This window comes from Balaenoptera physalus (assembly GCF_965194825.1).
Source record: "Balaenoptera physalus genome assembly, chromosome: 19".
NCBI classification, from domain to species: Eukaryota; Metazoa; Chordata; class Mammalia; order Artiodactyla; family Balaenopteridae; genus Balaenoptera; species Balaenoptera physalus.
Window position 1 is genome coordinate 5,512,493 of NC_138900.1, and position 128,242 is coordinate 5,640,734.

The following is a 128,242-nucleotide window of genomic DNA, read 5'->3' on the forward strand; positions in this document are numbered from 1 at the left end:
GAGTGAGAGACACACAGGACAGGGTTGAGGCAGCAGAGGCAAAAAGTAAAACTCTCCATGACAAGACAAAGCTGACTGGAATGAATAAAATGAAAACAAAATCCAGTGATTGGCTGGTTCTCAGAGACACCCACATCCTCAAAAACCAGCCAGGGAAGACAAAATGTAAGAAACAAAGTATATCAGAACCAGGCAAACGTAGTAGATAACGGAATCAGGAGGAGTAATAGTAACAGTAGCAGGTAAAAGAATTTAAGATGAGAGCCATTAAATGGGGTAAAGTAGAAATTAATAGAATAACATGAGTTAGAAGTTATAGTGTGGTTGCTTTATGTAGCAAATAGTAGGGAACTAAATCACATAAAACAAACGCTGTTTAAAAAACAAAAACAAAAACAAGGATGTTTGACAGAAACACCACTGAGATAGAAGCTATTAAAATACCACTGTAATTTTGTGACAGATAATGTAGGAAAATATTATATATATAGTCTAAATATTAAAACTAATATTGACGTCAGCAATATATCAAAGTAGATAAAAGATGTACATATTGAAAATATACATTGTTTTCAATTATTCATATTTGCCTTAAAAAAAAGACCACATATGGTACCACAATGAAAAGCGGGATAAATTCCTCAAGATAGAATTAGGAATAACAAGATAGATAGCAACCAAAAAATTCCAAACAAATCAGAAAATTAAAAATTATCCTAGGACTTCGCTGGTGACGCAGTAGTTAGGAATCCGCCTGCCAATGCAGGGGACACGGGTTGAAGCCCTGGTCCAGGAAGATTCCACATGCTGTGGAGCAACTAAGCCCGTGCGCCACAACTACTGAGCCTGCGCTCTAGAGCCTGCAATCCACAACTACTGAGCCCATGTGCCACAACTACTGAAGCCTGTGTGCCTAGAGCCCGTGCTCCACAACAAGAGAAACCACTGTGATGAGAAGCCCGGGCACCGCAACAAAGAGTAGCCCCCGCTCACCGCAACTAGAGAAAGCCCATGTGCAGCAACGAAGACCCAACACAGCCAAAAATAAATTAATTAATTAATTTTAAAAAAAAGTTATCCTAAATGTCTCTTATGTGAAGTAAGAATAGAATTGGCAATCATTGCATATTTGTAAAATGACAATAAATATTTAAATGTGAAAAATTACGGTGAAGAAGCATGAATATAATCAGAATAATTGTGATTATTTCTATGATTACCAGGTGGAAACAAGAGAAGGATCATACCAAAGATATCACTTGCCTACATGAGAACTAAAAACATGTTCTGAAAAAGGATAATTGAATGTTTGATACATGTCTTATCTTCAGCAAGTAACATACAGTTTTAATGTAACATCAGACAAACTCTCTAGGCATACCAGTTAAAAGTATTTTGTAAAACAAGTAATAGTTCACATGATTCAACATTCACAAGGTACAGCTGAGGTCCTTCCACCACCCAGTTCCTCTGTTCCTAATTTTGTGAATCCTCACATGATATTCTATGAATATACAAGCAAATATCAGTTTAGATTTCCTTAGACTCTGATCATTTAAAAACACTTTAAATTTTTGTAGGGATGTGGTCAAAGCAAAGGAGGACGTGAGGGACTTCCCTGGTTGCGTAGTGGTTAAGAATCCGCCTGCCAATTCAGGGGACACGGGTTCGAGCCCTGGTCTGGGAAGATCCCACATGCTGTGCAGCAACTAAGCCCGTGAGCCACAACTACTGAGCCTGCACGCTAGAGCCCGCAAGCCACGACTACTGAGCCTGTGCGCCTAGAGTCCGTGCTCCGCAACAAGAGAAGCCACTGCAGTGAGAAGGCCACGCACTGAAACGAAGAGTAGCCCCCGCTCGCTGCAACTAGAGAAAGCCCACATGCAGCAACGAAGACCCAAAGCAGCCAAAAATAAATAAAATAAATTTAGTTTTAAAAAAAGGGACATGAAGAGAAGAATGGGTTTGAGGAATGGCTTGATGGGAACAGCTGGTAAGCTGTTGAGGAACTGGGGGGAATGTCACAATATGAAGCTCCTTCGGTTATAAAGGTTGGAAATAAAGGTTGGAAACTCAAATCAGGGATCTCCAGGGAGTCCCTCCCCAATTACTAACTCCACAGGCTTCCCAAATCAACAACTTCCATGAGCTCACCAGTCACAGACACCAACTCCATTCCATGACCTGCCCCAATAATAGTCATAAACATTGACTCCTTTACCCATCAGTGACCCCTCCAAGCTCCTAATGTCCCCCAACGACTCCATCACTGCTCCCAATACCTCATCCTTGATTCCCCAAACCTCCACATTATTAATGCCTACAGACTCTCCCATAATTGACTTCAAAACGCCCCATTGCTAACCCTACAATCCAATCAATGACCCCACAGGCTGCGCCAATTACCAGCTCTCACAGGCTTCCCAATCAGCGACCTCACAAACCTTCATCCCTTATTCCCCAGGCCATGAATGCTGAACCCACAGATTCACCATGCCATAGCGGACCCCACATTCCCTCCGTCACTGAACCACAGATTTGCCCAATGAAAAACTGCTCAGATCACCGATTTCAACAGACTGTCCGATTATGGACTAAACAAACGGTCTATCAACCCAATACACCTGCTTCCTTGACCCTCACAGACTCCTGCCACTGACCCCACCGACCTTAATCCAACACTGAACCCCACAGAAGTCTCTCCTCTTACCGGGTCTTCTCACGACGTGGCTGGAACAACCACAGGTTCCCAAAGGCTACTTTCCAAAGCAGGTCGCCCGGCAACGCCACAGCGCCTCTGCTGCGCATGCTCAGTACTACCTGTGAGCCGCCAATGGCCGCCCGTCACGTGAAGCACCTCCAGGGACCTGGATTCTGCACGTGGGGTGGGCGGGAGTGGGGGCGGCTCTGCAGGGCAATGTGGCGGCAGCTGCGGAGCAGCCATTCTCCAAGTCGTGCTCTACAGAGAAGTAGCCTCTTCCACCGGACATCTCAGCTCTGGAGCGCCCATCTCCCCAAGTGCCATCAAACGTGTGGCACACGTGCCGGCTCTTGACAATGCAGCTTGGTCTTCTTCCCCGTCAGTTATGTGGGACCAGGACTTCAAACGGTCGTGGCCACCGAATCTCTTGTCACAGGAGGTGGTGGCCGTCTTGAAGGAAGTGTACGTGTCCAACAGACTTTTATCCTTAGCAGAGAGAAGCCTGGTCGAGGGGCAGACCGTGGGAATGTTTTTGGCTGGAGAAAGCTCTAGAGAAAAGTACAGCGTTATGGAGGAGCTAAGGTGGTGAAACTGGGCCCCCCTAAAACTGAGTTCCTCTACTGAAGCCGAATCCAGCCTCTGTACCCGTACACCGAATTAATCTCGGAGACAAGAGGTCCTGGTGAAATGGAAAATAGCTTTACTGCTTTGCCAGGCAAAGGGCGCCAGAGCAAGCTAACACCCTCAAAACTGAGCATCCCACCGTGGAGGGGGTAGTGAGGAGTTTTATAGGAATGGTTCTGAGAGGGCGTGATCAGCTCGTGGACCTTCTTCTGATTGGTCGGTGGTGAGGTAAGTGGGAGTCAATATCCGCAACCTGAATTCAACAGGTGGGGGCCCTCCGTGCCTGTGAGTAGCATGCCTTAACTTCTCCCACCTGGAAGGGGTTTCAGTATCTGCAAAACAGCTCAAAGATACTGCTATGTGTAGCCCTTGAGGGGGAACCAGGACTCTGCCCCAAGGCAGCACTATTGTTTCTAGACTATTCCTCCCTTGTCTCTGCATCCCCTCCCTTCCCTAATTAGCATCTGTTTAAACCTGCCCCTTGGAACTAAGGGAAGGTCCTGAAGGCTAAATGAAGCCTATTTTCTGTAATCAAGAAGTGGGGGACACGGTTGGTGGTGCAGTGGTTAAGAATCCACCTGCCCGTGCAGGGAACACGGGTTCGAGTCCTGGTCCGGGGAGATCCCACGTGCCACGGAGCAACTAAGCCCCATAACTACTGAACCTGTGCTCTAGAACCCACAAGCCAGAACTACTGAAGCCCACAAGCCCGTGCTCTGCAACAAGAGAAGCCACCGCAACGAGAAGCTCGTGCGCAGCAACGAAGACCCAACACAGCCAGAAATAAATTTTTTTTTAATTAAAAAAAAAAAAGTGGGGGACACGGAAAGGCTTTTGTGCCCAGGAGCCCCACCCCTGCTTGGTATCACTACTGAGTTTATGATTTATCTCTCTGTCCAGAACTTTATTCCCTTTCTTATCACCTCTGACCTCAGTCCTGACCTAAGTGAACACTGATCCACCAGAGTCAAATGACTGAGATTGCTGTTGTCAATAACATCCTTAATGTAATAAAATTGCTGTTGTAGGCGGGAGAGGCCGCGATAGTGAGAGGCCCGCACACCGCGATGAAGAGTGGCCCCCGCTTGCCACAACTAGAGGAAGCCCTCGCACAGAAACGAAGACCCAACACAGCCATAAATAAGAATAAATAAATAAATAAATAAATAAAAATTGCTGTTGTAGGTATCATAATTAACATACTAACTCAGATTGTTTCTTCAGGGCAAAATGAGCTCAAAGACCCTCGGGCCATGGACCACCTGGCCAGAGAATCATAAACACATTCTGACTCCCAAAACCATGATTAAGAAATGTCACAGAAATGTTACAAAACGATGATTAATCCTAGTTTCTTTGTTCTTCACCTTTACAACATCCCTGACACAAAGACCAAGGTAGAGTGGATCTGAGACTCATCTCCGCCTCCCTTGCTTGGCGCCCTGCAAATTACTTTGCTACAAACACCTGCTGTCAGAGTTGGGCTTTCAGCGCCTCAGGCACACAAGCCCTTGCTCAATTACAATGTGGCAACCCAAAGGTTCCTCTGAGGCTAGTGCCTGTGGTCTGCTGACCCTCTGCCAGCACAGGACTTTCCTTTTGAGGATCCAGCAGCTGCCCAGCCAATTTGGCCCAGGGATCTGGCTGGGGAATTCCCTTCTCAACCGCGCATCAGCGGCCCTAGGCAATATTTCAAGCTTGCAATAAAGGAATGGTTTCTCGATTGGAAGACGTAAACAACCGCACGATAGCGCCAGCCTAAAACTTTTATCCTTGTATATTGGTGCTCTCCTAGGCCCATTGCCCATATTGCAGGGATTGGGTTTAATAAAAGAGCCTAAGGTTGCTTTTGGAATTGGTTTGGCTTTAAACCTTTTGAAACTGGTTTGACTTTAAATCTTTTGGAATTGATTTGTCTTTTGTCTTGTGTGTGCATGTGAGTGTATATTTGTGTTAAACAAGGGGCACTATTTTAATTGGCGGATATGGGGGGGGTTCAGTTTCTAAAAATAGCCCTTTAGGATGCATCCTACAAAATTGGACCACCTTTAGTTCTGGTTCCATGACTAAAGCCAAAGTTTTGTTTGTTTGTTTGTTGTTTTGGTAACACTGCGTAGCCACATTCTTTAGACTCTGAAGAAAAATGCCCATGACAAGCCTCATTTGACAATCCAAAACTGGTTTTGCCAGTCTAAAACATTTTTTTTTAGAATTCTGACCCTAAGGGAACAAGTCCTTCTAGAACTTGCTTTTCTTTCCCTGTGAGATGTAAATGTTTTCCCAGGGCTCTCAGGAACTTGTATCTTATCTAGACCATCTCCAATTCTTGAGATTGAGGGGGAAAAAGGGAAAAGAGGCCTTTTAAATTTAAATTATTCCAACTGTTAGTTATAAAGTAGTGAATTTTATAGTATAATGCCTGAGTCATGACTAAGTTTTAAAATGAAGCTATGAGATCTCTGTCTGTCTGGATGTATGTATGTATGTAACATGTGCATTATAAATATATGTCTTTACCCTTACCAAAATTAATTTATAAATGAGCTCTATTTAATTGGCTTAAAGGACGTTAAGTGCTTATATAAATTCTCAGAAATGTAAAAGAAACTAACCCAAATGAATTTCAGGTTCGTGTGATCTGGGAAATAGTCAATATTAAATTAATATCTGGTATTAAAGTAGCTTAAGCTTGTTGGGTTAATTAGTATACACATGTCTTTATTTTTATTTTTTAATTAAAAAATATTGCTTAAAAATGTAACCATCATCGGAGCTTTCAGTAAGTTGTACTCTTTCTGCTGATGGAGGGTTTGAAATATTGTGAGAATTACTAAAGTGCGATAGACACAAAATGAGCAAATGCTGTTGAAAAAATGGTGCCAATAGACTTGCTCAACACAGTGTTGCCACAAACCTTCAATGTGTAAAAAATGCAGTTTCTGCAAAGTGCAATACAGTGAAGCACAATAATATGAGGTATGCCTGTATTTGATTTCACAGCAATAGTATGCTATATATATTATCTGCACTTTGCAGATGGAGAAACTGAGTCTGAGTGCAGTTAGGCAACTCAATCAAAGATAATTTTTTTAAACAGAAAGCAGTAAGTTGAAACAAATATATAGAAAAACATTTAAACTTGCCCTGATAATTAAAGAAATGTAAGCTAAAACCTCAAACTACCATTTTTCACTTAAAATTTTTTTAAATTGAATTATAGTTGATTTACAATATTGTATTAGTTTCAGGTGTACAGCATCGTGACTCAGTATTTTTACAGATTATACTCCATTTACAGTTATTACAAAATCATGGCTATAATTCCCTGTGCTATACAATATATCCTTTGAGCTTATCTATTTTATACATAGTAGCTTGTATCTATTAATATCCCTAATTTGTCCCTCCCCTCTTCCCTCTCCCCTTTGGTAACCACTAGTTTGTTTTCTATATCTGTGAGTCTGTTTCTGTTTTGCATGTACATTCATTTGTATTATTTTTTAGATTCCACATATAAGTGATATCATATTGTGTCTTTCTCTGACTTAATTCACTAAGCATAAATATTCTCTAGCTCCATCCACATTGCTGCAAATGGCAGAATTTCATTCTTTTTATGGCTGAGTAATATTCCATTGTATATATATACCACATCTTCTTTATCCATTTGTCTGTGGATGGCACTTGGGTTGCATCCATGTCTTAGCTATTGTAAATAGTGTTGCTATGAACATTCGGGTGCATGTATCATTTCGAATTAGTGTTTTCGTTTCTTTCTGGATATATACCCAGGATCATATGGTAGTTCTGTTTTCAGATTTTGAGGAACCTCCATACTATTTCCCATAATGGCTACACCAATTTACATTCCCACCAACAGTGTACAAGGGTTCCCATTTCTCCACATCCTCTCCAACATTTGTTATTTGTAGACTTTTTCATGATAACCATTCTGACAGGTGTGAAGCACTAGATTCTTTAGCTAGAATCATACTAGACAATACAGTTGCTTTAGATCATATTTTATATGTAGTGGCCAATAGCTCCTGTTATATGTTAATACCGCATCAGAAGTTAAAACCTACTTCGATAAAATTAGGCAACTGGCTACCTGGCTACACATCTCCCCAGAAGTGCCAGGTCCAGACTGGTTTTCAGGCTTATTCTCCTGAATTCCTCAGGGAATAAGATATATTTTCCAAGGTTTATTAAAGTTTGGGTTTCACTCCATCTCCTACATCTAATTGGGTCTGCTGCACCAAAACGATGGACCAAGGGACTAAGATTTTAGTCATGCAAGATTCGGGTCCAAGACCTGGAACTTGGGAATGTTCCCTACTCAATATGCAACACTTCCACTTCCCAAATTGAGGTAGGAAATAGCCAGAGCAGTCACTGCCCTGTTCCCTCAAAGATTTGGAGAAAGTTAAAACAGGAGTGAGGATTGAAACAAAGTCCCCCTAAAACTGAGTTCCCTTAGTGAGTTTATGATTAATCTCTCTGTCCAAAACTTTATTCCCTTTCTTGCCCACTCTGACCTCAATCCTGAGCCAGCTGAACACTCATCAGCCAGAGTCAGATTGTTGTCAATAACATCCTTAATGTAATAAAATTGCTGTTGTATACATCATCATTAACGTACAAACTCAGGTTGTTTCTCCAGGACAAGACGAACTTCAAGACCCCGAGCCATGGACCACCTGGCCAGAAAAATCATAAACCAGAGATATTCTGACTCCTGAAACCATGCTTAAGAAATGTCAGAAGACGACGATTAATCCCAGCCTCTTTTTTTTATTCCCCTTTAAAACTTGTCTCCCACTCCCCCGCGTGACACCCTGCAATTAAACCATTACTTTGCTGCAAACACCCACTTTCTGTGCCATGAGCACAGAAGCCCCTGCTCGGTTACAGTGGTACAGAGGATGGGGAACAGGGGAAAAGAGGTGGCATGGTCTATGTAGGAGTGTCAAAGGGAGCTGGGCCAAGAAAGATGAGGTAGGAGGAACGCCCCGAGACTGTGGGAGGGTCCGTGTTGAGGGCAGGCCTTCTCATCTATATGGGCAGGGCCTCTGGCAGAGGCAGGGCTTTTCTGCCTCCAAAACTGGGAAATACCAGCATCAGAAGCCAAAAGAGGTGGAGTGGAAGTTGGGGGATAAACTTTTTTCTACGCTCCATCCTGTAACTCCCTTGTATTATGACAAGCCTGATCCCTCTGTTTACACGGCTTATGAAAAGAAGCTTCAGAGGGGTAAGGGACCCATATAAATCACACAAGGAGTCAAAAAAAGAAAAATGACTCATCAGCTGGGAGCCTCCTGCCCAGTGAGCAGTTTCCCATGAAGCAGCTGGTTTAATTTCCTCAGCCAATGAAGGAGGGGAGCCCTAGGGGAGGAAGCACTTTCACCAACTGCTCCCACCCTTTTTTCAACATCCGGCCAGATGCCCTCTCGTGCTGACCCCTCCCCCCCATACCTTCACATGACTACTACTCGGCCTCAGTCCCACATGCTGAAATTAGTGTGTCCTTTACCCACACTCACCTCCAGCTCTCCAATGAAAAGACTGTGGAACCAAGAGGAAACCAGCTGCCGGCCTGAAGACTGAAATTCCTATTACATTCACCACCTGGTGGAGCTGGCTGTCGGTCAGTGGATGGGAAGGTTTGAGGAATCGATGAAATGGAAGGTCAGTAGATGAAGGTCTCCTGGTCACCTAGGATTGGTAGGCCTTTGGGGGGGGGGTGGGGTCAGTCAAGAATAATCTGTAGAGGCCAGTGATGGGAAGGCCCTCGTGGTCCATGACGGGCGCAATTCCAAGAGTCAATTATTGGGAGTGTGAGGATGTCGTGGTTGGAAGCCAGTGGAAAGAGGGCTTTTGAAATGATCAGAATCCAACCATCTCCCCCAGATTATGTTCTTTAAATATTACCCTTCGAATTTAGGTCTTTGATCTATTGAGAATGGATCTTGATATATAATGTGAGGCAGGGATCTAATTTCATCTTTTTCCATATCAATAATCAGTAATTCCAGCACCTTACAGGATCTTCCCTTTCCCCACTTTACATGATTTCAGACTGTGTATTTGTCCCTAAAATAAGAACATTAAAAAACCATACAAAACATACAAAACAGGTTATAGATTCCAGGGGCATAAACCACACGGGTGTTTTGGGTCATAAATCTCATCAAAGTTACTAACGACCCCCCCCCTCACACACACACACACACACACACACACACACACACACACACACAAATAATGACTAGTAACTTTACTAACAGGTTGTCTTATACAGAGCAAATATTCAAGGACTGTTTAAATAAGTATCATTTTATTCACAAATATATATTTCAATCCGCACTTGTCTATAAGTGGACTGTAAGATTTGTAAATTGCAGGGGCCAGGGGCACGCACCACAGCTAATCTCAATTGAAGTAGGTTGCTCGCCTGATTATTTAGCTATTGTCTCTCACCTCTCAACCTACTCTTCCACTGTCTGCTTTGTGATAGCGCAAACCAGATTCTCTTTTGCCAGCTTCACGTTAAGTTCTGCCAACATGGGCCACTAGAGAGAATGGGTAGGCAAAAGGAAAATGGAGATGGGACTTGCTTTTTTCTGTTTGCTTTCTCTTCTTGCTGCAGAGGAAACAGTCGGTTGCTGTTTTCAGTTTTCGTCCACAGTCTTAGAATCATCTTCATCCCACGCCCTCAGGCATTCTAGCGTCAGCCAGCCATGTGCTCTCCTCAGAGACTGTAGGAAGAGTTCCACGGCAGGGGAGCAGGGGACCGGGGCGGGGGGTGGGGTGTCCTTACTCCAGGCTCCTAATTCCTTGCACCAGTCAGTCATTTGTCCTGTTCAAGCCAGCACAAAGTTTCAAGTGAATGACCGAGGAGCAGTGACTTCTAGCTAAATCACTCCTACGTAAAAAACAGGGTGACATTTGTGAGATTTTCTTAACAACCAAGGGCCCTCTTACCCTGAGACTGGGTATTCTCAATGGCACTGGAATCCTAGTATAACCTGGGGTCTTTACGTGTCTGTCATTTTTTTTTTTTTAATCTGGGTACCAAATTTGAAGGAATAGTACAAATGAAAAAAACTTAAGTGGATGCTTTAGTACAACTTACAGAAAAGGTAAAGGAAAACCCAAAATGGATGCATTGTCATGGTAACCAGGGAAGTCACCCCCACGGCCACTGGGAAGCCAGCCTGATGCTTAGCTCTCATCATCAGGGTGAGCCTGTCAGAGACACTCTGCCATGCCAGATTCGGGGGCCCTCATCACGCACAAATGGGTTATGTGGTCACCCAATTCTTTGATGTATTTCACATGCTCATTCAGGTTGTCACACAAGTAGGGGTCATTTTTCGCAGTAGGCAATTTGTGCAGTTCCAGTAGTGACTGATTCATGCCCTCTTCTGACTGGAACACACATGCCTTGCCTTGAGCCCACTCTCCGAGTCATCCTGTGCTGGTTTCAGCATACACCAAAGATTCGGCCACCTGGCAGGTTCTGCATCTTCATCAGCTTCTCAGCATGTTCCCTCCCCTCACGAGACTGGTGAAGAGAACAACTGGCAAAGTTCTCCAAAGCCACATCACGGCCATCAAAGTAGTGAGACACGGACAGGTAAACGTCAGAGGCTCCAGGTGGATCTGGCAGTTATTTGTGGCCTCCAAGTCCTGGTGGTAGTGCTGGGGCACCTGTGAGGGGGACATGGTAGTCACAGCAGTCACGCCACTCCCACTCGCCTTGGGAGTGGTCCAAGGGTCCTGTGAGGAGGCAGAAGGCTGGCTCTGCATGGCCAGGTTGAGGGGGTGGGGTGGCGAGCACCAGCTTCTGTTCAAGCACTGTTTAAGCAGGAAACCATGGCAACTCTCGGCAAAGAATGTCTTTTTCCCTGAAAATCATTATTCTGGTAGGCTGGCTCTAAGAAGGCCCTCAAAGATTCTCAACTCTCCCCTTGAGTGTGGACTGGCCTAGGAACTTGCTTCTAAAAGAATACGGCAAAGATGATAGAAGATTTAGATATAATAGGTACAATGTGACATGGACTATAAACCATCTTCAAATGAGTTATGGAGTCGTTCCCTAGCAATGAGAAAGAGTTCAAGGCATTCTCTATCAAACTACACATTAAGGGTGGTAATCTGATGGAAAATGAGGGTAGATTTACGTCAACAAGTTTCCAAATCTCCATTGCAATCATGAGCTTATCTCCTCTGTGAGATCGCTGCCATTCTGCTAAAGGTTCAACGCATTTGGTGTATCCATAGACATTCCTTATTTCTGACACATGATGAGGAACCATGTTACTGAAAACCTTGTCCTATTCACTGCTGTTCAAATTAGGGGCTGACTCAGCAAGTTTGGGGTGTTCAGACCCTGCACGTTCCAATGAAAGGAATGATCCTTGACTGGCACCTGAGAAGGAACCTCTAAGCCCTTGGAATATGCTGCCTGCCAAAAGCGTCTTTGTATACCTGGGGTTTCAGCCATGCCATATAGTTTACATTAGCAATATGATTTTTGGTGAACACCTGCTTTTGTTTGCCTGTGGCTCTGGGCCATTCTGTATCAGTTTGATCCTTAGGAGGCTGGAGTTTGAGAAGTTAAGGTCAGTCATGTGGTTTCTCCATGCCTCCATAACTACCCCCCTTACTGCCCCTCCCACCCCCTGGCACTAAGGCTCAGGTGAGTTTCTCTGGATGGCAATACGCCATATGTGTTGTCAGGTCATTGCTGGAGAATTAAGCACTGTCCATACAACTCCACTGGGAGGACAACTGGATGCACCTGGTTTCTCCTAAAGTCTGCCTCATGCACCTTTTACATTTGCTAATTTTAATTTGTAACTCTTCACTGTCATAAACTGTAACAGTAAGTATAGCAGCTTTTATGAGTTTAGTGACTGCTTTTAGAGAATAATCAAAAGTGAGGGTGGTCTTAGGGACTTGATACAACTGCCTTCCTAAAATTTCTTTCTGATGTGAATTTATTGATGATTTCGAAGTCAAGCTCGTTACAATTCAGCCTACTTAGAGCCACTGATACTTAATGAGGTATATCTTCCCATTATCACTACATTCATTAGCATTCTCTCAGTGAAAGTTTTCAACTATATAAAAAGCTAAAACTTTGATCTAAAGGCTTTTCCACACTGAACGTACCAAATCTTCCCTACACGTTTCCTGTGACATAAAATAAGACATAATTGGTAACTGAAGGCACTACCACATTTACTGCATTCATGAGGTTTCTCTCCTGTACAAATTCTCTGTTATTTCCTGAGGGTACACATCTGGCAACAGGCTGTCCCACAAGGACTACATTCCCTTGGGCTAGGAACCCACTGATATTTAATGATGTCTGCACGGCCACAGAAGGCCCTTGCACTGTCATTGTTTCAACAGAGTTTTTCTCCTGTACGGGTTCTGTGGTACATAATGAGCTGTGGTTCCCAAGGAAATCATTTTCCACCTTGACTGAATCCACACATTTCTCTTTCATATGAGTTTTCTTATGTTTAGTGAGGGAGGACTTGTGGCAGAAGGCTTTCCCACAATTGCTGCATCCATGGGGTTTCTCTCCTGTATGAACTCTCTGATGTCTACTAAGTATTGACTTCGTGGAGTAGCCTTTCCCACATACATTGCATTTATAGCGTTTCTCTTCTGTATGACCTCTTTGATGTCTAATGAGACTCGACTTTTGAAAGTAAGCTCTTCCACATTCACTGCACACATAGGGAGGATTTCCAGTGTGAAATACCTGATGTGCAACGAGACATGGCTTATGACTGAAGGCTTTACCACATTCCTTGCATCCATAGGGCTTCTCTCCAGTATGAATTCGCTGATGTATAAGAAAATTACCCTTCTGGATGAAGCCTCTTCCACATTCACTGCATGTATAGGGTTTCTCTCCCGTATGAGTTTTCTGATGTACAAGGAGCTGAGATTTCCTGGAGAAAGTTTTCCCACACTCACTACATGCATGGGGTTTTATTCCTCTTTCCACTTGCATATGTATATTGAGCTCTGCTTTCCTACAGAAGGCTTTACCACATTTAAGGCATTTATATGGTTTCTCTCCCGTATGAGTTCTCTGATGTACAGTGAGTTGAGACTTTTTGATGAAGGTTTTACCACATTCAATACACTCATGTTTCTTTCGTTTTTCAGTTTGATGTATACTGAGTTTCGAATTGGTGAAGATGGTGTTTCCATATTTATTGCATTTAACTCCAGTGTAACGTTTTTCATGCTTAGTACGAAGAAACGATTTCTCATATTTATTAAACTTGTCAGGATTCTTCGCTACACAGCTTTTATTCTGGTTAACTAAATCTAAATTAGAGTTCAGTACATCAAAATTATCATGGCTTTGCCTTAAAGTAACAAGATTTCTGCGCAGATGAAACACATTTCCCGATGAACTGTGTTCACGGCCTCTTTCCATATTTTTACGCTTGTTTTGGATTTCCAAAGACCACTGCATATGATCACCAATTTCTCCAACTTCTAGAAAGAAAATTAATTCTTTCATAATCAGGTTATGGTAATAAAACTGCTTCTAAATCAGGTAATAAAACTGCTTCTAAAATGCCACGGTTTGGGCTGGCTCTTTGTGACAATTCTGTCATACGAAGGAAACCATCAAGTGTAAATTTACTTCTTGAATATGAGAGGAAACACAATGAAATAAAGCCATAACATCTTTAAAAAAACCCAGCTGATTCAGAATCAATGGTAGACAATTCTCAATTAGTAAAGATTTTGCTGCTCTCCAAATAGATCCTTGCAAAATGGGCAAAGAGGATGAAGTAGAAATGTGTCTCATTAACATAAGATAAAGTAAGTTGGAGAGACATCTGATCTAGCATGATGGAGGATATAGCCATTCATTCCCCCAATGCTTATTGAATGTCTACTATGTATCACATTCACTGTCCTAGCACTTGAATACAAATGCATCCCACTAGGCAAAAGAGAACAAAATGGAAGCAAAGAAATAAGACAACTTCAGACTGAAAATTGGTTCCTAGCATATGAAAAAGAACAGTGGGAGTTGGTCAACTTTAAATAGGTAAACACCTGTGAGAAAATAAAAGTTGAGCCAAGAAACCAGGAATAAAGAATAAGCAACCTCATGTAAAGAATTGCAAGTTTTCATTCAAGTACAACAGCAATGCAAGAGCCCTGAGACAGGAAAGATTTTGGCCAGGTCAAGAAATAGAAAGGTAGCCAGTAGGCCCTGAGTGGAACAGCTATATAGGGAGAAGGAAGCGTTGAAGCTCAAAAGGTAGACAGAAGGCATATCACATAGATCTGGTAGGAAGAATCTGAATTTGACGCTAAGACTAGTGGCAAGCCACTGGAAGTTTTGAGAAGGTGGGGGGTTCTGATTTATATTCCCAAGAGGTTGCCGACCGCTACATGGATAGTGATGGGAGAGGAAGGAGTGTAGGAGAGAGGAAGTTAATGAAGTAATCCAGGGAAGAGATAATGGTGGCTTGGTGTGGAGCAGCAATAGTGTACGTGTGGAGAAGCGGATGAACTCGAGGTACATCTAGGAGAAGGAAAAAACAACATTCAGTGTTGAATTCAATGTAAGTAAAAGGGAGGAATCAAGGGTTTTCCCTAGGTATTTGGCTTAAATGACTAGACGTACCAGCTAAGTTGTTGAGGAACATCAGGGAGACAGGTTTTGAATGTGGGAAAATCAGGTGTGTATTTTGACATAAACATTTTGAGATGGATATCTTGGTGCAGACATGAAGAACTCAACTGGAGAGAGGAATTTGGAGAAGACTTTGGCTAGAGGACAAATTTGGGATTATCTGTACAGGCATACCTTGGAGATGTTCCAGGTTCAGTTCCAGACCACCACAATAAAGCAAATAGTGCAATAAAGCTAGTTACGTGAATTTTTTTGTTTCCCAGTGCATATAAAAGTTATGTTTACACAATACTGTAGTCTATTAAGTGTGCAATAGCATTATGTCTAAAACAGTGTACATAGTGTACACAGTGTACACTTAATTTAAAGATACTTTCTCACTAAAAAATGCTAACCATCATCTGAGCCTTCAGCAAGTCGTAGAAGTAACATCCAAGATCACTGATTACAAATCACCATAACAAATATAATAATAATAAAAGAGTTTGAAATATAGAGAGAATTACCAAAATGTGACGCAGACACAAAGTGAGCAAACGCTGTTGGGAAAAATGGTGCCAACAGACTTGCTTGACGCGGGGCTGCCACAAACCTTCAATTTGTTTTGTTTTGGTTTGGTTTTTTTTGGCTGCACCACGAGGCTTGCGGGATCTTACTTCCCCGACCAGGGATCGAACCCGTGCCCCCTGTGGTGGAAGTGCAGAGTCCTAACCACTGGACCACCAAGGAATTCCCCACAAACCTTCAGTTGCAAAAAACACACTATCTGCGAAGTACAATAAAGCAAAGCACAATAAAGTGAGCTGTGCCTGTATAGAAATTCCCAGAGAGGGAATTCCCTGGCAGTCCAGTGGTTAGGACTCGGCACTTGCACTGCCAGGGCTGGGTTCAATCCCTGGTCGGGGGATTGAACCCGCAAGCTTTGTGGCGTGGCCAAAACAAACAAACAAAACCCCAAAAACATAAGCCAGATCATGTCACTCTTCTGCCCCAAACCATTCAGTAACTGTCATTCTGAAAAAAAATCCTAAGGCCTTAAAATGGCCTGCAGTGCCCTGCATCGTGTGGGCCCCTTTCGCACCTCATGAGTATCACTTCCGCTCTTGATCGCTCTGCTCTCCCCACACAGGCTTCCTGGACAGTCCTCAAACACGCCAGGGACACCTCTGCCTCAGGACCACCACTGCTGGTACACTTTCCCCAGGCCTACCCATGAATCATCCCTCACTCCACTCAGCCACCCTAGCAGAGCAGACAGGCATTCCCTGTCCGTTGTGTATAAAACATCAGGCCCTCCTATTGCTTGACATTCATTATCCGCTACATTGTTCTCCATGGTTCTAATTACCACCAGAAAAATTTGTATATTTCTTGTGTACCTCCCCCACTTAGAATGCAAGTTCTGTGAGAGTAATAACTTAATCCCTTTTATTCTCTGCTGTAGCCACATAATATAAAGCACACTACATAGCAGCGTGTATTAGGCATTAAAAATACTTGTTGAGGGAATGAATCAATGAAACAATCATACGTGTGGTGGGCATTGTAGAGACTGGTTTAAATGAAGCTGACTTTGAATTTAGGGAATGGAAAGAAAATTCTGTGTAAGCATCACATTGTATCTTGCAGTCCCTTGATCACAGAAGGATTTAAATATCCCATAGTTGGTAGTAGGGTTATAACTAGAATTGTTTAGACTCGGGAAATTAAACTGAGAGTAACTAAGATGAATCAAGATAAATACCTGATCCAGCAAATATACAGAGAAATCAGCAAAGAATGCATGACGTTTATGGTTTGATTTCAGGTGGGGTCTAAGATTGTGAATTTTCTTTTTTTGTTTTTTTATTTGAGTGAATTCCTTTATTTCAGTGTATGTGGGAGGCATAATTCACTCTGAAAATTACAATACTTATAGCTCTTCCCTTACCATTTTATTATAAAAATTTTCACAGACAAACAAATTGAAAGAATTACACAGTGAACAGCCATATATCCACCTCTTTGATTCTATAGTTAACCTTTTGCTACATTTGCTTTAGCTCGTATTTGCCCAGCCAGAATAAGGAAACAGACAGATGCACATTAAAAGACCGGGTTACCATGGGAACACAGCACCCTGGGTGGGGCTGAATGTTAGGAAGGAAATCAGTATTACCCAAGGTTCAGTAGTCAGAAGACGATGATAGTGAATTTGAAGTTCTCTCTTTGCAGAGAGGAGTGGAAGACTGAATTTTCAAAGCAAGGGAAGAGGAAGGAACAAGCAGTGATACTATGGCAGTCAATGAAGAAGCGAAAATTTGAGAATCCTCAGAAAGAAAAATATCTAAGCAAAACAAATCAAGATCCTAGATGAAATAAATCAGTATCAAATCCAGGGGTGAGAACACAGGAGTATTTTCCTCTAAATGCTTAAGCAATGAATATTAACATAGGAGAGTAATAATCAGAGGCTGTTTAGATACTGTCAAAAGGTTAGAAACCAGAAGATGAGTCACCTCAACACTGTTTCAAAGGTGTGAGGCCTCCACAAATCTAGGAATTTACTTCTTTTCTACCTGGATGTTTCTCATTCACTTACCTGGAAAGTTCTGACCATGGATATTTTCCTTTTCTAACCATGGTTTGTTTCTTTGCTTCAACGTGAAGATTTGAATTGGTTTGGGACTTTGATACCCTATTCACAAAAAATAACAGAATATTTAGGAAAATATCATTGGGCGTGAGATCTAAACATTGTTAAATGATACATTTTATAGATTGTGTGACTGTACCTTGGAAAAGAGTTTTCCCCTTGGAGTAGGGAAAATATACTCCCTCTATCTGAGGCCCGAGAGGAGACTGAGAATCTACCACTTATAAAATTCAAGTCTTATGTAGGGGCCAGCAAACTATGGTCCGTGGCTGTAACTAAGGCATTTTTTTACATTTTAAAAGCATTATTAATTCAGAATAAAGTGCTTTTATAAAACAGAGTATTCGAAAAGTGAAGACAAACTTCTAAAACATGATAGCAAAAGTGTTTTGTACCATTACATTTAAAAAATTAAAACCATTTAAAAATATTTATCTCACTGATGTTTCATCCTTTTGACATTTCTATTTTTAAGTATATTTTATAGTGCATATAATAAATTTAGCAGAATACTTATATAATTGATAAATAAAAATATGTTATGTGTGTGCTGAAAAAACAAATAAAATAAAATAAAAGTGTGATTTTAAAAAAACCAGAATATAATTACAGAGACAGTAGGTAGCCGGAACAGCCTGCAGTATTTACTATCTGGCCCTTTGCAGAAAAAGTTTGACAATCTCTCTTACATTATTCACACTTCAGATACCTGCCCCCAAATCACTGCACAACTGAGAAAGGAAAGACTGCTGAGTGGCACAGGGAAGCAGTTCTTACCCACGGACAGCAGGTTGCTATAGTTTTCCAGCATCACATCCTGGTACAGGTCCTTCTGAGCAGGGTCTAGTAGCCTCCACTCCTCCCGGGTGAACTCCACAGCTACATCTTCAAATAATAATGATTCCTGTAGTAATAAATTCTTCTTTAATCTGGGGTGATCATTTGATGGTTTGGAAGAGAAGTACAGAAGTCTACTCTAATCATTTCTACTGTGTAGGCTGTATCTATACAGGTGGTTTACGTTATATAGTGTGGAAGAATGGAAAGTCTTATACAGATATCCTGCTGCTGTGATTCAGCCACCCACCCCCTCAATAATTCAGAAGGTTTTCTGAAATGTGGTCATTAAAACCTCTTGTTAACCTTGGTAGATTTGCCATCTGTGTGCATATGTGCGTGCACTGAACTACATGCAGATGATATCAAAACAAACACATGTATTCTTGCTCTCAAGAAGCCCTCACTGTGCACAAGTTAAACAGAAACAATAAGCACTAGAATTAAATATGAAAAACCTGATGATGCTGTAATTGTAAGACACTGAATATAAACAATGTTTAATATGTGCAAAGGCATAACAGAGTCTTAAAGATGAGTGGGCTAACTTGAAGAAACAAAGATGAATTCTCAAAACAAGAAATACAGTAATTGAAATTAGGAATTTCAATTTATAGATTGACTACCAATTTGATATGACATAGAGAGAATGGTGAACTAGACAACGGATCTGAAGTGCAAAAGACAATGATGGAAAATACAAAAGCGAGGTTGAGAGATATGAAGGATAGAGTGAGAATGTTGAATTTACACCTATTCTGAGTCTGAGGGAAGAACAGAAAATTTGAGGGAAGGTAATAACCAAAGATGTAAGGGCAGAGAATATTTTAGAGCTGGTAAAAGACACAAAACCTCAGGATGAGAGAACCCCACAATTTCAAGCAGGATCAGGAAAAAGAGATCCACTCCTAGACACATGGAGGTAAAACTGCAGAACACCAAAACTCAAAGGGAAAATTCAAAAATATCCAAAGGGAAACGACATATACCTAACAAAAGAACAAATATGATTTATTGCCTCTAAGTTCTCAACAGCAGTGATGGAAGCCTGAAAAAGAATGAAATAGTATTTTCAAAGTGCCAAGTGAAATAACTTTCAATCAAGAATGTTATACTGGGAGTTGCCTCGTGAGCTGCTGCCGCCGCAGACCCTGAGGTCCCGCAGCATGGAGTCGGAAGTCCGGAGGTCCCAGGCCACAAGGACATCGCCATGCCTAAAGCACCAAAGGGAAAAAGCGTAGGACAAGAAAAAAAAGTCATCCATCCATATAGTAGAAAAGCGGCTCAAATTATGAGAGAGGCCCACAAACTAGAAAAAAAGGAAAAACTGAAGAATGAAAAGGCATTGCATCTCAACCTTATTGGTCAAAAACTGCAGTGGTTTCAAAATTATCTTGATCCCCAAAAAGTAGAATATTCAAAGAGAGACGCTTGTGAATTAACTGAAAGGTATTTAAGTCAGTTCAGCAGTGAGCTGGAGCAGACTGAGTTACACACAGCATCAAGGCCGGGCAGGGCAGGCAGCAGTGCTCCCGAGGCGGCCATCAAGCAGACCACGGAGCGGGAGCGACAGCAGTACAGGGGCTGCGGCCTTGAGATGCCAGACACTTTAAATGCAGGGAATGGGATTTTGATCTGAAGAAACTGCCAAACATTAAAATGAGAAAAATCTGTGCTAATGATGCAGTGCCTAAGAAGTGTAAGGAGAAAACTGTGACAGCTGTAGACAGAGATTTAGGAGAACTGGAACTGAAAGATGAATCAAGGGACACAGACGAGGAACTGACTGCAGTGGTCTAACTGTCTTTACTTGAGTTGAAAATAAATAATTTGAGAACTTCAAGTTACACTTGAATTGATTATGGTAAATAATTGTCTCTACACAAGAATTTGCTGTTTAGCTTATTCTCTTATATGATGAGAATCCCATTTTCAGTTTCAAAAACAGTGTTATGATTTTTACTTAAAAATGAATGTTGCTTTTTGTTTACATTAAGTTGTTAGACTAGGTAGAAATGCTTTGCAAAATCCATTTAATCTGAATTTCTGGGGCTGGGAGAGCAATATGAATGAGGACAAAAAATGTTGTAATTTTTTCCCTCATGCTTACTTAGAATCACCTAATCTCATGTTTTGGGGCATGGGCAGCAGCTGTTTGCTAGAAGGTTACTGTGGTACTTCCTGAGCAGTGACGATGGCAAAATTGCCTTTTAGTAATATGTTTTACTCTTTTTCCTCTTACACATTAAAACTATTTTCTTTCCTTATAAAATAGGGAAAATGTGATACGGAATTTATATACATTTATGGGAACCCTGTGCGCCTAGAGCCCATGCTCCACAACAAGAGAAGCCACCACAATGAGAAGCCCGTGCACCACAACAAAGAGTAGTCCCCGCTCGCTGCAACTAGAGAAAGCCCGCGCACAGCAACGAAGACCCAACGCAGGCAAAAATAAATAAATTAATTAATTAATTTAAAAAAAAAACAAAGAGGGATATGAAAGTTTGTGAGGATGTTTCAGATTGTCACACTGACCAGGTCCCTACTGTATTTAATGGTCACGGACCAAGGGTGCTATATATCCTGTAAAGCATATGACAGTCCTACACAGGAAGAATTGTCAAGCTCAAAATGTTAATAGTACCCACAGCCTCCCTCTCATTGAAAAACATAGGTATAGTAAATTATACTGTATCCCAGAATAAAACTGAAAAATATTTAAAGGAATAAAAGTCTATCACTCAACAATGAAAAATTTATAATGCCTGGTACTCAATCAAAATTACCAGATATGCAAAGAGAGAAAATATGACTCATACAAAGAGAAAAAAGTTCATCAACAGAAACAAAACCAGAAATGACATACATAATAAAATTAGTAGATAAGGATAGTAAAATACATATTATACATACATATGTTTAAAAAGGTGGAGGAGGGCTTCCCTGGTGGCGCAGTGGTTGGGAGTCTGCCTGCCAATGCAGGGGACACGGGTTCGAGCTCTGGTCTGGGAGGATCCCACATGCCGCGGAGCAACTGGGCCCGTGAGCCACAATTGCTGAGCCTGCGCGTCTGGAGCCTGTGCTCCGCAACGGGAGAGGCCGCGATGGTGAGAGGCCCGCGCACCGCGATGAAGAGCGGCCCCCGCTTGCCACAACTGGAGAAAGCCCTCGCACAGAAGCGAAGACCCAACACAGCCATAAATAAATAAATAAATAAATTAAAAAAAAAAAAAAAAGGTGGAGGAAAGCATGAACGTGATATGGGGTCATATGGAAGATATCAAATAGACCCAATTCCAACTCTAGAAATGTCTGAGATGAACAGTGTACTCATTGGATGTGATTAATAGCAGACTAGACACTGCAGAAGAAAAGATTAGTGAACTTGAAGATATAGCAATAGAAACTATTCAGCATGAAACAGAAAAAAGACCTAAAGAGAAACATTTTAAAACAGCCAGAGAAAACAGATTTACTACATGCACAAGAACAGAGCAGATGAACACAGACTTCTCCTGTAAACAATACAGGTCAGAAGACAATGGAAAAACATCTTTACAGTACCGAAAAAAGAAAACTGTCAACCTTGAATTCCCAGTGAAAATATATTTCAAAAATGAAGGCAAAATGAAACCTTTTTCAGGTATGCAAAAGCTAAAGTAATTCAGCAGCGGCATACATGTAGTAGCAAAAATGTTAAAGGATGTCCTTCAGATAGAAATCTAGATCTACCCAAATGAATGAAGGGCTGCAGAAATGAAAAACCTATGAGTAATATAAAATCTTATTTTTTTATATACCTTTAGAAGATAAGTGATTGTTTAAATCAATGATAATAATGTATTGTGGGATTTCTAAAATACAAAGAAGTAAAATGTAGGCTAACAATAGCACAAAGGCTGGTAGAGAAGAAATGGAAGCACACTCTTTTAAGGTTCTTATACTATGAATGAAGTGGTATAATATTACTTGAAGATAGACTGTGATAGATCAATATGTAGAAATGAGTAGTTTACTACTCACACGAACTAGCACACTAACAATACCAACTAGAAAATGTCTTGCAAAAAACAGATAAAGATTAATATCCCTGAAACCTATTTTTTTTTTTTAGAGATCAGAAAAAACAAAATCAGCACAAAGGATTTGATTAGGCAATTCACAGAATACAAACAGTTAACAAATACAGTAAAATATGTTCAAAGTCACTGATAATAATGCAAGTAAAAATAATAGTAAAACTAATTCTGATAGCACTTATTAAATAACAGGCAATGTTCTAAGATATGTCCTACATATGTATATACATATATACATAGATCAGTGGTTCTCAACCGGCCAACAATTATTTTACAACAGCAGACATATGACATTTTAGGTTATCACAACTTGGGGGTGGGAGGGTGCTACTGACATCCAATGGGTACTGACCAGGGAAACTGCTATTCTATAATCCTGTGGTGTCCCCTCAACAAAGAATTTGTTGTTTGGCCAAAAAAGTCAATAGTGCTGAGGTTGAAAACCTCTGATATATATTAACCTATTTAATCTTCAGAAAAATCCTTTCATGTAAATTCTATTATAATTCCCATTTTTCAGATGAAGAAAGCACTGCAGAGAGATTAAATAACCAGAATAAGATAAAGCAGGTAATTATAGACCAAGGCAAGATATGAATGAGTGAATCTGACCACAGAATTTGTGCTCTTAAACTAAACACTAGGGGCTTCACCTGGTGGCGCAGTCATTGAGAATCCACCTGCCAATGTAGGGGACACGGGTTCAAGCCCTGGTCCGGGAAGATCCCACATGCTACGGAGCAGTTAAGCCCGTGCACCACAACTACTGAGCCTGTGCTCTAGAGCCCACAAGTCACAACTACTGAGCCCACGTGGCACAACTACTGAAGCCCGCGCGCCTAGAGCCTGTGCTCCGCAACAAGAGAAGCCACCACAATGAGAAGCACACGAACCACAACAAAGAGTAGCCCCCGCTCGCCGCAACCAGAGAAAAGCCCACGTGCAGCAATGAAGACCCAATGCAGCCAGAAACAATAAATAAAATAAAATAATAAAATAAAATAAATTAAAAAAAACTAAACACTAGGCTCTACAACCTTCAAAAAAATGATATAGCTTTTATATTTCAGATTTGTAAGATTTAAAAACTGATACAATATTAAATAATAGCAAGAATGTGGGAAAAACAGAGACTTTCATAAACTCTGAGAGGAAGTGCTGAAGACTTTTAAAAAGGGCAATTTTGTAGCAACCATGAAAAATTTAAGTCCAGGTACCATTTGACTCATAGATTTCCCTTTCAGGAATCTAACCTAAAAAAATTTTCACACATAGTCAGAATGTGTATTGTGAAGAAATTTTATGGCTAAAATGTACTTTTAGGGACTTCCCTGGCAATCCAGTGGTTAAGACTCCATGCTTCCACTGCAGGGAACGAAGATCCCACGTGCTGCATGGCGGGCCAAAAAAAAAAAAAAGTACCTTTATATAAACAGAGTACATAAATTAAGGCAAATACATGCTAGGAAATATCATGCAAACCTAAATGCAATGAAATAGATACATAAATACTTGAATGGAACGCTCTCCAGGGCAGGTTGCTATAGGAATAAAGCAAGTAATGTGTTTATTATGATCTCAGTAATGTAAAACTATTTTCACAAAAAATATGTGTGTAGGGGCTTCCCTGGTGGCGCAGTGGTTGAGAATCTGCCTGCCAATGCAGGGGACACGGGTTCGAGCCCTGGTCTGGGAAGATCCCACATGCCATGGAGCAACTGGGCCCGTGAGCCACAACTACTGAGCCTGCACGTCTGAAGCCTGTGCTCCGCAACAAGAGAGGCCGCGATAGCGAGAGGCCCACGCACCGCTCGCCGCAACCAGAGAAAGCCCTCGCACAGAAACGAAGACCCAACACAGCCAAAAATAAAAATAAATTAATTAATTTTTAAAAAGTGTGTGTATATGCACATAAGTGTACATAATGTATGTATATCTACGTGCATATAAGTGTTAATAAAAAGAGAATTATTTCTCTCCTAAGTGATGAGTAGAGAAGGGTTTGACAGGGCAACTTTCTTTTTTTGATCTATTTATTTCCATATTGTTTCTGTATATTTCACAAACAAATGATTTGTATATGACTCATTTAATAACAACAAAAGATGATAAAAGGGGAAGGTAGCAGGTTGGATGGTGGCCTCCTAAAAGATATGTCCACTTCCTAATCCCCAGAACCTGTGAATTTTACCTTGTCTGGATAAAGGGTCTTTGCAGATATAGTAATTAAGGATCTTAAAATGAGAAGATAGTCCCAGATAGTCCGGGTGGGCCATAAACCCAATGACAAATGTTTTTATAAGAGACAAACAGAAGGAGACAGACAAACAGAAGAGGGGGAGGTAACGTGAAGACAGAGACAGAGATTGGAATGATAAGGCCACAAGCCACAGAATGCAGACAGCCACCAGAAGCTCGACGAGGCAAGGGAGAGATTTCTGCTCGAGTTCTGGAGGGAGCACAGCCTCACTGACAACCTGATTTCAGACTTCTGGGCTCCAGAACTGTGAGGGCACACACTTCTGTCGTTCTAGCCGCCTACTTTGAGGTAATGTGTTACGGCACCCACAGGAAACTAATACAAGGAGGTAGATAAAAACTGACAATGAATAATTCCGGAAGAATACTACATTTCTAAGACTGGGATGCAGTGACAAAGACAACGTCATGGATCCCTACATCCCAAGTCTTTAGCAGAGAATGTGATTTTAAACTCTGCTGGGAGGTCTGTACCCGGAATCCAATTCAGCAAAAAATGGCTTGAGAGGCCATTTAAACCATCCATTTGTCTAGATAAATCTAGATTTTTATATCTGAAAAAAGCCAGAATACCAGAAGGGTATTGAAGGAACTCTATAAGAAACAACCACAGGTGTACAACTGTGTAAAAATTCACTTTACTATATGTATGTTATGCCCCCATAAGAAAGTGTAAAAACACACACACACATGAAACAGAGAAATGGGAACCTATTCTTGCATATACCAGAAGGCTGCCATTGAGGCCACTGCGCCCTGCGGGAAAAGTCATCAAGAAATTTATTAAAGGTTCAGTGCCAGGAAATACTTACTTTTCTGAGGAAATGATCTACTTTCTCTGTACAAAAACACGAATCATGTAATGTTTTGTGTTTCTCTTGCTGGCACTGGCTGCCAAAATTATTGGAGATAATCTGGTAGCTCAACATAAATAACCCCTCAGGTCTTACAGTTTTTTATTAATATTCTGACTTCAAAATTCTGAGCAGAATCTCTGACCTGCATTCCCACCATTCCTAGTTTACCGTGACATCAACATTATGGTTGATATGTATTTGTCTTCAGATTCAGGCTCTTATCAATGTGTCATTTTCCAATTAATCAAGTCAATTTTTATAAGCCTCTACAAATACAACAGAAAAGAAAGGAGGGAATAAATAAATATGTAAAACTCACCTGGACCTTGGTCATTTTCTTCCGTTCTTAGAAAATGACTGGAACTGGGATTCTTCTTTTTTTACTTTGCTAGATTGTCACTCAAATTCTGGTCATAGCTCTCACATCTCAAATTAATGGCATCCCCAGAAGTGACGCTTTCCTGGTTCTGGAACTTCCTTCTCCTTACTTCACTTGATTCTACGGACTCAAAACCAAATTCGCTTTAATTTGTACATTCCCCTCAGCCATACACCTTGTCGGTGATGTTAAAGGTGCTGCAGTAGGCGGAATCATGGCCCTCACAAAGATATCCACGTTCTAATCCCTGGAAGCTGTGAATATGTTACATCACAAGGCAAAGGGGAATTGAGATTGCTAATGAAATTACAGTTGCTAATCAGATGACCTAAAAATAGATTTCCTGGATTATTCAGGTAGGCCCAATGTAATCACAAGGATCCTTATACATGGAAGAAAGCAGAAGAGACCAGAGAGAGATGTGATGTGACAAGAACTCTACACACCATTGTTGGCTTTGGAGATGGGGGGAAAGGGAAACAGGAGGCAAGGAGTGTGGGCAGCCTCTAGAAGCTGGAAAAGACAAACAGATTCTCCCCCTAGAGCCTCTAGAAAATAACACACTCCCGCTGAGACCTTGATTTTAGCCCCATAAGATCCATGTTGAACTTCTAACCTATAGAACTGTAAGATAATAGACTTGTGTTGTTTAAGCCACTAAATTATGTTACTTTATCACAGAACTAACAGAAAACTAATATAGGGGGCTTCCCTGGTGGTGCAGTGGTTAAGAATCCGCCTGCCAACACAGGGGACATGGGTTCAAGCCCTGGTCCAGAAAGATCCCACATGCCACGGAGCAACTAAGCCCGTGCGCCACAACTACTGAGCCTGTGCTCTAGAGCCCATGAGCTACAACTACTAAGCCCACGTGACTAGAGCCCGTGCTCCGCAACAAGAGAAGCCACCGCAACGAGAAGCCCGTGTACCACAACGAAAAGTAGCCCTCACTCAGCGCAACTAGAGAAAGCCCTCACGCAGCAACAAAGACCCATCGCAGCCAAAAATAAATAAATAAATTTATTTAAATATAGGCGTCCTCTAGCATCAAATCCCAACACTTAAGAGTTTTCTTTTGTTTAAAAAACCACAACACCTAGACCTCAAGGCAGAGCAAACATTATGAAGAGTAATGTGTTAAGCAGATCCTAAGCATTTTCTTATTTAATCCTCACCACCAATCTAGACGTATCAAATCACTAGAACGAAGGAAGTCAAGGCTTAAAACCTAGAGATAAAGTATCTTGTCCAGAGTCACATACTTTCTAAGAGGCAGGGCTAGAATTCAAGCCCAGGCCTTTTCTCTCCAAAGCTCATCACGTTAACCGTTGTACCTTCTTAACCAGACAACCTCCAAAAGTTTAGTTCTCTGTAGAACTGCCTGAAAAGTTTACTACTTTTCAGGCAGTTTAATATCACACCAGAAGGTAGCACATAACCACAATGCATAAACTGGACTTCTGAAACAGCTCTTAGAACACTCAATGCATACACACAGACAGCAACCTTCTTCCACAGAGAAATGAAAAAGGAGCAAGTTCCAATACTCACTCCAAAGCAGCAAATCAGAGACAAGGAGTCAGAAAGACTCGCATTATAAGGTCATTGATTCAGTGGGATTACTGTGAGTTTTTGTTTCCACTCCTTCTGGCCACAAATTTTTCTAAGATAATTTCCCAGTAGCTTTTCTAAACCCCCAAACCCACAGACACCGCCCTGCCCTTACTGCAACTGTTCTTTGACCTCTGAGTACATGCAGTGCCCCTCGGTCTCCAGCCTAGAATCACTTTAGGCACCAGGACTAGAGATCTAGACAAGAGAAACGGTATAAAACTATTTATAGGACATCTAGGACTATAAAACTATAGCTATAAAACTTCATGGGGGAGGAGAACATGAAAGCAACATCTTGGCCACAACCAAATTTCATGACTCCTTGTGCATGAGCCCTCATGTCCCTGCTGATGATTTCTTGGCATAGCAACCATTCACTTTATAGAATCACCCGTGTTGCCCTAGAAGGGCCACCTGCCTTTCCAGAAATACACCTATGTGCAAATATAAAAAAATAAAACTTTACAGAGCAAAGTAGGCCATAGAAAGACATTTTCATAAGTTTCACAAGTCAATATCAAAGAGGCTTATTCCTTGACCACAATGCAACAAAACTAGAAATCAACAGTAATGAGAAATTCAACACATTAATCAAAATAGAAACAAAACCCTGCATATCCAGGAAAAAAACACATGAAAAACCTTCAAACTAAAAAGGCAATATAAATGAAAACTCTGAATTATTCAGTAGTAAATGGCAACAAATCCTGTGGGTGGATAAGCATAGAATCATAACATGTTGCAGAAAAGTATAGATATGTAAGTCAAGCCTATCCAAATTAATGTATACATACATTTAATGTGACTCTAGTAACCTTGTCACTGGTTCATCCATCTGATGTGACACTACTGCAGCCATTAAGAAAATCTGTAATCGTTTTTTTTTTTTTTTTGGTAATCGTTTTATAGTATGGAAGTGTTTATAATTAGAAATGAAGTGATAAAACCAAATTATATCTGTTATACAGGTCATTCCATATGCAAAGGTAACAAAAAAATATTAAACACACACAATGGTTTGCACTGGAGGTCAGCATTTTGGGTAACAGAGATGTTTTCACTTGTGTAGCATGAACCTGAAAGGAAATATCCAAGAAAACTGTGGAGTAAAGTTGGAGGCAAGAAGAATAAAACGTATCTTTTATAACACATCACTAGATCATATCTAACTACTTTTTTGGTTGGGAAGACAATGACAAGAGTGTTTATGTGGCAAGAAAAAAGAGTTTTTAATTAGTGCCTTGATGAAGGTATGGACTTGAAGGAGCAGACTGGATCTGGATCAGCTGAATGAATCTATCATCAAGTCTGTGCCCAGGAATCGCCATCTGAACCTCAACCTACCTACTCTCCAGGGACCCTGGGTCTCCAAAGCGCCAGTCTCATGCCCCTCCACATACACTAGCCTCCCCCACAAAACAACAACAACAAAAAATGACTCCAAGTTAAATCTGAAATCTGAACCAGAAACCCCCATTCATTAGCACCCGTCCCCCATCCCAGGCTTCTCCACGTCTGAGCCCCACAGTGAATCGCAGACCTGCATGAGACATCGAATTCACTGATCTACACCTACCACTCCAGGTCTTAATCACTGAGCTTCACGAGCAGAAATTGCTACCAAACCAAACTTGGGTGCGCTCACCCGCTGAGCAGCAAAGCCAATTTACTGACACCGGGCTGCTATGAAGGAAAGTCCAGCGTTTACTACAGAGCCCAGCAAGGAGAACTGGCAGCTCAGGCTCGAAAGCCTCAACTCCCCGATGGCTTTCAGGGAAGGGTTTTTAAAGGCAACATTTGTGGTGAGGGACGCAGGTGAGGGATGACTTTCTTCTGATTGGCTGTTGGTGAGATAACAGTGTTTCAGGAACCTTAATCATCAACTTTCTGGTTCCAACCAGTCTCAGGTCTACATGCGTATGCTCAGCAAGCAGTCACCACCCTCCACCCTGGCAGGTGTCTTAGTTTCTGCAGAACAACTTAAAGGTATGCATCAGATCGTTATGCACATCCTTTGAGGAGGAACTAGGACTCTATGAACTATTGTTTCTTGTCTGCTTTTTCCTGTTTCTACATTCCCTCACTTCCCTAATCAGTCTGATCTTTGGAACTCAGGGAAACCCCAAGAGACCAAAGCCTTTTTCTACAAACTAGAAAGGGGGTGACACAGAGGGGCTCTTGTACCCAAGAGGTACTTCAGGGTCCTGCTCAGTTTCAATCCCCCCCTTTCTTTGATACTCCTCAATCCTGAGGGGAACAAGGGTGGGACAAGAAAAAGAATAAAGTTTGGGATAGAGAGGTTAAATATAAAGTCAGCGGGGGAACTCAATTTCAGGAGGGCTGGGTTTCAAAATACCCACATTGCCAAAAACCCTCAGTCAGAGCCTCGGCCGTTTCTCTCTTCATACGTTTAATAACACTGACCGCCAAAGGGCCTATTACTGAAGCCAAGCCTCCCCAGTGACTAAAGACACCCCCAGAAGGCCTTTCACTGGCCTCACAGGCCCCTCACTCCGGACCCACGTGCAGACCCCGACCCACCTGATGCTGAGATTCTCAAGGCTCCCGCCAGCTGCCAAAGACTGAATTCACTTCCAAAACGATTCCCACTCCCCCGCTGTCGCGCCCAAATCCCCTCTCTGGCTGTCGCTAGGGACGCCTCCGGCCCGGCCCGACCTCCGAGCCTTCCGGCGTGTTGGAGTTCGGGCCGCACGACCAGCTCTATGACGTAACGTGGCCACGCCCACCTCAGCGATCGGGGAGGAAACGGTCGTGACGGAGGCTACGGCTCAGAGCGGGAAGAACTGAAATCGCTTTTGGACACCTCCTTCCCTTTCCCTCCTCGTTGTCGGTCAGAAGCACTAGGCTGAATCATTTTTTTAGAGGCTGGACCCTATCCAAGGCCGTGGCGGCTTGAGCTGGATTCTATTTTGTCCTTTGGGCAAAACGGGAGAGATGGCGGCGCCCGTGAGCCACGACGGAGGAGCAGCAAGGGGGCGGCCATCTTACAGGAAGTGCAGTTCCGTTCGGCAGAGACCCGAGGAGCGAGTGTTAGGAGGAAACTTGGGACGGTCAACGAAGTTTGCAGGAGGTGAGACACGTTGTAAAGGCGGCGGTCAGGCCCTGGACAAAACACGGAAACTTCGAGTCCTGGTGAAATTTGGGAAAGAGGTAAAGCGGGGATGGGAATGAGTACGGCTGGTCTGAGACCTGTTGAAGGGGCGGGGCCGATACTGAGAGCGGGGCTCTGTGAACACCGATGCCCACAGGGGCCTGGGAATGTGGCTGCCTTTAGTAGGGAAGGGAGAGGGGTGAGGCTTCAAATGTATGCGAATGTTTCCTTAAAAAACGAAGGGCATTTCAGAGTAATTAAATGGTGAGCTGTGCTGTTATACTGTTTGGCATCATTCCCAAATAAAATAAACACACTTAAGAAATATTAGCCATTATTTTATGCAGGCAAAGGGGTAGTAGAGGATATTATCTATACATTCTTTCTAGAGGGCAATTTATTAGAGTTATCTATACAATTTAAATCTTTCGTTCTCGTTGATGTAGACATTCCAATGCTAAGAATCTTTGTTAAAAACTTTTTATATTAACCACAGAAATTTTGGTAAATTTTTTTAAAACTAGGAATAACTTGAATGTACAATCAGCAGGTGAATAGTTTGGTAAATTAAACACATTCCTTCAACAGAACGGTTTATAGCCATTAAAAAGCCAATTATAGAATTACGAGTATTTTTTAAGTGACTTCAAAAGGATGAAATACTGACCTCCAGTATTTATAATGTGATCCTCACATGGCAAACATTAATAAACATATGCATTTCAAATTCTTGAATGGATTAAGTAAAACTTACAATTTTGATTATATTTGGGGTTTGGGCGTGGAGATGGACTCTTCACTAAGTACCCACTAAACTCAAAAGATTTTATTAACACAGCATCAAAACATACTGCCTGCTCCAGTCTCGCAGCTCCTCAAACTACACAACTCTAAAATGGAAGTCCTTCTCCCTTCCAGACTGAATTCTCCCTTATTCTGTTTCTCATCTAGCTGTCACTATTACACAATAAATTAAGAATAGAGATGTGTTACCTGGATTGTAGGTTACTGGAGGTTGCTGTGAAAAGGTCAGAGGACGAAGCCAAAACAAAACTTAAATGTTGTCACACTGGCCACCAATTCCTGTTATGCTGTCTCAGAAATAACTTCTGAATCACTCCCTGTACTCGCCCTCATTGCTTTAGTCCATTTATCTGAATTACTACTGAATTTGCCACCTCACTGGTCCCTTCTTAGAAGGTGTCTCTCCAACCGTCTTTTTTTTCCGTACCACACCATGTTTATTACCATACCCTCCATGAAACTCTGAATTAGTATACTGATTACAGACTAAAGCAAGATCTCAAGAGAATTCTTTTAAGACTGTATACAAGCAAACATCAAACAGATTCTACATTATCATCTTCCATTACTCCCTGCCTTCCACTTCCCAATGCCCTGTGGTCTCATATGCTACCAGGAATTTGCAGATACTTTCCCTCCATTGAAGTCCTTGGCACACAGGAAGCAATGAGAGAATATTAGTTACTATGGCTGTTCTTTCATGAGTCATCTTAGATGTCACTTCTTCAGATAGCATTCTCGGACACCTCCCAGGTCAGTCTCAAAAACAATAATACAGTTATTAAATATAAAATTGCAGCTGTATTGTGGTGCTAACGATAGGAAGTATAAAAGGCATCCAATAGAGAAAACATGTCTATACAAGGGATGACTGAAGATCATTTATCTTTCTAGACCATCATAATATGCTAATTTGACTGCCCTCCAAAATGTACTATGAGTTCCTCAGACAGAAACTCTGTAATATTTTTGTATCCACAGTGCTCAGAACAAAAACTTGAACAGACGTTTTCAATAATGGACTATTAAATGAATAACTGAATTTGGCTTGCAAGATACAGTATTCTCTTCGTCAAGGTTCTATGCTGCTCAGTGAAAATTAAATACAGCAAAGGTGCAAGAGAATGTTTATATGTGCTGCTTTTTGAAAAGAAAAGGGACAAAAAGTAGTATCTACTTGCTTGTACTACCAAAAAAAAAACAAAACACTGGAGGGAGACAGAATAAAACTTACCTGTGGGAGCCAGAAGGTCAAGGGAAAACAAACTGAGAACAGGGTAAAAGTGAGACTCATAAATGCACCTTTTTATATAGTTTTAAGTTTTGAACCACATGACTCTCTGACCTATTCAAACAATTTCAATCCAATCTTGATGGGGAATACACATCTAAATCCAGGAAAAATAAAACTGCAAGTCTATAAAGGGCTTATAAGGAGAGAGGAACATAGTTCTATGGAGGGCCAGAAATTGGGGAACCTGGCTGAGTGAGGGAAAGCTTCACTGAAGAAGTGACTGTTGAAGATGATGAAGAATGAAGGAGGGACCCAGAAGATAGGAGGAAAGAAAGGAAAGTCCTCCCTCACTAGGACTAATGATAATACTGTTATTAATTGCATTTGGCAGGCACTATTTTAACTACATCTACTTCTCACAATAAACCTATCCAGGCAGATATTAAAGATAAACTGAGGTGAGCTGAGTAACATGCTCAGAGGCACACAGCTCAGGGCTGGCATGGCAGGATTCAAATCAGGCAGTATGGGACTTCCCTGGTGGTGCAGTGGTTAAGAATCTGCCTGCCAATGCAGGGGACACAGGTTCAAGCCCTGGTCCGGGAAGATCCCACATGCCACGGAGCAATGAAGCCCGTGCGCCACAACTACTGAGCCTGCGCTCTAGAGCCTGCGAGCCACAATTACTGAGCCCACGGGCCATAACTACTGAAGCCCGCATGCCTGGAGCCTGTGCCCCGCAACAAGAGAAGCCACCGCAATGAGAAGCTCGCACACTGCAACGAAGAGTAGCCCCCAATCTCTGCAACTAGAGAAAGCCCGGGCACAGCAACAAAGACCCAATGCAGTCAAAAATAAATAAATAAATTTATTAAAAAAAAAAAATCTGGCAGTATGACTTCATTGCCCACTCCTAACCACTGTTTGAGGTGAAGGGTGATCTTTATTGAAATCGTAAGGATCCTGGGTGTGGAAGCAGGCTTAGGCATGCACTGGGCCTCCCTTACCTGGGGATGCCAAGTTCTGAAAGGTAAGCTCAGAACGTGGCCCTCAGAGCTCAGGGCAGCCCGGCCAGCCCATCCCAGGCCCCAGCTGATCAGTTCGAGGAGTGAGCCTGCCTGACCATGCCTTGGCTGGAAGTGGAGAGTCACAGGACAGGAAGTGGAGGGGAGCTGAGGGTCAGGTTGCTGGAGCCCTCGTGACTGATTCTTTGCTGGAGACTCTCTGTCCTGAATCCATCCCATTATAATGTGAGGGTGGTGATGGGGACCGTAGCCCAGGATTTAGGACAAATATGTTCAAAATTAGGTGTGCATCAGGCCCTTGTTAAAAATGCAGAGTCCGGGACTCCAGCCCCAGAGGTTCTGGTTTAGGAGGTGTGGGGTGTGACTCAGGAATTGCATGAAGTTTCTCAGAGAATCTGAGGCAGGAAGTTTGTCATAGACAATTATTACAAACAGTCCTGGAATGTTCTCTGGTTACATATTCTGAAGGGTGATTCCCCTCAGTACTTCGGTTTTGGCTCAAATTATATCCAGAAAAGCCTTTCCTTGGGGAGGGGGAAATCTCCCTCATTACTACCTACAGATTACTATAAATTACTATCTATTATTAGACTTCATTTCTCCTCATAGGATTTATCACTTCCTGACATTTTGTAATCTCTCTCACCATCTCTCCCCTTCACTAGATTATATGGTCCACCATAAAGGCTGTTCCTTTGCCTGTTTTGCTCACTGATGTTTTCTCACTGTGTAAAACAGTGATTTGCACAGTGATGGCGCTTTAAAACGTTTCTGGAGGAGTAAATTACCCAGACCCAGGATTTTGATTGAATTCTGAGTGGGCCACAGCACGGCAAATTTCCATGTCTTTTCCTATGAGTAGGACTGTTTGTAATTGGGATCTTATATCCTCATGGGATCATGGGAAAGAACTCTGGATAAAGGAGACAGCAAAGACCCCACTTCGAGGACAGCAGGAAGGAATGAGGGAGATAGAAGACACCTGTCTCAATTCAGCAGGTCACAGAGGAGCCAGGATCTTTAAATGGCAACTCTTCACAGGTGTTAGGCCTGTGGACAAATCTCAGGATTCATTTCCAAGACATTCCAAGAAGATCTCACCTCCCCCCACTCCCTATACACTCCACCATTCTTAAAGACTAAGGCTCTCATTTTGCATTTTGTTCTATTCTAGGAATCATTTTCCGTTTCTGCTTTGTCCCTTTATAATCAGTTAAGTCTCTCTAACCTCAAACAGTTTGGGGTGTCAATTTTGGTCTTTAGAACTGTCTTTCCCTTCAGTGACAGACAGAATACATTTTGATTAGCCCATTAGTTTATTCATTCACTTTCCAAATCTAGAGATGATAAGAATTTTTTTCCCCCCTCTGTGCTGGGAAACCGAAAATCATAGAAACCAGCACTCTCCAATATAACTTCCTGGTACAATGGAAATGACGGTAGAACATCTTCCCATTGTCTCACCATTTTGCTGTCTGTGCTGTCCAATTCTATTGCCACAAGTCACATGACTGTTGAGTGCTTGAAATGTGGCTGAAGAACTGATTTTTCATCTTACTGGTTTTCAATTTTTTTAAACATTAAAATTTAAAGAAAGCCACTAAAATTAAGGAATTTATAATTTCCTCGTGGAGGTAACAAATAGGCATCTAAAAAAATAACTTATTTGGGGAATTCCCTGGCGATCCAGTGGTTAGGACTCCACACTTTCACTGCTGAGGGCCCTGGTTCAATCCCTGTTCAGGGAACTAAGATCCCACAAGCCGTGTGACGTGGCCAAATAAATACATAAATAAAAGTAAAAAATAACTTACTTGAAAAAACGAGGTCCTACTGTATAGCACAGGGGACTATACTCATTATTCTGTGATAAACCATAATGGAAAAAATATGAAAAAGAATATATATACATACATATAACTGAGTCACTTTGCTGTACAGCAGAAATTAACATTGTACATCAACTATACTTCAATAAAATAAATTAAAAAAAAACTTGTGTTCTATGGTGCTTAAATACCATTATTAACTCCTTCCCCCATCCCCCAAATGATGCTCCTTCAACAATAAATTGTCATATTCCCTTGAGCCAATTACTCCAGGTCCATTTCACTTATTATGGATACTTACATCCTCTCACTAAATTAGCTTGAGTGTAGAGATGCCACTTAAAGATAATCCGACTACCTCAATGGTCTCTACAGGGGACCATGAGCTTTCTCTGTTCTGATCACAGTATCCTCAGCTTTTGGAACAGAACCATATACCAAGGACGAATTTGACAAATACTCTGTGAAAGACCAAATTGACTCAGCCTAAGGCTGTTGTTTCATTAGTCCCTCTGCATAATATAAACTTCTGAAAGTTTAAGGAAGACATCCCAGTTTCAGATTCATCGTTCACCTTGGCCCAGGGAAACTGAATTGATATATACACGCCCCATAGCCCACCAATCCAATATTAGACCTCTTGTGATTTTTCCCCCATAGCAACCTTCCAGAAACAAATTATATGTTTAAAAAATTCACCTCCTTATTTGCTCCACTTAGTTGAACTCAGGCTTCCTTCATTTATTTAATTGACACAACAGAGCAATTGATGTGTATGTGTTTGGGTTAACATCAGATTATGCCTCAGTATCAAGGCATATACGTAATTGGATGAGTAGGTCATGTGTTCCCAGTCTCAGCATTTATAGTTTCTCTCAGTGTATACTTTTTAGCCACCATATGAACTAGAAATTTTCGCTCAGAGAATGTCTTAATTTTTTTCCCTACTGGTTTTCTGTGACATAAAATAAAATATAATTGACCACTGAAGGCACAACCACATTCACTGCATTCATAAGGGTTCTCTCCTGTGCCAACCCTCTGCTGTCTCCTGTGGGTGCACATCTGGCCACAGGCTGTCCCACTATGACTACATTCCTGTTTGCTAGGAGCCCACTGATGTTGACTGATGTCTGAGGGACCACAGAAGGTACTTGCATTGTCACTGTATTAAGGTTTTTCTCTTGGAGGACAACACTGCTCTGTGAGGACCTGTGACCCTCTGAGGGAGAATTTTCCACCTTGACTGAATGAGTTTTCTGATGTTTATTGAGGACTGACTTCCCTCTGAATGATTTCCCACATTCACTACATCTATAAGGTTTCTCCCCTGTATGGATTCTCTGATGTATAATGAGCTGCGGCTTCTCGATAAAGCCTTTCCCACAATCGCTGCATTCAAAGGGTTTCTCTCCTGTGTGAGTCCTTTGGTGTTTAATGAGACCTGTCTTCTGGGAAAGGGTTTTTCCACATTCCCCACACACAAAGGGAGTCGTTCCTGTGTGAAATCTCTGGTGTGCTGTGAGGCATGTCTTTTGGCTGAAGCCTTTTCCACATTCATTGCATATATAAGGTTTCTCGCCTGTGTGAATCCGCTGATGCACCATAAGATTTCCCTTCTGGATGAAGCCCTTTCCGCATTCACTGCATATAAATGGTTTCTCCCCGGTATGGGTTTTCTGATGGACACTGAGCCCTGATTTCTTGAGGAAGGCTTTGCCACATTCAGTGCATTCATAAGGTTTCTCTCCTGTATGCGTTCTCTGATGTTCAGTGAGCTTGAACTTTCTGAAGAAGGCTTTCCCACATAGATTACATCGATGGGGCTTCTCTCCTGTATGAAGATTCTGGTGATCAGTGAGCCAAGACTTTTTGATGAAAGCTTTCCCACATTCACCACATACATGAGATTTCTTTATTTTTTGAGTCTTCTGATGCTTGATGAATTGGGACTTAGTGCTGGTGAGTTTTTGGCTTGTGGGGAATTTAATTTCAGTATGAAATTGTTCATTGTCAGCATGGAGACAGGATCTGACTTCTCCAGTAAACTCAGCAGGGCTGTTTATTTCATAGCTCCTGCTCTTGGAAAGTAAAGTTAAATTTGATTTCATACTTTTTCTATGTAAGTCAAACATACCATGATTTTGCCTGAACAGAAAATGAGTTCTCCTCCGATGAACAGAATATTCCAGTGGGTTCTGTTTGTGCCATTGTTCTAGTCTCTTCTCCATGCTTTCATTTTGTAAGTGCTCCAGCAGGTGACCATCAACTTTCCAGACTTCTAGGAAAGAAAAGAAGAATGAAATCCTCCACATTCCAGATTTGGAATAAAGGTTTTTTTTTTTTTTTTTTTTTTAAAAGGAACAACTCTGATTAACAGCCAATGATGTTAACTGCTTTCCCTATGGAACCTTTTTTTTTTGTTTTAAATTTATTTATTTATTTTTATGGCTGTGTTGGGTCCTCGTTTCTGTGCTAGGGCTTTCTCTAGTTGCGGCAAGTGGGGGCCACTCTTCATCGCGGTGCGTGGGCCTCTCACCATCGCGGCCTCTCTTGCTGCGGAGCACAGGCTCCAGACGCGCAGGCTCAGCAATTGTGGCTCACGGGCCCAGTTGCTCCGCGGCATGTGGGATCCTCCCAGACCAGGGCTCGAACCCGTGTCCCCTGCATTGGCAGGCAGACTCTCAACCACTGCGCCACCAGGGAAGCCCCAAGGTATTTTTAAAAATACTTTGATGTGAGGTGTCTTTTTAGTGATGACCCTATGGTATGAATGTTAATAAAACTCCATGTTTAATGTTCTGTATACATTGGAAAAAAACAGTCATAATGAATAAATACAGATTTGGTTACTTTCTAAATACTGTAAAATACGAGCAATTTCCTGTGAGCAGGAGACCACAGGTTGCAGGGCCACCTCATCCAAATTGGGGAGGGATGGACTCATTCATTCCACAGATCCTTACTGATCACCTCTGTGTACCAGGAACGGTGCTAGTGTTGGGGATTCACAAACATACTCCTCGTGTTCACGGAGCCTATACTGTAGGTGGGTAAAACCACTTTACAGGGCAGAGATAGACACAAGGAAAACAGCTGCAGGTTGGGAAACCTGGCGGGAAGGAATGATGGAGAGGAAGAGAGGTGGAGGAAACCAGGGCTCATTTTGGAGGAAGACAGGCCTCCGCATGGATCCATTGTTGTGGTCTGCATGAGGGGAATGAAGAATATGACACAGCAGAAAAAGAAAAGAAAAAACTAGAAGACAAAAAAAAAAAAAAAAAAAGGAAAGGAAAAAAAAAGACAAAGAAAATGACACAGCAGAGAACTCCAAGCACATTTAACTTACAATGTGCACCTCAGAGAGATCCATTATGCAACTTCATTCCATCACGGCACTTTTCACCCCCTAGACATATTATTTATTTTAAATTTTGATTAAATTGATGTCTCGTCCTCTTAGAATGAAAGCTCTTGGTCTGTTTGTTTTATCAACTGCTGTTACCTTCCAGCTTACACTAGACTATCAAAAAAATAATTCATAGAGGAATGAATCAAGGAAGCAATCACATGTATGAAACAGATTGGGAGGTTTAGGAAAGAAGATGGAAATCTCTGTGTGAACAAGATGATATGTCATGGCGATCACTAAAAGAAGAATTTTTATGTCATGTGACAGGTAACATGGTTACCTGGAACTTTCTTTTTTTGGCTGTGCCACATGGCACATGGGATATTAGCTCCCTGAACAGGGATTGAACCCACGTGCCCTGCACTGGAAGCGTGGAGTCTTAACCATTGGACTGCCAGGGAAGTCCCTACCTGGGACTTAATGTTATCAGAAGATGAGGGGAAAGAAATGAAAGCTTTCAGGAAGTGAATACAATGGTAAGGTCTACAATGAACGAGAAGAAAGTTCAAAATCAGTAAATACACAAAGGAATTAATTCGAAGTAGGCAAGAGTTATGGTCTGGTTGAGGCTGGAACTGAGAATGTAGGATGTTAAAATAACTTTCCTAGTTAAAAATTCTTGATGAATAGCAGACCCCTTTACAGAAAAGAGCTCTGCAGGTGGGTGACATGTGAGGTAACGCCTGAATGGCCAGGATGGAGGATGCACAGGAGTAAGGGAGAACCTAAACCTCTAGGGTTTCCTGGTAGGGAAGATGATCCTAGGTCCTTGCAGTTACTGGGAACTCAGGAAAGCTGCCATTGAGATGAGTAAATTATATAGAAGCCAAGCCTGTGGTGGAGCACACTGGGGAGAGAGCAATTTGGGAGTCTTCTCCAGGGAACCGAAGGAGTTTATTAGCTTGTTAGAATGAAGAAAACTTGGAAGGTTAGGAGATCATTGAGTAAAATGGAAAACAAAACCTTTGGAGAACCTCAGAGCGGGGACAAGGCACAGTGAAGACCAGTCTACTTTGGGGCACGGCATCCAAGATGGGGTGGATGTGAGGAAGGAAATCAACATTACCAGTGGAGCAGAAAGGTGCAGTAGCCAGAAGACAGTGAGCAATTCAAAGTTTTATCTTTGGAGACAGGCCTTGGAAGGTGGAATTTCATAGAAAAGGAGGTGGAAGTGTATGAAGAAGAAGGAAAAGATATGAGAATCCTAGGGAGAAGAAAACTATGCAAACAAAAATCAAGATGGGGGTAAAATAAAGAAGAAACAGATCCCAGAAAAGACAAGAGTCTTCCCTAAGAAAGGATATATTTTTCTCTAAACTCCTACAAAGAAAAAGAGGTCTGACATCGGGAGAGAGATGCACGGAGGCACTGCTTACCCAGCGTCCAACCCCCTCTCAGCTGTGACTCTTCTCTGACCAACTACAGTGTGATTTCCACGCCTGTCACCTTGCTGGTCTCTCACTCACCTGAATGGGTTCCACAGTGGATTTCATCTTCCATCGTCCATGGTTCTCCTTGATCCAACTTGGAGAGTATGTCTGGTGTGCTGGCTTTATAACCTATTCATGGGAAATGACAACAGATTTAGACCCACTGAATTGGGCTTGGGATCTGTGAAGACAGCAGAGTGTTACATTTGAGGACAAAACAATGTTACAACCTACAAAGTAAAGGCTTTTCTCTCAGGAGAAGGGAGAACATACCCACGTATCTGGGTAAGGGGCTAAGAATCTATTGCTTCAGAGCACCACAGACACTCCAGAGCTTTCAGAAGCTGAGAAAGGAGAGGCCACTGATTGGGGACCCTCTAAGGGACCCAGGGGAGCCGTCCTCACCCACAGACAGCAGGTTGCTATAGTTCTCCAGCATCACGTCCCGGTACAGGTCCTTCTGAGGAGGGGCCAGGAACTGCCACTCCTCCCACGTGAAGTCAACGGCCACATCGTCAAATGTCAGGGTTTCCTATAATAACAGTGGTGTTTAATGAAATGATGTCCTTTTGATGATACGGAAGAAATGTTAAAGTTTTTCTGCTCATTTCCACTTTATAGGCTGCATCGAGATATCTAGCAGGGTTTTTATTTTAATAAACCATTGAAGAAGCAAATGTCTAATAAAATATTCCCTAATTGTGTAGTCAGCCACCCATCCATTTATCCAATTAGAAGTCTCTATAATGTGTAGAAGTTAAATCTTCTTGTTAAGCTAGAGACACCACATTCTCATATATATATATATATATGTGTATATATATATATGTGTATATATATATATATATATATATATGAATGACAGAGAAAAGATACACATATTTATACTTTACAGAATAATGGAAGTGATTTTTTACAGGCCTCTACAAATCCATCAGGGAACAAAGGAAAGAATAAAACAACAAAAGTCACCTGGGCCTCGATCATTTTCTTCTGTTTTCTGAAAACAGCTGGCAACAGGGAGGTTCTGTCGCTGTGTCTTCTGGATCTGCCCTAAATTCTGTTCTGTCTTCAATCAAGTGTGTCCCAAGAAATGCTGATATCAAATCCTGTAACTTCTTCCTCCTTCTACTGATTCTTTTGGTCCTGGAGAGTCAGGACCTGTGGGTTGAGGAGAAAATTCAAGCTGAGGGTACATTTCCTCTGGGCCCAGATGCTATCACTGCTCCTGGACGCTCACCTTAACCCAATGCCCACAGCACTGCTGAGTGTCCCCAGAAGACTGCTGCCCCAGAAGACTTTATTCCTCTGCCCAAAAAGCCTAAGCTTCTGACTGTGGTGGGGGTATTCCTTTATCCCGTGAAGTTGAAGTGGGGTGACTGTCAGAGGGGATGAGGGAAACGAGATCCATCCCAGCAGTAGGCCTCAGGAGCAGGAGAATCTCAGGCCGCTCAGTTATACAAAAGGGACCGTATGGGAGGAGAGGCGCTGGGCACTGCTTTCCTTTAAACCGTGTGCGCTGAGGAACCTCCTCAAACGTTTCTATACACCCTGTGAGTACACACACTTCAGTTTGAAGACCAATGTACTGGGCAAACCAGAAGCAATGTCTTGTAAGCAATAATGGTAATATCTTAGGAGATTTTAAATACATAAAAAACTAAAATACAAAATAATAGTACATAAATTAGAAGGTGGTAAATGAAGTTGAGGTGCTCTAAGATGACTGTATTGTCAGAGGAAAGTGCAGAAGTACTAATTAACGTAAGAATTTGACAAAGAATAATTACATGTGATGTGTAATCTCTAGTGTCATAATGAACACTAGTAATTTTCTTAAAGTACATAATTTGTGGTGCTATCAGAAGAGGGAAATGTAATAACAAGAAACTCATCCAGAAGAAGGTACGATTCTGACACCAATTTGAATATGTGTGTTTTTTGAACACACCACCAAGCAATGCTACAACACCGGCTGGGTGTCCTACAGTTCAACTCAATTCTGTCGCTATGTACCTGGAGATAATATCATATCCCACCAGTTGAAGGCTCAGTCCTATGAGACTGGCTTCTACCTCCTACTTCATGTGCAAACACAAGTCCAGGTTGTCACGTGTACTTCTAAGCAACCAGCCACAGATGGCAGGTTCCAATGACCCTCCTCCTTGGGTTGATTAATTTGCTAGAGCAGGGAATTCCCTGGTGGCCCAGTGGTTAGGACTCCATGCTTCCACTGCAGGGAGCATGGATTTGATCCCTGGTCGGGGAACTAAGATCCCACATGCCGCGCGGCACGGCCTAAAAAACAACAACAAAAAAACGAAACACAAAACAAAAACAAAACAAAAATTTTCCAGAACCGTTCACAGAACTCAGAGAAACATTTTAGTTATTATATTTACTTATTATAAAAGGATGTAACTCAGGAACAGCCAGATGGAAGAGATGCCTAGGGCAGGGTATGTGTGTAAGGGCAAGGAGTGCCCCCTATAGGAGAGTCACTCTCCCTGCATCTCCACATGTTCTCCAAGCCAGAAGCAATTTCACTCTGAGAATACATCTAAGAAATACATCCCTCCAAAAATATGAGCATATTTGAACCAGCGGACACGCTCAGGAATTTCCATAGCACCATTACTCATAATAAACCAAAATGCAAACAACACAAGTTTAATAAATACTAGGAAAAACCAAATATTCAAACAATGGAATGCTGTGGAAAAACTACAGTCTTTGCACAGCTTTCAAGCTAAGAATGACTTTTTTGTTTTTAAAGGACTGTAAAACAAAAATAAAGAAGTACATGTGAGAGAAATGTGGCTCAGAAATCCTAAAATATTTACTGTGTAGATATTTATATAATATATTTGCCTGACCCTTGTTACAGAGGAAAAAAAAAGTACACCTATGTGCAAAAATGTGAATGATTCTCACAAATACTGAGCCTGACACAAAAAATGCATGATGTGGAGAAAACTCTAATCTGAAAAGATACATGCACCCCAATGTTCATAGCAGCACTATTTACAATAGCCAAGATGTGGATGCAACCCAAGTGTCCATTAATAGATGAATGGATAAAGAAGATGTGGTATGTATACATACAATGGAATATTACTCAGCCATAAAAAAGAAGGAAATAATGCCACCTGTAGCAAACATGGATGGACTTAGAGATTATCATATTAAGTGAAGTAAGTCAGAAAAAGACAACTATCATATGATATCACTCATATGTGGAATCTAAAAAACTGATATAAATGAACTTATTTACAAAACAGAAATAGACTCACAGACATAGAAAATAAACTTATGGTTACCAGAGGGGATGGGGGGTGGGTAGATAAATTAGCAGTTTGGGATGAACATGTACACACTACTGTGTATAAAGTAGACAAACAACAAGGACCTACTGCATAGCACAGGGAATTATACTCAATGTCTTATAATAACCTACAATGGAAAAGAATCTGAAAAAGATTATATATCTGTATAACTGAATCACTTTGCTGTACACCTGAAGCTAACACATACTGTAAATCAACTACACTTCAGTTTTTAAAAATGGTTTTAAAAATGCATGATGTATAATTACATTGAAACACAGTTGAAAATACGCAAAACTAAATAAACTATAATGATGAGGAATGATTCTGTTATAACACCATAAAGAAAAGCCTGAAAGTGCTTGCTAATAGACAAGATCGTATTCACCTTCGGGTGTGAGGATGTAATATAATTGGGGAGAGGTTCACAGAACACCACCGGGGTGCTGGCAATGCTGTTTTCGATGTAAGTAATGTCTGTATATATGTATATATTCCTCTTTTTTTTTTTTTTTTTTTTGGCCGTGCTGTGTGGCATGTGAGATCTTAGTTCCACGACCAGGGATTGAACCCTCACTCCCTGCAGTAGAAGTGCAGAGTCTTAACCACTGGACCGCCAGGAAAGTCCCTATATGTATATATTCCTTTTATACTGACTCACTTGTAGAGCTTTTAATTTAACAAAGAAATGGAAGAGCTCAAAAATACTAAAAGCCTGTTGTTTGAAAAGACCAATAATATATAAATATTTAGAGTCAAAAGAGAAAGTGCAAATAAAGGACAGAAGGAATTAATGGGAGGGACTTCCCTGGTGGTCCAGTGGTTAAGACTCTGCACTTCCACTGCAGGGGGTATGGGTTTGATCCCTGGTCGGGGAACTAAGATCCCACATGCTACACATGGCCAAAAAAAAAAAAAATACAGATTTTTTTTTTGTCTGAAAGAATACTATGAATACCTTCATGTCATTAAATGTGAAATCCTAGATTTACCCTCCTGAAAACATGTTGACTTCAGACAATATAGCAAGTGAATTTATAAGTAAGCAACAAGACAAAAATGTCCATTACCACCCCACTTTTCAATTTTGTATTGCAGAGTTGAGCCAATGCATTGAAATAAGAATAAGTTAACATTAGAAAATAGGGCAGAAAATTTTCATCAGTATCATTATCAACATGAAAAAAGAGATTCAAGGCATTACTTATTTAAAAGAGAAAATGCTCCCCCAGAAACCCCAAAGCAGATTTTTACATACACAGTTGGCTAGAAATGCCCCATATACCTAAGCTCATTTCTTAGTACTAATTCAATCACTACCAATGGGAACTCGAACCACATGACTGACTAAGACCAACCGGGACTTACTAATAAACTGGGATATAGGTCACCATGCCATAGGGATAGATAATTAAACAAAATGGAGATTCTGTTAGCAAAGAACAAAGTGTTCACGTATGTCAGGGAAGCAAGTAACGGTGCCGGTACAATATATCAATATTAGGAGGTGAGTGCAGGTGTTGGCAAACATGTTCTGCAAAGAGAACAGACACAGATTTTCAAATTTGCAGGCCAAAATGTCTCTGTCACGACTATATTCTGCCTTTGCTGTGCGAAAGCAGCAGAGACGATACAAAACAGATCGAAATTGCTGGTTTAGTCCCTCAGTCTGTAGTCAACTCCTTGATTAAAAGCTAAAAGCCCAGGATAAACAACAAGGCCCTACTGTATAGCACAGGGATGTTCAATATCCTGTGATAAACCATAATGGAAAAGAGTATGAAAAAGAATGTACATATATGTATAACTGAATCACTTTGCTGTACAGTAGAAATTAACACATTGTAAATCAACTATACTTCAATAAAATAAATTAAAAAAGAAAAAACCCACACACAAAAAAGCTGAAAACCAGATGGTTTCGAACTACTGCCCTGGGCTGTACCGTCTTCCGTCCCAGCAGCCGAAGTTGGAACCTCAACCCAAAAAGTACAGCCAGGGGTCCTCGGCGTCCAAAGCCTCAGCCCTCACAAGCCTCTCTGTACCACAGACACTGACTAAACACTTCCTTATTAATCCGAAACCTGGGCCAGACACCCTCATATGATGACCATCCAGCCAGGCCCCAACACCACTGAGCCCCAAATTAAATCCCCAGCCTGAACCCGACACTGCGCTCATCGTCAGTGCCACTCGTACGCCCTGCAATCTGCAGAACCGCAAGCCCTGACACCTGGAAGAGCAATGATCTCTACAGAATCTGATCGTACTGACTCCCAGGACACCCCCCAACCTAAACCATAGACAAAACCCGCGTCCGGTTCCCTTCAAATACCTCAAAGCAGGTACTCTCCTGCTTCGCGTTAAATACATCCACCTCCGCACTTCTACCCTCCCCCTCTGCCCTCCGGCAAAAATCTCATGGGTCCAGATTGCACCAAGTCCACGCGTCACCCTTGGGCGAAACAAAACCACCACTGTGACAAAAAAAAAAAAAAAAAAAAAAAAATCCAGGGACAAAACCACACACTAACCTGATTTCCCCAACCTACAAGGAGCCTAAACGTCGTACTTCTGTGAACTGCTTTGACGTCTAGACCGGTCCGGCTCCGTCTACGGCAGCCGAAGTGGATCTGCGGTGTTTCAGGAAACGAGGACGACCGGATTTCCGGTATTTCCCAGAGAGGCAGTATGTCCGCGCCCAGCTCTCCGCGGCCCCGGGGGGCGGCCATGTTGGGACACCTGACGTACAGAAGGCCAAGGGGGCGGGTTTGGGTACCAGGAGCCAGGGATGGCGGGGAAGGTGAGAAGACACTGAAATTATCTAATTTCCTGGTACTTCAACTCTTGCAGAAAATAGGTAAATTTTCAGTCTCAAGCTTCGCGAGGCAAAAATGATGCAGGCTAAGTTGCTTTCAGCAGGCTAGGCAGACAAGTAATACGGCCGCGGCGAGTATTATCTACTTCGTATTAAAAAAAAAAAAAAAAATGTTTCTAAACGGACAAGTAGGAGTTGTCGGCATGGCAGCGGAGAACGCACTCGTAGAAAGGGAAAAGATTTACCGTTACCTCCGGTAAACGGACGCCACGGAAAGCTTCTGATCGGAAAATAGTTTGTAGAAAGCTGTTTTTAAGAACAGAAAAAGATTCCCAGAAGCTGGTACAGTACGGGGCCGGCTAGTAACGAGAGAAAAGAGCAGCTGGGGCTAATCTAAGTTGTGATGGGGGGCGGCGGCGGGGGCGGGGGGGGACTTAGGAAAAGGCCACTAGCAGTGAGGCCATTCAAGGTATGGAGTCGCTGGGAAAAGCACAACCTGCGGGTGGTGATGCGGATAGTAATCCAAGATTTAGGGCAAAGAATGTCAAAATTAGGTGTGCATCAGGCCATTGTTAAAAATGCAGTCCTGGATTCCAGCCCCAGAGGTTCTAGTTTAGGAGGTGGGGGATTTGGCTGGGAAACTTGCATTAAGTTTCTCAGAGAATCTGAGGCAGGAAGCTTGTCATATACAATCATTAGAAACAGTTCTGGAATGTTCTCTGGTTACCAATATTATGATGGGTGACTCCCCTCAGTACTTCAGTCTTGGCTCAAATTATATCCAGAAAAGCTTGGGGGGGAGGGCCTCCCCCATTATTACCAATACATTACTATAAATTACCATTAATAGGCTCTATTTTTCTTCATAGGACTTATCACTTGCTGACATATAATCCATTGACTCTCTCCCTCACTATATTGTAAGGTCCATAAAGGCTGTTCCCTTGCCTGTGTTGTTCACTGATGTATCGTCAGTGTGGAATACAGCGTCTCACACAGTGTTGGTGCTTTAAAATACGTCTGAAGGAGGGAATTACCCAATAACCCAGCATTTCAGATTGAATTCTGAGACGGCCACAACATGGCAAATTTCCATTTCTTTTCCTATTAACAAGACCCAACTATTTATAACGAATATTTAAGATAACTACAGGATAGTTAGGAAATTAAGGAAAAGTACTCTGGCTAGTCAGAGGCCAAGAGCTCCACTCCCAGAGGAGGGAAAAAGAATAATGAAAACACATCTCAATTCAGCAGGTAACAGTGCAGCTGGAATTTGTTTAATGGTGGCAGCCCTCAAGAGTGATAGTCCTGTGGACAAAGGTTCTTCTCCACAACATCCTTTAAGAATGTCACCTCCTGGGCTTCCCTGGTGGCGCAGTGGTTGAGAGTCTGCCTGCTAATGCAGGTGACGCGGGTTCGAGCCCTGGTCTGGGAGAATCCCACATGCCGCGGAGCGGCTGGGCCCGTGAGCCACAATTGCTGAGCCTGCGGGTCTGGAGCCTGTGCTCTGCAACAGGAGAGGCCGCGATAGTGCGAGGCCCGCGCACCGCGATGAAGAGTGGCCCCCACTTGCCGCAACTAGAGAAAGCCCTCGCACAGAAGCGAAGACTCAACACAGCCATAAAATAGATAAATAAATAAATAAATAAAGAGGATGCATTTCAAATTAAAAAAAAAAAATTAAAAAAAAAGAATGTCACCTTCCATCTCCGATTTTCTCCTCCATTCTTAGAGACTAAGATTCCTATCCTTTCTATTCTATGTATTCTGAGGATCCTTTTTCGTTTTTGCTTTGCCCAGTTTATATTGTTATTGGGTCTCTAATCACATACAATTTGAGGAAGACAGCTGTGTTCTTTAGGACTGCCTTCCAATGGCTCATTCCCTTCAATGACAGAACACTCTGATTAGTCCACTAGCTCATTCATTCACTTTCCAAATCAATAGATAATTGGTTTTTATTTTTCTGTGCTGGGAAATATAAAATCATGTAAACCAGGGCTCTCCAGTATAACTTTCTAGGATGATGGAAATGATGGCAGATTTCTCTCAGTATATACTTTTCAGCCACATAGTCAGCTACAAAGTTTTGCTCATTGTCTGTGCTGTCCAATGTGGTACCCACTAGTCACACTGTGACATCTGAAATGTGGTTTAGTGCAACTGAGGAACAGACTGTTGTTAAAACTTTAACATTTAAATAGCAAAATCAAGGAATTTTTAATCTACTGGGCAGATAAGACTTGGGCATTAAAAAAATAACTTGTATCCTGAAGTGCTTAAAGTCCGTTAAGAGTAGCCCTTGCCATCCCTCAAAATAATATACAACTTAAACAAGAAATTATCATAACCCCTTGAACCAATACTCCATATCTGCTATGGACTGAATGTTTATGCCTCCCAAAATTCATATTTGGAGGCCTAATCCAAAATATGATGGTATTCAAAGGGGAAATGTGGGGGGGTGGGAGGGATAAATCAGGAGCTTGGGATGAACATACAGACACTACTATAAATAAGATAGATAACCAACAAGGACCTATTGTATAGCACAGGGAACTCTACTCAATATTCTGTGACAACCTATAGGAGAAAAGAATCTAAAAAAGAATGAATATATGTATATGTATAACTGAATCACTTTGCTGTACACCTGAAACTAACACAGCACTGTAAATCAACTATACTCCAATAAAATTAAAATATTAAAAACAAAACCCAAAATATGATGGTATTAAGAAGTGGGGCCTTTGAGAGGTGACTGGTTCAAGAGGGTGGAGCCCTCATGACTGGATTAGTGCCTTTATAAAAGACATCCTAGACAGCTCCTTTGCCCTTTCCCCTATGTGAGGACACAGTGGGATGACTGTCTTCTATGAACCAGGAACCCTCATGAGATACCGAATCTGCTGGCACCTTAATCTGGGACTTTGTAGCTTCCAGAACCGTGAGAAATGAATTTCTGTTTTTATAAGCTACCCAGGCTATGGTATTCTCTTATAGTAACCAGAAGAGACTAAGAAAATGTCTATTTCACCTTGTGTGCATATATGCATCCTCTTACTAGATTACCTGGTGTGTAAAGGTACCACTTAAAGATAATCCAGTTACCTCAAAGCTCTCTCTAGGAGACCATGGGCTTTTTCTGGTTTGGTCACCACTGTATCTTCAGCTCCTAGAACAGGACCCAGTAAAAAGGAAGTATTCGACAAATACTCAGTAAATGAACAAAATGACTCAATCTGAGACTCAATCAAACGGGCTCAATCTAAGTCCATTTGCATAATGTAACTTTCTCAGAGTTTAAGATAGACATCCCAGTTTTCAATTAATGCTTCACCTTGGCCTTCCAGAAACTGAACTGATATATATACGCCCAGTATCTCACCAATCCAATATTAGCCCTGTTGTGGTTTTTTGTTCATAGCAACCTTCCACATGCAAATTATATGTTTAAAAACTTCACCTACTTATTTTCTCCACTTAGTTGAACTCAGGCTTCCTTCATTCATTCGACTGACACAACAGAGCAATCGATGTGTATGTGTTTGGGTTAACATCAGATTATGCCTCTGTATCAATGCATGTATCTAATTGGATGAGTAGGTCATGTGTTCCCAGTCTCAGCATTTATACAATTTCTCTCAGTATATACTTTTTCAGCCACCACATAAGCTAGAAATTTTTGCTCAATAATTTATATCTTTTTCACATATGTCAGTATGTATGTATGTCTCTGAGTTTTTTTTCCTACTGGTTTTCTGTGACATAAAATAAGATGTAATTGACCACTGAAGGCACAACTACATTCAATGCATTCATAAGGGTTCTCTCCTGTGCAAAACCTCTGTTATCTCCTGCAGGTGCACATCTGGCCACAGGTTGTCCCACTATGACTACATTCCTAGTTGCTAGGAGTTCACTTATGTTTACTGATGTTTGAGGAGCCACTGAAGACACCTGCATAGTCACTGAATTTACAGGGGTTTTCTCCTGCATAGCATCACTAGTCTGTGAGGAGCTGTGACTCTCTGAGGGATGATTTTCCACCTTGGCTGAATCTCCACGTTTCTCTCTTGTGTGTATTCTCTTATGTTTAACAAGGCAAGACATGTAGGCAAAAGCTTTCCCACACTCATTGCAGATATAGGGTCTCTCTCCTGTATGAGTTCTTTGATGCACAATGAGCTTTTGCTTTGTAGTGAAGGCTTTCCCACATTCACTGCATTCAAAGGGTTTCTCTCCTGTGTGAATTCTTTGATGTTTAATGAGACCTGACTTCTGGGAACAGGATTTTCCACATTCATTGCACACAAAAGGAGTCTTTCCTGTGTGAAATCTCTGATGTGCAATGAGGCAAGTCTTCTGGATGAAGCCTTTTCCACATTCATTGCATATGTAAGGTTTCTCGCCTGTGTGAATTCGCTGATGTACAATGAGATTTCCCTTCTGGATGAAGCCTTTCCCACAGTCACTGCATATATACGGTTTTTCTCCGGTATGGGTTTTCTGATGTATATTGAGCCGTGATTTCTTGAGGAAGGCTTTGCCACATTCAGTGCATTTATAAGGTTTCTCTCCTGTATGTGTTCTCTGATGTTCAGTGAGCATGAACTTTCTAGAGAATGCTTTCCCACACAGGTTACATCGATGGGGCTTCTCTCCTGTATGAATTATCTGGTGATCAGTGAGCCAAGACTTTTTGATGAAAGCTTTCCCACATTCACCACATACATGAGGCTTCTCTATTTTTTGGGTTTTCTGATGCTTGTTGAATTGGGACTTAGAGCTGATGGGTTTTTGGCTTGCAGGGAATTTAATTTCCGTATGAAATTGTTCATTGTCAGCATGGAGACAGGACTTCCCATCACCAGTAAACTCAGCAGGGCTCTTTATTTCATAGCTCCTGCTCTGGGGAAGTAAAGTTAAATCTGATTTCATACTTTTTCCATGTAAGCCAAACATATCATGATTTTGCCTGAACAGAAAATGAGTTCTGCTCTGATGAACAAAATATTCCAGTGGGTTCTGTTCATGCCATTGTTCTAGTCTCTTCTCCATGCTCTCATTTTGTAAGTGCTCCAGCAGGTGACCATCAACTTTCCAGATTTCTAGGAAAGAGAAGAACAATGAATTTCTTAAAAATACCTTGATGCAGGGCTTCCCTGGTGGCGCAGTGGTTAAGAACCCTCCTGCCAACGCAGGGGACACAGGTTCGATTCCTGGTCCGGGAAGATCCCACATGCCACGGAGCAGCTAAGCCCGTGCGCCACAACTACCAAGCCTACGCTCTGGAGCCTGCGAGCCACAACTCCTGAGCCCACGGGCCACAACTGCTGAAGCCTGTGCACCTATAGCCCATGCTCTGCAGCAAGAGAAGACACTGCAATAAGGAGCCCTCACACTGCAATAAAGAGTAGCCCCCGCTAGCTGCAACTAGAGAAAGCCCACCTGCAGCAACGAAGACCCAACACAGCCAAAATAAATTAATTAATTAAAAAAAAATACCTTGATGCGAGGAGTCTTTTTAGTGATATTCCTATTATATAAGTGTAAATAAAATTCCATGTTTAATGTTCCCTGCACATTGGAACAAACAATACAAACCAACCAAAAGGTAAAAGTAGTTAGTGTAAAACACAGGGTTGGATAATTCAAAATGAATAAATATAGATTTGAATACTTTCTAAATACTAGTCTTGCAAAACATGGAGAGACTGTAAAATACAAGCAATTTCCTGTGAGCAGGAGACCACAGGTTGCAGGGCCACCTCATCCAAATTGGGGAGAGATGGACTCATTCATTCCACAGATCCTTACTGATCACCTCTGTGTACCAGGAACGGTGCTAGTGTTGGGGATTCACAAACATACTCCTCATGTTCACGGAGCCTATACTGTAGGTGGGTAAAATCACTTTACAGGGCAGAGATAGACACAAGGAAAACAGCTGCAGGTTGGAAAACCTGGCGGGAAGGAGCAATGGAGAGGGAGAGAGGTGGAGGAAACCAGGGCTCATTTTGGAGGGAGACAGGCCTCCCCATGGATGCACTGTTGTGGTCTCCATGAGGGGAATTAAGAAAATGACACAGCGCAGAACTCCAAGCACATCTAACTTACAATCTCCAAAACAGAACTGGTTTCCCAGGCCAGGTCTCCTCCACCTGTCACCTCCAGCATAGTCACTGCCAACTACACTCTTCTCCTTCACCATGACAAAACTCCTCAGCATTTGTTTCTCTTGCTCACACACAATATCCAGCACAATGATCAATCCTGCCTGCCCTCCTTTACAGATACACCCAGAATGGGACCGGCACCCACTCCTTCCACCCTCACGAAGCCAATCACTCTCTCTCACACCACAGCAGTAGCCTCCTACCTGGCTTTCCTGTCCCTCCCCTGCCAGTGCCTGTCTATTTTCTACACATTAGCCAAACGGAACCTTTCAGCACCAATTATATCACATCAAGCCTCCTTTACTCAAAACTCCCTAATCTTTTCTCATCTCATTACGAATAAAATCAAGGTCTTGACATAGACAACAAACTATGGTTACCAAAGGGGAAAGGTGGGGGGAAGGGATAAATTAGGAATTTGGGAGTGTATATGTTACTACGTACACACTACGACATATAAAATAGATAAACAATAAGGACCTACTGTACAGCACAGGGAACTATAGTCAAAATTTTGTAATAACCTATAAAGGAAAAGAATCTGAAAAAGAATATAGATAGATCAACAGACAGATAACTGAATTGCTTTGCTATACACCTGAAACTAACACAACATTGTAAATCAACTATACTCCAATAAAAAATAAATTAATTTGTTAAAAAATCAAGGTCTTGATGTGTCCTTGAAAGGCCCTTACGTGACCTGCTCCCCAACCCCCAGCCTCTACCCCACTGACCCTATGTCTCCAGTCATGCTCTCTATGTTCCATCCAAACAGGCTTCCGAAAGTTCTTCAGACACGCTCTTGCTTCAAGCCTTTGAACTTTCCAGGTTTATTTTGGAACACTCTTCACCCAGGGAACCTACTTGCATCCCTCATCGACCTGCTCAACTCACCTTAACAAACAAGATTTTAGGGAGGGATGGATTGGGAGTCTGGGATTAGCAGATGCAAACTATTACATATAGAATGGATAAACCACAAGGTCCTACTGTATAGCACAGCGAACTATATTCAATAGCCTGTGATAGGGACTTCCCTGGTGGCTCAGTGGTTAAGAATCCGCCTGCCAATGCAGGGGACACGGGTTCGAGCCCTGGTCCGGAAAGACCCCACATGCCGCGGAGCAACTAAGCCCGTGAGCCACAACTACTGAGCCTGCGTGCCTAGAGCCCGAGCTCCGTAACAAGAGAAGCCACTGCAATGAGAAGCCCGCACACCGCAACGAAGAGTAGCCCCTGCTCGCTGCAGTAGAGAAAGCCCGAGCACAGCAACCAAGACCCAACACAGCCAAAAATAAAAATTTAAATTTAAAAATTAAATAAATTAATTAAAAAAAAGAAATTAATACAAATCAACCATACTTCAATTTTTTAAAAAAATCAAGACTTCTTATTCCTAAAGCACAGGGCCAAGTCCAAGCACTCAAGATGTAGTCATGCTGCTTTACATCCCCCAAAGTAATTTTGACCCCAAAACCTTACCATCAACCTTCATCCATTTTTTCCGCTCGGCCCATATTTATTTAAATGTCAACTCTCATTTGCCCTCTATAAGCAGCATATCCAGAATCCAACCAACACTCACCCCCTCCACCCATGCTGCAGCCAACCATTCTCCCTGTCACCGTGTTTTTTGCAATAGCCTCCTACAAGGCTTTCCTGCTTGCCCCCTGCCCGCTATGGTCTGCTTTCTACACAGAAGCCAAAGGGATTCCTTGAAAAATGTAAATTATTTCATGTCATTCCAGTACTCAAGAACTCCTCGTGTTTTCTCATCTTATTAGGAGTAAAATCTCGATTCCTTGAAACTGAGTACATGACCAACCTTATCCCCCACGCCCCGCCCCGCCCGCCCCGCCCGCCCCCACTGCTACTGCCTCTTCGGCTTATTCCCATCACATTCCTGAAAGCACACTCTGCTCTGTCCACACGGGCTCCTTAATGTCTCTCTTTTTTTTTTTTTTAATATTTATTTATTTATTTATTTTATTTATGGCTGTGTTGGGTCTTCGTTTCTGTGCGAGGGCTTTCTCTAGTTGTGGCAAGTGGGGACCACTCTTCATCGCGGTGCGCGGGCTTCTCATTATTGCGGCCTCTCCTGTTGTGGAGCACAGGCTCCAGACGCGCAGGCTCAGTATTTGTGGCTCACGGGCCTAGTTGCTCCGCGGCATGTGGGATCTTCCCAGACCAGGGCTCGAACCCATGTCCCCTGCATTGGCAGGCAGATTCTCAACCACTGCGCCACCAGGGAAGCCCCTTAATGTCTCTTAAACTCATTCGTGGCGTGGCCTTTTAAGTTTGCTAGCCGCTCTACTTGGAAAACTCCTAACCCGGCAGCCTACTAACTTCCCGCACTTCTTGGCTCAGAGGCACCTTATCTGAGAGGTGTTCCCTGCCTAAAAGAGGAGCTCCAGCACCTACTCTTCCATAATGCTGACTAAAGTTTTATCACAGCACTTTTCACCCCCTAGGTATATTATTTGTTTATTGTTATCAATTCCTTAACTCCTTTCTCATAGACTAAAAACTCGTGATCATTTGTATACTTTTTTCCACTGTTCTTACCTTCCAGCATTAACTAGGCTATCAGAAAATACAGAGGAATGAAAAAAAGAAAGAAAAAAGATTTTGAAAAATAGAGGAATGAATCAAAGAAGCAATCACATGTATGGAACACATTGGGGAGAATTTAGGAAAGAAGATGGAAATCTATCTCTTTCTGAGCAAGATGATATCATATCATGGAGATAATGGAAAGAAGAATTTTAACTGCCAGGTAATGTGGTTAGTGGAGACTAAATGTCATCAGGATCCAGTGGGAAGAAAAATGAAAATTTTAGGGAAATGAAGACAATAGTGAGGTCTACAATCAACAAGAAGAAAGTTCAAAATCAGTAAATACACAAAGGAATTAATAATTCAAAGTAGGCAAGAGTTATGATTGGGTTGAGGCTGGAACTGAGAACACAGGATGTTAAAATAACATTTCTAGTTAAAAATTCATCATGAACAGCAGACCCCTGAACAGAAGAGAGCTCTGCAGGTGGGGAAAATGTGAGGTAACGCCTGAATGGCCAGGATGGAGGATGCACAGGAGTAAGGGAGAACCTAAACCTCTAGGGTTTCCTGGGAGGGAAGACGATCCTAGGTCCTTGCAGTTACTGGAAACTCAGGAGAGCTGCCATTGAGATGAGTAAATTATATAGAAGCCAAGCCTGTGGTGGAGCACACTGGGGAGAGATCAATTTGGGAGTCTTCTCCAGGGAACCAAAGGAGTTTATTAGCTTGTTAGAATGAAGAAAACTTGGAAGGTTAGGAGATCATTGAGTAAAATGGAAAAAAAAACCTTTGGAGAACCTCAGAGCGGGGACAAGGCACAGTGAAGACCAGTTTATTTTGGGGCTTGGCATCCAAGATGGGGTGGATGTGAGGAAGGAAATCAACATTACCAGTGCGGCAGAAAGGTGCAGTAACCAGAAGACAGTGAGGAATTCAAAGTTTTCTCTTTGGAGAGAGGCCTTGGAAGGTGGAATTTCATAGAAAAGGAGGTGGAAGTGTATGAAGAAGAAGGAAAAGATATGAGAATCCGGGGACTTCCCTGGTGGTGCATTGGTTAAGAATCCGCCTGCCAATGCAGGGGACACGGGTTCGAGCCCTGGTCCGAGAAGATCCCACATGCCACGGAGCAACTAAGACCGTGCACCACAACTACTGAGCCTGTGCTCTAGAGCCCGCGAACCACAACTACTGAGTCTGCGTGCCACAACTACTGAAGCCCACGTGCCTAGAGCCCGTGCTCCACAACAAGAGAAGCCACTGAAATGAGAAGCCCATGCACTGCAACAAAGAGTAGCCCCCGCTCGCCGCAACTAGAGAAACCGTGCATGCCGCAACGAAGATGAAGGGCAGTCAAAAATAAATAAATAAATAAATTTATTTAAAAAAAAAAAATATGAGAATCCTAGGGAAAAGAAAACTATGCAAACAAAAATCAAGATGGCAGTAAAATAAAGAAGAAACAAATCCCAGAAAAGATAGAGTCTTCCCTAAGAAGGGATACATTTTTCTCTAAATTCCTACAAAGAAAAAGAGGTCTGGCACCGGGATTTCCACAGCCTGTCGCCTTGCTGGTCTCTCACTCACCTGAACGGGTTTGACAGTGGATTTCATCTTCCATCGTCCATGGTTCTCCTTGACCCAACTTGGATAGTACATTTGGTTTGCTGGCTTGAAAACCTATTCATGGAAAATGATACAAGATTTAGACCCAGTGAATGGGGCGTGGAGTCCGTGAAAACCGCAGAATCCTACCTCTGAGGACAATACAGTTTTCACATTTTGAAGGAAAAATACACCCCTCTGTGAGTCTCCTCTCCTGTCAATACTTCTACTTCACTTCTGACACCAGATATGTGGATTTTCCACACATCAAGGAATTCTGCGACACCAACTGACACTGACGGGGTGTCCTCCGAGTTAATTCAATTCTGACACGATCTACCTGGTGATAGGGTCAGATAATACAGGTTAGGGGTACACTCCCATAAGACTTCAGCTCCGTTCCTGCATTTCTGGCACCAACTGTAAATTCAGGCTGTTTCCTGGGCTTCTGATCAACCATGAATAGATCAGAGGTTCCCATGACTCCCTTTCTCGGGTTCGATTAATTCACTAGAGCAGCAGACAGAACTCAAGAAGACAGTTTACTTACTAGGTCACCAGTTTATTATAAAAGGATACACAGGGAGCTCAGCTCGGTGCTCTGTGATGACCTAGATGTGGCAGGGGAGAGGGGGAGGGAGGTCCAAGAGGGAGGGGATATAGGTATACATAGTGCTGATTCACTTCATTGTACAGCAGAAACTAACACAACATTGTAAAGCAATTCTACTCCAATAAAAAAATAAATAAAAATTAAAAAAATAAAAATAAATCAATAAAAAAATAAAAGGATACAACTCAGGAACAGCCAGATGGAAGAGAATACAGTACAAGGCGTGTGGGAAAGGCCACAGAGCTTCCATGCTCTCTCTGGGGGCACCCCTCCCCTGGCACCGCCAAGTGGCCACCAATCTGAAAGCTCTCCAAGCCTGTCCCTGTGGGGTTTCATGGAGGCTTCACTATATAGCCATGATGGATTAAATCATGAGGCTTTGAAATATTTCCAGACATTGCCAAATGTCCCCTGGGAACCAAATTGGCCCCAGTTGAGAACCACTGACCTAATGGGGGAGAGAGCTGGAAAATGGTAAATGCATAGAAAATGGGTGTGACAAGAAACCCTCACAGTTGCTGCTTAATTTTTAATTATAAATGACCGATTGTTTAGTAGAAACTCTTTATATGTTGTAGCAGATATGGAAATTATTAATTATTGGAGTTAAAATGGTACAAGCTGTGGTCATTGTGTTAATCATTTTTAAAGCATTGTTGTTTGCAGTATGCATATACAGGTATGCAGAGAAGAATCAAACTCCTCTGCCCAAGGACTTATTAAACTATGTTCTAATTGTCAAAAAAAAAAAAAAAATCATCGGGCTTTGGTGATTATGATTTAATCTCCAGCCCCTTTCTTCTCCCCAGAGGTGGGGTGAAGGTGGGACTGAAAGTTGCAACCCTCTAAATCATGGGTGGTGAGCTCGGCAACCAGCCCCCAATCTTAGGTTATCGAGTGGCCTTCCAAAAATCACCTCATTAACATAAACTCAGATGCGGTGGTAAGGGTCCCTTATATGAATAACAAAAGACACCCATTTCTCATTTACCCTCTTATAACTTAGGAAATTCCATGGATTTTAGGAGCTCTGTGCCAGAATTGGGGATGAAGACCAAATATATATATTTCTTAATATAAATCACAGCATTATACACAGCTACAAAATAAAGGCGCTTCTCTCAAGAGAAAGGAGAATATACCCACTTCTCTTGGGCCAGAGACGGCACTGAGAATCTACTGCTAAAGAGCATCACAGACAATCCAAAGCTTTCAGAAGCTGAGAAAGGAAACCCCACTGACTGGGGACCCTCTCAGGGACCCAGGAGAGCCGTCCTCACCCACAGACAGAAGGTTGCTATAGTTCTCCAGCATCACATCCCGATACAGGTCCTTCTGAGGAGGGGCCAGAAGCTGCCACTCCTCCCACGTGAAGTCCACGGCCACATCGTCAAATGTCAGGGTTTCCTGTAATAACAGTGGTGTTTAATGAACTGATCTCTTTTTGATGATATGGAAGAAATGTTAAAGTTTGTCTTCTCATTTCCACTTTATAGGCTAGATCTGTATATCTAGGGGGTTGTTTGTTTTTAAGACACATGGAAGAAGCAAAAGCCTAATAAAATACTAGGATCCAACTAACTGTAATTGTGTAGTCAGTCATCCATCCATTTATCATTAGCTGTTTCTTTTTTTTTTTTTTTGGTCACGTCAGGTGGCTTGCGGGATCTTAGTTCCCCGACCAGGGATCAAACCTGTGCCCCCTACAGTGGAAGCACAGAGTCTTAACCACTGGACCACCAGTGAAGTCCCTCACAGAAGTTTCTATAATATGTAGAAGTTAAATCTTCTTGTTAACCTAGAACACCACATTTATACATACATACATGTATGTGTGTATATATATATATATATATATATATATATATATATATATATATATATATATATATATATATGTATGGGACAAACATATATGCCAGTGGAATCGGGATGACTGTGTCTTTACAGCCAGTCAATCAGAATCTTCTGGAAAGTGACTCAAGATGCCAGAATTATAAGAAACTAAATGTTTAATAAGCATGTTTAAAGTGTATGAAGAAGAAACTTATTTTTTGATATGTGTACTTTGTTATGATTTCAGCCTTTAAATATATTCTTAAGTCAGTTGTGTAATGAACAAAAATAAATGCAATATATTTATTTTGCCAGGAAATAAATTACCAGGAATTCCCTGGCAGTCCAGTAGTTAGGACTCCACACTTCTGCTGCAGGGGGTACCAGTTCCAACCCTGGTCAGGGAACTAAGATCTGCAAGCCATGTGGTGTGGGAAAAAAAAGAAAGAAAAGAAAAGAAAACGGTAGATTAAGAATTCGAACTTGGGGACTTCCCTGGTGGCACAGTGGTTAAGAATCTGCCTGTCAATGCAGGGGACACAGGTTCGAGCCCTGGTCCGGGAAGATCCCATATGCCGCGGAGCCGCTAAGCCCGTGTGCCACAACTACTGAGCCTGCACTCTAGAGCTCGTGAGCCACAACTACTGAGCCCTCGTGCCACAACTACTGAAGCCCGTGCGCCTAGAGCCCGTGCTCCGCAACAAGAGAAGCCACCGCAATGAGAAGCTCGCACACCACAATGAAGAGTAGCCCCCGTTCGCTGCAACTAGAGAAAGCCCGCGTGCAGCGATGAAGACCCAACACAGCCAAAAATAAATAAATAAATAAATAAATTAAAAAGAAAGAATTCGGATTCGAACATGGAAATCAAGAGTCAGACATACTGCAAAGCCTGAGAAAACAGTCCCCATAGAACTGTCCCCATAGAAAACAGTCCCCATAGAACTGCCCTCGCTTCAGACACCGGCTGCAATTTCTGGCGTCCCCAGTATCACCCTCACTTCAGAAGCAGGCTACAAAGACACCCAGGGTCCCCAAGACACCCTTAGATGCAATCATTAGCTAGAATGACTCAGACAACTAACAAACCCATTCGGGAACAAAGGAAAGAATAAAACAAACCAGAAGTCACCTGGGCCTGGATCATTTTCTTCTGTTTTCTGAAAACAGCTGGCAACAAGGAGGCTCTGTCGCTGTGTCTTCTGGATCTGCTCTAAATTCGGTTCTGTCTTCAATCAAGCATGTTCCCAGTAATGCTGATACCAAGTCCTGTAACTTCTTCCTCCTTCTACTGATTCTTTTGCTCCTAGAGAGTCAGGACCTGTGGGTTGAGGAGAAAATTCAAGCTGAGGGTACATTTCCTCTGGGCCCAGACGCTAACGCTGCTCCTGGGCGCTCGCCTTAACCCAATGCCCACAGCACTGCTGAGTGTCCCCAGAAGACTGCTGCCCCAGAAGACTTTATCCCTCTGGCCAAAAAGCCTAAGCTTCTGACTGTGGTGGGGGTATTCCTTTATTCCGTGAAGTTGAAGTGGGGTGACTGTCAGAGGGGATGAGGGAAACGAGATCCATCCCAGCAGCTGGAGAATCTCAGGCAGCTCAATTATACAAAAGGGACAATATGGGAGGAGAGGCGCTGGGCACTGCTTTCCTTTAAACCGTGTGCGCTCAGGAACCTCCTCAAACGTTTCTATACACCCTGTGAGTACACACACTTCAGTTTGAAAACCAATGTACTGGGCAAACCAGAAGCATTCTCTTATTAAGCAATGATGATAATACCTTAGGTGGTTTAAGATAACATTTTTTAAAAGTACACAATATTGTAAATAAATTGGAAACTGGTAAATAAAGTTGAGATGCTTAAGACCCCTGTCAGAGAAGAGTGTAAAAGTACTAATCAATGTAAACATTTGACAAAGAAAGCTTCCATGCTGTATGTAATTTCTAGTGTCATGGTAAAAACTAACAATTGTCTCAAAGTACATAATTTCCATCCTAATGGAAGGGGGAAACAGAATGAGAAGAAATTCATTCAAAACAAGGCAAAAAAAGAGAAGAAGGAATAGAGAACTAGTGGGGCAAATACAGTACACTTAGATGACTATTTTAAAACAAAACATTATATTTTATAATGTTTTATAATATAAGAATTATATTCAGTATAAACAGAACAAGGAATCGAGTTAGTTACACAAAACCCAATAACATGCTACTCTAGGTGACATCTATGAAACATAATGATATGGAAAGCTGGAGAATAAAAGGTTAGTAAAAGATAAACCATGGAAAGAGTAACCACAGACACTCTGGTGTATTCTCAGACAAAATGGATCAGAAAGCCTAAACATTACTACAGAGAAAGAGAAATGCTTGCTAGTAAGAGGTTCAATTCAGCACATGATAGAAATTTGCAATTTCTATGCATCTAATAATATTGCTTTGAAATATATACAGCAAAAATGGACCCAAAAAACCAAGAAGAAATAAATCCAGACTAACAGTTGAAGACTTAACACACCTATCCCATTAACTGACAGAACAAATAGGTCACCAACAAACAAAATTTATAAACAAAATCATTTTGAAGAATATAAAAAATATATGATAAGTAGGAATACTGACACAAATTTTAACAGACTTAAATAAATGGAAAGATGAACTATGAATACGATTCAGAAAACCAAGCATTTTAAAGACGTCATGTCAACCCACGCACCTATGGTCAATTAATCTATGACAAAGGAGGCAAGTATAATGGAGAAAAGACAGTCTTTCAATAAGTGGTGCTGGGAAAACTAGATACTACATGTAAAAGAATGAAATTAGGGCTTCCCTGGTGGCGCAGTGGTTGAGAATCTGCCTGCCAATGCAGGGGACACGGGTTCGAGCCCTGGTCTGGGAAGATCCCACATGCCGCAGAGCAGCTAGGCCCGTGAGCCACAACTACTGAGCCTGCGCATCTGGAGCCTGTGCTCCGCAACAAGAGAGGCCGCGATAGTGAGAGGCCCGCGCACCACGATGAAGAGGGGCCCCCACTTGCCGCAACTAGAGAAAGCCCTCGCACAGAAATGAAGACCCAACACAGCCATAAATAAATAAACAAATAAATAAAAATTTAAAAAAAAAAGAATGAAATTAGAACATTCTCTAACACCATACACAAAAATGAACTCAAAATGGATCAAAGACCTAAATGTAAGACCGGACACTATAAAACTCTTAGAGGAAAATACAGACAGCACACTCTGTCATAAATTGCAGCAATATCTTTTTTGATCCACCTCCTAGAGTAATGAAAATAAAAACAAAAATAAATGAATGGGACCTAATAAAACTTAAAAGTTTCTGCACAGCAAAGGAAACCATAAACAAAAAGAAAAGACAATCCACAGAATGGGAGAAAATATTTGCAAACCAAGTGACCAACAAGGGATTAATCTCCAAAATATACAAACAGCTCATGCAGCTCTATGTCAAAAAACCCCCCCAAACAACCCAATCAAAAAATGGGCAGAATGGGACTTCCCTGGTGGTGCAATGGTTAAGAATCTGCCTGCCAGTTTAGGGGACATGGCTTTGATCCCTGGTCTGGGAAGATCCCATGTGTTGCAGAGCAACTAAGCCCATGCTCCACAACTACTAAGCCTGTGCTCTAGAGCCCGTGAGCCACAACTACTGAGCCTGTGTGCCACAACTACTGAAGCCCACGCACCTAGAGCCTGTACTCCACAAGAAGAGAAGCCACAGCAATGAGAAGCCCGTGCACCACAACAAAGAGTAGCCACTGCCCCCTGCACTGCTCACTGCAACCAGAGAAAGCCCATGAGCAGCAACAAAGACCCAACGTGACCAAAAATAAATAAATAAATAAATAAAAATTTTTAAAAATCAATGTATTTTTTAAAAAAAGGGCAGAAGATCTAAATAGACGTTTCTCCAAAGAAGACATACAGATGGCCAAAAAGCACATGAAAAGATGCTCAACATCACTAGTTATCAGAGAAATGCCAATAAAAACTACAATGAGTTATCACCTCACACTGGTCAGAATGGCCATCATCAAAAATTCTACAGACAATAAAAGCTGGAGAGGGTGTGGTGAAAAGGGAACCCTCCTGTACTGTTGGTGGGAATGTAAATTGGTACAACCACTATGGAGAACAGTATGTTCTCTTTTTATATTTTTTAAGAGAACAACCATGTGACCCAGCAATCCCACTCCTGGGAATATATCCAGAAAAAACCATAATACAAAAAGATACACGCACCCCAATGTTCATTGCAGCACTATTTACAATAGCCAAGACATGGAAGCAACCCAAATGTCCATTGATAGAGGCACGCATAAAGATGTGGTACATAGATACAATGGAATAGTACTAAGCCATGAAAAAGAAGGAAATAATGCCATTTGCAGCAACATGGATGGACTTAGAGATTATGATACTAAGTGAAGTAAGACAGACAGAGAAAGACAAATACCATATTATACCATTATATGTGGAATCTAATTTTAAAAAAATGATACAAATGAACTTATTTACAAAACAGAAACACACTCACAGATTTTGAAAACAAATTTATGGTTACCAAAGGAGAAACGTAGAGGGGAGGGATAAATTAGGAGCTTGGGATTAACATACACACACTACTATATATAAAATAGATAACCAACAAGGACCTACTGTAGAGCACAGGGAACTCAACTCAGTATTCTGTGACAACCTATATGGGAAAAGAATCTGAAAAAGGATGAATATATGTATATGTATAACTGAATCACTTTGGTGTACCCCTGAAACTAATACAACATTGTAAGTCAACTGTACTCCAATAAAACTTTTTAAAAAATAAAAAATAAAAATAAAGATGTCATGTTTCCCAAATATATATATAAATCCAATGAAACCTCAATCAAAATCCTAAGCTGATAACTATATCCATCTATCAATTATGAGGACTTAAAGTGACTTTAGTTATGACAGTACAATATTAGTACAATGATAGACAAATGGAACAAAATCAAATGCTTATAAACAGACTCATGCATATATAGAGACTTGAAAACAAAAGTACCATTACAGACAAGAGGGTAAGGATGTCTCTTTTTAAAAATGATGCTGGGACAATCAAATATTCATGCTGGGGGTTGGGGGATTCAGATAACAATGTTGAACGCCATCTCACAATATACACAAAAATCATTTGGGGGGAGAACTGTCAATTTCAGTGGGAGAGGCAAATTAATAAAAACTTCAGGTGATAATATAGGAGAATCTCTCAATGATATTAGGGTATGGAAAGATATTTTAAACAAGCTATATATGAAGCACACCATAGGGACTTCCCTGGTGGTCCACTGGCTAAGACTCCGCACTCCCCATGCAGGGGGCCCGGGTTCGATCCCTGGTCAGGGAACTAGATCCTACATGCCGCAACTAAGACCCGGAGCAGCCAAATAAGTAAATAAATATTTTTTTTAAAAAAAGAGTTCTCATTCAAAAAAAAAAACATGAAGCACAACATAATGCAAATTATATTCCGCTGGAGGAACTGGACAGCCACTTTGGAAAACATTTTGGCATCATCCATTTAGGCTGAAGTTATACACATCCTAAGACACAGAAATCTCACTCTGAGGTATACATCTAAGTTATATACCTATCCCCCAATAAAATAAGGACACATTGAACCAGAAGATATGTAAAATAATTTTTGCAGCAACATTATTCATAACAACCCAAACTGCAAGCATTACAAGCTTAATTAATAGTAGAAAAAACTGACATATATTCAAACTATGGAATGCTATTAAAAACCAATGTTTACCCAGCTTGCAAGCTAAGAATACTTTCTACATTTTCAAAGGACTGTAAAACAAAACCAAAAAGCAATGTGAGAGACCTTCTGTGTCCTGCAACTCCTAAAATGTTTACTGTATAGATATTCATACAATATGTTTGCCTGACCCTTGTTACAGAGGGGAAAAAAAAAACAAACAAAAACAAAAAACAAAACAAAACAAAAACCCCAAAAAACCTCTGTGCAAAAGCATGAATAATTCTTTAAAATATTGAGGGCTTCCCTGGTGGCGCAGTGGTTGGGAGTCTGCCTGCCAATGCAGGCGACACGGGTTCGAGCCCTGTTCTGGGAAGATCCCACATGCCGCGGAGCAACTAGGCCCATGAGCCATAATTACTGAGCCTGCGCGTCTGGAGCCTGTGCTCCTCAACAAGAGAGGCTGCAATAGTGAGAGGCCCGCGCACCGCGATGAAGAGTGGCCCCCGCTTGCCACAACTGGAGAAAGCCATCGCACAGAAACGAAGACCCAACACAGCCATAAATAAATTAATTAAAAAAAAAAAATATTGAGTAAAAGGAGACTGACAGTTAAAAAAAGCTGTATAGTAACATTGACATGTAGTTAAAAATAGGTACAACTAAATAAAATATAATGATTAGCAATTATTAATTTTTTATATGATACAACTATAAAGAAAAGACTTAAACTGCTTGGTATCTCAAACAGGATGGTAATTACCTTTGAGTATGAAGATGTAATATAATTGGGAAGTGGCTCACAGAACACCACTGGGGTGCTGGCAGTGTTCTGTTTCTCAAGCTGGGCAATGACTGTTTTATATATACCCATTAATTTTATACTGATTAACTTGTAGACCTTTTAAATTAACAAGTAAGTGAGGACTTCCCTGGTGGCGCAGTGGTTAAGATTCTGTGCTCCCAATGCAGGGGGCCTGGGTTCAATCCCTGTTCAGGGAACTAGATCCCACATGCATGCTGCAACTAAGAGTTTGCATGCCACAACTAAGGAGCCAGCGAGCTGCAACTAAGGAGCTGGTGAGCTGCAACTAAGGAGCCCACGTGCCACAACTAAGGAGCCCGTGAGCCACAACTAAGGAGCCCACCTGCTGCAACTAAGACCCAGCGCAACCAAAATAAATAAGCATTAAAAAATATATAAATGGAAGAGTTGAAAAAGCCTGTTCTTTACACAGAGAACAGATTTGTTGTTGCCCTAAAGGAGGGGGACTAGGAGAGGGATGGATTGGGAGTTTGGGATCAGCAAATGCAAACTATTGTACATAGAATGAATAAACAACAAGGTGCTGCTGTATAGCACAGGGGACTATATTCAATATCCTGTGATAAACCATAATGGAAAAGAATAGGAAAAAGAATGTATATATATGTAACACTGAATCACTTTGCTGTACAGCAGAAATTAACACAACATTGTAAATCAATTATACTTCAATAAAATACACTTTTTGAAAAATCCTGTTCTTTAAAAAGACCACCAACACATATCCATTTGTAGTGAGATAGAAAGAAACCTGGTGCAAATAAAAAAATATAAGGAATTCATAGGGGACATAACTCAGATAAAATAGACATTTTTTTTTTGCCCTGAAAGAATACAATGAACATTTTTAATTCGTTAAATTTGAAATCCTGGATGAACTCATAATTTTATGATCCTTCCATCCTGGAAACATGTTAACTCCAGACAATCTAGCAGGTGAATTTTAGGGTAGGCAACAGGACACAGATGCCCACTACCACTCCATTCACTTTCCTCCTTTGTACTGGAGAGTAGAGACAATGCATTGAGATAAGAATGAATTATAAACATTAGAAACTGGACAGAAAATTAAGGGTATATTCAGACAACATCATCATCGACGTGGAAAAAGAGACGCAAGGAATTACTTACGGAAAAGACAAAACGTTCCCCCCATAAATCCCAAGCAGATTTTCACATATACTGCTGGCTGGAACTGCACTATATACCTGAGCTCATTTCATTCTAATTGATCTCTAGCAACGGGAACTGAAACCACCAGGCTTAACTAAGACCAACCAGTACTGGCATATGGGTCACGCTACCAGAAGGATGGATAACTGAAAACAGAGATTCTATTAGCAAAGAAGAAGGAGGGAATGTTTGTCAGGCAAAAAAGCAACAGTGTCCGCTGCTATATATTAAGTGGTGAGTGCAGGCATTGGCAAACATTTTCTACAAAGGGACAGATACTATATATTTCTACTTTGAGGGTTAAGATCTGTCACAACGTTTCAATTCTGCCTTCGCATTGCGAAAGCAGCCATAGACGATACGTAACAGACGGGTGTGGCTGGATTAGTCCCTCGGTCTGCAGTTACTCATCCCCCTGGATAAAAGCCTAAAAAGCAGAAGGTTTCGAACTCCTGTCCTGGGCTGCACCACCTTCCTTCCCAGCGGTGGAGGCTGGAACCTCAACGAAACCACCAGCCAGGCGTCCAAAGCTTCAACCCTCACAAGCCTCTTTGTACCACAGACACTACACACTTCTTTATTAATCCGAAACCTGGACCAGACATCCCCACATGATGACCGTCCACCCTGGCCTCAACATCACTGAGCCCCACGTTAATTCCCAAACCTGAAGCTGTTACCATCGTAAATACCACCTGCATCCTTTACAGAATGATCCGCAAAGACCCCCATACCTTGCCAGTCAGGACACGGTCGCTGATCTCTACAGATTCTTAACCGTTTTAACGACTCCCCACCAAAGTACCCCAACCACAGAGAGACGTGCCAGACTCTGCTGGTTCCTCCCAAATACCTCCACTTTGGCGTTTCCCACCAGACCCTCCAAAGCACACTGCACCATTTCCACCCTGTAGGAGTCACGTCACGCTGTCATAGACACACCTCTCATGAGAAAACACACACACACACACACACACACACACACACACACCTTCAAGGGACAAATGCACACACTGACCCGATTTTCCCCAGCGCACAAGGAGAGTCTAAACGTAACCTTCCGCGAACCGCTTCTACTTCTGGACCCGTCGCCCAGATTTTCCGCCTGCCTACGGCGGCCGAAGACGGTCTGAGGCGTTTCAAGAAAGGCGGAGGAGCGGATTCCGGTATTTCTCAGAGGTAATATGTCCGCGCCCAGCTCTCCGCGGCCCCGGGGGGCGGCCATGTTGGGACACCTGACGTACAGAAGGCCAAGGGGGCGGGTTTGGAGGCCGGGAGCCCTGGATGGTCCGGAAGGTGGGAAGCCACTGAAATTATGTCATTACCTGTCACTTCGACTCTTCAGAAAATTAGCAGATTTTCAGAGACTCGAGGTCTGCGAGGCAAATACGGAGCTACCTAAACGGCGTTCGACGGACTGGGCAGGAAAGATGATATTGCTACGGCCTTTATTTTACACCTTGTATTAAAAAAGGAGGGGGACGGGTTTCCAAAGGGACCAAGAGTTCCGCTGTCGGTATAGCAGCAGAGAACGAATTCCCGGAAAGAGAAACGGCAATACATCCAGTAATCGGACATCCCCAGAAAGCTTTGGAGGAACATTTCTTGCAGGAAGCGGCTTTTAGGACAGAATACGATTTCGAGAAACCGGCACAGTGTGGAACAGGCCATCAGGTCCAGAAGAAAAGAGCTGCTGGGATGAAGCCTAAGTTTTGACTGAGATTAGAGCCTCGGGGAAAGGCCACTAAAAACGAGGCCAGTAAAGGTCTGGAGCCAATGAAAAAGGCACAACCACAATTGAGAGTCCAGAAGTGTTAACATCAATAGCTATTTGGTCAAGACATTAAGATACTTCCATGGGGTAAATCTTCTCAACAAAAGAGGCTGGGATAATTGTATACCTATTTGCAGAAAAATGACTTAAGACCCATAACTCTAAGCATACACAAAAATTAACTGGAAATAGATCACAGACCTAAATATAAGAGGTAAAAGTATGAAACTTAGGAGACAATCTCCACGAACCTAAGTTTAAGTTAGCCAAAGAGTTCTGTAGCAAGACAATAAAGGTTGAGACATAAAAGAAAAAATAATAAATTGGACTTAATTAAAATGAAAAACTTTTGTATTTTTAAGCACAACTTTAAGAAAAGTAATGAGTGGAGCCAGAGATTGGGAGAAAATATTGACACATTTAACATGTGATAAACGGACTTATATTCAGAATAAAGAGTTCTCAAAACTCAACAAATCAACTATCCAGTTACTTTTCTTTTTATATAGAATTTTATTTTATCTTATTTTAATTTTTATTGGAGTATAGTTGCTTTACAGTATTGTGTTAGTTTACACTGTACAGCAAGGTGAATCAGCTATATGTATACATATATCCCCTGTGTTTTGGATTTCCTTCTCATTTAGGTCACCACAGAGCATTGAGTAGAGTTCCCTGTGCTATACGGTAGATTCTCATTATACCCAGTTCACTTTTTGGGGTTATGAAAATTTCTAAATATTGGATCATGGTGATGGCACAACTCTATAAACTTGCTAAATGTCACTGTATAATACCCTTACTACTGGTAAATGTTATATGTAAATTATGATCATAAAGCTGTTAAAATGAATTGCTGTTCTATACTACAAAATTTATACGGTATGAATATTTTTTAAAACACAACAACTACAATTGCAAAATTATAAGCTACCTGGATTAAAAATAAATGGAGATATCTGGGACATACAAGAAAAACAGTACAACAAATCTTGGAGTGATAATGTAAGAATCTGGATAATGAGAGGATCATAATATAAACTGAACATAACTGAATCAGTAACATTTTTCAAGTATACCCACTTTAATGTATAACTTTTATATGTGACTCCAGTTACCATCCTACTATGATACTATTACAGCCATATTATTACACCCGTGATATTATTACAGCCACGTAATATTAATTATATATATACAAGAACATTTTATAATATGGAAATGTTTATAATAAGAGATTAAGTGATGAAACTAGATCAAACCTTTTTTTTTTTATTTAATTTATTGGCTGGGGCGCTAGTTCCTGGACCAGGGTGCAAACCCAAAACCCCTGTATTGGAAGGACAGAGTCTTAACCACTGGACTGCGAGGGAAGTCCCTACATCAAACCTATTTTTTATAGCTTTATTGAGATATAATTGACATAGATTATACCTATTTTATTTTTTAAATATTTATTTTCTTTAATTTTTTTTTTTGGGGGGGCTGCATCGGGTCTTAGCTGTGCCATGCGGGATCTTTGTTGAGGCATGCGGGACCTTTTGTTGTGGTGGCGCGCAGGCTTCTCTCTAGTTGTGGCATGTGGGTTTTCTCTCTCTAGTTGTGGCTTAGGTTATAGCTAAGGACAAACACATAGATCACGCGGGCTTAGTTGCCCCGTGGCATGTGGGATCTTATTTCCCCTACCAGGAATTGAACCCATGTCCCCTGCATTGGAAGGTGGATTCTTTACCACTGGACCACCAAGGAAGTCCTGATTATACCTATTCTAAATAAACTTTTATTTGGAGAAGATATTAGATTTACACAAAAGTCACGAAGTACTACAAAGAGTGCACATATACCTTCATATGGTACCTTCATATACCTTGTACCTGTGTGCTGCAAACTACAGAGCCCACACGCTCTGAAGCCCGTGCCCCACAATGAAGAGCCCACGTGCCACAACTAAGACCTGACTCAGCCAAAAATAAATTTAAAAAAAAAATAAACTTTTCAGCAAATGATGCTGGAACACTTAGTGGTCCATTGGCAACAACAAAAAAAGGCTCTCAAAAGAATCTCAACACTTTCATCCCATAAGTCCTACACTGGTAAAGGACTGATACCCAGAACATAGAAAGAATTCTTAAAAGTCAACAATAAGGGACTTTCCTGGTGGCGCAGTGGTTAAGCATCCGCCTGCCAATGCAGGGACACGGATTCGAGCCCTGGTCCGGGAAGATCCCACATGCCGCGGAGCAACTAAGTCCATGCGCCACAACTACTGAGCCTGTGCTCTAGAGCCCACGAGCCACAACTCCTGAAGCCCGCACGCCTAGAGCCCGTGCTCCGCAACAAGAAAAGCCACTGCAATGAGAAGCCCACGCACCGCAACGAAGAATAGCCCCTGCTCGTTTCAACTAGAGAAAGCCTGCGCGCAGCAACGAAGACCCAACACAGCCAAAAATAAATTTAAAGTAAATAAATAAATTTATTTTTTAAAAAGTCAACAATAAGAAACCCCAATTTTAAAAATGGGCAAAGACTTTGAACAGACACTTGATCAAAGATAACAGATGGCAAACAAGCATATGAAAAAATGGTCTACATCATTTGTTATTAGGGAGATGCAAATTAAAACAGCTATATGATACAAGTACCCAACTATCAGACTTGCTGAAATTCAAAAAACTGAAAATATGAAATACTGGTTATAAGATGAAATAACGTGAAGTTTTATTATTTGCCAGACACAATGCAAAAGATACAGCTTAGAAGATAGGGAGATTCTTGAATGTATGTTTATACAGATGATCCCAAGTTTTAGAACAGTAGTCTGAAAAAAAATTTTTTTTCACTGAAATGGCTCTCATTGAGGAGTAGAATTTAGGAAAATGGTTGTTCTTACTTGTGTCAAAGAAATCTGAAAGGAAATATCCAAGAGTAAATTTTGCAGTAAAATGAACAAATATCCTGTCTTTATTCCTATACACACCACTTGACCACAGTGCATTATTCTGATTTTTGTGGGGACAATGAGAAGAGTATGTAGGAGACAAATTTTTAATAGGAACCTTGAGGAAGGATCCAAAGGTTGAGCCTCTAAACACCCACTAGCCTGGGACTATGGGTCTCAAAACTTCCCGACTCCTGTGCTCTCAAACACAGACAAACTCTGTACTCCCTAAACAACACTGACCTCAAATTCAATCTGAAATTTACCACAGACACTCTTGCCCATTGACACTCCTCCCCCAATTCCAGGCTTCTCCTGATCATGAGCTGGATAGTAAATCGCTAACCTAGGGGAGAAGCAGTGCTCATTGGTTTCACACCTTCCATCCAGTTTTCAATTACCGAGTCTTGCAGACCTAACATATAGACCCTAAACCCTGACCAACAGGACCTTCAATCATTAAACACTTCAGATTAAGCCTTAATTTAATTAAGCCTTAATTTAAGGCTCCATCACTAACGCCCAGATTCCTCAGTGACTCAACCCAAATAGACCCCAAACACAATCATTGACACGCATTCCCTCTTCACCGACCCCAAAGGCCCCTCACTGGGGATCCTCACCCAGAATCAGGCTCAGCAGATCTTGAGCCTCTGAAGACTCCTCTGGAAGCTGCCAAAGGCTGAACCCGGTCCAAAACCACTTCTGATTGTGATGTGTCCTCCCTGCAGTGCTTCTGTAGCTGTTGCTAGGGAAGCCAAGCGCCTGGAAGGAGTGCGTCTGGCGAGGGCTCTGGGTTAGCTTCAGAAGTCCGAGTTCTGGCCGTGCACAGGTCCTGTGACATCACATGGCTCCATGACCTCACAGAGGTTTTGACATTTAGGACGGGAGCAGCTTTAACGGCTGCTATCACTTTGCTGGGTGGGAAGACACAGAAATATCTTATGGGCACCCCACTGCCTTCCTGTCTTTGCAAGAGATGGTCACAGGCATAGAGCTAAATTATATTTTCAGAGGCCGGCACCTATCCAAGGCCAACGTGGTATGAGATGCATTTTAGTCATCAGTTTGGGCAAAACCAGCAAACTGATGGTGCCCTTGAACCCTTAGGCAGGAATACCTTGGGTACGGCCAGTTGCAGAACTCTGATATTCTTGTGGCAGAAAGGATGTGCAGAGAGCTTCTGGATGGATCTAAGGTTGAATTTACTTGAGGTCTATAGTGGAAAAATCCATAGTTGTATTTCTTTTACTCATGCTACTGCCACACTTGCAACACTTCTGACATGTCTGTCACCAAATAATGGGGGTGGGGCATTTAACCACACCAAGCAATTCTCCACTACACCAACTGGGTCCTTAAGTGTGACTCACTTCTAACACTGCCTACTCGGAGATAGTGTCAGATCCCACAGGTTAAGGGCTCAGTCCCATGACTGCTTCCACCCCACTTCAGATGCCAATTACACGTAGCAGGTGCCCAAGTTACCTACAACTTGTCTGACTTGGCTACAAACCGGAGATTCCCACAACCTCTTCTTTGGGTTCAATTAGTTTTGCTAAATGGCTCACAGAACTCAGGGAAACACTTGCGTTTATCAGTTTATTAAAGGATATGATAAAGGATACAGATGAACAGCCAAATGAAGACAAAAATAGGGCGAGGTGTGGGAGGGTCCCAAGCACAGGAGCTTCTGTCCCTGTGCTATGGTTTGTTACTCTCCCCATACCTGAATGTGTTCACCCATATAGAAGCTCTCCAAAATACCTACTATTGGGATTTCATGGAGGCTTCCTTACATAGGCATGATTAATTAGTAACTCCATTTCTAGTCCCTCTCCCTTCTCTGGAAGATGGGGAGTGGGCTGAAAATTCCAAGCTTCTAATCATGGCTGGGTCTCTCTGGTGACCAACCCCCATCCAGGAGCCCACCCAGAATCACATCAATAGAGTAAGAGATGCTCCACACGCTCTTATCACGTAGAAATTTACAAGGGTTTCAGAAGCTCTGTGCCAGAAACCAGGGACAGAGACCAATGTGTCTATTTTCTACAATTTCACAAGGTCAAACAGTCAACCTCAAAAGGATACATCCTAAACGATTCTATATTTCTAATATTCTATAATGACAAAATTATGGATACAAAAAGATCTGTGATGTCAAGGGTTAGTGTCGGGGAAAGGATGTGACTATGAGGACGTAGCATGAGGGAGTCTGTGTTGACAAAGCATTCTGAATTTTTACTGGGGTGTTGGTTACAGGAACCTACATATGTGATAAAGTTTCTTAAGGCGATATATAAAAACCAAACAAAAACTACTACATGTTAAAACTGGTGCAATCGAAATAAACCCTGTAGTTAACAGCACTGTAACAATTTCACTTTCCTCTATTTGACCTTATATAACCACACAGTTTACTGTGTGGTTATTAAAAGATTTTACCTTTGGGAGTAGTGGGCTGAAGGGCATTTAGGAAATCTCTGGAATATTTGTTTTTGTGATTCTAAACTTACTTCAAAATTAAAAGTTATAAAAACATCACATTTATATTAATTTTATAAACCCCCTGATGGTACTTACAAACTTGGTTAAACACATCCAAATCTGTTGTTATACTTACGAAACGAGTACATTTTTCATTTTGAAGTACTTCAAATCTTCTGAAATAACACAAACTTGGAACCAAAGAAATACAAAAGTTAAATACTGAAAATTCAATCCATGATGAGAGTAACTGCCACTATGTAAAATTTATAAGACCAATGACAAGGCAACTAGAAATATGGCTGAACGTATCCTTCAGTTGCTTGTGAGGTGTAGTATCCCTTAAGTTAAGACTTGTAACAGAATGCTCTCATTCATCATTTCCTCAAGGCTTCTTTCCTTCATTAAGTTGTCTGATATTTTGTTAAAGTCCACCATATAGAATGTGTTTCTGCATGGATTTCCTGGCAAATGATGAAGCGATATTTATTACTGCAAACCCTGCCATATTCATTGCCACAGGAAAGTATTTTTCTAGTGATAACTGACATCTGTTGAGGAATTACTTCTGGGCAAAGGCTTTCCCACAATTATACTTCTACCAATTAGAAATATTCATTCATTCATGATCTGTGGTGATCACATATGATAGGGTTTATTTCCACTGAAGGCTTTCCTAGTCTTTCACACTCATAGGCTTTATCTCAGTATATACTTTTTAGACATAGAATGTCCTAAAATATTTTCACCAAGGCTGATTGTATCCGAGTAGTTTTGTAAATTTTTTCATCAATATAAAATATGAGGTAATTGATCACTAAAGATAATACCACATTCTTTGCATTGTGATTCTTCTCTGCATACTATTATCTTGAGGGTCTACAACCGGCAACAGGCTTCCCCAAAGTGACTACCTGTGAATTCTCTTATGTTTATCAAGGACTGACAAGTGGGCAAAAGCTTTCCCACACTCACTGCATCCATAGGGCCTCTCTCCTGTATGTTTTCTTTGGTGAACACTGAGCCCTGACTTTGTGGTGAAGGTTTTCCCACATTCACTGCATTCATATGGCTTCTCTCCTGTGTGAATTCTCTGATGGGTAATGAGATCACTTTTGCACAAAGAGAATTTTCCACATTCAGTACATGCAAAGAAGTCTTTCGTGAGTGAAATCTCTCATGTTGTATGAGGCGTGTCTTCTTCTTAAAGGCTTTACCACACTCGTTGCATTTGTACGGTTTCTCTCCAGTGTGAGTTTGCTGATGTGTACCAAGGGTACCCTTCACGGTGAAGCCCTTGCCACATTCACTGCATATATATGGTTTCTCTCCAGTATGAGTTCGCAGATGTGCGATGAGCTTCCTTTTCGCGGATAAGCCTTTGCCACATTCGTTGCATACATAGGGTTTCTCTCCTGTGTGAGTTCGCTGATGTACAATGAGATTGCCCTTCTGAATGAAGCCTTTTCCACAATCACTGCATATGTAAGGTTTCTCTCCTGTGTGTGTTCGCTGATGTCCAATCAGCCGGGCCTTGGCTGGAAAGCCTTTTCCGCATTCACTGCACACGTAGGGTTTCTCTCCGGTATGAGTTCGCTCATGTACAATCAGTTGGCTCTTCACAGTGAAGCCTTTCCCACAGTCACTGCATATAAATGGTTTCTCTGCAATATGAGTTCGCTGATGTACAACAAGATCACCTTTCATGGTGAAGCCTTTTCCGCATACACTACATACATAGGGTTTCTCTCCTGTATGAGTTCGCTGATGTCTGATGAGAGGGTTCTTCAAGGTGAAGCCTTTTCCACAATCATTGCATGTATAGGGTTTCTCTCCAGTATGAGTTCGCTGATGTGGAATAAGACTCTTCTTCAAGGTGAAACTTTTCCCACATTCACTGCATACAAAGGGTTTCTCACCAGTATGAGTTCGACGGTGTGCAATAAGACGCCTCTTCTCGATGAAGCCTTTTCCACATTCACTGCATATGTAAGGTTTCTCTCCTGTATGAGTTTTCTGGTGTGTAGTGAGACTGAACTTTGTAGAGAAGGCTTTTCCACACAGACTGCATCCATGGGGCTTCTCTCCTGTATGAGTTCGCTGATGATAAATGAGCAGACACTTTGTGGTGAATGCTTTCCCACATTCACTACATGTGTAAGGTTTCTCTCCCATATGACTTTTCTGATGTTTATTGAACTGCGATTTCTTAAAGAAGGTTTTATCGCATTCAGTGCACTCATAATGTTTCAGTCCCGTATGAGTTCTCTGATGTTCAGTGAGCCTGGATTTTCTGGAGAAGGCTTTCCCACACAGACTGCATCCATGAGGTTTTTCTCTAGTATGAACTCTCTGATGATCAAAGAGCTGAGACATCTTGAAGAAGGCTTTCCCACACTCACTGCATACATGGGCTTTCTCTATGTTGTGAGTTCTCTGTTGCTTAGTGGACAGGGAGTTATTGTTGATGGGTTTTGCACTTACAGGAAATTTAATTTCAGTAAAAGATTGCTCGTGGTTAGCATGGAGAAGGGATTTCCCATCTCCATTAAACTCAGCAGAGTTCTCTAAGTTACAGCTTCTCTTCTGGTTTTCAAAACTTATATTTGATTTTAAAGGTTTTTCAGTTAAGTCAAACATATCACAATTTTGCTTTAACAGGAAATGACTTTCGCTCTGATTAACAATATTTGCAAATGTATTATGTTCGCAGCATTGTTCCACAGTATTTTGAATGCTGTGATTTGGCAAGTGATGCTGCAGAAGGTCATCAACTTTCCTGATTTCTAGGAAAGAAGAGAACAAGGAATCATTCTGCAATCTCTCATAATCTTAATTTGGAAGAAAACTGTTTCAAAAAATGCCTTCATGTGAAGTAACTATTTAGTGACAATTCTATGTGTGGTATAAAAAGAAATATATTTGGTCTTCCTCCACAGAGCTCCTAAAGCCTTGTAATTTCCTAAGTGATTAGGATGCTAATGAGGTGACTTAGCATAGGGTTCCTACATAACTTCAGGATGGGGCTGACCACCAGAAAGACTAAGTGATTAGAAGGTTGGAACTCTGAGCTCCACCCACCGGCCTCTGGGAAAGGAGAGAGGGCCTAGATATTAAAGCTCTATAAGAACTCTTAACAAAATTTGCTCAACCTCTGGATGGGTGAACACATCCATGTGTCAGGAGGGTGGTGCACCCCAGTTCTGGGGACAGAAGCTCTCCCATTCAGGAATCCTTCAGACCTTGCCTTCTTGTACCTCTTCATTTCGGACCTTGTACCTCTTCACTTGATTGTAAACATAAGTAAATGTTTCTCAGTTCTCAGAGCCACCCTTGGAAATTAACTGAACCCAAGAAGCGGGTCATGGGAACCTCCAACCTACAGCCAGTTGGTCAGAAGCACAGGTAATAATCTGGACTTGTAATTGACATCTGACATGGGGACAACCATGTGGGACTGAGCCCTTAACTTGTAGAATCTGACACTATTTCCATGTAGATAGTATCAGAAATGAGTCAAAATTTAGGACACCCAGGTTTAATTCTATGTACAGACCACTGAAGCAAAGGAATAAAGAAGGCAATTGCAGTCTGTGAATCATGGTTAAAGGAGCAATGAATATGTAAGAGGTGGAGGAAATCAGGATATGTTCAAAGAAAAGACAAGGTTCACTGATGGACTTAATGGGAGAAGCACGGAAGAGGTTAAGACTCAAGGATTATTTCAAGAATTATGTGGTTTCAGCCACTGGGTAGGTGGAATGCCTCTTAATAATGTGAGGAATATTACTGAAGTCCAGAATGAGAGGAAAATCTAGCACGCATTGTGAAACAAAGTTTAAGATGACTATTACAGGGACTTCCCTGGTGGTGCAGTGGTTAAGAATCCGCCTGCCAATGCAGGGAACATGGGTTCAAGTCCTGGTCCGGGAAGATCCCAATGCCACGGAGCAACTAAGCCCGTGTGCCACAACTACTGAAGCACGCGCCTAGAGCCTGTGCTCCGCAACAAGAGAGGCCCGTGCACCACAGCAAAGAGTGGACCCCGCTTGCTGCAACTACAGAAAGCCCACACGCAGCAATGAAGACCCAACGCAGCCAAAAATAAATTAATTAATTAAAAAAAAAAGATGACTATTACATACCCGAGTACTATACAAACATGAACAGGTTGAATATATAAATCTTTAAAAAGGTCTTATCTGAAAATAGCAATGTGGATATCATCAACATAGATTATTCAAAGATAGAGAACTGGATGAGGCTCTGTTTAGAAACATGTAGAATAAAGGTGAAGGCACAGGGCCAGGGCTTTAGCCATTCCACATGTAGAGTTTGGAATTCAATTAAGCCCACCTAAGAGAACCAAACATTGAGTATTGTGATCACGGGTCCCTTGAAGATCCAGGTATATAGAACAAAGTACAATGATGAGTAAGATGTGGATCCTCAGCATCTGATTTCAAGGTAAGTGTGACAGACTATTGAAAGACTGGTTATCATAGTCTAACATCTTGCCATCCTTCTTCATTCTGTAGACCACCATTCACCTAACTCTACCAAAGCACTAATTGAATTTTTTAGAATTTCTCTTATTGAAGTGTAGTTGATTTAAAATATTGTGTTAGTTTCTGGTGTACAGCAAAGTCATTCATTTATACATACATAAATATACATATATATTTATATTCTTATCCATTATGGTTTACTACAGTATACTGAATATAATTCCCTGTGCTATACAATAGTACTGTACTGTTTATTCAATTCTATATAAAATAGTTTGCATCTGCTAATCCCAACTAACCTCAAATTTAGAAAAGCTTCTGTAACCAAGATTCCAACTAATAGTCTAGCTGGAACATACCCTATGTTCCTATGTAAAAAGGGAACGTTGGTATGCAGTTACTCCATCCCTGCATCTTGCAAAGAAAGGAGTGGCCATGACTGATGACTAGAAGATAACCTCTGAGTCCCTGATATCCTGCCTGATAAGAGTTCCTTTTTAGGCATGAGGTCTGAAGCCATACCATACAGTTTATACTAACAATGTGATTTGTGGTAGATGCCCGTTTTTTGTATGCCTGAGGGTTTGGACAACACTAACATTCTGATTCTGGGGTCTAGAGGCACCAGGCTTGGGTGAGCTTCCCTGGTTGGCAACACTCCACACATGTTGTCAAACATTCAAACATCATTGCTGGGAAAATTCAGCACTGTTCACATGACTCCACTGGTAGAGGACAACCGGGAAGCTTGTGTGCAGCCTCTCCTGGAGTCTTTCCCATGCACATTTGATCTTTGATGACTTTAATCTGTATTATTTTATTGTCACACATTGTAACCAAGAGTATAAAAGTACATTCCCCTCCCCAATAATGTCTACCTTCTACAAAGTAGGCAAAGTGATCCACTTTAAAAATTGTATAATGCCACTCCTCTACTCAAAATCCCCTGTTCTCTCAACTTATTCAGAAAAGAATCAAGGTCTTGAATGCCCTTGATAGGCAGTTTGTGACCTATGTACCAAAACCCTCAAGCTACTACCCTGTTACCCTTAACTCCAGTCATTTCCCCTCTTGCTCAGTCCTTTCTACCCATGTAAGTTTCCCTGAAGTTCCTCAAACACATTCCAGACTCAGGTCTTTCAACTTCCAACTGTCTCACATTTGGAAAACTCCTCACCCAGGAAGATTACTCATATCCCTCATCTATGTGCTCAAAGGCATCTTATCAGATTGCCACTCCCATTCCTAAAAGGGAAGTTCCAAGCCCCAACACCCACTCTTCTATTAGCTGCTTTAATTTTCCTTACAGCAATTTTTACACTAAGACATGTTAGTTACGCGTTTATTATTCATTATAGAGTATTTCAATTGAGAACGTACTCCGTGTGAAGGGACAAGATATATATTTTTTTCCTGTTTTGTGTTGCTATTAGCTTCAAAACTATTATGCTATTAGGCTCTCAAAATGCAAGTTTTAAAGGAGGAAAGCTATCACATCAATTGCAGAAGGCAATCATATGTATGGAACATATTAAGCATACTTAGGGGACTTCCCTGGTGGTCCAGTGGTAAAGAATCCACCTTCCAATACAGGGGACGCGGGTTCGATCCATGGTCGGGGAACTAAGATCCCACATGCAACTAAGCCCGCGCGCCACAACTACTGAGCTCAAGCGCCACAGCTAGAGAGCGCATGTGCCACAAACTACAGAGCCCACACGCTCTGGAGCCCACGTGCCACAACCAGAGAAGAGAAAACCCGCACGCCACAACTAGAGAAAAGCCATGTGCCGCAATGAAAGATCAGCACGCCTTAAGGAAAATCCCGGGTGCCACAGCTATGAACCAACACAGCCAAAAAAATAAAAAGAAGAGGACAAAAACTCTTTACTCTTTATAATCAAGATGATATCATATCACGGGATCATTGAAAGAGAAAGTGTAATCACATATGGCAGGAAACAGGGTTAACTGGGACTAAGTGTCATCAGAATATGACGGGAAATTAATCAATTGTATTTCTACATTCTAGCAATGAATAATCTAAAAATGCAATCAAGAAACAATTCCGTTTACTATAATATATAAAAGAATACCAATATATTTAGGAATAAATTTAAGAATGGAAATACAAAACTTATATTCTGAAAGTTAGAAAAACATTTTGGAAGACATTAAAGGCCTAATTAGATTTAAAAAGATCCAATGATCATGGAACAGAATGCTTAATATGGTTAAGATGGAATGACTCCCCAAATTGACATACAGTTCAATATAATCCCTATCAAAATCCCAGGCAAATTTTTTTTTCTGCAGAATTTCACAAGCTGATTCTAAAATTCAGATGGAAATTCAAAGGCTCCGCAATACTCAAAATAGGCTTGAAAAAGTTGGAGGATTTACATTTTCCAATTTCAAAGCTTACTGCAAAGCTATAATAATAAAGGCTACTAAAAGGATATATATATATATATATAAAATAATCCAAAACTGATGGTGGTGATGGTTGCACAACTATGCAAATATAATAAAACACCACTGAATTATATAACTTAAATGGATAAATTGTTTGATATTATATGAATTAAATTTAAATAAAACTGTTAAAAAATATAAAGTGAGAACAGAAGCTTTAGGAAAATAAATACAATGATAACATCTAAGAACTACACGAGAATCTGAATTAGCAAAACTATGAAGGAAGTTATTTGAAGCAGACTGAAGTTATGACCTAGTTCTAACATGTAGCATGGTAGAAACATTTTTTCTAGCATCCAAGGTGGGGTTGGATGTTATGGTGGGAAATCATTATTTCCTAACTGGGCAGGAAGAAGGTACAGTAGTAAGAAGAGTGATGAATTCAAAGTTCGCTCTTTCCAGAGAGGCCTGGAAAGTGGAATTTCACAGCAAGACAAGTGGTAACACAGAGATCCTGTGATGGTGAATGAAGAAGAGGAAGATTTGAAAATCCTAGGAAGAAGAAAACTATGCAAACAAAAACAAGATGCATATGAAATAAACAGGGATCAGATCGCAAAAGAGAACAAAGCGATATATTTTCCTCTTAACTTCTACAAGGAAAAAGAGTTCTTACACCGGAAGAGAGGTACGTGGTAGGGCTGTCTATGTTTCCTCAGACACTATCACAGCTCTGACGCCTTCTCTCCTGATCAGAGTGTGACTTCCCTGTCTGCCCACCTTGCTGGGTCTCACCTACTCACCTGGACAGATTCGACCGTGGCTGTCATCTTCTACTGGCCACAGTTGTTCTCCTCGTTCCAACCTGGAGACAGCATCTGGTTTGCTGGCTTGATACCCTGTTCATGAAAAATGATAGAAGAATTAGACATATCGAACTGGGCTGGGATACGGCAGGAAGGGATAATGGTACATGGAGGGAATAAACAGGTTTCACATCTGTAACCTCAAGGCTTTTCTCTCAGGAGAGGGGCTATTATACCCTCTCGTCTGGGGCAAGAGAAGGATCTGAGACTCGACCATTGCAGAGGAATGCAGTTAGTCTGAAGAGTTAAGAGGCTGAGAATGGAACGGCCACTGACGGGCACCCTCTGAGGGACCCAGGGGAGCTGTCCTCACCCACGGACACCAAGTTGCTATAGTTCTCCAGCATCACATCCCGGTACAGGTCCTTCTGATCGGGGTCCAGGAGCTATGTACCAAACTATGTACCTGCCACTCCTCCCACGTGAACTTCATAGCCACGTCGTCATGTCAGGGATTCCTGTCATAACATGGTCTTATTTAGCGAAGTGATGTTCTTTGGGTAATATGGAAAAATGTAAAGGAAATTATTCTGCTCACTTTTGCCATATGGGAAATTAGTGGGTTTTTTACCTTCACACGCTGTGATAGAGTAAGAATCCTAGTAAAATATTACGTTACTGTGCAGTCTTCCATTCATTCAACTAAAGTTGAAAACTCAAAGAAGTTTCGGTAATGTACCGTTAATTCCTCTAGCTGAGGTAAGAACATCTGCAATCTCTATATATGTGAGCATTTGTAAAGGAAAAACCCAGTTTCGTCTCCTTCCTGTGTAGTGAAAAACCCAGTTCTTCTCCACTGTGTGCTTCTTCCCTGCGAGTCTCCTTTATTACCCACAAAGAACACTTCGTTTCTGACCCTTCTGGTCACCAACTGTGTGGAGACTTTTTCCCCACAACAAGCAATTCTCTGCCCTACCAGCTGGGTGTCCTATAATTTAAATCAATTCTGACACTATCTACCCAAAGATAGCGTCAGATCCCACAGGTTAAGGGCTCAGTCCTGTAAGACTTCACGGCCCCCACTTCAGACACCAATCACAAATCCAGGTTGTCACCTGTGCTTCTGACCAGCCAGCTATAGGTCAGAGGTTCCAATAACCCCCTCCTCAGGTTCAATTCACTTGCTAGAGGGGCTCACAGAACTCTGGAGAACACTTATGTTTACCAGTTTATTAAAGGCTATGATAAAGGATACGGGTGAATATCCAGATGGAAGAGATGTGTAGGGCAGGATACGTGGGAAGGGAAGTTCTCTGAACATCATAGTTTGGGGATTTCATGGAGTCTTCATCATGTAAGCATAATGAATCATTAACTCCATTTTCAACCCTTCTCCCTTCTCAAGAGAACAGGGGGTGGGGATAAAAAGGACAAGCTTCTCATCATGGCTTGGTCATTCTGGTGACCAGCCCTCATCCAGTAGCCCACTCAGAGTCACCTTGGTAGAACAACATTACTCCTGTCACCCAGGAAATGACAAGAGTTTCAGGAGCCCTGTGTCAGGAACAGAGGTCAAAGACCAATATTAGAACAAGAGATGTTCCTAGTGTTCTTATCACTTAGGGAATCACAAGGGTTTTATGAGCTCTGTGCCAGGAACAGGGGGCAGAGACCAATATATATTTTCTATTATCTCATAAGCATCTATTTACTAATACTGAACTATATGATTCTTGTAAGTATATGAATAATAGATTCCTAAATTCACCATTAGCAGTTGAGCCAATACCAAAACCAGTAATGAAGAGACTCCAGATGCCAGAATCACAAGACAATACATGCTAATTTCAGTAGTTAATATACTAAATGAAACAAAAGAAACTGTATAAAACATGTATAGAGCACAATAGGTTATTAGATGATCAAATCTGTAAAGAAATTATTCTTTAAAGAATATATATGGACACATATGGACACAGACCGATGCATATGCATGTGTGTAGATTAGGCAGGATTAATATCATATCAGATAAAATGAAGAAACAGCTGTAGGAAACATGTTTTTACATTTATGAGGACAGTAAGGACTGCAGTTAAGGACTTCACTCACCACATCACCTCTATGGAGAACCAACAAAGTCCTATGTGAACTTGAGACCCATGTGAACTTGCGACCCATGTGCCATGAAACATTAACATCCTTTGAGGAACTGGTCTGCTTTTGTAATAGGGAAGAACAAATCTGACTCCATATCAGATCTGTTCCTCTTACTTTAAACTCACTTTAACCTTTGTGCTCTGTTGCCTGTACTTAGTCATGCTGGCTCTGTACATTTTGTAAAAGAATGCTGCCTATAGCTTGAAATATACAAGAACATCCGTGACCTGACCTGAACAGAGAATAACATGGTGACCTGACCATGACCTGACCTACATGACAGCTGCAAGAACAAAGAATCCAACACCACCAAGAAGTGTGCAACTAACCACGTCCCTCCCTCACCCTGCCTTTAAAAGGGCTTTGCTGAAAGCCTTCAAGGAGTTCCAGACTTTTTAAGGCATGAGCCACCTGACTCCTTGCACGGTCCGGCAATAAACCCTTCTCTGCTCCCAACTCCGACGTTTCAGTATTTGACCTCACTGTGCTTCAGGCACACGGTCTTGCGTTCAGTAACAACCTTACCAACAATCTTCATCCATTTTTTCCTCTCCCAGCCTGTATTTACGTAATGTCAAATCTCATTTGCCCTCTACAAGCAGCATATCCAGAACCTCACCAACACTGAACCCTCCACACATGCTGCAGCCAACCATTCTCGCAGTCACCATGTTTTTTGCAATAGCCTCCTGAGGCTTTCCTGTTTGCCACCCTGCCCACTACTGTCTGCTTTCTACACAGAAGCCAAAAGGATTCCTTGAAAAATGTAAATTATTTCATGTCATTCCAGTACTCAAGAACTCCTCGTGTTTTTTTTTTTAATTAATCAATTAATTAATTTATTTTTGGGTGCGTTGGGTCTTCGTTGCTGCGTGCAGGCTTCCTCTAGTTGCGGCGAGCAGGGGCTATTCTTCCTTGCGGTGCGTGGGCTTCTCATTGCAGTGGCTTCTCTTGTTGCGGAGCATGGGCTCTAGGCGCATGGGCTTCAGTAGTTGTGGCTCACGGGCTCTAGAGCGCAGGCTCAGTAGTTGTGGCGCACGGGTTTAGTTGCTCCATGGCATGTGGGATCTCCCTGGACCAGGGCTCGAACCTGTGTCCCCTGCATTGGCAGGCGGATTCTTAACCACTCTACCACCAAGGAAGTCCTCTCCTCGTGTTTTCTCATCTTATTAGGGAGTAAAATCACGCTTCCTTGAAATGGAATACGTGACCAATCTTACCCCCCCATCCCACCCCGCCCCCACTGCTACTGCCTCTTTGGCCTTATACCCATCACTTTCCAGAAAGCACACTCTGCTCTGTCCACACGGGCTCCTTAATGTTTCTCAAACTCATTCGTGGCTCAGCCTTTTAATCCCGCTAGCCTCTCTACTTGGAAAACTCCTAACCCGGCAGCCTACTAACTTCCTGCATTTCTTGGTTCAGAGGCACCTTATCTGAGAGGTGTCCCCTACCTAAAGAGGAGCCCCAGCACCTACTCTTCCATAATGCTGACTAAAGTTTTGTTTCTTTAAGTTTTACTGAAGTATAGTTGATATACAACGTTGTGCTAATTTCTTCTGTATGGAAAGTGATTCAGATATACGTATATATTCTTAGTCATGTTCGTTCGCATTATGGTTTATCACAGATATTGAATATAGTTCTCTGTGCTACACAGTAGGACCTTGTTGTTTACCCATTTCACATGTAATAGCTTACATATGCTAACCCCAACCTCCCATTCCATCCCTCCCCCACCGCTCCTCCCCCTTGGCAACCACAAGTCTGTTCTCTGTGTCTGTGAATCTGTTTCTGCTTTGTAGATATGCTGATTTGTGTCGTATTTTAGATTTCACCTATAAGTGATATCATATGGTATTTGTCTTTCTCTTTGACTTACTTCACTTAGTATGATAATCTCTAGGTCCATCCATGTTGCTGCAAATAGCATTACTTCATTCTTTTTTGTGGCTGAGTAGTATTCCACTGTGTGTATGTACCACATCTTGTTTATTCATTCATCTCTCAATGGACATTTAGGTTGTTTCCATGTCCTAGCTATTGTGAACAGTGCTGCTATGAACACAGGAGTGCATGTACCTTTTTGAATTACAGTTTTGTCTGGATATATGCCCAGGAGTGGGATTGCTGTATCATATGGTGACTCTGTTTTTAGTTTTTTGAGAAAGCTCCATACTGTTTTCCATAGTGGCTGAACCAATTTACACTCCCACTAACAGCGTAGAAGGGTTCCCTTTTCTCCACACCTCCTCCAGCGTTTGTTATTTGTAGACTTTTTTTCTTTTCTTTTTTTTTTTGGCCACCCCACGAGGCTTGTGAGATCTTAGTTCCCCGACCAGGGATTGAACCCAGGGCCTTGGCGGTGAGAGCACGGAGTCCTAATCACTGGACCGCCAGGGAATTCCCTGTAGACTTTTTCATGATGGCCATTCTGACCGGTGTGAGGTGGTACCTAACTGTAGTTTTGATTTTCATTTCTCTAATAATTTATGTTACTTAATCTTTATCACAGCACTTTTCACCCTCTCTATATATTATTTGTTTATTTTTATTTTTTTTATCCCACACCACCAGCCCCCAAAACACTTGATTAATTTCTTGACTCCTTTCTCTTAGACTAAAAACTTGTGATCTATATGTATACTTGTTTTCACTGCTCTTACCCTCCAGCATAAACAGGCTATCAAAAAAATGTAGAGGAATGAATCAAAAAATCAATCACATGTATGGAACACATTAGGGAGAATTTAAGAAAGAGGGTGGAAATCTCTTTGTGAGTATGATGATGTCATATCATGGAATTCATGGACAGAAGAAGAACTTTAACTGACAAGTAATTTGATTAGCTAGGATAAATATCATCAGAATACAATGGAAAGAAAAATGAAAATTTTAGGGAAATGAAGACGGTAAGGTCTACAATCAACGAGAAGAAAGTTCAAAACTAATAAATACACAAAGGAATTAATTTGAAGTAAGGAAGAGTTATGATCAGGTTGAGACCGGAACTGAGAACGTAGGATGTTAAGATAACGTTTCTAGGTAAAAATTCATCATGAACAGCAGACGCATTTACATAAGAGAGCTCTGCAGATGGGGAACATATGAGGTAATGCCTGAATGGCCAGGATGGAGGATGCATAAGAGTAAGGGAGAATGTAAACTTATAGTGGTTTTCTGGGAGGGAAGATGATCCTAGGTCCTTGCAGTTACTGGGAACTCAGGAGAGCTGCCATCGAGATGAGTAAATTATATAGAAGCCAAGCCTGTGGTGGATCACACTGGGGAGAGATCAATTTGGGAGTCTTCTCCAGTGACCCTAAGGAGCTTAGCTTATAACAATGAAGAAAACTTTGAAGGTTAGAAGATCATTGGAGAAAATGGAAAAAAACATCTTTGGAAAACCTCAGAGTGGGAATAAGGCACAGTGAAGACCAGTTTACTTTTGGGGCCGGCAGCCAACATGGGGTGAATGTGACAAAGGAAATCAACATTACCAGTGGAGCAGAAAGGTGCAGTAGCCAGAAGACAGTGAGCAATTCAAACTTTTCTCTTTGGAGAGAGGCCCTGGAAGATGGAATTTCATAGCAAGGGAGGTGGAAGTGTATGAAGAAGAAGGAAAAGATATGAGAATCCTAGGGAAAAGAAAACTATGCAAACAAAAATCAAGATGAGGGTAAAATAAAGAAGAAACAGGTCCCGGAAAAGACAGAGTCTTCCCTAAGAAGGGATATATTTTTCTCTAAACTCGTACAAAGAAAAAGAGGTCTGACATCGGAAGAGAGATGCACAGAGGCACTGCTTACCCAGCGTCCAACCCCCTCTCAGCTGTGACTCTTCTCTGACCAACTACAGTGTGACTTCCACGCCTGTCACCTTGCTGGTCTCTCACTCACCTGAATGGGTTCCACAGTGGATTCCATCTTCCATCGTCCATGGTTCTCCTTGATCCAACTTGGAGAGTATGTCTGGCTTTCTGGCTTGATAACCTATTCACCGGAAATGATAGAATATTTAGACCCAGTGAACTGGGCTTGGGGTCTGTGAAGACAGAATGCTACAGCTGAGGACAAAACAATTTCACGACCTACAGAGTAAAGGCTGTTCTCTCCGGAGAAGGGAGAACACCCACTTCTCACGGGCCAGAGAGGGGACTGAAAATCTACTGCTTCAGAGCATCATAGACACTCCAGAGCTTTCAGAAGCCGAGAAAGGAAACGACACTGACCGGGGACCCTCTGAAGGACACAGGGGAGCCGTCCTCACCCACAGACAGCAGGTTGCTATAGTTCTCCAGCATCACCTCTTGGTACAGGTCCTTCTGAGGAGGGGTCAGGAGCTGCCACTCCTCCCACGTGAAGTCCACAGTCACATCGTCAAACATCAGGGTTTCCTATAGTAACAGTGGTGTTTAATGAAGTGATGTCCTTTTGATGATATGGAAGAAATGTTAAAATTTTTTCTTCTCATTTCTACTTTATAGGCTGGATCTATATATCTAGGGGGTTGTTTTTGTTGTTGTTTATTGATTGATTGGCTGCATTGGGTCTTCACTGCTGTGCACGGGCTTCCTCTAGTTGCAGCGAGCAGGGGTTATTCTTCATTGCGGTGTGCAGGCTTCTCATTGCGGTGGCCTCTCCTGTTGCAGAGCATGGGCTCCAGGCACACGGGTCTCAGCAGTTGTGGCACGCGGGCTCAGTAGCTGTGGCGCACGGGCTTAGCTGCTCCGCGGCATGTGGGATCTTCCCAGACCAGGGAACGAACCCATGTCCCCTGCATTGGCAGGCGGATTTTTAACCACTGCACCACCAGGGAAGCCCCGGGTTGTTTGTTTTTAACGCACATGGAATAAGCAAAAGCCTAATAAAATACAAGGATCCAACTAAATATAATTGTGCAGTCAGTCATCCATCCATTTATCATTAGATGTTTCTATAATGTGTAAAAGTTAAACCTTCTTGTTAACCTAGAAACACCACATTCATATATATATATACGACTAACACATAAATCAATGGAATTGGGATGACTAAATCTTTACAGCCAGTCAATCAAAATCTTCTGGGAAGTGACTCAAGAAGCCAGAATTATAAGAAACTAAATGTTTAATAAGCATGTTTAAAGTGTATGAAGAAGTAAATTATTTTTTGGTATGTGTACTTTGTTATAATTTCAGCCTTTAAATATATCCTTAAGTCAGTTGTATAATGAACAAAAATAAAAGCAATATAAGAAAAAAGGTAGATTAAGAATCCAGATTTGAACATGGAAACCAAAAGTCAGTCATATTGCAAAGCCTGAGGAAACAGTCCCCATAGAACTGCCCTCGCTTCAGACACCGGCTGCAATTTCTGGCGTCCCCAGTATCACCCTCACTTCAGAAGCAGGCTACAAAGACACCCAGGGTCCCCAAGACACCCTTAGATGCAATCATTAGCTAGAATGACTCAGACAACTAACAAACCCATTCGGGAACAAAGGAAAGAATAAACCAAACCAGAAGTCACCTGGGCCTGGATCATTTTCTCCCGTTCTCTAAAAACAGCTGGCAACAAGGAGGCTCTGTCACTGTGTCTTCTGGGTCTGCTCTAAATTTCTGTTCTGATACCTGTCTTCAATCAAGCATGTCTCCAGTAATGCTGATACCAAATCCTGTAACTTCTTCCTCCTCCTACTGATTCTTTTGCTCCTGGGGAGTCAGGACCTGTGGGTTGAGGAGAAAATTCAAGCTGAGGGTACATTTCCTCTGGGCCCAGATGCTATCACTGCTCCTGGGCGCTCACCTTAACCCAATGCCCACAGCATTGCTGAGTGTCCCTTTTTTACCCCAGAAGACTTTATTCCTCTGGCCAAAAAGGCTAAGATTCTGACTGTGGTGGGGGTATTCCTTTATTCCGTGAAGTTGAAGTGGGGTGACTGTCAAAGGAGATGAGGGGGACTTCCCTGGTGGCGCAGTGGTTAAGAATCCACCTGCCAATACAAGGGACGTGGGTTCGATCCCTGGTCCGGGAAGATCCCACATGCCGCAGAGCAACTAAGCCCGTGCACCATAACTAATGAGCCTGCACTCTAGAGCCTGCGAGCCACAACTATTGAGCCCACGTGCCACAACTACTGAAGCCTGCGCGCCTAGAGCCCGTGCTCCGCAACACGAGAAGTCACCTCAGTGAGAAGCCCGCGCACCGCAACGAAGAGTAGCCCCTGCTCGCTGCAACTAGAGAATGCCCGCGTGCAGCAATGAAGACCCAACACAGCCAAAATAAATAAATTAATTAAAAAAATAGTCTAAGATTAAAACGAAGGAGATGAGGGAAACGAGATCCATCCCAGCAGCAGACCTTAGGAGCAGGAGACTCTCAGGCAGCTCAGTTATACAAAAGGGACCGTATGGGAGGAGAGGTGCTGGGCACTGTTTTCCTTTAAACAATGTGCACTCAGGAATCTCCTCAAGCGTTTTTATACACCTTGTGAGTACACACACTTCAGTTTGAAAACCAATGTACTGGGAAAACCGGAAGCACTGTCTTATAAGCAATAATGATAATATCTTAGGTTTTAAATACATTTTTTTTTTTTAAATACATTTTTTAAAGCACACAATATTGTAAATAAATTGGAAAGTGGTAAATTAAGTTGAGATGCTCTAAGACGCCTGTATTGTTAGAGAAGAGTATAAAAGTACTAACATAAAAATTTGACAAAGAAAGCTTCCATGCTGTACGTAATCTCTGGTGTCATGATGAAAACTAACAATTGTCTTAAAGTACATAATTTCCATCCTAACAGAAGGGGGAAACAGAATAAGCAGAAATTCATTCAAAACATGGCAAAAAAGAAAATAAGGAATAGAGAACAAGTGGGGCAAATACAGTGCACTTATATGACTGTTTTAAAACAAAACACTAAGAACTATATTAAGTATATTAAATCAACTATACTCCAATAAAAAAATTTTTTTTAATGAATTAGATTCAGTATAAACAGAACAAAGATTCCAGTTAATTACATCAAATACAAATGCCTCGAAACTGTCAGACTGGATTAAAATTTAAAACCCAGGACTTCCCCGTCAGTCCAGTGGTTAAGACTCCATGCTTCCAATACAGGGGGCCTGGGCTTGATCCCTGGTCGGGGAACTAAGATCCCACATGCTGTCCAGTGTGGCCAAAAAAATAATAATAAAATAAAATAAAACCCAAGAACATGCTACTCTAGGTGACATGCCTGAAATATAGTGATATGGAAAGCTGGAGAATAAAAGGTTAGAAAAAGATAAACCATGGAAAGAGTAACCACAGATAATCTATATTCTCTGACAAAATGCACCAGAAAACCCAAAAATTACTACAGAGAAAGAGAAACAAAGCTTACTAGTAAGAGGTTCAATTCACCACATTTTAAGAAATTTGCCATTTCTAGGTACCTAATAATATAGCCTTGAAACATATACAGCAAGGGAATTCCCTGGGAGTTCAGTGGTTAGGACTCCAGGCTTCCACTGCAGGGGGCACAGGATCAATCCCTGGTGGGGAAACTAAGTTTCCTGCACGCCATGCGGTGGCAGCCAAAAAAATTTTTTTCTAATTAAAAAAAAAAAAAAAAAAGGAATGAATTATAAACATTAGAAATTGGACAGAAAATTAAGGTTATATTCAGACAATATCATCCTTGACATGGAAAGAGAGATTCAAAGAATTATAATACTTATTTAAAACAAAATTTCCCCTCAGAAACCCCCAAGCAGATTTTCACATATATTGCTGGCTAGAACTGCACCACGTACCTAAGCTCATTTCGTACTAATTCAATCACTAGCAACGCGAAGTGGAACCACCAGGACTAACTAAGACCAACCAGTATTGGGATATGGGTCACCCTGTCAGAAGGATGGATAACGAAACAAAACGGCGATTCTGTTAGCAAAGAAGAAAGTGTGAGTGCATGTCAGACAAAACAGCAAGTGTCCACTGCCGCTGGTGAGAGCAAGCCTTCCTTGACAAACATTTTCTGCAAAGGTGAGACAGGCTGGGACCTGGAACCCTTTGCTGCAGTGCTGCAGTGCTTGCATCTGGACACACCTCTCCTCCGGCAACAAAAACCAAAGAAACTATAAAGGACTAAAAATAACTTTGCACATGCGCAGAGGGGGCAAATTCTGGACAACAAGATACAAAGAAATCAAGAAACCCAACTGCCACTTCTGAAGAGCCAGGAGCAGAAAAGCAGGGGACCCGGAGCAAAAGCAGGGTACTGCCATGCCCCTTGCACACAACACAACCTAAAGGGGCAAACCATCTAAGCCGTCCCTCCGGCCCAACCCCTGGACATACCCCTACCCTCACCCCATATAAGGAACCAGATGCCCCCCCCACCAACTGCACGTCAGAGAGCGAACAAGCAAGGGAACCTCTTACTTGTTCTCGCTCCCCCCTGCTGCAGCAGGGCCCCAATAAAGCCTGGCCTGAATTTCTTATCTGGCCTTTGATCAATTTCTATGGACCAAGGAGGCCAAGAGCCCTGGTCGGTAACAAAGGGATAGATACTATACATTTCTGCTTTGAGGGTTAAGATCTGTCACAAAGACTCAATTCCGCCTTTGCAGTGCGAAAGCAGCGATACACGATACACAACACATAGGCGAGGCTGGGTTAGTCCCTCGGTCTGCGGATAAAAGCCTAAAAAGCAGAAGGTTTAGAACTACACTACCGTCCTGGGCTGTACCGCCTTCCTTCCCAGCGTACTTGGTTGGAATCTCAACGCAACCACCAGCCAGGCGTCCTAGGGGACCAAAGCCTCAGCCCTCACGAGACTCCCTGTACCACAGACACTGACTACACACTTCCTTATTAATCCGAAACCTGGGCCAGACACCCTCATATGATGACCGTCCAGCCAGGCCCCAGCATCTCTGAGCGCCATATTAATTCCCGAATCTGAATCTCTTACCATCGTAAATACCACCTGCGTCCTTTAGAAACAGAGTGAGCCGCAAAGACCCCCATACCAGGCCGGTCCGGTCACGATCGTTGATCTCTACAGACTTTTTTTTTTCCTTGGGGGGTGTGGTGGCGCCGCGTGGCTTGCGGGATCTTAGTTCCCTGACCAGGGACTGAACCCGGGCCACTACAGGGAAAGCGCCGAATCCGCCAGGGAATTCCCTCTACAGGTTCTTAACCGTTTTAACCAACAGCTCCCAAGGTACCCCAACGACAGGTACACGCGTCACAAACGCTCCCGGTTCCTCTCAAATACCTCCACCTCCGTGCTTCCCACCAGACCCTCAATAATTCCGCAAGTCCACACTACACCATTGCAGCCTGTGGACGACACGTCCACAGGGGCAAACCTCCTATGGGACAAAACCACAAAACTTCAAGGCACAAATGCACACACTGACCCGATTTTCTCCAGTCCACAAGCAGAGCCCAAAACGTTAACACTTCCACGAACCGCTTCTACTTCTAACCCCCGTCGCCCAGATTTTTCGTCGGTCTACGGCGGCCGAAGACGGTCCGAAGCGTTTGAAGAAACGCGGACTGGATTTCTGGTATTTCCTTGAGAGGCAGTATGTCCGCGCCCAGCTCTCCGCGGCCCCGGGGGGCGGCCATGTTGGGACACCTGACGTACAGAAGGCCAAGGGGCGGGTTTGGGGCCGGGAGCCCTGGATGGTCCGGAAGGTGGGAAGCCACTGAAATTATGTCATTACCTGTCACTTCGACTCTTCAGAAAATTAGCAGATTTTCAGAGACTCGAGGTTTGCGAGGCAAATATGGAGCTACCTAAACGGCGTTCGACGCACTGGGGAGACAAGTAACGTTGCCGCGGCCTTTATTTTACACCTTGTATTAAAAAAGGAGGGGGGGGCGGGTGTCGAAAAGGACCAAGGGTTCAGGTGTCGGTATAGCAGCAGAGAACGAACTCCTGGAAAGAGAAACGGCAATACATCCGGTAATCGGACATCCGCCCCCAAACCTCTGGAGGAACATTTCTTGCAGGAAGCGGCTTTTAAGGACAGAATAAGATTGCAAGAGACTGGCACAGTGTGGAACAGGCCATCACGTTCAAAAGGAAAAGGGAGGCAGGGATGAAGCCTAAGTTTTGATTGGGATTGGAGCCTCGGGGAAAGGCCACTTTAAAAATGAGGCCAGTAAAGGTCTGGAGCCGATGAGAAAGGCACAGCCAGAATGGAGTCCAAAAGTATTAAGGTCAATAGCTATTTGGCCAAGACACTAAGATAATTCCATGAGGTTAGTTGCTTCAGCAAATGATGCTGGAATAATTGTATACCTATTTGCAAAAACATAAATTAAGACCCATAACTCTAACCATATACAAAATTAACTCGAAATAGATCACAGACCTAAATTTAAGAGGTAGAAGTATGAAACTTAGAGAAGCGAAGAGGAGCCTAAGTTAGCCAAAGAGTTCTGTGACAAGACAAAGTATGAGCCATAAAAGGAAAAATAATAAATTGGACTTTATTAAAATTAAAAACTTTTGTATTTCTAAGCACAGCTTTAATAAAGTATTGAGTGGAGCCAGAGGTTGGGAGAAAATATTGACACATTTAACATCTATTGATAAAGGACTTGTATTCAGAATATATCAAGTGTTCTCAAAACTTAATAACAAAACAACTATCCAGTTACTTTTTGCAGGTTATGAAAATTTCTAAATATTGCATCGTGGTGATAGTGGCACAACTCTGTGAACTTGCTAAATGTCATTGAGTTGTACGCTTACTACTGGTAAATGTTATATGTAAATTATGACCATAAAGCTGTTAAAATGAATTTCTGTTGTGTACAAAATTTATAGCATATGGATTTTTTAAAAGACATCAAATATAATTGCAAAATTATAAACTATCTAGGATTAAAAGTAAATGGAGATGTCTGGGACTTATAAGAAAAACAGTACAACAAATCTTGGAGTGAGAATGTAAGAATTTGAATAATGAGAGGATCATAATAAAAAGTGAACATAGTTGAATATGTTATGTTTTTCAAGTATACCCCACTTTAATGCATACCTTTTATATGTGACTCAAGTTACCATCCTACTAGTTCACCCATGATATAATTACAGCCACTTAATATTAATTATATAGAGATATACAAAACATTTTATAATATGGAAATGTTTATAATGAGAAAGTAAGTGATAAAATTAGATTACATCTTTTTTTTTTTACAGCTTTACCGAGATATAACTGACATAGATTATACCTATTTTAAATAAACTTTTTATTTTGGGGAAATTTTAGATTTACACAAAAGTGACAAAGTACTACAAAGAGTGCACATATACCTTCATTTGACTTCCTCTCATGCGAATATTTTATGTAACCACGGTACATTTGTCAAACTTAGAAATTAACATTGGTATGACACTCAACTAAATTACAGATTCTATTTGGATTTCACAAATTTTTCCACTACTGTCCTTTTTCTGTCTTAGGATTCAACCCTAATGCTGCCTTTAGACATCATGTTTCCTTGAATTCCTCTGTTCCATGACCATTCCTCAGTCTTTTTTTCATGTCCTCAATTATTTTGAGGAGTACTGATCAGGTATTTTGTATATTGACCTTCTTTTAGGTTGGTCTGTTTTCCTCATTAAACAGGGATTTATGCATTTTGGAAAAGACACCACAGAATTGAAGTCCCTTTCTAGTAACATCATATTTATGGGTATAGAATATCAAAATGACAACACTGATCTACTGGCAAAGGTAATATTTGCCAGGTTTCTCCACTGAAAATAGCAAAACAACTTCTGACCAAAAAGAACCATCATATAGGGCTCACACCAAGAGATTTCAAGACTTATAAACCTTTAGTAGTATTGGTGAAAGGACAAACACATAAATCAATGGAACAGAGCAAAGATCCCAGAAAAAGACCCACATAAGTCAAGTATACTCAAGCGTTTGACAGAGATACAAAGTTTATTCAATGGAGAAAGATAGACTTTTTCAGCAGATGCTGCTGGAACACTTGGAAGTCCACAGGCAAAAAACAAACAAAAACAAAGAGAAAAAAAATCTCAAAAGAATCTCCTTATAGACAGGTGCAAAAATCCTCTTTTGCAACCCAGAACTCATTGTTCAGTATGAGTTTTGATACAGGTAAGAAGGAACATGATACCTAAAACAGATTCAAGTGATGGGGGTGTACTGATAAACATAAAGATTGCTTCCAGGACTATAGAGCTGATAATTTCCCTCATATATTAAGCTTTTAAATTATCAGCTATATTGATTCCATACTCTAATTTTAATGTTGACATGAAACAAAGATGGCTTCTTTTTTTAGGCTTTTATCTTAAGAACACAGTGTCAGGATTTTTAAAAGGTACTGGCATATCCCAATGATCTGTACTGTTCTAGGGTGTGATAGCTTAGGAGTGAATATGATTTGAACTTAATACATTTTTAGAGGGTGTCAAATTCAGAACCAGGCAGATGCATCTCCTGACCCTAAACATAGTCCTAAAGTAAACTGCTTGAGGAAATTGGATCCCAGAGATTACAGGTGGGTAATTTTGAAGTGTGTCTGTATTCCACTGGAGATCAAAGAAGCCCAACTAAAAGAATTGTGGACTGACTGACCTGACAGCTGTGGATTGAGCAAAACTTCTTTTTGAAAGGGCTATCTTATCTTGAATATTATGACTTTGGAGGAACTAAGGTGATTGACAGTGGAAAGAATCAGAACATGTGAAATTCCTTAAAAATTTATTGACTTAAATAATTTTGCCTATGTTACACATAATAAAAAAAAAAAACCTTTACACTTTGTTCAGAAAAAAAAAAAGAATCTCAACACATTCATCCTATAAGTCCTATACTTGGTAAAGGACTTGTATCCAGAACATAGAAAGAATTCTGAAAAGTCAACAAGAAACTCCTATTTCAAAAATAGGCAAACCTTGAACAGACACTTGATCAAAGATAATAGATGGCAAACAAGCATATGAAAAGATGGTCTGCATCATTTGTTGTTAGGGAGATGCAAATTAAAACAACAATGTGAATAATAATAATAATTTTTAAAAAGCAGCAGTGTGATACAAATACCCAGGTATTAGACTTGCTGAAATCCAAAAACTGAAAATATGAAATGCTGGTGATAAGGTGGAGTAACAGGAATTTCGATTATTTGCCAGAGACAATGCGAAAGAAATACAGCCATGTTAGATGAAAGGCAGATTCTTGAATGTATGTTCGTACAGATGATCCCAAGTTTTAGAAAGGTAGCCTGAAAAAAAATTTTTTTTAATGAGATGGCTCTCATTGAGGAGTAGAACTCAGGAAAATGGTTGTTCTTACTTGTGTCAAAGAACTCTGAAAGGAAATATCCAAGACTAAACTTTGCAGTAAGATGAACAATAATCCTGTCTTTATTCCTATACACACCACTTGACCACGGTGAATTATTCTGATTTTGGTGGGGACAATGAGAAGAGTGTATGTAGGAGACAAATTTTTAATAAGAACCTTGAGAAAGGACTTGGACTGGAAAACCTGAAAAGAAATGTTTCCAGCATCCAAAGGTCAAGTCTCTAAACACCCACTAGCCTGGGACTATGGGTCTCAAAACTTCCCGACTCCTGTGCTCTCAAACACAGACAAACTCTGCACTCCCTACACAGCACTGACCTCAAATTCAATCTGAAATTTACCACAGACACTCTTGCCCATTGACACTCCTCCCCCAATTCCAGGCTTCTCCTGATCATGAGCTGGATAGTAAATCGCTAACCTAGGGGAGAAGCAGTGCTCATTGGTTTCACACCTTCCATCCAGTTTTCAATTACCGAGTCTTGCAGACCTAACGTATAGACCCTAAACCCCGACCAACAAGACCTTCAATCATTAATCTCTTCAGGTTAAGCCTCAATCAAAGGCCCCATCACTAACGCCCAGATTCCTCAGTGACTGAAGCCAAATAAAACCCCAAATACGGTCACTGACACACATTCCCTCTTCACTGACCCCACAGGCCCCTCACTGGGGATCCTTGCCCAGAATCAGGCTCAGCAGATATTGAGTCTCTGAAGACTCCTCCAGTAGCTGCCAAAGGCTGAACCGGGTCCAAAACCATTTCTGATTCTTATGCGCTCTCCCCGTAATGCCTCCTTGGCTGTTGCTAGGGACACCGAGGGCTCTTGCTCAGTTTCAGAAGACTTGCACAGGTTCTATGAGGACACACAGCTCTGTGACCTCATAGAGGTTCTGGCGCTTCCAACAGGAGTGGCCATAAAAGCTGCTAAGACTGCTGGGTGAGAAGACATGGAAATGTCTTCTGGGCACCCCAGTGCCTTCCTCTCTTTGCAAGAGATAGTCTCAGTCACAGAGCTAATTTAAGTTTTCAGAGGCCAGAACCAATCCAAGGCCAACGTGGTGTGAGATGCATTCTAGTCATCACTTTGGGCAAAAGTGGCAAGATAATGGTGACCTTGTGCAGTTAGGCAGGAACACCTTGGGTACTACCAGTTTGCCTGGAGTCTTATTACGGACAGAGCCCGAACTCGCTCTGCTTGCCGCAGGTCAGGCCAATAAATCGGGAGAGGACTTGTTGAGGCAAGGAGTAACGACTTTAATCGGAAAGCCAGCCGACAGAGATGGCAGACTAGTGTCTCAAAAAATCCATCTTCCCTCAGTCTGAATGTGGGCTCCGCTTACACAGAGGAAGGGAAGGAGGAGGGACCCATTGCGATGCCAGTCAATGGCTGAGTGGGACGGCTACCGGTCATGCACTAACAGCTACGCACCTGACCTGCCTCTATTACAGTCTGATATTCTGTGGCAGAGAAGATGCCCAGTTTCTAGCTGGATCTAAGGTTGAAGTTACTTGAAGTCTGTATTGGGAAAAGCTACAGTTCAGACTTCCTCCTGTCTTTCTCCTTTACTCTCACCGTGTTGCCACACACACACTTTCAACACTTCTGGTTACCAAATGTGTGGGTTTCCCACACACCAAGCAATTCCTATCAGCTGGATCCTACATTTTAACTCAATTCTAACACTATCTACTTGAAGATAGTGCCAGATCCCACCAGTTAAGAGCTCAGTCCCACAACTGCTCCCACCCCACCTCAGATACTAATCCCAAATAGATGGTCCCCAAGTTACCTACAACTTGTCTGACTTGGCTCCAAATTGGAGGTTTCCGTGAGCCCCCTGTCAGGTTTGATTAATCTGCTAGAGTGGCTCACAGAACTCAGGGAAACACTTACCTGTGTTTACTAGTTTATTAAAGGACATGATAATGGACAGAAATGAACAACAAGCTGAGGAGAAACAGAGTGAGATCTGGGAGTGTTCTAAGCACAGGAGCTTCTGTCCCCATAGAGCTGGGGGTGTGTTAACACTCCCTGTACTTCAATGTGTTCACCCTTCTGGAAGCTCTCCACAGCCCCTACTATTGTTGGGATTTTATGGAAGCTTCCTCACGTTAGGCATGATCAATTAGTAACTCCATTTCTAGCCCCTCTCCCCTCTCCGGAGGATGGGGAGTGGTCTGAAAATTCCAAGTCTTTTTTGGGGACCAGCACCCATCCAGGAGCCATTCATGAGCCCACCCAGAGTCCCATCAATAGAACAAGAGATGCTCCACATGCTCTTATCATGCAGGAATTTACAAGGGTTTCAGAAGCTCTGTGCCAGAAACTGGGGGCAGAGACCAATATGTCTATTTTCTACAATTTCACAAGCTCAAATAGTCAACCTCAAAAGGATACATCCTAAAAAAAAAAAAAAAAAAAAAGGATACATCCTAAACGATTCTATTTTTCTAATATTCTATAAATGACAAAATTATACGATTAGTGTCGGGGAAAGGATGTGACAATGAGGATGTAGCATGAGGGAGTTTGTGTTGACAAACTATTCTGAATTTTTACTGGGGTGTTGGTTACAGGAACCTACATATGTGATAAAGTTTAAGGCGGTATTTAAAAACCATGTTAAAACTGGTGCAATAGAAATAAACCCTGTAGTTAACAGCACTGTTACAATTTCACTTTCCTCTATTTGATAGTAAACTGTGTGGTTATATAAGGTTTTACCTTTGGGAATAGTGGACTGAAGGTGATTTAGGAAATCTCTGGAATATTTCAGTTTTTGTGATTCTAAACTTACTTCAAAATTAAAAGTTATAAAAACATCACATTTACATTAATTTTATAACCCCCCTGCTGCTACTTATAAACTTGGTTAAACACACCAAATATGTTGACTTATACTTATGAAATGAATATATTGTTTCATTTTGAAGTACTTCAAATATTCTGAAATAACACTTAAACTTGGAACCAAAGAAATGCAAAAGTTAATTAGATAATTGAACACTCCTGCACCGTATATACTAAAATTTAATCCATGATGAGAGTAACTGCCACTATGTAAAATTTATAAGATCAATGACAAGGCATCTAGAAATACGGCTGAAGGTATCCTTTCCCCAGTTGTTTGTGAGGTGTATTATCCCTTAAGTTTAGACCTGTAACACAATGTTCTCATTCATCATTTCTCCAAGGCTTCTTTCCTTCATTAAGTTGTTTGATATTTTGTTAAAGGCCACCATACTGAATGTGTTATTGCACAGATTTCCTGGCAAATGATGAGGCAATATTTATTACTGCAAACCCTGCCATATTCATCACCATTAGGAAAGTACTTCTCTAGTGTTAACTGACATCTCTTGAAGTGTTACTTCTGGGCAAAGGCTTTCCCACAATTATATTTCTACCAATTAGAAATATTCATTCACTCATGATCTATGATGACCACATATGATAGAGTCTATTACCAATAAAGTCTTTCCTAGTCTTTCACATTCTTAGGCTTTATCTCAGTATACATTTTTTTTTTTTAATTTATTTATTTATTTTTGGCTGCGTTGGATCTTTGTTGCTGTGCGCGGGCTTTCTCTAGTTGCGGAGAGTGGGGGCTGCTCTTCGTTGCGGTGCGCAGGCTTCTCATTGCGGTAGCTTCTCTTGTTGTGCAGCATGGGCTCTAGGCACACGGGCTTCAGTAGTTGTGGCATGCGGGCTCAGTAGTTGTGGCTCGCAGGCTCTAGAGTGCAGGCTCAGTAGTTGTGGTGCACAGGCTTAGTTGCTCCACGGCATGTGGGATCCTCCTGGACCAGGGCTCGAACCCGTGTTCCCTGCATTGGCAGGCAGACTCTTAACCACTGCGCCACCAGGGAAGCCCTCAGTATACACTTTTTAGACAATAAAATGTCCTAAAACATTTTCACCATGGCTGATTGTGTCTAAGTTGTCTTGTAAATTTTTTCAGCAACATAAAATATGAGGCAATTGATCACTAAAGATAACACCACATTCTTTGCATTGTGATTCTTCTCTGCGTACTGTTATCTTGAGTACAACTGGCAACAGGCTTCCCCAGAGTGACTACCTATGAATTCTCTTATGTTTAACAAGGATTGACAAGTGGGCAAAAGCTTTCCCACACTCGCTGCATCCATAGGGCCTCTCTCCTGTATGCTTTCTTTGATGAACATTGAGCCCTGACTTTGTGGTGAAGGTTTTCTCACATTCACTGCATTCATATGGCTTCTCTCCTGTGTGAATTCTCTGATGGGTAATGAGATCATTTTTGCGCAAAGAGAATTTTCCACATTCAGTACATGCAAAGGAAGTTTTTCCTGAGTGAACTCTCTGATGTTGTATGAGGCATGTCTTCTTCCTAAAGGCTTTACCACACTCGTTGCATTTGTACGGTTTCTCTCCAGTGTGAGTTTGCTGATGTGTACCCAGAGTACTCTTCATGGTGAAGCCCTTGCCACATTCATTGCATATATATGGTTTCTCTCCAGTATGAGTTCGCAGATGTGCGATGAGCATGCTTTTCCCAGTTAAGCCTTTGCCACATTCATTGCATACATAGGGTTTCTCTCCTGTGTGAGTGCGCTGGTGTACGTTGAGATGACTCTTCTCTGTGAAGCCTTTACCACATTCACTGCATACATATGGTTTCTCTCCTGTATGAATTCGCTGATGTCCTATCAGCCGGATCTTGGCTGGAAAGCCTTTTCCGCATTCACTGCACACGTAGGGCTTCTCCCCTGTATGAGTTCGCTGGTGTACAATCAGGCGGCTCTTCACAGTGAAGCCTTTCCCACAGTCACTGCATACATAGGGTTTCTCTGCAGTATGAGTTCGCTGATGTACAATAAGATCACTCTTCATGGTGAAGCCTTTTCCACACACACTACACACATAGGGTTTCTCCCCTGTATGAATCCGCTGATGTCTGATGAGAGGGCTCTTCAAGGTGAAGCCTTTTCCACACTCATTGCATGTATAGGGTTTCTCTCCAGTATGAGTTCGCTGATGTACGATGAGGCAGTGCTTCATTGAAAAGCCTTTCCCACATTCACTGCACATATACAATTTCTCTTCTCTGTGAGTTTGCTGATGAGTGATAAGACTGTTCTTCAAGGTGAAACTTTTCCCACATACATTGCATATAAAGGGTTTCTCACCTGTATGAGTTCGATGGTGTGCAATAAGACGCCTCTTCTCGATGAAGCCTTTTCCACATTCACTGCATATGTAAGGTTTCTCTCCTGTATGAGTTTTCTGATGTGTAGTGAGACTGAACTTTGTAGAGAAGGCTTTTCCACACAGACTGCATCCATGGGGCTTCTCTCCCGTATGAGTTCGCTGATGATAAATGAGCCGACACTTTTTGGTGAATGCTTTCCCACATTCGCTACATGTGTAAGGTTTCTCTCCCATATGACTTTTCTGATGTATCTTGAACTGCGATTTCTCGAAGAAGGTTTTATCGCATTCAGTGCACTCATAATGTTTCAGTCCCGTATGAGTTCTCTGATGTTCAGTGAGCCTGGATTTTCTGGAGAAGGCTTTCCCACACAGACTGCATCCATGAAGTTTTTCTCTAGTATGAACTTTCTGATGATCAAAGAGCTGAGACATCTTGAAGAAGGCTTTCCCACACTCACTGCATACATGGGCTTTCTCTATGTTGTGAGTTCTCTGTTGCTTAGTGGACAGGGAGTTATTGTTGATGGGTTTTGCACTTACAGGAAATTTAATTTCAGTAAAAGATTGCTCATGGTTAGCATGGAGAAGGGATTTCCCATCTCCATTAAACTCAGCAGAGTTCTCTAAGTTACAGCTTCTCTTCTGGTTTTCAAAACTTAAATTTGAATTTAAAGGTTTTTCAGTTAAGTCAAACATATCACAATTTTGCTTTAATAGGAAATGAGTTTCGTTCTGATTAACAATATTTGCAAATGTATTATGTTCGCAGCATTGTTCCACAGTATTTTGAATGCTGTGATTTGGCAAGTGATGCTGCAGAGGGTCATCAACTTTCCTGATTTCTAGGAAAGAAGAGAACAAGGAATCATTCCACAATCTCTCATAGTTTTAATTTGGAAAGAAAACTGTTTCAAAAAATGCCTTCATGTGAAGTAACTATTTAGTGACAATTCTATGCGTGATATAATAAGAAACATATTTGGTCTTCCTCCACAGAACTCCTAAAGCCTTGTAATTTCCGAAGTGACAGGAGTATCTTTCAATACTGAGTTTATGCTAATGAGGTGACTTAGCATAGGGTTCCTACATAACCTCAGGATGGGACTGATCACCAGAAAGACTAAGTGATTAGAAGGTTGGAACTTTCAGCTCCACCCAGCAGCGTCTGGGAAAGGAGAGAGGGCCTAGAGATTAAAAATCTATAAAAACTCTTAACAAGATTTGCTCAACCTTTGGATGGGTGAACACATCCATGTGCGAGGAGGGTGGTGCTCCCCAGTTCCATGGGGACAGAAGCTTCTGCATTCAGGAATCCTTCAGTCCTTGCCCTATGTGCCTCTTCCTCTGGCTATTCATCTGTATCCTTTATAGTAAACTGGTAAACATAAGTAAATGTTTCTTTGAGTTCTGTGAACCTCCCTGGCAAATTAATTGAACCCAAGAAGGGGGTCATGAGAACCTTCAATTTATAGCCAGTTTGTCAGAAGCACAGGTAACAATCTGGAGTTGCAATTGACATCTGACATGGGGACAATCTTGTGGGACTGAACCCTTAACCTGTAGGATCTGACACTATTTCCACGTAGATAGTATCAGAAATGAGTTAAATTTGTAGGACACCCAGGTTTAATTCTGGGCATAGACAACTGGAGCAAAGGAATAAAGAAGGCAATTGCAGTCTGTGAATCACGGTTAAAGGAGCAATGAATATGTAAGAGGTGGAGGAAATCAGGATATGTTCAAAGAAAAGACAAGGTTCACTGATGGACTTAATGGGAGAAGCACGGAAGAGGTTCAGACTCAAGGATTATTCCAAGAATTATGTGGTTTCAGCCACTGGGTAGGTGGAATGCCTCTTAATAATGTGAAGAATATTACTGAAGTCCAGAATGAGAGGAAAATCTAGCACACATTGTGAAACAAAGCTTAAGGAGGTTATTACTTGTCTGAATACAAACATGAAGAAATGCGTTGAATATATAAATGTTTCAAAAGGTCTTATCTGAAAATAGCAATGTGGATAGCATCAACATAGATTATTGAAGAAGAACATATATATGTATATGTGTATATATATATATATATATATATATATAAAACTGATTCACTTTGCTGTACTCCTGAAACTAACACAACATTGTAAATCGACTGTACTCCAATATAAAATAAAAATTTTTAAAAAGAACCAGAGTATTCAAAGACAGAATACTGGATAAGATTATGTTTGGAAACATGTATAATAAAAGCTCAAGGCACAGGGCCAAGGCTTTAGCCATTTCAACATGTAGAGTTTGAAAATTCAATCAAGTCCATTGAAAAGAACCAAACATTGACAACTGTGATCAGGTGCAAACTTGCAGACCCAGGTGTATAGAACAAATACAATGGCAAGTAAGAATGTGTCTCCTTAGCATCTGATTTCAAGGTAAATGTGATAAACTATTGAGGTTTATCATACTCCAACAACTTGCCCTCTTCTTCATTCTGCAGACCACCATTTACCTAACTCTAGCAAAGCACTAACACTAACATCAAATATAGATAAAATCTTCTGTAACCAACACTCCGAACTAATACTCTACTTGGAACATATTCTCCTATGTTCCTACACAAAAAGGGAACGATGATATGCAGTTACTCCATCCCTGAACATTGCAAAGAAAGGACTGGCCCTCAGAGGATAACCTCTGAGTCCCTGGAATATCCCACCTGATGAGAATGTCTTTTTAGGCATGAGGTCTTAGGACATATCATAGAGTCTATGCTAACAATGTGATTTGTGGTAGATGTCCATTTTTGTATGCCTGAGGCTTTGGACAACACTGTAACATTCTGATTCTGGGGTCTAGAGGCACCAAGCTTGGGTGAGCTTCCCTGGTTGGCAACACTTCACACATGTTGTCAAACATTCAAACATCATTGCTGGGAAAATTCAGCACTGTTCACATGACTCCACTGGTAGAGGACAACCGGGAAGCTTGTGTGCAGCCTCTCCTGGAGTCTTTCCCATGCACGTTTGATCTTTGATGACTTTAATCTGTATTATTTTATTGTCACACATTGTAACCAAGAGTATAAAAGTACATTCCCTTCCCCAATAATGTCTATCTTCTATAAAGTAGGCAAAGCGATCCACTTTAAAAATTGTATAATGCCACTCCTCTACTCAAAATCCCATTTTCTCAACTTATTCAGAAAAGAAGCAAGGTCTTGAATGCCCTTGATAGGCAGTTTGTGACCTATGTACCAAAACCCCCAGCTACTACCCTGTTACCCTTAACTCCAGTAATTTTCCCTCTTGCTCAGTCCCTTCTACCCATGTAAGTTTCCTCGAAGTTCCTCAAACACATTCCAGATTCAGGTCTTTCAACCTCCCACTGTCTCACATTTGGAAAACTCCTCACCCAGGAAGATTACTCATATCCCTCATCTATGTGCTCAAAGGCACCTTATCAGAGAGCCACTCCCATTCCAAAAGGGCAGTTCCAAGCCCCAACACCCACTCTTCCATTAGCTGCTTTAATTTTCCTTACAGCAATTTTTACACTAAGACATGTTTTTCTTTTAAATGTGTAGAACTGAAAGAGAACCTCAATTTTTAAAAGGATGGAGAGAAGATTTCTGTTCTAACACACAAAATAGGAAGTCACAGGCCAGCTGCCATGACGAAGACTAAAATACGTAGAAAGAAATTGTACGTTAGACAATATTCAGAGAGAAGTCAATTTGGCGGTGTCTCTTTCAGAGAACAGAAAGAGGTTAACCCATGGGAATGGAAGAAACTTTTAAGAATTATGAGAACTGAGAAGAAAATGGAAATGAAAGTATGGAAAACCCTGGAAGGGGGTGGGGACCAAAGAACCACACAAATGCACAGCAAAAACCAGGTTATCATGGGGACACAGCATCCAAGGTGGGGTTGCATGTTATGGTGGGAAATCGTTATTTCCTCATACGGCAGGAAGAAGGTACAGTGGTAAGAAGAGTATGATGAACTCAAAGTTCTCTTTCCAGAGAGGCCTGGAAAGTGGGATATCACAGCAAGAGAGGCAGTAACACAGACAGAGATCTTGTGATGGTAGACGAAGGAGAGGAAGATTTGAAAATCCAAGGAAGAAGAAAACTATGCAAACAAACAAAAATAAGATGCATATGAAATAAGCGGGGATCAGGGACTTCCCCGGTGGTCCAGTGGTAAAGAATCCACCTTATATTGCAGGGGAAGTGGGTTCGATCCCTGGTCAGGGAACTAAGATCTCATGTGCCATGGAGCAATTAAGCCCGAGTGCCACAGCTACTGAGCTCGTGCACTTCAACTAGAGCCCGCGTGCTGCAAACTACAGAGCCCGCTAGCTCTGGAGCCCGCATGCCACAACTACAGAGCGCACGTGCCCTGGAGCCTGCACACCACAACTAGAGGAGAGAAAACCCGCAAGCCACAACTAGAGAGAAGCCTGCACACCACAACAAAGAGCCCGTGTGCCACAACGAAGATCCTGCGTGCCGCAACTAAGACCCGACGCAGCCAAAAATTTAAAACTGAAATAAAATAGATAAATAAATAATAAAGACACAATAAAAAAAAAACACACTCATGGTTTAGAAATAAGCAGGGATAAGATCTCAGAAGAAAACAAAGGGATATATTTTCCTCTTAACTTCCAAAAAGAAAGAGCTCTTATACAGGAAGAGAGGTACGTGATAGGGCTGTTTATGTTTCCTCAGACACTATCACAGCTCTGACACCTTCTCTCCTGACCAGAGTTCGACTTCCCTGGCTGCCCACCTTGCTGGGTCTCACCCACTCACCTGGACAGATTCGACCATGGCTGTCATCTTCTACTGGCCACAGTTGTTCTCCTCGCTCCAACCTGGAGACAGCATCTGGTTTGCTGGCTTGATACCCTGTTCATGAAAAATGATAGAAGAATTAGACATATCGAACTGGGCTGGGATACGGCAGGAAGGGATAATGGTACATGGAGGGAATAAACAGGTTTCACATCTGTAACCTCAAGGCTTTTCTCTCAGGAGAGGGGCGATTATACCCTCTAGTCTGGGGCAAGAGAAGTATCTGAGACTCGACCATTCCAGAGGAATGCAGTTAGTCTGAAGAGTTAAGAGGCTGAGAATGGAATGGTCACTGACGGGCACCCTCTGAGGGACCCAGGGGAGCCGTCCTCACCCACGGACACCAGGTTGCTATAGTTCTCCAGCATCACATCCCGGTACAGGTCCTTCTGATCGGGGTCCAGGAGCTGCCACTCCTCCCACGTGAACTTCATAGTCACGTCGTCATACGTCAGGGATTCCTGTCATAACACAGTCACGTTTAGCCAAGTGATGTTCTTTGGGTGACATGGAAAAATGTAAAGGAAATTATTCTGCTCACTTTTGCCATATAGGAAATTGGTGGGTTTTTTCCTTCTTACGCTCTGATAGAATAAGAATACTAGTAAAATACTATGTTACGGTGCTGTCTTCCTGATGGAATAGATGCGTAAGGCAGGGTTAAAAATGCCAAGCTTCTGGGCTTTCCTGGTGGCGCAGTGGTTGAGAATCCGCCTGCCAATGCAGGGGACACGGGTTCGAGCCCTGGTCTGGGAAGATCCCACATGCCGCGGAGCGGCTGGGCCCGTGAGCCACAACTACTGAGCCTGTGCATCTGGAGCCTGTGCTCCGCAACAAGAGAGGCCGCGATAGTGAGAGGCCCATGCACCGCGATGAAGAGTGGCCCCCACTTGCCGCAACTAGAGAAAGCCCTCACACAGAAACGAAGACCCAACTCAGCCATAAATAAATAAGTAAAAATTAAAATGGAGATTTCTTTAAAAAAAAAAATGCCAAGCTTCTCATCATGGCTTGGTCTTTCTGGTTACCAGCCCTCATGCAGGAGCTCACTCAGAGTCACCTCGGTAGAACAAAGTCACTCCTGTCACCCAGGAAATGACAAGAGTTTCAGGGGCCCTGTGTCAGGAACAGAGGTCAAAGACCAATATTAGAACAGGAGATACCCCTAGTGTTCTTATCGCTTAGGGAATCACAAGGGTTTTAGGAGCTCTGTGCCAGGAACAGGGGGCAGAGACCAATACATATTTTCTGCTATCTCACAAGCATTCACTAATATCAAACTATATGCTACTTACAAGTAGATGAAGAAAATAGATATTAATTTCAGTGGTCAATATACTAAACAAAATAAGAGAAACTGTACAGGAAATTCCCTGGCGGTCCAGTGGTTAGGACTCGGTGCTTTCACTGTGGTGGCCCGCGTTCAATCCCTGGTTGGGGAACTAAGATTCCGCAAGCCATGTGGCCAAAAAAAAAAAAAAAAGAAAAGAAGAAGAAGAAAAAAAAAGAAAATTAGAGACCAATATCACTGATGAATATAGATGCAAAAATTCTCAACAAAATACTAGCAAACAGAATCCAACAACACATTAAAAGGATCATACACCACGATCAAGTGGGATTTATCCCAGGGATGCAAGGATTCTTCAACATACGCAAATCAATCAATGTGATACACCATATTAACAAATTGAAGAATAAAAACCATATGATCATCTCAATAGATGCAGAAAAAGCTTTTGACAAAATTCAACACCCATTTCTGATAAAAACTCTCCAGAAAGTGGGCATAGAGGGAACCTACCTCAACATAATAAAGGCCATATATGACAAACCCACAGCAAACATCATTCTCAATGGTGAAAAACTGAAAGCATTTCCTCTAAGATCAGGAACGAGACAAGGATGTCCACTCTCACCACTATTATTCAACATAGTTCTGGAAGTCCTAGCCACGGCAATCAGAGAAGAAAAAGAAATAAAAGGAATACAAATTGGAAAAGAGGAAGTAAAACTGTCACTGTTTGCGGATGACATGATACTATACTTAGAGAATCCTAAAACTGCCACCAGAAAACTGCTAGAGCTAATTAATGAATATGGTAAAGTTGCAGGATACAAAATTAATGCACAGAAATCTCTTGCATTCCTATACACTAATGATGAAAAATCTGAAAGAGAAATTATGGAAACACTTCCATTTACCATTGCAACAAAAAGAATAAAATACCTAGGAATAAACCTACCTAGGGAGACAAAAGACCTGTATGCAGAAAACTATAAGACACTGATGAAAGAAATTAAAGATGATACCAACAGATGGAGAGATATACCATGTTCTTGGATTGGAAGAATCAACATTGTGAAAATGAGTATACTACCCAAAGCAATCTACAGATTCAATGCAATCCCTATCAAATTACCAATGGCATTTTTTACGGAGCTAGAACAAATCATCTTAAAATTTGTATGGAGACACAAAAGACCCCGAATAGCCAAAGCAGTCTTGAGGCAAAAAAATGGAGCTGGAGGAATCAGACTCCCTGACTTCAGACTATACTACAAAGCTACAGTAATCAAGACAATATGGTACTGGCACAAAAACAGAAACATAGATCAATGGAACAAGATAGAAAGCCCAGAGATTAACCCACGCACCTATGGTCAACTAATCTATGACAAAGGAGGCAAAGATATACAATGGAGAAAAGACAGTCTCTTCAATAAGTGGTGCTGGGAAAACTGGACAGCTACATGTAAAAGAATGAAATTAGAATACTCCCTAACACCATACACAAAAATAAACTCAAAATGGATTAGAGACCTAAATATAAGACTGGACACTATAAAACTCTTAGAGGAAAACATAGGAAGAACACTCTTTGACATAAATCACAGCAAAATCTTTTTTGATCCACCTCCTAGAGTAATGGAAATAAAAACAAAAATAAACAAGTGGGACCTAATGAAACTTCAAAGCTTTTGCACAGCAAAGGAAACCATAAACAAGACGAAAAGACAACCCTCAGAATGGGAGAAAATATTTGCAAATGAATCAACGGACAAAGGATTAATCTCCAAAATATATAAACAGCTCATTCAGCTCAATATCAAAGAAACAAACACCCCAATCCAAAAATGGGCAGAAGACCTAAATAGGCATTTCTCCAAAGAAGACATACAGACGGCCACGAAGCACATGAAAAGATGCTCAACATCACTAATTATTAGAGAAATGCAAATCAAAACTACAATGAGGTATCACCTCACTCCTGTTAGAATGGGCATCATCAGAAAATCTACAAACAACAAATGCTGGAGAGGGTGTGGAGAAAAGGGAACCCTCTTGCACTGTTGGTGGGAATGTAAATTGATACAGCCACTATGGAGAACAATATGGAGGTTCCTTAAAAAACTAAAAATAGAGTTACCATATGACCCAGCAATCCCACTACTGGGCATATACCCAGAGAAAACCGTAATTCAAAAAGACACATGCACCCGAATGTTCATTGCAGCACTATTTACAATAGCCAGGTCATGGAAGCAACCTAAATGCCCATCAACAGACGAATGGATAAAGAAGATGTGGTACATATATACAATGGAATATTACTCAGCCATAAAAAGGAACGAAATTGAGTCATTTGTTGAGACGTGGATGGATCTAGAGACTGTCATACAGAGTGAAGTAAGTCAGAAAGAGAAAAACAAATATCGTATATTAATGCATGTATGTGGAACCTAGAAAAATGGTGCAGATGAGCCAGTTTGCAGGGCAGAGGTTGAGACACAGATGTAGAGAATGGACATATGGACACCAAGGGGGGAAAACTGCGGTGAGGTGGGGATGGCGGTGTGCTGAATTGGGCGATTGGGATTGACATGTATACACTGATGTGTATAAAGTTGATGCCTAATAAGAACCTGCAGTATAAAAAAACAAACAAAACAAGTAATACTAAACTTTCATTGGGTTATTTGTATGGAAATATGTTAATATAAATGTTTCAGACATTACATGAAATTTCTAAAAATCTTATATTTGTATTTGTATGGAAATATGTATGGAAATATGTTAATATAAATGTTTCAGACATTACATGAAATTTCTAAAAATCTTATATTTGTATTTGTATGGAAATATGTATGGAAATATGTTAATATAAATGTTTCAGACATTACATGAAATTTCTAAAAATCTTATATTTGTATTTGTATGGAAATATGTATGGAAATATGTTAATATAAATGTTTCAGACATTACATGAAATTTCTAAAAATCTTATATGTTCTGGTATAATGTTATAAGTCATAATCCTAGTTATTACTTTAAAATGTATATCTCAGAAATAACTAATTTTCTTGTCAACTGCATTATTATGAACTTTCATCAAATCTTTTACCGTGGTCATTTTTAAGTCTTTTGTCATTTACAGACAGTTCTGGGTGTACTCTGATGATTTTGCAAATATGTTCCTATAAAAGGGTTTCATCTTCAAGAAATTCATGGAAAAGACTCTGACAAGTACAGGTTTCTGGTAACTGACTGTACTGCTGAACTGAATGAATAAGTATTTTCAGAACTCTGATGAAACACTAATGAACTCATAAAAGTTCTAACAAAAGATCAAGATGAAAAAAAACAATTAATTACATGGGACTGAGTGAACTGATGAGGATGAGTATAATTTTTGTGACTTTCAGTCTGAATTAAAAAAAAAAAAAAATCCCACAAGGACTCAGAGGCAAAGAATATACAAATCAATTTTCACTGCAAAGTAAAGGAGCTGTTACAGTGGAGGATTACTGGACTGAATGTCAATATTATGACATAGTATGAGTGTGTTTCATGTTTGGTAATTGCAATCATTGTTGCTTTTGTTGTGGTCATCCATGTACAATGCTTGGTGTCAGTCTATTTATCGCTTGTAAAAATAAAATACAGAAAAAAAAAAAAAAGAAGAAGAAGAAAAAAAAACTGTACAAAACACGTATAAAGCATAAAAGATTATTAGATGATCAGGAACTTTATTCAATATCCTGTAATAAACCATAATGAAAAAGAATATGAATACATATAACTGAATTACTTTGCTATACACCAGAAACTAACAGAACATTGTAAATCAACTATACTTCAATAAAAAAATTAAAAAACAAAAAAAGAATAAAAAGTCCAAGAAAAAGATTATTAGATGATCAAATTTATAAGAAAACTATTCTTTAAAGAATATATATATATGGACAGAGACAATGCACATATATGTGTGTATATCATTAGGTTGGGTTAATATCATATTAGATGAAATGAGGAAACATCTGTAGGAAACATGTTTTTACATTTATAAGAAGTAAGGACAGGGACTTCCCTGGTGGCACAGTGGTTAAGAATATGCCTGGCAATGCAGGGGACACAGGTTCGATCCCTGGTCTGGGAAGATCTCACATGCTGTGGAGCAACTAAGCCCATGTGCCACAACTACTGAGCCTGTGCTCTAGAGTCCGTGAGCCGCAACTACTGAGCCCACGTGCCACAACTACTGAAGCCCTAGAGCCCGTGCCCTGCAACAAGAGAAGCCACCGCAGTGAGAAGCACACGCACGGCAATAAAGAGTAGCCCCCGCTCGCTGCAACTAGAGAAACCCTGTGCACGGCAACGAAGACCCAACACAGCCAAAAATAAATAAATTTATAAAAAAAAAAAAGAAGTAAGGACCGTCAAGGACTGCAGTTAAGGACCCAACACATCACCTCTATGGAGAACCGTCAAAGTCCTATGGGAACTTGAGACCCATGTGCCATGAAACATTAACATCCCTCAAGGAACTGGTCTGCTTTTTCCTCACAGTTGATCCCTATGATATGTGATATAATAAGAAACATATATTTGGTCTTCAGCCCCAGTTTCTAACACAATTGCTCCTAAACCCTTGGAGTTTTTTAAGTAATAGAGGTAAGGGGCATTCTGTGTTATTTATAACAAGTCCCTTTCAAACATACCTGAGTTTATGCTAGCAAGGTGAGTCTTGGTGGACCCCTAGAGAGTTTCAGGATGGGGGTTGGTTGCCCAGGGAACCAACCTTGTGATTAGAGGGTTGGAACTTTCAGCCCCACTTCTAGTCCCCAGGGAGGGGGGAGGGACTGGAAACTGAGCCAATCAACAATAGCCATTGATTTAATCTACCACACCTACCCAATGAGACCTCCATAAAAAAAACCCGGGCTTCCCTGGTGGCGCAGTGGTTGAGAATCTGCCTGCCAATGCAGGGGACACGGGTTCGAGCCCTGGTCTGGGAAGATCCCACATGCCGCGGAGCAGTTAGGCCCGTGGGCCACAATTACTGAGCCTGAGCATCTGGAGCCTGTGCTCCGCAACAAGATAGGCCGTGATGGTGAGGGGCCCGTGCACCGCGATGAAGAGTGGCCCCCACTTGCCGCAACTAGAGAAAGCCCTCACACAGAAACGAAGACCTAACACAGCCATAAATTAATTAATTAATTAATTAAAAAAAAAAAAAAGAGTGGCCCCTGCTTGCCGCAACTGGAGAAAGCCCCCGCACAGAGACGAAGACCCAACACAGCCATAAATAAATTAAAAAAAAAAACAAAAAAAAAAAAACCCTAAACTACAGGGCTCAGAGCACTTCCGGGATGGTGAACACATCTACGCGCTGGGGGTGTGACACTCCTAGAGAGGGCATGGAAGGTCCTTGTCCCTTCCCTCATATCTTGCCTAAGTATCTTTCCATTTGGCTCTTCCCAAGCTATATCCTTCATAATGAACCAGTATAGGTAAGCAAAGTCTATTCCTGAGTTATGTGAACCGTTGTAGTAAACTATCGAACCTGAGGAAGGGATTTCGGGAACCCCCGATTTGCAGCCAAGTCAGAAGTATGGGTACTGTGGGCAGCCAATACTTGGCATCCAAAGTGAGGGCAGTCCTGTGGGATTGAGTCCTTAAACCTGTGGAGACTGACAGTAACTGCAGTAGTTAATGTCAGAATTGAATTAAATTGTAGATGCTCAGCTGGTATCTAGAGTTGGAGAAGTGACTGTTGGTCTGGAAAGATCCACACATTTGGTGCCAGAAGTGCTGGGAGTAGAAACAGTTTGTAGTACTGCCTGACATGTAACTTATGATTCTCTTGTGATGGCTGTCAGAGATATTACACAAAAATTGACAGCTAATATAACTCACAGGATTTTGCACATTCACATATTATATCCCAACACGAGTCACAGAATATGAATCCTATGAATAATATATTCTTGATCCAACTTTACCAAGATTTCTCCAGATCCTGCTAGGATCCATTTAAACTTTCCTACTTAGCTGCACTGATTTTTACAGGCAAAGCCACTGGGGAATAAAGAAAGAATAAAAGAAACCAAAAGTCACCTGGGCCTGGATCATTTTCTTCTGACTTTGGGAAATGGCTGCAAACTGGGATGTTGTCTTTAGCTCTTCTGGATCAGCTCTAAGTTTCTGTTCAAAAATCTCAGTCTCCAGTCAAGGATGTCTCCAGAACTGACAGTACTTAAGTCTCAGAATCTTTTCCTCCTTCTTTCCTTTGATCCCTCTTGTTCCTGGGGAGCCAGCACCTGTGGGCTGAAGAGCAAATTACTCTGAGTGGCACATTCTCTTTCGGCCCAGATCCTGTCAGTGTTGCTGGCCACTCACCTTAAATTAAGGCCCCCAAAGATCGATCGGTCCTTTTATTAAGAAGCTTTTACATCTGGGCCAATAAAACACAACATTCCAAATATTTGGGAAGTACACCTTTCTCTTGTAAAGTGGAAGCAGTAAGACTGTGAAAGGGGATGTGGGAAGGAGAACCAGCACAGCACAATGCCCCACTGACAGGGAAATCCACAGGTAGATCAACTTTAGGAAAGAGGACACACAGACAGGATATACACATTTTTCTTCTTTTAAACCACGTGCGTCCACGTACCTCTTCAAAAGTCTTTTTACATCCCAGGGTTCACATACTCAAATTTGAAGAACATCATGCTAAGCAAATAAGAAGCACCGTCATGTAATTTCTCATTACCATCCACCTCTTGATCCTCGATAAGAGTATTATAAGCATAAACCTATAAAGGATACTCAGCCAAAAATCCTCTAGGAATAAAACTGAAATAAAAACATTTTCAGGGGTCGGGGGGGAGAAGGATAAATTAGGAGTTTGGGATTATCATATACACACTACCATATATAAAACAGATAACCAACAAGGACGTACTGTATAGCACAGGGAACTATATTCAATATTTTGTAATAAACGGTAGGAGAAAAGAATCTGAAAAAAAATAGATATATATGTACGTACAACTGAATCATTTTGCTGTACACCTGAAACTAACACAACACTGTAAATCAACTGTACTTCAATTAAAAAAAAAAAAAACATTTTCAGGCAAAACCAGAGAGAATTCTTCATCAGAAGACCTGTAATACAGCAAATGCACATGTTCTTCAAGCAAAAGGAAAGGGTCCTCCAATGTAAGCAGAGGACCAAGGAATGAAAAGGAACTAAACTGGTAAATAAGCAGTTAAGTCTAAATTAGTACCAGCTGGGAAAATGATCATATCTCAGGAGGTTTTAAAAATATAGACAGTTAACCACCACTTCCCTGGTGGCGCAGTGGTTAAGAATCTGCCTGCCTGGGCTTCCCTGGTGGCGCAGTGGTTGAGAATCTGCCTGCTAATGCAGGGGACACAGGTTCGAGCCCTGGTCCAGGAAGATCCCACATGCCAGGGAGCAACTAAGCCTGTGCACCACAACTACTGAGTCCGCTCTCTAGAGCCCGCGAGCCACAACTACTGAGCCCACGTGCCTAGAGCCTGTGCTCCGCAACAAGAGAAGCCACTGCAGTGAGAAGCCCACGCACTGCAAGGAAGAGTAGCCCCCGCTCGCCATAACTAGAGAAAGCCCGCGTGTAGCAATGAAGACCCAATGCAGCCAAAAATAAATAAACAAATAAATAAAATTTTTAAAAAAAGAGTTAAAATTTACCATGATAGCATATAAATTATGAGGTGGGTAAACGAATGAGTGTTCTAAGATCTCTGTATAGATAAAGTATTAAAGTACTAATTACAGTAACACTTTGACAAAGGCTGTATATTATTTGTAATCTCAGATGTCAAAATAAAACTAATAACTTTTGAAAACATACATAATTTCTATGTTAAAAGACAGAAAATATAATGTACATGGCTTCTGTGGCAATTACTCAACTCTACCACTGTAGCTCAAAAGCAGTCATACTTTTGGACTTCCCTTGGTGGTCCAGTGGTTAAGAGTCCGTGCTTCCACTGCATGGGGCACGGGTTCCATCCCTGGTTGGGGAATTTCCACATGCCATGCAATGTGGCCAAAAAACAGCCGTATTTAAAAAACAAAAAAATAGGTGTGCTAGGTTCCAATAAAACTTTATTAACAAAAACAGGCACTGGGCCAGAGTTAATCCATGGGCTCCAGGTGTCCAACCCTGAATTGGAGCAGAATAGCCATATGATCATCTAAATCAAGAGTCAGTAACAGACTCTCCAGGGCCTGGACCATCTGTTTTTACAAATCAAGGTTTATGGGAACACAGCCAGACGCATCTGTTGACTATTGTCTTAGGCTGTTTTTACACTATAATAGCAGGGTTGAGAATCTGAGTTTGGATACATTACCCACTGCAATGCAGTTTGAAAAAATAATAATAAAAGGTGAGTTTTGAATATAAGGAGAGGCAAATTATATTTGCCTAATATGTCTATATATCTGTTTAGTCAGGAGGCTGGTTACAAAATTAAAATGTAAAAATTCTATACGATTCTAAAGCATACACAGGTCAAGTATCTATTTAAAAGAACGTCTCCTGGGAACAATTTAACATTCAAGCGAAAATGATCAATGAAACTATCAACTGGTGACCTAAAAATCCATTTCTAAGAATCTCTGAAAGGAAAATATTGGCAAAAGTGTGATATTTGACAGGTCATTTTTACTTTCTTCACTATATTTTTCATAAGAGCATGTATATTTTAAAAATCAGAGAGGGCACTTCTCTGGTTGTCCAGTGGTAAAGAATCCGCCTTCCAATGCAGGGGATGCGGATTCAATCCCTGGTCAGGGAACTAAGATCCCACATGCCGCGGAGCAACTAAACCCGCGTGCCACAAACTGCAGAGCCCATGCGCGCTGGAGCCTGCGCACCACAACTAGAGAAAACCCGCAGACCACAACTAGAGAGAAGCCTGCACGCTGCAACGAAGAGCCTACGCCGCAACTAAGACCTGATGCAGCCAAAAAAGAAGAAAGAAAAAAAAAATCAGGGAAATATCAGCATTCTACACTTTAAATAAAATTGCTGTAGCACGGTCATTAATATAAGTTCATGGCTTTCGAAGTTTTCTTTCCAAAAAAAAAAAAAAAAAAAAATAGAGAGGGAAAACAAGGAGGAAAGCAGGGAGAGAGAAAATGAGTTATAAATACAAATTTTACAAAACACAAAGCCACAAATATGGGGAAATTAGCAGCTTTTTTACTCAGCTATGCTATGCATCTACCATCACAGTTCATTATTTAAGGTATTTTACTTCACTGAATCTTCAAAATAACTCTAAGGGAGAGATTTTAATTGCTTTTCTTTTCTTTTTTTTCTAAGAAGGAAACAGACAAGAGGTCACACGAACTGCACAATGAGCAGGAGGCAGAATTTGGATTGAAAAACCAGATTCATCTCGTTCCGAAATTAATTTTCACTCCACACCAGGCCAAAATTATTTGTAAATAAGATGTCTGTTCATTACATAAAGAAAGGAAACAAGTAAAAGGCTGTTAGTAGAACTGTAATTAATCATGTGATTGAATAAGTATTTAAAGTAATGGTAGAGGTCTGCAACTTACTTGGAAATATACCAAAACCAACAACAACAAAAGACTGATATATGAACAGATGGATGAACAGAGGGTTAGGTAACTAACTGGTAGAGCAAGTCTAGTACTATTAATAATAAAGCCTAAGTGGTAGGTATATGGGTGGTTAATATAAAATCCTTTCAATATTTCTGTATGTTTGAAAATTTTCACACTAAAATGGTGGGTGGAAAGAAAGATATTGTAGGTTTAAGAATTTAGTAAGGTGACCAAACATAAATATTTAAAGTTAATTGCTGGGGGGCGTGGGGAGAGGATAAATTAGGAGGATGGGATTAACATACACACACTACTATATGTAATATAGATAACCAACAAGGACCTACTGTATAGCACAGGGAGCTATACTCAATATTTTGTAATAACCTAGAAGGGAAAAGAATCTGAAAAAGATATCTATATATACATGTATAACTGAATCAATGTGCTGTACACGTGAAACACGATATTGTAAATCAACTATACTTCAATTTTTAAAAAATCAGACGAAAATAAATAAATAAATAAAGTCAACTGCTCTTTTATGTTGTAGAAAATTATAAGGAAACGGGAGTTAGCAAATAATAATATGTTTACAATTGCAATTAAAATAAGTAGTCTAGGCTGGAGATGAAAGGCAAGGGAACAAATCCATGGGTAAATGCATAATCATAAAATGTTCCAAAAAATGACACCTAAGTATTTTAAATATTTCACGTCTATATAAATGTATGCAGTCACTGAATATAAACCTACTTATAATACCACCAGTTCACGCATTTAAAATAATTTGTAAATCTATATTCCATGAAATAAAGTGAAAGAGAAAATCATAGTACCATTTACGCAATTTATCTGAATTATGAATATGAAGGACATGATATAAACGCCTAAAACTGAAATACACTAAAATTTTACAAGCATTGTCCTTTGGGAACAGAACTCACGGTGACAGAGATGTTATTTTACTTGTTTTAGACAGAATCTGAAAAGAAATAGCCAAGAGGAACGTGCAGGACTCTTGCAGGACAAAGGATAAAAGCTGCATCTGAAGTATCGTAAAACATACTGCTATTAGATATTCATCTGGTGGATCTCTGGATCATTCATCTTGCCAAAAACCTTCATCTCTGAGAGTTTAAGAGTACGGGGTGATGTTGGGTGCCAAAGAGGATTTTAAAACTAGTGGTGAAGAAGGGACTCGGACCGACCTAAACGGCAGAAGGGTAACGTTAACGTCCATCACATCTGTTATACAGGCCGAGGTTGGAGCTCAACACACGCAGCGGCCAAGTACTCGGGCCTCCAAAGTATCAGCCCATACACTCATCTGTACCCCAAACGATTACTACCACCACCCGGATTAATCTCAGAGACTCCTGTCCATTAATCCCGAAACAGATACTCCATCTTTAAGCCCCAAACAAAACCCGAACCATAAACAGCATTCACTGACAAACACCACCCTCCAGTTCGCAATCACTGAGCCCTACAGAGAGTAAACGGCAAAGACCCCCAACACGTGCCCTCGCCACTAAATCGTTGACCTCTAGGGATCTTTAACCACTAAGCACAAGAGAATCTCCTGATTGAAGCCAGAAGTACCCCAACCGCACATACACTGTTAGCCACCCTTTAGGGCTCGCCTGGAAAAGAACACCCATTCACGCTGTCCTCCCGCTTGTAGTCCACACGCACCACCCAACGCGGACGCTGACAGGCCCTCCCTCCCCACTGTCCACGAAGAGACCCAGCCACTAACGTGACTTCCTCCAGGGACGATCGCGACCCATCCACGGCTGAACTTACTTCGCGGAACTTCGTCGCTTCCCTCATCACCGCGGTACGGTGGCCAACGAGGGTCTGAAACGTTTCTGCCGCAAAAAGACAACTGAATTTCCGGCTTCTCTTCGGAGGTAACTTGGCCGCGCCCTCTAGCGTGGCCCGGTGGGCGCGGCCATGTTTGGGGATCGGGCGTCTGAAGAGCGAAGAGCCCCGTTTTGCGCTCGTGCGCGGGGACGGCTGGGAAGACGGGAGGTCACCGAAACTGTCAATTTTGGGGCACCTGAACCCTTAATAAAAACGGACGTATGCGCATAAGCTCGAGCTTGCACCAAACAAGAAAGGCATGGGGGTAAATCCCTTTCTGCGAGCTGGCAAGAAAATTAAAATGGCAGTGACGTTGATCCACTTTGTACGAAAGTTAGGAAACGGCCCAGTGGGCGCAACCATCTTACAGGAAGTGGAGGAATCCGTACAGCACAACTCGCGTTTGGGAAAAGGCGAACCGTCCGGTAGAGGATATCTGGGCCAAGTTTCTAGAGAAATTGGCCTGAAGGGACTTTTGAACGGCACAGGGCTTGGAGAAGCTCTGACGTTACAGGGATGGCGGCCATAGGCTAGGAAATAAAAACAGCTGGAACGTGCTAAAGCTGTTCGTATGTATGGGGGAAAGGCCACTGAAGGCGGGCCCAATGTGAAGGGCGGTACCTATGACAGAGGGGGGAAGCTATCCCTTTGGGGTCCAAAGACAAAGACAGGGCTCTTAAGACCAAGGGTCAAAAATTAAGGAAATATGACTTAAAGGAGAATAAAAGGTTGTGTAAAAAAAAGAGAGTAATCATGTTACACTACGTGAGTCAGTTGCAAATAGCTTTACAAAGTCATAGTAATGTAACACCGTAACTGTGGATCCAACTAAACCCGTTGGAAGAATGGAGGAAAAGGAAAGGAAATGCCGTGTGTGTGTGTGTGTGTGTGTGTGTGATAGATATGAGTGTATTGAAACAGAAATGTCTAAACTACTCCAGACTCAATGGATCATTTTACATTCCCACCATCGATATATGAGATCCACTTTCTCTGATTCCTCACTAGGATTTGTTATAAAGAGATTTTAAAAGGAATAAGAAAAAGATGACCAACCTAAATTTTTTTTTTACTTTTTAAAATTATTTTTTAATTTTTGGCTGCGTTGGGTCTTCGTTGCTGCACGCAGGCTTTCTTCTACTTGTGGCGAGTGGGGGCTGCTCTTCATTGCTGTGCATGGGCTTCTCATTGCGGTGGCTCCTCTTGTTGCGGAGCACAGGCTCTAGGCGTGTGGGCTTCAGTAGTTGCCGCGGGTGGGCTTGGTAGCTGTGGCTCACGGGCTCTAGAGCGCAGGCTCAGTAGCTGTGGCGCATGGGCTTAGCTGTGGCGCATGGGCTTAGCTGCTCTGCGGCATGTGGGATCTTCCCGGACCAGGGCTTGAACCCATGTCCCCTGCACTGACAGGCGGATTCTTAACCACTGCGCCACTGGGGAAGCCCAGGCCAACCTAAAATTTTTAATAGCTAAATAATATACGGCCACTTATTTTTAAAAATCGCAAATACTTAATTTTTAAAATGCCAGTCTTACTAATATTCAAATTCATGAAGAGTGAATGATGAATAATGTTCAGTCTCAGGCTATGGGATAAAGGCATTCTATTGGGCTTTGTCTCTCATCTGCACAGTAGATAACAGAGGTGTCCCCTACATACAGCTTTGAATGATTTAATATGTTATTATCAAGCTTGTCATAGATCTAGTTCCAAAAATGCACACCAATAAATTTTACGTGTTAGACGTTTGGTATGTTTTTTAGGGGGGCAGGATTGAGTCTAGAGTATAAAAAGTAATAAAATGTTTTTAGAGTACAACTTGCAATTACCCAATTTAAGCTTCTGTCTTAGAGCCACCAATCAATTTTAAGAATTGAAATTCAGTAGAAATTATTTTTGTGAGAACAAACATGTACAAGGATATTCATAGCATCTATTTTGACAATTTTAAGGAAATAAATAATCTTGTGATTGTTACAAAAACTTACTCTTGCATCTTGCATTCACACCTTTGGATAGTGCTCCTGCACAGTAACTGTGACCAGTGTGTCCAATGGGACAATAGCAAGCTTGACACCGAGGACAGAAATAAACTTGCCCACTGAGGCATGTTCTATTTGTCTCTTGGAGCTCTTCTGACACATTGTAATAGAGCCCAGGTTAGCCTTGGGATGAGAGACTATGTGAAAAGTGGCCTCAACCATTCCAGGGGAGGCTCAGATACATCAGAAAAGCCACCTAGATCGTGTAGCCCCCCGTCAGGACGGCGCACACCAGACAGTCCAACCGTCAACCCACATAACAGAATTAATATTTATTATAATTAATGTTTGTTGTCTTTAGACATTAAGTTTTAGAGAGGTAGGTTTGTAATGCAGTCAAAGGTAACTAATACCAATATGAATGTACATTAGTAGGTGATGGGTTAAATAAATCATGAGATGTCTCTTCATGAACACTATGCAGACATAAAAAGAATGAAGAAGGTTGTTATTGGTACAGCTACTATGAAAAACAGTATACAGGTTCCTCAAAAAATTAAAAATAGAAGTACCATATGATTCAGCAAGTCCACTGCTGGGTATATATATCCAGAAAAAAATGAAAACTCTAATTTGAAAAGATACGTGCATCCCCCAATGTTCACAGCAGCACTATTTACAAGAGCCATGACATGGAAACAGCCTAAATGTCTATTGACAGATGAATGGATAGAGAAAACGTGGTATTTATGCAATGGAATATTATCCAACCATGAAAAGAAGGAAATCTTGCCATTTGCGACATTGAGGGCGTTTTGCTAAGTGAAATACGTCAGGCCAAGAAAGACGAATATTGTATGATCTCTCTTATTTGTAGAATCCAAAACCCACCAAACTTGTAGATAATAAAGAACAGATTGTGGTTGCCAGAGGCTGGAAGGGGGTGGGAGGGTGGAAATGGTGAAGGTGGTCAAAAGGTACAAATTTCCAGTTATAAGTAAGTCCAAAAATGATGATGATAATGATAATAACAACAGCAATAGCAGGGTTGTTAGCCATGAGGGAAATGCAGGTTAAGCTCAAGATCAGATATGACCACAAACCTAATAGAATGAGTAATGTAAGATAGGACAATACCAAGTGCTGGTGAGGATGAAGAGCAATTGAATCTCTCATCTATTGCTAGTAAAGTGGCTAAAATAAAATATACTGAAAATACCAAATGCTGGAGAGGATGTGGAACAAGTGGATTTCATACACTGCTGTTGAGAATGTCGAATGGTATAGCCACTCTGGAAGGAGTTTGGTAGTTTCTTTTAAAGCTAAACACAATTTACCATATGTCCTAATAAGCACACACCTGAATATTTATTATAGAGGAATGAAAATTTATGTTCACACAAAACCCTGGATGCCGATTTACAGCATCTTTCCCTATAACAGTTGAAACCAGGAAACAATACAAACTTCTTTGAAGAGTGAATGGATAAATAAACTAATACATCCAGTATGTATACTACTCACTAATAAAAATAAAACAATACAACTCAAATAAATCTTAAGAGCAATTTGCTGAGGGACAAAAAAAACCAAAAAGCTTACATGTCCCTCATTAATAAGAAATTGTAAATTTGTATAAATAAATACAACTTATTTATATAAAATCCAGTTATAAAAATTATTTTGATAACATTCGTAAATGACAAAATTATATTGATGGAAAACAGACAAGTGGTTGCCAGAGGTAGGTTTGGATAGAGGATGTGAGCATAAAAAGGTAGCATGAGGGTGTCTGTGTTGATTAAACAGTTGTACGTCCTGGGGATGACGGTTACAATGAAATCTATATATGTAATAAAACACCTTAGAATTACCAAAAAAATGATTAAAAAATTCATGTAAAATCTAGTGAAATCTAAACTCCAAAGGTTAGGAGTTAACAGTATACTACCAATGTCATTTTCCTGGGTTCGATAATAAAATATGGTTACATAAAATGTTTTTACTGGAAGAAGGTGCAGAAAAGATACTAGGGAATTCTCTGGACTACTTTTGCATTTTCTTATAAGTTAAAATGATTTCAAATTATAAATTTTATAAAAATAACTTTGAAGGTGGTTTTGTAAAATATTTGGTCATATTTATAAACTTAGTTAAGCAAGTGCAAGTACGTGTTCATATTCAGTTTCCTTTTAAAGTTCAGTATGCTAAATTTACAATTATGTTTATAGCCGAAGAAAAGTAAGAGCTAATCACATATGAGGGTAAGCATAGAACACTCTTGCATCGTATATAACAATAAAAATTAGTGATGAGAAAAGCAGACTTCTTTTTAAAACTATGGAATTACTGACAAGGCAACCAGAAAGGAGATTCAGGTGCATTATCTGATATATGATGAGGTTAGAGTTGTAACAAAAAGCACTCAAACATTTATCATTTTCACAGGACTTCATTCCTTTTTAAGTCCTCTGATATTTAACTAAAGATGCTCTACCTTTAGCATGTTCATAAAGGTTTTAATTTCTATATGATTTCCTGACAAATGATGAGGCAGAATGTATCACTGAAATCCTGCCATATACACTATCCTCTTAAAAGTTTTTCTCCAGTGTGAACTCTGACACTCACTGAGGTCTTCTTTCTGGGGGAAAGACATTCCCGTGGTCATCACATTTCCTTTTTTAAAAAAAAATCATATTTCTATGAACAATGAGCTCACTGATGATCAATGAAGATCCCTGATAATAAAGTCTATCTTCCCACTGAAGACTTTCCTAGTCTCTGCATTCACAGAATTTGTCGGAGAATATAGAGTATATACTTTTCAGACATATAATGAAGTCAGAAAGTTTTGCCCAAGGCATCTCCACAATGAATGTATCAGAGTTTTTCCAACATGTTTTCATTGACAGAAAATGTGAGGTAAGGATCACCAAAGGCACTACCACATTCAATATATTCACCAGGTTTATCTCCTGCGCAAATCCTTTCATCTCCTCAGGGCACACATCTGATAACAGGCAGTACCATGATTACGTTCTGCTCTGCTAGAAACACTGGTGTTTAAACAAAGTCTTAGCTGCCACAGAAGGCATTTCCCCAGTCACTGCATTAACGGGGCTCTTGTTCAATCGTAAGTGATGAGCTGTGCCTCTCTGTTAAAGGAATTTCCAACTTGACCGAATCTACTCATTTCTCTTATGTGCATTTTCTTATGTTTAACGAGGTTTGACAAGTGGGAGAAGGCTTTCTCACAATCACTGCATCCATATGGTCTTTCTCCTGTGTGAGTTCTTTGATGTACATTGAGTACTGACTTCGTGGTGAAGGCTTTTCCACATTCATTGCACTCATAGGGTTTCTCTCCTGTGTGAATTCTCTGATGGGTAATGAGACCATACTTGTGGGAATAGGATTTTCCACACTCAGTACATACAAAGGGCGTCTTGCCTGTATGACACCTCTCATGTTGTATGAGGCATATCTTCTGGCTGAAGGCTTTTCCACACTCATTGCATTCATAGGGTTTCTCTCCCGTGTGAGTTCGCTGATGTATAACAAGAGTGCGCTTTGTGGTGAAGCCTTTTCCGCATTCGTTACATAGGTAAGATTTCTCTCCCGTGTGAGTTCGCTGATGTATGATGAGAGTGCGTTTCACAGTGAAGCCTTTCCCACATTCACTGCATATGTAAGATTTCTCCCCTGTATGAGATCGCTGATGTACGATGAGATTACTCTTCACGGTGAAGCCTTTCCCACATTCACTGCACAAATATGGTTTCTCTCCAGTATGAGTTCGCTGGTGTACAACAAGATAGCGCTTCATAGTGAAGCCTTTCGCACACTCGCTGCATACATAGGGTTTCTCCCCTGTGTGAGTGCGCTGATGCACAATGAGATTGCTCTTCACAGTGAAGCCTTTCCCACATTCACTGCACACATAAGGTTTCTCTCCACTGTGAGTTCGCTGATGTGCAATCAGATAGCGCCTCACTGTGAAGCCTTTTCCACACTCACTGCATATATAGGATTTCTCTCCTGTTTGGGTTTGCTGATGTACAGTGGGACTGCTCTTCACAGTAGAGACTTTTCTGCATTCACTGGTTAAATGGGGTTTGTCTTGTGTTTGAGTTTTCTGATGTTTAGTGAACGTGACATTTCTGGAGAAGGATTTCTCACACAGATCACACCGATGGAGTTTGTCTCCTATATGAATGCTCTCATGAGAAATAAGCTGAGATTTCCTGATGCATGTTTTCTCACTTTCAATGCAGGCCTGGGATTTCTCTATTTTGTGAGTTCTCTGATGCTTAAGGACTTGGAACTTAGCAATGATGTGTTTTATACTTTCAGGAAATTCAATTCCAGAATACAACTGTTCACGATCACCATGTAGAAAGAATTTCTTATCTCCATTAAACTCCACAGGGTTCTTTATTTCATATCTTCTCTTCTGGTTAACTAAACTTAAGCTTGATTTCCAAGCTTTTCTACATAAGTCAAACGTATGATTTTGTATTAGGGCTAAACGTGTTTTGCTCAGATGAATACTCTTTCTAAATGCATTCTGTTCACTGCATTGTTGCAGGCTCTTTGGAAATCTTTGGTCTTGAGAGTGCTCTGGCAGATGACTGTCAACTTTCCCAATTCCTAGGAAAAAAAGGAAATGATAAATTATTTCACAAGAGTGGTATGGAATGAAAGTGCTTAAAAGATGATATAGTGGGGGGACTGGATCTTTATTGTCTACCATATGATCCCAGTACAAAATTATAAAGATGTAAGAGGAAATAAATATCAGATCCAAGAAGAGACAAGGAATATATTTAAAGCTAAATACCCACAAAGAAAGAGTGCTCATCTGGGGAGATGACTATGTGGAGCAGCTGTTGTGGGGGCCTCAGTCACCCTCACAGCTGGGACTCCTTCTCTGAACAACTAGAATATGACCTCCCTGACCACTCCCCTTGCTGGTTCTCCCTCACTCACCTGGACGGGTTCTATTCTGGATTTCGTTTTCTGTTACGCATGGTTCTTTTCCATGTTCCAACTTGGAGAGTGTATCTGATTTGGTAGCTTGATACCCTGTTCGTGAGAAATGATAGAAGATTTAGATACAGGGACTGGGGTACAGTATGTCAAGATGGGAAAATACTGCATTTTAGAGACAAAATTTCTTGTATGCAAAAAGTAAAAGTTCTCCTTCAGCATACAGGAGATTATACCCTTTTGTTTGGGGCCAGAGAGGGGACTGAAAATCTAACTCTTTGGAAGACCAAAGTAACTGCAAAGCTTTCATCAGGTGATGGAGAAAAGGCCAGCGACTGGGCACCTCTAAGTGACACAGGGAGCTGTCCTTACCCAGTGACACCAAATTGTTAAAGTTCTCCAACATCACATCCCGGTATAGGTCTTTCTGAGCAGGATCCAGGAGCTGCCACTCCTCCCAGTTGAACTCCACAGCCACATCCTCCAGTGTCAGCAATTCCTGAAATAACAGAGTCCAGTTTAATATGATGAGAATTCTTTTTATCAATATGGAAGAAGCATGAGAGAAGTTGTTCTAATTTTCACTGTATAGCCTGCATCTATATACTTTTCTCAAATACATTTCAGTAGAAGCAAAATCCTATCTTTCTATCTATATATTTTAGCACCTATTTCCATTTGCATACTAAAAATATGCAAATGACATCAGGACAAATAAAGTATTCCTACATTACCATGAAACTTCACAGCCAATA

The 128,242-nt window shown here is 41.4% G+C and overlaps 5 protein-coding genes, 1 long non-coding RNA gene and 1 pseudogene across 23 annotated transcripts in view; 2 read left to right on the top strand and 5 right to left on the bottom strand.

The window, feature by feature from the left end:
- Nucleotides 1–9,641: 9,641 nt before the first annotated feature.
- LOC309648573 (zinc finger protein 350-like) lies at nt 9,642–30,360 on the bottom strand. 5 transcript variants are annotated; one of them, XR_014256718.1, is made up of 6 exons: nt 30,222–30,360; nt 26,007–26,186; nt 18,430–18,556; nt 17,599–17,694; nt 10,664–13,858; nt 9,642–10,184 (listed from the first exon to the last, which is right to left on the bottom strand). XR_014256718.1 is itself a non-coding variant. In XM_082437312.1 (6 exons), the coding sequence occupies exons 4-6, from the start codon at nt 18,461–18,463 to the stop codon at nt 12,516–12,518; spliced, it is 1,473 nt and encodes a 490-aa protein (XP_082293438.1). In that variant the 5' UTR covers nt 18,464–18,556; nt 25,519–25,586; nt 26,007–26,186; nt 30,222–30,360; the 3' UTR covers nt 9,642–12,515. The 5 variants fall into 5 exon arrangements, 4 of the variants coding, with proteins under 4 accessions (XP_082293438.1, XP_082293436.1, XP_082293437.1 ...); XM_082437312.1 differs by adding an exon at nt 25,519–25,586 and having other exon boundaries at nt 9,642–13,858; XM_082437310.1 differs by having other exon boundaries at nt 9,642–13,858.
- LOC309648576 (translation machinery-associated protein 16 pseudogene) lies at nt 18,563–25,511 on the top strand (annotated as a pseudogene). Its single transcript, XR_014268679.1, has 2 exons — nt 18,563–21,419; nt 21,730–25,511. The product of XR_014268679.1 is annotated as a translation machinery-associated protein 16 pseudogene (transcript).
- A 275-nt stretch (nt 30,361–30,635) lies between the features above and the next one.
- LOC309648577 lies at nt 30,636–36,006 on the top strand. Its single transcript, XR_014256719.1, has 2 exons — nt 30,636–30,851; nt 32,578–36,006. It is a non-coding gene; the product is annotated as an uncharacterized lncRNA (long non-coding RNA).
- On the bottom strand, nt 33,708–46,357 carry ZNF350 (zinc finger protein 350). Of its 2 annotated transcripts, none has more exons than XM_082437315.1 (5): nt 46,188–46,357; nt 41,499–41,687; nt 40,932–41,058; nt 40,563–40,655; nt 33,708–37,965 (listed from the first exon to the last, which is right to left on the bottom strand). In XM_082437315.1, the coding sequence occupies exons 2-5, from the start codon at nt 41,511–41,513 to the stop codon at nt 36,629–36,631; spliced, it is 1,572 nt and encodes a 523-aa protein (XP_082293441.1). In that variant the 5' UTR covers nt 41,514–41,687; nt 46,188–46,357; the 3' UTR covers nt 33,708–36,628. The 2 variants fall into 2 exon arrangements, with proteins under 2 accessions (XP_082293441.1, XP_082293440.1); XM_082437314.1 differs by lacking the exon at nt 46,188–46,357 and adding an exon at nt 41,767–42,529.
- Nucleotides 46,358–49,928: 3,571 nt separating this feature from the next.
- On the bottom strand, nt 49,929–120,270 carry LOC309649629 (uncharacterized protein). Its single transcript, XM_082439784.1, has 12 exons — nt 115,689–120,270; nt 115,133–115,342; nt 108,065–108,191; nt 107,689–107,784; nt 101,765–103,721; nt 93,803–93,954; nt 93,563–93,653; nt 68,263–68,479; nt 60,598–60,678; nt 58,910–59,036; nt 56,999–57,091; nt 49,929–51,784 (listed from the first exon to the last, which is right to left on the bottom strand). The coding sequence occupies exons 2-12, from the start codon at nt 115,145–115,147 to the stop codon at nt 50,424–50,426; spliced, it is 4,317 nt and encodes a 1,438-aa protein (XP_082295910.1). The 5' UTR covers nt 115,148–115,342; nt 115,689–120,270; the 3' UTR covers nt 49,929–50,423.
- Nucleotides 73,545–97,530, bottom strand: LOC309648565 (uncharacterized protein). 7 transcript variants are annotated; one of them, XM_082437266.1, is made up of 6 exons: nt 93,734–97,530; nt 89,844–90,040; nt 88,603–88,729; nt 88,233–88,325; nt 82,173–82,268; nt 73,545–77,229 (listed from the first exon to the last, which is right to left on the bottom strand). In XM_082437266.1, exons 2-6 carry the CDS (start codon nt 89,856–89,858, stop codon nt 75,323–75,325), a joined length of 2,238 nt encoding a protein of 745 aa, XP_082293392.1. In that variant the 5' UTR covers nt 89,859–90,040; nt 93,734–97,530; the 3' UTR covers nt 73,545–75,322. The 7 variants fall into 7 exon arrangements, with proteins under 7 accessions (XP_082293392.1, XP_082293393.1, XP_082293395.1 ...); XM_082437267.1 differs by lacking the exon at nt 93,734–97,530 and adding an exon at nt 93,283–93,723; XM_082437269.1 differs by lacking the exon at nt 89,844–90,040.
- A 3,568-nt stretch (nt 120,271–123,838) lies between the features above and the next one.
- The window catches only part of ZNF614 (zinc finger protein 614), a 16,678-nt gene continuing 12,274 nt past the window's right edge, over nt 123,839–128,242 (bottom strand). For 5 of the 6 annotated variants that reach the window (XM_082437277.1, XM_082437281.1, XM_082437279.1 and 2 more), the window contains 3 exons: nt 127,860–127,986; nt 127,488–127,583; nt 123,839–127,148 (listed from right to left, as the gene is read on the bottom strand). In XM_082437277.1, coding sequence (XP_082293403.1) covers nt 125,626–127,148; nt 127,488–127,583; nt 127,860–127,986 — 1,746 coding nt within the window. In that variant the 3' untranslated portion in view covers nt 123,839–125,625. The remainder of the gene's footprint in view (nt 127,149–127,487; nt 127,584–127,859; nt 127,987–128,242) is intronic. The other variant, XM_082437278.1, reaches the window with a different exon arrangement.

Excerpts from the sequence above, each read along its gene's own strand:
- LOC309648573 (XM_082437310.1), bottom strand. Across the intron at positions 17,695-18,429 it reads TAGCAACCTGCTGTCCGTGG|GGTATCAAAGTCCCAAACCA; the intron begins GTAAGAACTGCT and ends TTTTGTGAATAG. Across the intron at positions 13,859-17,598 it reads CCATGGTCAGAACTTTCCAG|AAGTTGGAGAAATTGGTGAT; the intron begins GTAAGTGAATGA and ends TTTTCTTTCTAG.
- ZNF350 (XM_082437315.1), bottom strand. Across the intron at positions 40,656-40,931 it reads TAGCAACCTGCTGTCTGTGG|GTTATAAAGCCAGCACACCA; the intron begins GTGAGGACGGCT and ends TCCCATGAATAG. Across the intron at positions 37,966-40,562 it reads CCACTGTGGAACCCATTCAG|AAGTCTGGAAAGTTGATGGT; the intron begins GTGAGTGAGAGA and ends TTTCTTTCCTAG.
- LOC309648565 (XM_082437266.1), bottom strand. Across the intron at positions 82,269-88,232 it reads CCACTGTGGAACCCATTCAG|GGTATCAAGCCAGCAAACCA; the intron begins GTGAGTGAGAGA and ends TTTCATGAACAG. Across the intron at positions 77,230-82,172 it reads CCACGGTCGAATCTGTCCAG|AAATCAGGAAAGTTGATGAC; the intron begins GTGAGTAGGTGA and ends CTTCTTTCCTAG.
- LOC309649629 (XM_082439784.1), bottom strand. Across the intron at positions 107,785-108,064 it reads TAGCAACCTGGTGTCCGTGG|GGTATCAAGCCAGCAAACCA; the intron begins GTGAGGACGGCT and ends TTTCATGAACAG. Across the intron at positions 59,037-60,597 it reads AGAAAATGATCCAGGCCCAG|GAAACCCTGACATTTGACGA; the intron begins GTGACTTCTGGT and ends CTGTTATTACAG.